At 44.5% G+C, this 144179-nt stretch overlaps 1 protein-coding gene and 1 pseudogene across 6 annotated transcripts; one reads left to right on the top strand and one right to left on the bottom strand.

Annotated features, from left to right (window-relative positions):
• Window positions 1-26562: 26562 nt before the first annotated feature.
• Window positions 26563-124106, bottom strand: LOC147890804 (histone-lysine N-methyltransferase CLF-like). Of its 6 annotated transcripts, none has more exons than XM_087389355.1 (20): window positions 124036-124106; window positions 123814-123879; window positions 110047-110190; window positions 109871-109935; window positions 67997-68104; window positions 67599-67906; window positions 67331-67492; window positions 66672-66756; window positions 65747-66016; window positions 65490-65537; window positions 65211-65282; window positions 64306-65084; window positions 63496-63655; window positions 63158-63378; window positions 62876-63007; window positions 62711-62801; window positions 62540-62587; window positions 62248-62376; window positions 27460-27537; window positions 26563-27243 (listed from the first exon to the last, which is right to left on the bottom strand). In XM_087389355.1, the coding sequence occupies exons 3-20, from the start codon at window positions 110084-110086 to the stop codon at window positions 27052-27054; spliced, it is 2988 nt and encodes a 995-aa protein (XP_087245481.1). In that variant the 5' UTR covers window positions 110087-110190; window positions 123814-123879; window positions 124036-124106; the 3' UTR covers window positions 26563-27051. The 6 variants fall into 6 exon arrangements, with proteins under 6 accessions (XP_087245481.1, XP_087245484.1, XP_087245485.1 ...); XM_087389358.1 differs by having other exon boundaries at window positions 123763-123879; window positions 124036-124075; XM_087389359.1 differs by lacking the exon at window positions 123814-123879 and having other exon boundaries at window positions 110047-110181; window positions 124036-124096.
• On the top strand, window positions 87090-88341 carry LOC147890805 (uncharacterized; annotated as a pseudogene).
• Window positions 124107-144179: the final 20073 nt, after the last annotated feature.

Genomic DNA, 144179 nt, shown 5'->3' with positions numbered 1-144179 from the left:
TTGGAGATGCTCAGCACTATCAACTGCTGTCTTTTGTGCTTCCTTTGTGCCTATTGGCTCTGCCCTTATCTCCTTTCATTGTGGCATAGATTTTGTGGAAGGGGCTATGAGTAAACCAACTTCCCTTACCACATCACTGTGAAGTTCGGTAGTGACTCATGTGTCATGGGGATCTTGGAGGAATGCCGTCAAAGTCTCTACTCTCAAACAACTCCTTGTGGGAGCTCCATATGCACAAACCACCCACTTGTGTAACCCAAGCGTCTATCAAATCATGTGCAAATGATTCCACGGGGAAAGGGAAAGAAAGGGGAGAGGGTGAGATAAGGAAGAAGAGAGCATGAGGGACAGGGATGGGAGCAAGGGAGCAGTGGCAATCACAAGACAACTCACAAGGAAGAACAAAGAAACTCAATGCAAGAGAATGAGACAGAAGAGATCTTCTATTCCATTCATTGGAAGTACACAATGAAGACCAAAGTCAAACTTTGTCCTTTTATAGATACCACCCTTTTGAAGGGAGGGCTAACCCTTACACTCTTTTGTACCTCTCTTCTCTCATTGTACAACTACTTGGGCCCTTGTTCCCCTCTCTCATCCCCTCCCTCCCTCCTCCTCTCCCTCTCAGCCCACCCCCTACCCTCTCACCCCGCTCCCTCTCCTCTCCCTCTCGACTCGCCCCCTCCCTACCTCTCAGCCCGCTCCCTCCCTGCCTCTCCTTCGGCTCCCTCTCCTCTCCCTCTCAGCCCTCCCCCTCCTCTTTAGCCGCTCCTCTCTACCCCCTCCCTACCTCGCCTTCTACCCCACACTCCTAGATACTTTGTATGGTTAGTTGGGGACGCCTGACTAGCTTGTGTTTTGCCATGCTAGATGGTTAGTATTGTGGGTGATTCCATGTTAATATTGATGTCACTAGTGTTATTGGTGTTGTGCTTGATTATTGTGCTTTGAGTGCAGTTATGTTGAGATCAGTTGATTCGGTGATTCATTCGATCGATTGTTGATAACTAATGTAATTGGCAGCTTGAGTACAGGTGATGGAACTCATAGCGAGGATTAGAGTTAGTGCGAGGGTACCGATCGAGGTGTCACACAGCGCATTATATATGGCCACCAATTTTGTATTTGTTTTATTATTGCAAGTTTGAGCAGTATATTTTGTGGAGGACATAATTCATTTTGGGCCCTAAGATGGCTATGTAAAGAAAATCCCTCATTTTTGGATGGGAGCGATAGGTTTGGCTCCTTAGTGCTTTTATGGAATATCATAAATACTCTAGATGAGGAAGCGTGAGCCACTCATCTAGGGGGGGGAGATTGTACCCATTCTGTTGTCACTTTCATGGTGTGATTGTGTTCTTCTTCTCCAATTGATTAAGTGCTGAATTTGTGTGAAAAAAATTACCTTCTAGTTTCAGTGGTATCAGAGCTTTGGTACGCTCTAAGGTTTGGAGAGGGGAAGCTCTGCATCAAAATTTGAATGAAGGCTTGAGGGTCACTAGGAGAGTTTAATGCACACAGGTTACACGGAATTATTCAATGGTGCCCTCGACCAATCACGTCATCTCATTTTGAACAAGGGATTAAGAGCTATTTCATTAGTACCTTCTGACGATTGAGACGACAAAAAAAAGAAAAAAATAATAATGCAAGCTATTGACACACTGTCCTTCACGCTGACGCCTTCTCAATCGATGCCCGCACAGCAGCCACTTTTGGTAGCCTTGGGCCATGGACTCTACGCACAACCATGTTATCTCAGTGCCCTGTTAGCAGCAATCTGTAGCCTCTTTGGTCAGACTGCACAGCGGTAGCAGTGAAGGCCAGCTGTCTAGACTTTGGAAGGCTCTTCTTGGTTTGCGCGTTTATTCGCAGAGTGCAGGGACAATAGCCGCAGCAGCTCTCGATCCATTTGTATTCGCATTAGCATCAGCCAGGGATCGTGCAGTCAGTAGCTACCTTTGGAAAATTTTTGGGACTTGGGAGTCTTTTCTCTATCAGCGCGCCCACCATGTCGTCACAGACTCTGGAGTTCTGACTACCCTCTGACCGAGACCAGCAGCCAGATCGCCTCCAAGCCTTATACCTCTGTGGAGTCGTGTGGACACAAACAGTGATAGATTTTGCACCATTGCCCTTGGGGAGACCTCTATATAGCTGTCGCTCGCATCGCCATTTCTCTTCCTAACCTTGCATCAAAGGTTCAAAGGCTTCATTTATTTTATTTTATAATTTAAAAAAATAAAATAAAAAAGAAGACTCTCTTCCATTTGGCGACCTACAACTCAAGTGCTAAGCCACTCCATCGACCAGCGAGGCCGTATAAAAGAGAAAGAAGAAGATGAAAATTCAGTAAGCTACGAGGCTCCTATAGGCAATCGGAGCTCAACAAGGCGAAGACCATTGCCAAATTTGAGAAGCTCGAATCAAGAAGGCGATTGGAACCATGAATCATCGAGCAATTAATTGGAGATCGGTCGAGTGCATAAACGATTATGAGCAACATCATCGATCACATATCTCCCACTCTAGTTCTTCTTACCTCCGATCAAAGAGCGAGATAAGTGATTTCTTTTGCTTTATATTTCATACACTTAGTATTTTCCGCCATCCATTTCTTACCATACACTCGAAAACACACTTTTCCATCCGTTTAAATCTCATACACTTAGTATCCTTACCTTTCTCTACTCCACTTTATTTTGTACTTATTGCATTATCATGGCACATCAGCTAACCACCCACGCTCCAAGAGCACTTCAGGCACAGTTGGCCGATGAGCGTGAGCAGAGGGAGAGATTGGAAAAGAAAATCAATGGTAAGAAAAGGAAAAGACATTCATCTGACGATGAGTCATCCGATGATAATACTATTATCGGAACAATCAAAGCCACACTGAGAACACAAAATTCGAGGAAGAAGAGTAAGATAAGTAGAAAAGCTTTCTGATTTCAAAATTTTGATGGAAAGAAAGAAGCACGCACTATCTTGTCTTGGATCAATCAGCTAGATGATTATTTTTCGGGGGGGAAATTCTCTGAAAAAGATAAGATTAAATGTGCTGCAAATCATTTAGTAGAGAATGCTGCACTTTGGTGGAACATCACTAAGCACAGTAAAAGGCGACCAAAATCTGGGAACTCTTTTCAAAAGCTCATCAAGAGAGATTCCCTTCCCTCACATTTCAAAGCAAAAGCTAGACAACAATGGGATACTTTCAGGCAGTTCGATAAGGAAACGATCTCCACATATACTGATAGATTTTGGCAAACGTTGATCCAATTACAATCCTTGGAGAAAGTTAATGAGCGAGATCAACACAAAAAGTATGTGGTAGGTATAAAGTCTAAGTTGAGAGTTGAGATTAACATGTTTCATCCTTGCTCACTGAGCTCAGCAATTTCTCTTGCAATGAATTGTGAAAGGAAGAATGGGATCCCAAAAGAAGGGAAAGATTTTGAACGGCATGTACCCTTCCATAAGAAAAAGAGATTTGATAAAAAGCCCTTCTTTAAATCTACAAATGGTTTTGCTCCACAGAAGACAGAATCTTCTTCAAAGACAAACGGTGGGAATTTTCCAAAGAAAGAAATAAGGTGTTTCAAATGCAACAAGGTGGGACACATAGCCACTGAGTGTCCTGAAAGAAAGAAGACACCGACGGCAAAAGTGCACATGATTAACGACAAAGCAGCCAAGCAAAAGGGAGGTAAGTATAATTGTCATGCTCTACAATCCTAAGATAGATTACGATTCACATCAGATGTGGCTTGAGAAGGACAGACAAGAAATATGTCTAAAAAGCTCAATGAGACCTGAGATCAGTCCTTTACTCAACCACACACAAGCCAAAAGAGCAATTAGAAAATGCGAGAACACATATCCGATTTTGGTGAATATGGTAACGGCTACTCAGCCAAACACAGCCTACTCACCAAAAGTTTCTTTCTCAGTTTTTTGATTGTTTCTTGGATTATTTATTGCCTAGACTACCATGTTCTTGACTTGAAGATCATAGGATAGAAATCCTACCGGGCAATACTCCACTTTGCAAAGCTCCATATAGAGCACAGTGCATTATATATGGCCATGGGCCAATTTTGTATTTGTTTTATTATTGCAAGTTTGAGAAGTATATTTTGTGGAGGACATAATTAATTTTGGGCCCTAAGATGGCTATGTAAAGCAAATCCCTCATTTTTGGATGGGAGGGATAATTTTGGCTCCTCAATGCTTTTATGGAATATCATAAATACTTTAGATGAGGAAGCATGAGCCACTCATCTAGGGGGGGGAGATTGTACCCATTCTGTTATCGCTTCCATGATGTGGTTGTGTTCTTCTTCTCCAATTGATTAAGTGGTGAATTTGTGTGAAAAGAATTACCTTTTGGTTTCAATGGTCTCCAAGCTCACAGTATAGGGAAGGGGAGGCCAAGAGTTCGGGTGCCAGGAAGAAGAGGAGAAGCATGCATTCTAAGATAGAAGAAGGCGGGAAAAAGGAAGAGAAGGAGAACATACACACTCCTTAATGTAGTAAGTGGTCCCTTGGTTGTCCCACTCCTTCGTAAAACCTCCATTTTCACCACTTACACCAACACAGCAAGGGAGAGTATATGTATACTCTCTTAGAAAAGTGGTGGTCCAAAGGGTACCTCGGGATAGTCATTATAATTATAATCTATGTATCTTCTCCATAATGGTAAAGTTACATCACATGCAAGTAAATAATATGATTCCCCTTATAGTTGCTCATAATTAATCCAATAATTCCAAGCTCCTTTTTCCAAGGATTTTAAGGATTCCAGAGAGTTTCCAATGGTCCAATGCAAAGGGCATCCAAGGTACCTTGTCCCAATTGGGCACCAAGGTAATAGTATATCCTCTGTGTGTAATGAAACGTGCACTAAAGCTTGTTAGTGGCCATCCCATTTAGCAATGTATAGTCTCTATAGTACGTGTATAAACAATAAGAATTAACAATTAAAATTTAAAATTTAAAATTACCAATGGAGAGAGGTCCATGGTCACATATTCCACTCGATAGTTCCATATATCCATGGTCTAGGATAATATCCATAGCTTTATAGTCCACTTCATCCACCATGGTCTCCAAGGGGATGGAGGTGTGTGTGCGTGTGGCCCATCTAGTCATGTGACTATTAGTAGCACATTAGATGAACTTAGTGGTCCTTGCACATCCTAGGGTCACAAGGGTCCCCAAGTGTGTGTGTGTGCATGCACGCGCGTGCATTATGAGAGAGAGAGAGAGAGAGAGAGGGAGGGAGAAGGGGGTGAGGAGGGAGGGAGGGTGAGGAGGGAGGGAGGGAGAGGGAGAGGGAGAGGGAGAGGGAGGGAGAGAGGGAGGGAGGGGGATGGAGAGGGAGAGAGAAAAAAAGAGAGGGAGAGGGAGAGGGAGAGGGAGAGGGAGAGGGAGAGGGAGAGGGAAAGGGAGAGGGAAAAGAGAGGAAGAGGGAGAGGGAGAGGGAGATAGAAAGAAAGGGAGAGGCAGAGGCAGTAGAGGGAGAGGCAGAGGGAGAGGAGAGGGAGAGGGAGAGGGAGAGGGAGAAAGAGATAGAGAGGGAGCAGTAGAGGGAAAGGGAGAGAGACAGAAAGAGAGGGAGACAAAAAGAGAGGGACAAGGGAGGGAGGGAGGGAGAGGGAGAAAGGGAGAGGGACAAAAAGAGAGGGAGACAGAGACAAAAAGAGAGAGAGAGAGGGATAGGGAGAGGGAGAGGGAGAGGGAGAGGGAGAGGGAGAGGGAGAAGATGAGGTGCAAGGGGAGAGGAGGGGGCACTTTATTTTTATTGTATTTATTTTTAGGTAAATGACCCCTTTATATAAAGTGCATGACTAAATGTCATTTTCACATTCATTGTTCATGCTCCTATTTCCCATAGCCTTCTTTTTGTCTTCCCAAGCATCCTTCTTTTTCTACATCCTTCTTTTTCCTCTTCCCAAGAATCCTCCCACACTCATGGCTTCCCTTAGAGAAGCCTCTGACTGTTGGATTTCATCTACTCATTCTCATGCCTTAGAAGACCAGTACTCGAACTTTTGTGACCTCGAATTGCACTTGAAATCTTTCCTTCTTGCCAATAATCCTTCTCTTCTATTTATCAATAAACTTCTCCATGGGCACTAATGGGTTCCACTGGATATTTTGAGCTCTCTTGACCACAACACTATCTTCAAGAAGACTCTTGGTAGGGCCATGGAAAATGTCTCTCTCTCTCTCTCTCTCTCTCTCTCTCTCTCCATGAGTAGGCTAGTCCCCTTGAGGATGCTTCATATTCTCCCATTCATTTGATAGAGGGAGATGCAGCCCTTTTCGTTCTCTTCACAACTAGCAAGTTTGATGAGGATCTTGAAGAATAGCCCGAGGGTCCTTCTACATCCACAAGTGGTGGAGCATGCTATAGACCTAGCTGAAGAGCAAGTTGAGAGCTAGGATATTAGCATATCCAAGTCATACATACCCATCCTCCACCTATAATCCTGATAAGGAAACAACCAAGCCACACCTCACATTGGTTGATCCAATTGCTCTATTGAGGGTGAGGAATATCATACCCTATTAGAAGAAGAGATGGAGGAAACCGGTCTGTGAGGGTGAGGAATACCATACCCTATTAGAAGAGATGGAGGAAACTGGGGTCTGTGAGGGTGAGGAATACCATACCCTATTAGAAGAGATGGAGGATGATGTACTATGCTAGCTTGAAAATGATGCCTCCAAGGATGTCATTGACTTTAGTGCTCCCATCAATTCAAAAGTCAATGAGATAGCATGCTATGATGACTCAAGCATCCACAATTTAGAGGCAACCGTCTCACATAGAAAGCAATCAAGGATGCCGAGCTAGAGTACTAGATGTTCAAGGAGGAAATCCTAGATTTGTGGAGGTCATTGTGATAGCTGTTCTAATACTTTCTATATATCAAAATTCTTCAAAATAATGTATCCTAGAGGGAAAGATCTTTTCCTTATATTTTTTGTTGATCTTTGACACTTCTCTCAATGGAAGGATGTGTGTGTGTGTGTGTGTGTGGCCCCACTACTACATTCCTGCAGGTCCAACACACAATCCAAGTGAGGGCAGTAGACCGCCCATTAATATGGATTGGGTCAGACTACTGCCCACCAATAAATACATACTCAAAAGTTCTGAGGGATTGTGGATTTAAGATAAGTACTTACCCAAACACTTTCTTAGTTTTTGAAGGTCCAAGTTGCATCCGAGGAAGTCCTGTTGTAGGAATGTTCTTATCACTTTTCTAGACTTTCCTCCTTTGAACCCATTTTTCTCAAAGTTCTCGATCAATTTCTTGATTTGTATGAAGGCAATGAAATCCTCTTTTTCAGTGTATATTATGGGCATTACTTGGGAAAGGATTACTTTCTCAAAAAATGATAAAGGTCTATTACTACATGCCTAGATGAACTTACATACTAGGTAGTCCAGGGAATAAGTTTTATCAAATCTATTTGTCACTACTACTCCATTGTTTTTGTTTATCACTGCTACTCCATTGTTTTTGTTGGTGATAGTAATTGACATATTCAAGAAATTGGCTCTTATTCTTATGTTATTACCATCATCCCCAACTTGGATATCCACTGTAGTGTCTTTTATTTCTAGGAATTGGAGGGGGTAGATCCAAAGCAGGTCCACCTCATCATTCTCTTATACTTTGAAGAACTCCTCTGAGGATTCAACATTGACTAGTAATATATCATCCATATATCTAAAAGGATATTTGAATCTAGACAATCTCCCCCAATCTTTCTCTTTCCATAGTTTCTTGATAAAGTTAAGCTCAAACCAATGTAGATATAAGTTACGCCATAGGGGTGAACAAGAGAATCCCATGGGCATACCTGAGACTTGCTTAAATATTTGGTATGCTAGTCTCAAGTCCATATTTTCTAGGAGCCACATATTGATCCTAACACATTCTTGTTCCGACCATGATGTCAGGGTCTTACTTCTTCTATTGCTCCATGAAGCTTTTTTCCTATTCCAGTTTAAGTTCAGATATCGTTTACCTTTTTTGCTATATGCCATGCCAATGATTTCTGATATTACCCTTTTCAAACCGTATTTCCCTTCTAGAGGGATGTTTTCATAACACTTCCCAATATCTGCAGTGAAAACTGAGTAAATTTGATTTGGTAAATTTAATTTTACCTCGTAGATGGAGTTGACTACCTAGAATGCACTCACTGCAATATCGGCTTCCAATTTAATCTGTTCTTGAAGATCCCTAGATGACTCCATGATGGGATCTAAATAAGCTTGTAATGTGAAAGTGATTAGTGAAGCCAACTCTAAAAATACACACAAGTGTGCATTAGTAATCCATCTGAAGGTATTCTTGTGAGCTTTGAAGGTAGCCATGAGATATGGTAATGAAATAGAGTCCAAAGTAATATTTAAGTTAAAGTTTGAAATATTTTCGACCAGTCGACAGTCTAGAATGTAAGGGCTATCCCCACTATCCCGAAGTCCCTGCTAGATAACCTCTGCATTGCTTGCTCGAAAATGAACATTTTACATATATACACTGGCATTGAAGCTGACTTATCTGTGGAAGTAATAAGAAGAGTTGTTGTTAGTCTCTCAACCTCATTTACTATATATGGGATTCTCATGGGATCTACTTTCTCTTCAATATATAGTTTCTTTCTCTTAATCATACCATCAAGTGATTATTGCTACAAAATGATCTAAAACTCTCTCCATTGTGTTAAGCCTTTCAGAAAACAAGGGGATTAGTGTAACTAATTCATTTCATATCATAAACAATGTATTCAATGTCCCCTCAATACTCAAGTGTTTCCTAGGGATGTGTCCAAGCCCTTTCTTCATATATTCTTTTAATGTATTCTCCTTCACAATTTCATTGTCAATAGTACACACATGTCCCCATTATTTTTTAATGAACCTTTCAAAAGTCTTCGCTCCACATTGACATGTAATCTCTAATCCATCTCTGAATAACATCTCGGGTTTACAAAGTATAGATGCTAAGTTACCGGAGAATTTCCATGATGCAATGCTAATCTCTTTCATGATATCAATCAAATCACACATCTCGTATTGGGCTAGAAAATCTTTAAATAATTTCTTAATAAAAAACATTTCAAGTAATGGGTTATCAAATAGTGCATGAATGAAGAGGCTAGAATTCTTCTCTTTTTGCCATCAACATTTTCCTGTTATGTGGTAACATCATGATATTTCTCAAGCGAACTTTACATACTTGCCATCAATCAATCCTTGTCATCATAAAGTACATGTCAAACATGAAGGTTCTTGCTCTTTGTATCAGTGTATGACATGGTCTTTCCACCTCTCAATATTTTTGATGGTCATACCTAGGGTTTTGGACTATCCAAGTGGACTGAACTCTTTGAAGGGGGTTTCCATTCGATCATCTTACTGGAATAATGGTCCCTCGGTGAATAATAGGAAGTGCACCCCGGCCTCTTGTATAACCAATGCGTCCTGCTGATCTTCCCCTTGCTTGAGATCCATACGCTCTGGAAGGTAACATCTCAGGGGATCGTAGCATGAGTTCCCCATATGATACTCCAAGTGATGGTTGGGGTAGTAATGGAGCAAGAGGGTTCTTCTCCAAATTCTTAATGGCTAACAAAACCAGCTCCCTCATGTAGTTGAATGTGAGGCCAGAAGCCTTGCAAAATATGACCATATCACTCTTCTTAAATCAAAAGGTCACAATCATTTAGTAACTTCAATCTCATGGTTGACACTAATTCACGTGCATCAATGAATAAGAAATAAGACTTGCCTTCACGAATAAAAGGAAAGAATTGAAAGCAGCTTTCAATGGTCTATTTGGAAAAAATGATGGCAGATTATGCAGCATATACCAAATTCCATGATCAAACCATAATGGTTGTGCCCTGCATTCAATCTTTTCCTCCAAACATATGCATTTTATATAGGGTCTACCAACATTAAAGATATCATTCAAGTATTTGGGAGTTCTCCTTTCCGTTTCTGATATCCGGCTCTTACATCTCCCAAACACACCTACAGGGGAAGGGCACCTACCTATAGCAAAAGCTGGCATTGGGCAAAAGTTGGAGAGAGGGTGATTATGCGTGATGCTAATATCAAAGCTTTGTGCTTGCCTTTTTTCTTCCGCTTTCAGTGCTTTTGATGATTCAACAAGATTAGCCAAAAATACCCACATGTCTAGTGCAAATGGTGCTAATAAATTCATATCATGGAGTTCCCACATTTTATTATCATATGCCAACAATTCAGCTTCCAACACTTGCGGGGGGGAAAAAGTATTAGTATATGTGTGTGTAGAGCTCTTTTTTGGGGTGACTGTTGTCAACATAAGATGATCCGAGAAAATTGTTTCTTGGACATCTTCTGAAAGTCCTTCCATGTCATAGAAACTATGATGGGACATGCTGGAGGAGGACCCTTTTGGTAGGGAAAATCATTTCAAGCCCAGATTCTCCGAGGAAAAAGGTCCAACTGGGGGAGGGAGGTTTGAATACATAAAGAGGTTCCTCATAGTATCGAGAGACTTCTCAGCAAATTCCACTAAAGCAACATTATCTTCCTCCATTAATTGATCCAAAGCCATAGATTATTGATTAATAACCTCTAGAATTTTATCCGTATTTCCCCTTCCGATTACTAATATTCTGCACCAATCATTGATGGAAAGTTGCATAACCACTAATTTATTTGATTCAAGGTGTTCCTTGATTTCCTCCATGTCTAGGGCAATGATTCTACCATGGACTCTTTTATTCAGCATAGTCATTATGGCCTGGCATCCAATTGATGGAGCAGGCAGTGGATCCACATACCCGAGAGCCATCACATCTTGGTGCCATGAGAGGCCCACTAATCAAAACCAAGCATAACCATTAGTTATGAGATTTTTCTTATCTCACAATGGCTAGGCAAGTGTGTGTTCATCCTATAAATCTATTACCCTTCCACATAACTCAATCAAATATCTTTGAAAAATTCAGAATCGTTTCAATCCTTATCTCGAGGAGCCCTTAAATATTATTTCAATCAAAATTATTCATTCATTTCAAAACCACCCTTCATATATCCAATAATCATATCCATCTCTTATGATGGTTTTCAAAATCTCTTGTATTCCAAGTTTTTTCCAATTCCATCATTGAAGGACTCAAGTGTATTAGAGGTAGGTACAACAATATTAGCATTGCAAAAAACAAAGTTTCTGTGGCATAAGCACACACATATAGGTTGGAAAGGAAACATAAGCTCTCCCAAGTGTGTTTGCATCTTACATCATAGTCAAAATCCCTCAAATAGTCAACCGGGGAAAAAAAGGTGCATAAGGATGTATCTAAGTTCTCCAAAAAATTGCATAATATCGACTATAACTAGGGATTACTGAGTTATCCCCAAATATTCATGGGTATGGTCCATCCATACATAGTAAAGTCTTATGTCAAAATTCTCAGTATTATCCACCACAAGTTGTATGCAAAAGAACAACTGGTATTATAGTCTTATGTCAAAATTCTCAGTATTATCCACCACAAGTTGTATGCAAAACAACAACTGATATTATAGGATATATAGATGTATTTCTCCAATCCACAAGTAGTAATTAGTGTGCCAGTATAATGCTCAACACCATACGTTTGCAAATCTGGTTGAGAAGCGTGTCAACTCACCTGCATCTATCCACATAAAAGGTAAGTTAGAACCAGGACCTTTTGGATGTGGGACTGTAAGCATCCATGCTAACACGCAGTTGTTATCCATGTCCCTCAAACCGATTTGTAATATATCATATCTTGGCACTTACACTTTCCAAATATATAATTTTATAGAAAACTGACGAGTATTAGTTCTCAAAAAAATCAAAGTAAGGGGAGTAAGTATGCTAACTGAGTATTTCTCTTGTTGAAGGCTCCATAACGAGGTCCTAATAAAATTGTTCAAAATACATCTTTTATCAAAACAGCTTCTCTAAAAGTAATAGTGCCTCAATCACGAAGGGAACCTCAACCAAACATATCGATCAATGTTCGTATTGTTTTTGGTAGTACGCAGCTTTGCCATGCTGTGCTATCTCTACTTCCAATGTTCAGGGTACATGTAATTCGTTAACAACAGATGTCATGTATCGCAGCAGGTCTGCTCTCTCTATGCGGTGTCGCATTATAGCTCAGTATCTGTTCTCTCGGTCCCAACAGAGGATCAGTCGTTCATGGCCTCTATCCAACACTAGTGTTTATGTTGTCTCATTTTCCATCTCGTAAACATTGACTATCCCTAGAAATAAGCATATCTCTCTTGCTGTCATCTAACACAGAGGATACTATGTACAATCATTGATACGTAACCCTGGACACATTACGCGGAGGTTTTCCTGGCCAAAGTCACATAATAATACGTATTACCGCCTAATACTATATAAATGTCCATGCAAATTATTATACGATGATAACAACGCCTCCTCCGCACACATCGTGAAGGGTTATCGTCTATGTCTAATCTCGACGCTGCCCTCAGTCCTGTCAAGGAATCGTGAACCTCTAGAGGTAAATCACGTGCTCAAGGCTCTTATCAATCCGTCTACGGGGATCGTGACTCGTAAAATATCGTGACATAATAGGGCGGTATCATGCGCATTTTGCATACTATCTACTCGTGGAGGCGATCCGACTTAGTTCCAGGACTCACGAAACGCATGGCCGTGCTACCAGTTGGTAGTCCAGCCGTCCTGCCTACCCTTTCCTCCAGAAAGTCGTTTACGCTCTAGGTTATCCTGGGGCTGGTGATCGGGCCCAACATGAGCGGGAAAACTCCATACTTGAAGTTAACAAATTTTTATCGCTTCTCCTCCTACCAGCAGACTATACACAGTTGACTACCTCCAGGAACTAGTTCTCTCCTGCTATGCAAATGGAAAACTCTGGACATAGCGTCCTCTCAGAGTAGCCGTTAGTGAGGAAGGACACAACGTTCATCGTCCATCAGTGTAGAACGCATCTAAGTTCTCAGGCGGGGGAGCAGGTACTTCTTAATAGTCTCCTGGTTCACTTCACTGAGTAATTGCAGGAAATTACTTACCTATGGGAGGTCCATTGTCTGTTTGCTATGTCAAGTATGTTCCCTTCAATCCTCTCGTTGTGCAAGCCCAAGTCTTCAAAGCAAGTTACCAGGCTCTTCGTGCTGAGATATTCCCGCCCTTCTCTTCCTTTCGAGTTTTTGGGGGTAGTGTCTTCTATCTCTCGAGCTTGCACCCGATACGACCACTTTGGATGCTTAGTTTTTCTGGTTTTAGTGGAGGTCTCGTCCATTCAGGTGTTCGTAACAGTACCTACAACCATTTACTACTAGCCGCTTCATGGCCGCCTCTCAGCATGTTCCAAAGTCCGATTCGAATCTTTACTGTATAAGTATCCTTTATATTTACTTCTCTGCCATTGTCTGATATAAACATTGGCCTGATGGTTGGAGTTCTCTGCCATTGTCTGATATAAACATTGGCCTGATGGTTGGAGCCTTCTAATATACGATTACAACCTCTTAATATACAAGCCTTTGTTTAACCCACGGTATAAATCAATTCACCCGTGGCTAGCCACTCATCGGATCCTTTTATGTCCCTCAATTCCATCTCATCCAAGCATATATCCATAGTAAATTAAATTTTCCAAAGCGTAGTAATTCCCTAAACTCTCTCTTTAAAATATATCTAAAATTCAAGGTCACGTTGATCTTGAATTTTGGTTATACATATCATATGTGAGAATCACCTTGCTATATAAAAGTCATGTATCTCTTCTTAATGTTGATATAGAAGTATCTACCAAGACCGACTATAGTGATCCTTGGTATGCCCGAATTATACAACTCACTATACACATCTTGATAGATGTTCTAGTACTTTCTAAATATCAAAATTCTTCAATATAATGTATCCTAGAGGGAAATATATTTTCCTTATATTTTTCATTGATCTTCGACACTTCTCGCAATGGTGGGAAGTGTGTGTGTGCGCGCGCACGCGCGTGTGTACATGCATGCATGCATGCATGTGTGCACGTGTGTGTGTGTGTGTGTGCGTACACGCGTGTGCATGCATTATAAGAGAGAGAGAGAGAGAGAGAGAGAGAGAGAGAGAGAGAGAGAAGGGGGTGAGGAGGGACTGGGAGTGGGAGAGGGAGAGAGAGAGGGAGAGGTAGAGGGAGGGAGGGGGAGGGAGAGGGAGAGAGCGAGAGAGACAGAAAGAGAGGGAAAGGGAAAAGAGAGGGAAAGGGAGAGGGAGAGGGAGATAGAAAGAAAGGGAGAGGCAGAGGTAGATGTAGAGGGAGAGGGAGAGGGAAAGGGAGAGGGAGAGGGAGAAAGAGATAGAGAGGGAGCAACATAGGGAAAGGAAGAGAGACAGAAAGAGAGGGAGATAAAACCAGAGGGATAGGGGAGGGAGGGAGGGAAGGAGGGATGGAGGGAGGGAGGGAGAGGGAGTGACAAAAAGAGAGGGACAGGGGAGGGAGGGAGGAAGGGAGGGAGAGGGAGAAAGGGAGAGGGACAAAAAGAGAGGGAGACAGAGACAAAAAGAGAGAGAGAGAGAGAGAAAGGGATAGGGAGAGGGAGAGGGGGGAGATGAAGAGGGGTAGTGGGAGGGGGGGGGGGGCACTTTTATTTTATTGTATTTATTTTTAGGGAAATGACCCCTTTATATAAAGTGCATGACTAAATGTCATTTTCACATTCATTGTTCATGCTCCTACTTCCTATAGCCTTCTTTTTTGTCTTCCCAAGCATCTTTCTTTTTCTACATCCTTCTTTTTCATCTTCCCAAGAATCCCCCCACACTCATGGCTTCCCTTAAAGAAGCCTCTGACTAGAAGACCAGATTTACTCGATCTTTTGTGATCTCAAATTGCACTTGAAATCTTTCCTTCTTGGCAATAATGCTTCTCTTCTATTTATCAATAAATATCTCCATGGGCACCAATGGGTCCCACTGGATATTTTGAGCTCTCTTGACCACAACACTATCTTCAAGAAGACCCTATGTAGGGCCATGGAAAATGTCCCTCTCTCTCTCTCTCTCTCTCTCTCTCTCTCTCTCTCTCCAGGTAGAATATGCCAAGGGAGAGTAGAATATGCCAACTATGTGATCAAGGTATGGTTGAAACAGAAGAACACATGGTAATGATATGCCCTCACTATGCACACATTAGGGAAGAGTTCAATCACCTCCTTGAGGGACATAACAAACTGGCTGATTTGCTGCATAAAGGGTCACCTTCAGCTTTAGGAACATTTGTGTATAAGCTCTTCAAGCATAGGAATCCACCTGAATCCTAGAAGGTGGTTTCTCTTTGCACCCTCCCATCTTCGGGAGGAGCTTTCATGTACTTGTGATATTGTATTGCCCACGTCCCATAGGCCGGTTTTGGTCTTCAGAGGACGATAATATATTCTTCTTCTTCTTCTTCTTCTCTCTCTCTCTCTCTCTCTCCATGAGTAGGCTAGTCCCCTCGAGGATGCTTCATATTCTCCCATTCATTTCATAGAGAGAGATGCAGCCCTTGCCATTCTCTTCACAACTAGCAAGTTTGATGAGGATCTTGAAAATAGCCCGAGGGTCCTTCTACGTCGACAAGTGGTGGAGCATTCTATAGACCTAACCGAAGAGCAAGTTGAGAGCCCGGATCCTATTAGCATATCCGAGTCATGCATACCCATCCTCCACTTACAATACTGATAAGGAAACAACCAAGCCACACCTCGCATTGGTTGATCCAATCGCTCTATTGAGGGTGAGGAATACCTTACCCTATTAGAAGAGATGGAGGAAACTGGTTTGTGAGGGTGAGGAATACCATACGCTATTAGAAGAGATGGAGGAAACCGGCCTGTGAGAGGATGAGGTACTATGCCAGCTTGCAAATGAGGCCTCCAAGGATGTCATTGACTTTAGTGCTCCCATCAATCCAAAAGTCAATGAGATAGCATGCTATGATGACTCAAGCCTCCACAATTTAGAGGCAACCATCTCACATAGAAAGCGATCAAGGATGCTGAGCTAGAGTACTAGATGTTCGAGGAGGAAATCCTAAATTTGTGGAGGTCATTGTTCAGGGACAAAGATGAAAATGTTGGCACCTCAAGTGAACATCAAGTGCAAAGCCCACTAGAAAATGGTTCCAGTTGGACACTACTGCTAACACCCTTTGCATGACGAGGCATAAATGTATGTACCATTGATAGCTTAGGTTTTAGGGTTTATTTTCATCATTTGATTTATATCATCTATATAATTAGGTGAATTCTGTTTTAAATGCAAAATCCTTGCTCTGTCTTCAATCGGTGACCTATTGATGTGTCACCACATTCTTCGATCAACACTGCATTCATCTATGCTGATGGCTACTCCTGTTGAGGAGGTTCACGTCTTGGTGGCCAATGTGTAATTTCCAAACCTCTCTCTTTTTCGTGTTTACACCACAATGGAAAATCTGGGCCGTGTCTATGTTCGTTCTCCAAAAAATATTTGCAATCTGCCAATTTTGAAAATTTGTTGGCCCCACATTGTTTGTGGATTCCAATTGCCTTGCTAACTAAAGTTGTTTCTTTGCTACTAAATCTAGGCCACATTTTGTACCATTGGTGGATCCATTGCTACTTGGTTGCCTCTTGTTGTCGGTGGGCGAGGTACCTATTGTTACACTGTACATATATATATATATATATATATATGCATGCATACCTACATACTTATATTTATATGTGTGTGTGTGCACGTGTATTCTGAAACAAAGAACCTCCTACTAATGCTTGAAAAACACACCATACAAGTCGGCCTCCATAAGAGCTATTGATGGAGAATGCAATATAAGAAACTAGTTATTAACCTTGGAAGCCTATTTCCATAAGGTGCAGCTGCCTCAACCCTTGCAAACGTAGTCCAAGAAGGCCATACGGGTAGGCAAGGGGGCCAACCATGTGCTCATTCAAGATGGTTTCGATGAGGAGACAGCCACCCTCGCCACCTCCTCTTCCTTCGAATGGACTTCCACCCAAGATCACCATGTGTACCTCCATACTCGGAAGTAAACAAGCCAGTCTAGGCCCAAGACCTGGCACCCTTGCCTCTATATAAGGAAACCTATCCGGACCCAGCCCCATAGAAAAACAATATGGAATAGAAGCTGAGAGCTTGGTATGGGATTGCTAGGAAAAGTTTGAGCATAGGCTCAAGGCAAGCAGAGGGTTGGATACCATCCACCCAGCCCACCTAACTACTCACTGAGGAGCAAAGGTGCTCAGGGTGCCAGAAAGGGTAGAAGAAAAGGAACATTCCTGCTTCGGTAAGTCCGAGGCTTTAGACTTGATGTTCCAAGAGGACCTTGTATTGAAAATTCTACAGGAAGAAGGAGACCTTCACGGTTTTGAGGATCTGGTGATAACACTAACGCGGCTATCCCCATAACCTACCAACACCAAAAGGTTGATGCCATCTTGGATGGGGGAGTGGGAGTGAGTGTATGTACCAAGGAATGCTGGGTGAAGTGGGGAAAACTTGCACTCGAGCAAACCCATCTGGTGGTGAAGTTAGCCAATGGCGAAATTGCAGATTCCTTGGGAGTCCTCACCGGTATTAACATCAAAGTGTTAGGTTTCATGTACCCCATCAGGTTCATAGTCATGAACTTTACCCAGCAGCTGGGATATGAAGCCATCCTAGGCAGGCCCTTCTTGCAAATGTCCGGGCTCATACACGATTGGCATACTGACAACATCTATTTACGGCATGAAAAGCAAATCATGTGGGTGGACTTGCGCACCTACAAGGCCCACCCATTGTTAGGACAACTGTTTGCCATCGCGGAATCTGACACAACCACAGCATCTGTGAAGTAGTTCCAACCCTATGAGAGGGAACAGGATGAAAAAGAGTTTGATGAATTTTGGTATGCACCTCTCCCCGTCACAAATCTCTCAGAACTAGATGCACATCTTGGCCAACATTGATGTTCCAGAAAAAATAGGGTTCCAGGTTACAACACCTGAACACAAGGGGTTGACCCCAGTGGTTCCCCTTAGGATGTTTAACATGCTCAAACCCCATGAGGTGAGCAAAGGGATAGTAAGGGTCAAACAGACCTCCATTGGCTAGCATATGTTGGCGCCACTACTACCCATCATGAGTTATCTTCCAATTGGGGAGCCAGTGTAAGCAAGATAACCTCCCTAGTTGGCTCTATAGGTGCCATGAAAGAGCCCCCTTTAGGTCCGAAACTCCCATTATCCAAAAGCTCGACTAAGTCCAAGAGGACCACTCCCATGAAGAAATAGAAGAGGAAGGTGGGGAGAAAGAGGATCTACGACAGGTACCAACCCACTACAAGGACTATACGATCGAGGATCACAATATCTAATACCAACAGGCTAAGAGATCTTGGGAAGATGGGTGCTCCCAAGGATATGACAGCCCACAGCCCCAGTCAAGGAGGTAATCCTAGCTCTGGAAGGTTAGGACCCCCACCCGGTATTCATCTTGCCCCGATGATCTCTCCCCTAATGAGGAGAATGCTCTAATAGCTCTCCTACAAGAATATAAGGACTGTATGGCTTGGAAATACATAGATATGAAAGCCGTGCCTCACTGAAGTTGTGTAGCACACGATACCCATGCTTGACGATGCCAGGTCATCAGTATAATTCTAGGTTCCATTTTAGCAACAAAAATCAATGCTTTGTCTTCAATAGGGTTTAGGGTTTAGGGTATAAAGCCCAACCAAATTTTATGATTTTAAACCCAAGATACCCTGCATGCATACCAGGCATGTACATTGATTTTCAGCCCAAAACAGGGCCCTAGTCGCACGATGTCGGATATCATGCTTCTAGGGCATATTTTGGGCTGAAAATCAATGTACATGCCTAGTATGCATGCAGGATATCCTAGGTTTAAAATCATAATATTTGGTTGGGTTTTATACCCTACATTATATTTTTTATTCCTTCACTTGAAATTGAGTAAATTTGACTCTCCATTCCCACAACCCCCTCCAACTTGCCCCTGCCACTCCATTTGTGGAAAAAAATTAGGGTTATGGTATTGATTAGGGTAGTGGAAAAAAATAGGGTTATGGTATTAATTCTTGAAAATTGATGTTTTCTTAATTTATATAATCTTCAAGTTTTGATGTGATATGTTAGTTGCAGGATTGGCCACTACATCAACAGAGTGGCTCAACACATTTTGGTCTTCCACCATCAACCATTATCGTCGGATGGAAAACTGAATATCATGAAGTTCAAGGTCTCAGTCGGATGGCGAAGATGAGGCCCATCTGTCCTACTGCAGATCGTGTTGTTTTGCTTAGGCATAGTGTAGCTTTATTTTTTATCTTGGACACACGATCTAGTCCTCTCCATAGTATCATAGCTATTGCAGGGCTAGCTGGTGTTACAGATCCCCAGGTTATAGAGAATGAAATTGTGCATTCCTCTCTGCTTCAGCAAGCAAAAAAGAGATCTAAGCCAAGCTCTCTTCCTACTACGGAACATTGTTTCCTTTTCCATGTTAGGTAAAATTGAGTATTATTTCCTTTTGCATGTTCTATTGAGATTTGATGTTTATTATTTCATTTTGTTATTGTATACATCATCCGAAAGTATTTCGTAAGTAAATTGAGATTGCATGTAAGTAAATTAATAGATTGCAAATACTGTGAAAATAAATTTGAGATTGCACATACAAAGACAATTCAAAACAATACACTTTATTATATTGAAAAGAGGCTAATACAAGACTGATGCCCGTAGGCAGAGTACATGAACTCTAACTATCACCCAAGGCGGAGCACACAACAACCCTAAGTGCCCTTGGACTTCCTAAGATGGACAATAAAATGCATGTCTTTGGCAGTCATTGTGACCCTTTTCCTATGGATGGGAGCTAGTTGGGTGTCATCCATGAGGTCTACTAGGTAGGCCTTAGCTGCATATTGCATGGCAAGCAAGGCATCTCTAGAAAGATGCCAAGGAGCCTCCACAACTCCGTGCCTTAATACTGAGACATTGGGCTATTGTTGAGGTCCCTGCATGACCTCACGTACCACCCTTGCAAAGCTCGCCATCATCCGGATGAGCAGATCAATGGACTTTTGAAACTTTTTGATCTTTCAAAGTGCCATCGTCCCCGGCTTGAATCTGTATCACCTCACTGAAGGAGGGTCTCTTTGCCCTTAATGTGGAGGGCCTCTTCTTGGATGTTGAGGGCCTCTTTGCCCTGGACCTAGAGCTTGGTGTCCTCTCCCCCATGAGCGTGGACCCTGATTCTCTAGTCTTGACTTGGTCCTCTGCTCTATCCTTTGCTATTCCTCTTTCTCGTGCTCCTCCTCTATGCTCTTTGAGTCATCAGCCTCTGCATGATGATCCTCTTGCGCCTTCCTTTGTCCTCTATCTGCGGGCCTGCCCCTTGCTCCCTGTGTCTGGCCTTTGAAATGGTAGTTTCTCCCTTCAACGGGGATCATCAGGGGGAGAGGGGGGGGGCTATCACTCTCTATCTCTGAGTCTAGAGGTGGGTCTTGCTATGCCAGTCTCTGTGGTGCCTTGATCTTGGGCCTGGCCATGGGGGATGGAGAGTGTGCGAGAGAAAGGGTGAGGCTGTTTAGAGATACGGTGGAAATCTCAGGGGCAAGTGGAAGGTGGTGTGGGAGTGGAGAGCTCTTTAAATAATGAAATGAAAATGAGGGCCCGTTCTTTTATATAGGACCCAAAACTCTAATTTTAAAAATACTTGTTTTTAATAAAAACTCTTTAAAAAGTAAAATTGGTGCAACCTTGAGCTAAATACTTATAATTAATATCCAATAACTCAAAATTTCTCATTTGTACTACAACTCATGGCCATTATACGTTGGCTTTACTACGAATCACATAACTAAAATTACAAAGAAATTCTTGAAACTTATGCATGGGCATCCACATTAGAAGAGTTTACACCTTCATTTTCATCTGTCTCCGCCCATATGCGCCCTTATCTATGATGGGTTGCACGTCACCTTGCCTGAATCTGTCTTGCATTTGTATATTCTTCTTTGACGTTCTACGTTAACATCTAGTGTTGCAGCTGCTCTTATTTCGATACACCTGTACCACCATTGAGCCAATTGAACCATTGGGCTTGACTTAGTTCTACCACCCCCGTGTTGGGTCGCTCTATTATATGCACAACGTGCTTGCCAATGCAATCTTTCCATGCCCTGAGTGGACCACACTCTGATGCTTCCATAATTCCATGCCATGTATGGTGCATGAGCATATAAAATTTGTTGTCAAATAGAAAAACAAATTAGTAAATATAGGACCATTCAATATGCACATCTCAATGTGCAAGTTAGAGATTACCATGTACTGTGTGAAATGATTATTTTCCCAAGCTATCTCCATATTTTGACTAAAGTCATTCACAACATTGATAAAACACAATGCATCATCATCTTTGAATATTTTCTTACGTAGTCAAGGTACCAAGCTATCAAGAGCTAACCACACTTGTGCCTTTTCCAATCTTTTTTGTCCCTTCCTCCCTCGTTCACAATAGGCATTATGTAACTTTCTCCATACATCAAACTCACTAGCACGTTTGAGCTTGTCTTTCTTCTTCTTTGTAGAAATGAATTTTAAAGCCTTGATACCACCAAAGCTTGGCTTACAAGGAACATTGCCTATTTTTTCATATCTTTTCTCATCTTTTGTAATATTTACTTACCCAGAGTGTAGTCCCATATCTGAAAGAACCTTTTCAATTCTTGTAATCATCCTCTCACTCTCTTATTGGAGCTTTAAGTTATATGCATCAATGATGTACAGATGCACCAACTTTTCAATTATTCTCACAATAGCATGAAGCGCAAAATGTGTACTCACTCAAGAGGAATTTCAAGAATTGGGCTCCATGATGGATCTTTCCCTGGAGCATCCCTATTCGGTGCCTTAGTTTGATCTATCTCTACAAGTTTAGAGACCCATTGCTTTGATTCTTTTTACCATCCTTTACAGGTACTCTCGTTTGCATGCACAGTGGACAAGGATGGCTTGTATTTGCTCCATGTGCCACATTAAACATACATTTAATAGTCTTGAGGTCAGCAGCTAGATGCCATTCTACACGATAGGATCTATAGCCCTCAACTTCAAGTAGCTCACCATTGTTATGACCTTTGATCACACTTGGGATATCGGTTTGTTGAGGAGCTCAAGGAGGAAGTGAACGTGATGGCAAATGGCAAAACTCCTAGGGAAGATGGGCTCCCCATTGAATTTTATAAAATGTTTTGGGACATTGTGGGACCTTACCTGCTCCTTCATTGGCAAGAGAGTGTTAGAGATGATGCTCTTCCTCCTCATGTCAATGGTGGTGTCATTAAACTAATATGGAGTTAAGGAACTGAAGGCCTCTCACTAAGCATAATTTCAGTTATTTGCCAAAGCCCTTGCCTTGAGAATTTAGAAAAGAATGGATACTTGGATCCTTCAAGAGCAAAAAGATTTCATCAAAGGTAGACACTTACTAAAAGTCATAATCAATATCTGGGAGCAATGTAAATATGCAAGGGAGACAAAGCAGGATATTTGTTTCCTTAAAGTGGATTCTGATAAGGCATATGACAAACTGGAATGGGACTGTATTATTCAAACCCTCACAGACATGGGTCTTAGTCCTATGTATATCTCTTAGATTAAGCTGCTGCTCACTAATGCTTTAGCTAAGGTCTGTGTGAATGGAGCTACGAATCAACCTTTTACCCTTAAAACATCCATTAGACATGGTTGCCCCATAGCACCCCTATTGTTTGCAATAGCTGCTGATTCTTTGGATTGGCTTCTTCAGAGTCATAGCAATGCAAGGGATTTGAAGGGCCTAGAGCTTCCTTTTTGAAAGCAACTGATATGTCAACAATTTGCTGATGGCACCAATCTTACTCCTAGACACAATAAGCATGATATTAAAAGGGTTATGCACTGTCTAGACACTTTCTACAAGGCCTCTAGATCCAAGATCAATCACACTAAGATAGGGTATGTCACTCTCAGAGGAGAAAAGCAAGAAGTTCTAAAGGAGTTGGGACCATAGAATTAAGCAAGGTATTGTTTTCAGGTTACTTGGGATACCTATGGGTTTTGATGTTTCTATGAAACAGAGGTGGGACTAGATCATGGACAGATTCCAAAAAAAGGTTGAGAAATGGAGAGGGCTTTAGGCTACCTTAGCTGGTAAAAGACTTGTCCTTAAACATCACATTTACCCCATTGCAATTTTTTATCTCACTGGTTGCTCTCCTTCTGAAGCAGGACTTGACAGATTCATAAGAATTTGTAGATCTTTCTCTGGGCTGGAAGCAAGAAAATCGCTAAAATCAAATCGATTTTCTGTATTAAACCTGAAGAGGAAGGTGGTTTAGGGATCATTGATATAGAGCAAGATGCTAGGAAGCTCTCTGCCGCCTAGGTCATTAAAGTTATTCTGCATCCTCAAGGTGATTGGGCTCAGCTCCTTCTTAGAAATATCAACCTTCTTAGACCTCTTAGAGCCCCTAAATCGAAAAACTATCCTATCTTGTCTACCATTTGCAATCTTGAACCTTGCAAAGCAAAAGGGAGTTAACTCTAGCAATCCTTGTGAAAGGCTTTTGTGGAAATTAAATGCCAGATTGTTTACTTTGGCAAAGGGGCCTTTATGGCCATATACTCTATATAGGCCTGTACAAATTTTAGAAACTCTACCTTGATTGATGAGAACTTCTTAATGGCTAGTAAATTATTCAAGAAAGGACTTCAGTGTTGGGGACACTTGTGGAACAAAGAAGAGTACGTGGAAGACATGGATTGAGATAAGGAGGGAATTTTCTCTCAACAACCAACAAGACCTGATCATGGCTAGACTCTAACTGTGGGAGGGAGACATAAAGTGGAAGGGAGAAAGCTTTCTGGGTTACAGTAGGGAGTTCAATTGGGTAGGGAGCTCTTCTTTTTTCCCCTATCCCTACTCCTTCTGGAGATATAGATGATTTGTTTAATGTTATAAATGCTAGATGGAACCTTCATGACACTAAACTCAAAGGAAGGGGTGGGGAGCTCTTATTTTTTCCCTATCCCTACTCCTTCTGGAGATATAGATGATTTGTTTAATGTTATAAATGCTAGATGGAACCTTCATGACACTAAACTCAAAGGCCGGCCAGATTCAGTAGCAATTGGCTAAAGCATGTCCCTGATAAAATATATGCTTTAATGTGGTTGATTCTACACAAAGCTGTTTAGAGAAATGTCAGAGGATTAAGGATTGGTAAGGGTAATGAAAAATGCTTGAGACGTCCTGGCTCCAATGAGGACATTTTTCATCTTTTTGTTGCTTGTCCTCAAGCTAGAAAAGTTTGGAAAAGTATACAAATAGAAACAGGTGAACCAGTCAAAAGGAGAGCTATTCTCTTGGGAGATGCTGCAAAGACAAAGCAAGGAACTTGGTCACTAATAAGAGCCCATGCCCTTTGGTACATCTGGGTATCTAGAAATAACTTCCAATTTGATCAACTTGATTTTTTTTTCTCACATTTGCTCTATGTCTTGGTTGAACATGACAAAAGGAGAATTGAAGTGATGATAGGCAAAATACAAAGAGGACTTCATTTAGATCAACAAGGACTTGGATTCCCACATGCTAAGCTGCCCTAGTACGAGACATAATAGAGTTCCTAAAGAGGAAGCTCACTTTGTGTTTCTGATACCAACTTGGATGCTTCTGGGATTCTCCCTAAAGAAGAAGACATGCACTCCAGCTCCACTTCTAAGGATGAAGACTCTACTACTATTGAGGTTACAACTTCTAGTGACTCTCTTTTTAATGGCAATTCTGATGGTGATTCTGAAGATATCTTTGACTAGCGTTTATAGGTGAACTATAAGCATTAAGCTGTTTAGTACTAATAGTATTTTCTTGTGTATGCCCTTTGTGGCTGATCTTGTTGGTCAGGGTTCTCTCCTACTCAAGGTTTTTTCAAAAATATACAATCTTTTTTTTGAAGGAGGATATACACCCTTTTTTCAAGAATATACATTCTTTTTCATAAGGTGGATATATGTAAAAAGTTACGACACTTGAGATTACAAAGTAACAATTTTTTCTTGCTCAATTTTAAAAAAAGCCTACCTCTTTGCTGCCCCCAAGCATCTTCTGTAAGTTTTCAATATCCCCATCATGCATTTTGGAGATGTCCCTCGTGGTATTTATGCATGTTTTGACATGCTCCCACTTATCTTCTGTGCACTAGCCCAAATGGCACTATACTTTGTCTCCTTTTCTCCCCTTGTTTTTTTGTCAAGTGAACGGTCCATACTGAATGTTTAGCTCTGCATTTTCCCTTTTTGAATATTGTGCTAGAATCTGAGGGGTCTAAAAATCTGAGTACTCACCTCAAGGTCTGTTTCTGCTCGTTTGGGATTCAAATTTCCAAATTTTTGAACTTGAATGTGCTGTCCTTGATTTGCACATCATTGTTCTTACTGTTTTCTTGGTTCTTGCAGGTGAGTGTCTCCTCAAATGTCGCAGCAGAGGGCGTCGACAGCAGAGGGGGGGAGTTGATGGCAGAGGATTGTTCTTGGGGCCGTAGGCAAGGCCAAGGCTGCGCTGATAGCCAAGCTAGAGGGCTGCCAAAGGCAGGTGCACAGCCCAAGACATTGCCATATGCATGGCGGGGGGGGTGTGCCTGCACCGTCAGCATAACGGGGGCCTATGACAGCCCATCGCCTCAACCGGGCCAGGCACCACCAACAGTAGCACGCCGCTGGCGCACAGAGGCAGCGGGAGCCGCACGAATAGGAGGCAGCAGGAGCTGCGCAATCAGGGCGGGAGAAAGGTGAGGCTATATGGGAGGGAGCTGGATGGGAGGGAGAGCACTGGACGAGAGAGAGAGAGAGAGAGAGAGAGGAAATAGCAACTGTATAATATCCAAGGAACAACCTCAACTTAAGGAGAACAACTGTGGAAGAATGCTCCAAGAGAGAGAATTAAATTATGTTAAATATCAAAAACAGAACACTAATAAGATAAATCAACGCCATATAAGAAAACAAAAGAACACTAACACAAACATATGAAAACAATCATCATTAATATTTTTAAGTTAGTTATTTATTTATTCATTTTAAATTCAATAATAAGAATAAAAGGAGGCAGGAAAAAACCGAAACTAGATAGGTAACAAAGAGCAGATGACCTCCAAAAATAAAGAACTAGAAAGAAAATGGGCTTTGAAGCTCCCCATTTTGGGTTTTGATTCTACTTTTAAGGATCCTAAACATAGCTAGAGCCGAAATTCCAAATATATAACGACTACGATGTAGGACAGAGTGGAGTCTCTTCATTACTTTTCTTGTATTATAAGGCTTTTTTAGATAATAGGATTAAAGTACTATATTGAAAGACAAAGGCACTCTTGTGTAAATACGAGAGAATATATAAAATTCAGAAGTGGTCTCTCCATATTTAGCCATAACATAGATGTTTTGAGTCAATGTGAGGCATTGGTATGACATTCAACACATTTTTTCATGTGGTTGTCAATCTTGAGTAGATGATTACGTTCACAAAACTGTTAAGGATAAAGTCCTCCACTGAAGGGATTTGAAACAGCTTGAAAATGCTGCACTTAGCTTCAAAGGCATATTATGAATCATCCCAGGTTTTGCAACCTTTAAAAAAAGAACAAGACTACATAAGGGTACCCCAGGAACTCTGACAAGAGGAGAACATCTTAGCATGCCGCTTAATTTCAAATTGTATAGATCAAGCACCCCGCTTCTGCATGACCTCTTGCCCCAAACACATGCATAAATGCTTAACTTCAGGAAAATTGTCAGCTTTCTGAAAATGATAGAATTTGAGTAAACCTACAAAGGTTGTTTTTAATTGGAGAGGGAATATAAAAAACCTCGTTTATAGATATAAATAGATGTGTTACAAATGCATGTGTGGTTCAAGCCACCTTCTGAGCACGTCCACCAGTGGCACAAGGTTCTTCCCTCTTGGAGTTCGGACCCTCTGGCTTCCTTGCCCAGACAGGGGCCCGATCCGGTTCATACCTGTAGTCGTAGAAGAGTTCCTCACCCGCAGATATGCGATCCTTGGCAAATATACCTACACGGTGATCTCCTGCCACCATGATCACCTGGGAAAAGATTTCACAATTACATTTATAAACTACATAATGTCTATCTTTACCTCTCCCAGATGATCCAGATGCATGAGTCCCAGATCATCCAGATGCATGAGTGCCCATGCCATCCAATAGGAGCCATAATAACTTGCTTATTCAGACCAAACACATGCAGAAAACCGATCATCTCTCATGGATCTGCAAATTTTCTAAAATAAATTTACTCACCTTTGCGTAACAATTTGGATTGGGAGAGTGATTTGCAAATTTTAATTTATCACCCTTCCTATATGCATCCAGCACATACTGTAGCACGATACCAAGAACAAAGTTATTTCTTTACAGATAAAAAAAGCTCAAGAACTGACATTAGAGAGAAAAATTCCACAAACTTAGCCACTTTACAATTCTTTCCATCTTTGAGGCAGTAGTATTCTCAAATGCACCCTCGTGTCCAAGAACAAACTTAAAGAATGCCCTCTTTAATTATCTATCCTAAGCATTTATCATGCATCTTTCTGTTTCATCCAAATCTCTGGCAACAGGTGATCATAAATGGAATCTAGCTCGTTGTCATTTACAAAGCACCATCACAAACAAATCAACCATTCACATGTATGTCTGCCAATCTGGTCCCTTGGACACAATTCCATTATCATACTTTTATCTTTAAATTGGTGTATCAAATTGACATGTTCAATAGAGCTCAACCTCAAGCTAGTTTCCAACTTATCTGCGACATGTCACATACAAGTACTTGAGTCTCAACCACTCACTAAGACCGTGATTGCTTACTAGTCCATTTCTGATGCATAACCATAATGCTTAGCTTCACAATTTGCTACATATATTGCACTAGGAAAGCTCAAATCAACATGAAGTCAACCAATCACCTGAAAAGCCAGTGCATTTTCAGCCTCAACCTTGGTTTCTCTCCAGCTCATTGAGTTTTTTAACTCTTCTAGTGTGCTTTTTTCCTCATGTTCAGCATGATATATTTCCGCTTCGAGCTTGCTCACGCGGGTTTCTTTCATAGTTAATAGAAGTCTTTTTCATGAAAAAAATAAATTTGTAAGGACTACTGAGTCCATACAAAAGAGAGTATCAACATTGGTGAAATTCAAATTCAAACTCAAGGATTAATTAAAAGTCTTGCTTCGTGAGGGTGCTTGGAAAAGTGCACTCTACTTATGGAGAGTGTAGCTTTATGAAACTGTAGAATTAGCAGTAGCTGAAAGTCAAGAGTAGCAGTGGCACAAGGTTCTTCCCTCTTGGAGTTCGGACCCTCTAGCTTCCTTGCCTAAACAAGGGCCCAATCAGGTTCATATCTGTAGTTGTAGAAGAGTTCCTCACCAGCAGAAATGCGATCCTTGGCAAATATACCTACATGGTGATCTGCCGCCACTATGATCACCAAGGAAAAGATTTCACCATTACATATATAAACTACCAAGATGTCAAGTATTGCAAGACAAGGGTCTATATATCTCATCGCCCACAGGGCATTCCACAAAATCAGGCTACTAAATATTACGAACAGGCATGGATTGTAACTAAATGGGTGGTTGTGTACTCCTCCCTCCATACATTTCTTAAAGCCTTGGAATGGTTTATGCATATGGACCTCAAACTTGAGGAGCAATTCAACTTCAATCGACTTCAAGCGAACTTCTACTTGAGGTTCCAATCAAATGGTATGAAAAATGACACCCTAAACCTCCTCAACATTGTCAAGTAGTTATAGGAGGAGGGAACCAAACTATGTCTCTTGAAGCCCTTGATGCTTGGAGGAACCTAGTGATCTTAACATATTATCTTCTTAAGGGGCCTAAATGACCAAATCAAGAGGTTCTTTCTTGTTAAGGAAGACTTATATTGGTTTTGTCTCTTGTTGTATAGAGGCCATCAAGATTGAGTATGATTTAAGTCACACGTGACAAAAAATAGTATACAATCATGAAACGGCCTTGATCTACAATAAGTCTACAAGGCAATGTTGAACTACCTAGCCATACCTTAGCAGCCCCTTCATAGAGATAGACTAGTTGCTTAGGACACATAGACGAGATCAAGGGACTCAACTAGACTTCATCTAGAGTGATCATCGAGGTTTTCTAGCCGAAGAGCACAAATCAACAATCCACAAGTAGACGGCATAGTGGAAGTCCAAAACAAGAGACATGACAGACTCATTAGCATGTCGATGTGCTTGGAGATCTACCTTCCATGTTCACCAGACCAAGGACACAATGAATTGGGGCGGCAATGGCACTTGTCCGATGGAGAGAGATACAGCTAGGAGGCCAGAACTGACCAAACTAACCGACACTAGTGCTCTATCATGGATTTCATGTTGCCCAAGCACCGGTGCCCACCGAAGCCTTTCTCTGCTGAGACCATCTTATCCATTCTTAGCCACCCGGATAACTTGAGCTGAACATTCAGCTTCTCCTCTTGTGGACTGCAAAGCTAAGCCAGATGTTGACATGTTTGATGCCTTTGAATCTTGGTTACCTCTGCCATCCTCAGAAGAGGACTTTGACCAGCAACATGAGCCTCTTGCAGGCCCTCCACCAAGCAATAATCAGCCACTACCCCATGCTGATTTGCAGGTTTCTCTTCCAGCACAAAATGATCCCACTATTCATGATGCAGTTATTGAAGAAAGAGCTGTCAATAGACAGCAAAGGCAAGTTCCCAAATGGCTTCTTGATACATTGAGGGACAGCAAACAAGATCAGCCTTTTGCTGCCCGGACAAGATCAGGGAATAGACAGATGCATGGTCACTTTCTTAAGTTTGCACTCCTTGCTACAGCTTGCAATGAAGAGCCCTTGTGCCATAAAGATGCTTTTGACAGCAAAGAGTGGATGGATGCAATGAGAGCTGAGTTACAATCCATTGCCAAAAATGACACATGGGAATTAGTAGATCTCCCTCCCGGCAAGCATGCCATTGGTACCCGGTGGGTCTACAAATTAAAAAGGAAATCTGATGGCAGCATAGATCGATACAAAGCTCGTCTTGTTGCAAAAGGGTATGCCCAACAACAAGCCATTGACTTTGAGGAGACATTTGCTCCCACATCCAGGATTACTACCATTAGATGTGTCATTGCCATTGCAGCCCATCATCATTGGCAAGTGCATCAACTTGACATCAAGACTGCTTTTCTTCATGGGAATCTGTAGGAAGAAGTATATGTCACACAACCTCCTGGCTTTGAGGTTGTTAATTCTGAAAATATGGTATGCCGGCTTAGAAAATCCCTTTATGGTTTGAAGTAGGCACCCAGGGCATGGTATGCCAAAATTCATGCACACTTACTATCCCTTGGTTTTCAGAATAGTCCCACAGAACCCACTCTTTATGTCCGTGGGAGTGGATCTGATTTTTTAGTGCTGATTTTATATGTGGATGATATGCTCATCACGGGCCCAGATACTCAACAAATTGCAGCTTTCAAGGCTGATTTGCAGCAAATTTTTGACATGTCAGACATGGGACAGCTCCATTATTATTTGGGCATTCAGTTTGCTCATGTTGAGGGGGGTATCATGATGTCTTAGTCCAAGTATATTGGACAGCTCCTTGATCGTTTTCAGTTTGACGACTGCAAGCCAATCTCTACTCTAGTGGACCCTGGCTTCAAATTCTCAGCTCATGATGGGAGCCCACCATGTGATATCACTCTTTATCAACAGGCTCAGCAGGCTGTTGGATGCCTTATTTATTTATGTCACACCAGATCTGACTTACAGTATGCAGTATCTCAGCTCAGCAGATTCATGCACATGCCCAGTTCATAGCATTGGCAGGCAATGAAGAGAGTCTTCAGATATCTCAAAGGCACTCAAGATTTAGCTCTCTTCTATGATGATCAGGGTTCACTTACCATGCATGCTTACACGGATAGTGACTGGGCAGGATGTTCCGACACCAGAGTGTCACATACTAGCAATTGTTTTTTGCTTGGCAATTCATGTATCTCTTGGCTCAGCAAGAAGCAACCAACAGTTGCCACATCTAGCTGTGAGACTGAGTACAGGGCAGCTTTCACCGCTACAGTAGAGTGTGTTTGGCTTCAACAGTTACTTACAGATCTTGGTATTCGCCAGACATCCTCCACTATTGTCTACACTGACAGCCAGAGTGCTTTGGCCATTGCGCGTAACCCAGTGTTTCATGCGCGTACCAAGCATATTGAAGTTCACTATCATTATGTTCGAGGGCGGTTGTCAGCAGGAGACATAGAGTTGTCCTATCTTCCCACAGAGGACAACATAGCAGATATGTTTACAAAGGCACTTCCTCGTCCCAAGTTCGAAGTCTTCTGACAGGCTTTACACTTAGTTCCCTTTGTTACATGATCTGACATCCCTTGTACATTCATAGGTGGCTATATCCTTTTGGATGAACATGTGCCACCATGACCAGAAAATACCAGGTATTCTGAGACGTTTCCAAAGTACTTCAGCCCATCCCATGGAGGGGGGTTTGTAGGCCATCTCCTGGTGGTTCTAGTGATGCCCTATAGGCCATGGTATGTGCCTTGTAGGCATAAATATAGGCACTTGTAGTGTTAGTGCCTTTTAGGCCACATAGGACACTTAGTCCTATGTGACACCTAGGACACTTAGTCCTAGGTCTAGGTACAAGTACCTTGTACTCTATTTTTCTATTATCCTAGTTGACGTGACGGCTAAGACGTGTGCGACTCTTTGCAACCTGCACTCTCTCTTTCATTCGATCCTACAACGCTCCTCCAGAGACTTGGGGTAGAAGCGGAAATAGTCTTCCAGCTTCGTGAGCCACTCCTCCAACTCATTGGGAGTGCGAGTATCCCCTTTAAACTTATGCACTGTGAGTTTGTCCTTCATATCCTTGGCTGCATAATTCTTGTGTGTGTAACGTCCAGAAGTGCATGCATCATCACGCTTGAGGTTCACATAATCGGAGAAGGGCATCTCAAGTTTGATGGCCTCAGGTAGGGCCCTGTATGAACGCAAAGAATCTACCAACATGTCATCAAAAGTGGCTTGCTGCCCACCATCAACCCCCTACTGTGTACAAGCTGCTGCCATCCTGATGCATTGGCTGTGTCTGGCTATATGTGCTCGCTGGCAGAGCGATAGGTGCATGAACTCTGGGATGGGTTTCTCTGCCAAATGCATCTCTCCGAAATGATGACATACCAAAGGGGGCTGAGAAGAGGACTAACCTCTCTCCCAGGGGTGTGGGCTGCCATATAAACCCAAGCCAACTCCAGGCATACTCGCTGGTGCGGTGAAAGGAGCACTAGCTGGATGCACACCAACGGGTCAGCCCAAAAGAGACAGCTCAGCCTGCATGGATGCAAAAAGATGAGAGCCAAAAGATGGCCTGACATCCTGCAAGAAGGTGCTCTGTGGCACAAAAAATGCATCATCTATGTCCAGATAATCCCCAAGCTGGGGTACATGCAATGGTCCAGAAGACTGATGCTCATAGGCACGACGGGCATTTGCCATAAAACCCCTGCGTGGAGCAGACAAAACATCTTGACTGTCTAAATGGTCCCCTTGTTCGGGTGCGGGCTGCTTAGCCTTATCCTGCATAGCAATGGCAGATGTGATCTGCTAACCAATCTGATGTCCCATCTGGACAAGAGCCGTATCCTGCATAGCCATGGTTGTGGTAAGCTGCTGGCTGAACTCTTGTCCTATCTGGCGGAAAGCACCCTGGAGCATAGAGGAAAGGGCATCTAGAAACTATGTCTATGCTGCTTGCACTTCCCGGGATGCAGGAGAGAGAGGCTGAGTGGAAGGAACCTCTCCACCACCAGTGGATGCAACCACTGTGGCAGGCACTTGCTCATACTGAGCAACCTCATCAGAGTCATGCGATATATCACAAGGAACACGCTTCGGTGCCATGGTGACTGGCCCTGGAGAGAGAGCTCGAATGTAGGCAAGGAGAAATGGATAACAAAAAACCCTATTGTAATGAGCCCCTGAGATAGTGTGTGGAAAACACAAAAATGTCGATGGAGAGGCTCAGAAGAAAGGTCGTCGAAGAAGCTTCAAAACGGAGCCAAAATGGCTCCAAACGGGCACTGAAAGGCCCCTAAAAAGAGGTTGAAAGTGAACTATTTACCTTTTTTTTTTTCCCTTCTTGGGAGGGGGGTCCCTAAGTCACCTAGGACAGTTAGTACAGCAATAACCTAAGACTCCTAAGGTAGTTAGGACTGTTGGTTAGTCTAACCTAACCAACACATGAGGTACTCAACCCTAGTTAGTTTGACCCAACCTAACCAGACCAACTAACTAAACCTAAACCCGACCAACTAACCTAGCCCAACCCAACTAACCCTAGCTAACTGAACCTTAGGACGCTGCAGACGTAAATGGCGACGCGATGGCACGGCGACGGCAACGGAGGGGGGCGAGGCGAGGTGAGGCGTGGCATGGACTCCGACGGGGGTCGTCTGACGGGGAGCGTAGGTGGGACGATAGGGAGTAGATTGGGACAACAGGGGTCGTCCGACGGAAGCACAGGTGGGATGACGGGGTATGGCGGTTGAGGGCAGCGGTTGGAGGAGTGGCGGCTGACGGGCAGAGGGCAGAGCGAACAACAAAATTTATGAGCTTGTCGTTGATGATCTGTTCGTTTCGTCGTCAGGCTCAACTGTGCTAAGCGTCGTCTACTTGATCCTGCAGCCCGGTTCGTCTAGTTAGCGCCCGCGTACGTTAGCTGCTAGTAGAGATTCGAGAAGGATGTGCCATCCTAGTCCTTTGGCCGGTGAGGTGTCCTATCCCCAGGCACTCCTCCAAGCGTATATAAATACCCACAGCTAGTCTTCAATGCTTGTGGCTTCTAGACAAGCAGATTTCACGAAGACGTGACGATGATTCCCAATCAGCACCGTTTAGTCACGGTCTTGGTCAAACTGCTTGCTTGCACGTTGGCACGATGGTACAGCACGACTCGTAGGCTTCCTTTGTTTACTACAATAGGTACAAGGCCCAAGGAAAGTGCTCTGATACCAATGTAGAGAAGGGGTAGGGACTGATTTGGAGAAAGGGGAATAGAAGCAGAAGGGAGAGAGAGAGAGAAGGGAAGAGGGAGAGGAAAGGGTAGGAGAGAGAGAATGAGGTAGGAAAGAGAGAGAGCGATTGAGAGGGAGTAGGGAAGAGAGAGAGAGTGAGTGAGCGTAGGTAGGAAGGAGGAAGGGAGAGTAGATAGGATTAGATGTCACATAAAAAATTCCATAGTTGGGGGTGGATGGAGACTTATATAGTCCCCCACATTTTCCCCCTAAAGGGCCTCTAACTTGGCCTCTTTTTCCCCTTCATTACATTGCTCGATGAAGAGCGCAACATCAAGGAAAAGAAAGGAGAGGGTACGTCTACATCGACTCAAGGGCAAGCCCTATCGATGGGTCATGGGAAGAAGAAAAAGAGTTTTAATGGCTTCAAATGTAGTTTTTGTAAGAAGAAGGGTCATGATGAGTCCCATTGTTTTTTGAAAGATCCTTCATGAAGAAAGTGTCATCATTGTGGTGAAATAGGTAATCTTGCCACCGATTGCAAGAAGGCACATGAAGCAGGCAACTTTGTAAGCTCGTCAAATGACACCTCTGATGGAATCCTCTAAGTGAAAGAGGAATATGCATCTTGTACATTGGCATTTTCCTGCCGCATGCTGTGTAATCTTGTATGCAACGCTCAACATGTAAGTTTCGCATGTTCGCATTGAGAGGGGATGTTGGAAATCTCTTCCTAGTGGAAGCAAGCGAGTGCATGGGTGAGTGGGTGATTATTAAGTCAATGAGATGCAGGCTTATGGATTGGGGATGAGGTCCCTTATCCTAATCTTTGTATAAGAACACAAACAAGTGAAGTGTATGGTGTGGAATGAAATTCAAACACTAGAGTTGGATAAGCTCATGCAATAATCCGATGACTCAGTTTCACTTATCGAGCCGAGCTAGTGGAGATAGTGCAGTCCTACACATATTTGGAAGCAGTCTTCACAAGACCCCTTTTCACTAGGACACATGCAGCCCAGGCACGACTCACATGGGTACGGGGTGCTCTAGCCTGATTAGAGAGATTATTTCTAGGCACACAGTCAGGATCCACCAACGAAGTGTTGGCTTTTCGATACGCTAGTGCGACCGACTGCCATGTATGCAGCACCCTTCAGGGGATGTGATCTACCGATAGCACTGTGGAAGAGATTTGAGCGGCTACAGGTGACCATGGGATCTAGGATGATTCAGAGCACACCCTCGATCCCGCATGCGATAATACAGGCAGAGTTCACCATGACACCACTATAGTTTGATGCCATCTTTTAGATAGTGACTTTCATCCAAAGTCTGGGACTTACCTTATTGGAGACTACAGAGGCTGGCTCTGGAGTCATCCAGACGACTAGCTGAGGGTGGTGCGGACACATGGTATGCACGTACATCCACATGGTTTGCTAGACACGAGATTCAGATGGACAGGCTCCCCCCCTTTCAGTATGGTTTGGATGCACCCCCTGAGTCGATCCCGTGAGATGAGATTATCCGTATCGTACGGTTAGACTCCTCCAGCTCCACCCATCTCGAGCTTGGAGGGGAGATCAAGATCTTCCTACCAAGACACAGTTCTACCATGACCATTTCCTGAATGTCTCAGAGGAGGGATTCATCGTCAGACCCCTATACCTTGAGGACAGAAGAGTCTCACATACACTGAGGATCGCATTGGGCAGATGCGGGTTTCATCCCATCACCTGAGGATTGAGACAGGGAGAGCAGCACGTATACCTAGAGAGCAGTGGAATTGCATGCTATGCACACTAGGAGTGGTTGAGACAGAGGAACACTTTCTTTGTACCTGCCCAGCCTACCACGAGATCCGGAGACGATACCACTGTCTCTAGCAACTTCGGCCCACTATCACGATTGATCCACTTCCATGACCAGGCTCTATCTGCTTGAGATGCGCCGACACAAGGAGACCTTGCTATGACAGATCAGAGAGCAGCAGGAGGGATCACACCACGAGATGCAAAGGCTGACCACACACAGCGGCACGTCGTAGGCATTTATGCATTCGAGTCAACTCCACGACACAATGGGGTGGAGGAGGAGGAGCTAGCTGCTATGCAGGCAGTCTGGATTACCGAGAGAGAATTGCAGAGGCCATCCACGACAGGGAGAGCGCCCAGAGTATACTCGTTTGAGGTTTGTGCTATCACAGCTTTCCTCAGAGGGGACCACCTGGGACGAGGGGTCACTTTGAACATAGCTTAGCGGGTCCAAAGATCGAGGAGACCACGCCCTCTTCGACACCGCAACATGAGACAACCAGACAGACTCAGATTCGAGACATTTTCACCGCTCATAGACGAGCCACCACAGTGCCGGGTTTCGGTTTCTCAGTTTCTAGTTTCTCAGCCTGCTGCAGATGGCAGACAACACATGATATGATATGATATATTTTTGTACTTGATTTTGCTTGAGCCATTGAGCTCTTTTTATTTCAGCACAGTACTCAGCAAGGGTCTTAGTGCGCCCTTTGCCTTAGCCCTTTGTGGCTTGTATGAGTATTTCCCTTTTGGTGTCACTTTGTCCCATAGGCCCGCGAGGCCTCCCGTGGAAGTTAACATGCAGCCCAGGCACGGCTCACACGAGGGCATAGTGCTTTGGCTAGACTAGAGTGGCAGTGTTTCCAAGCGCACTTCCGAGATCCACCGACAAAGGGTTGGCTTTTCGACACACTAGTGCGGCCGACTGTCATGTATGCAGCACCTTTCTGGGGGTGCAATCTTCCAATGACAGACTGGAAGAGCTTTGAGCGGCTACAGGTGACGATGGGATCCAGGATGATCCGATGTAAGCCCACAGTTCCACATGAGATAGTACAGGCAGAGTTCGCCATGACACCTCTCCAGGTCTAATGCCATCTTTCAGACAGTGACTTTCATCCACAGAGTCTGGGACTTACTCCATTGGAGACTTCCAAGGTTGGCCCTAGAGTCATCCAGACGACTCGCAGAGAGCGGGGTAGACACATGGTATGCACACATATCTACATGGCTTGCTAAGCACGATATCCACATGGACAGGCTTTGTCACCACAATGTAAATATCCTAAGTCAAAGTACAGTTGACCATTTATTTGATCATAATTAAAGAGCTTTATATGTGTTAATTACGGTCAAAGAGTTTTTTTAATGGTCAAAGGATTGACTACGGTCAAAGATACTTGACTCTAGTCAAGTAAACCTGACTACGGTCAGAGAGTGTTGTCTTCGGTCAACAAGACTTGGTATGCGCCAAGAGGGGTTAACCCCGGTTAACCAAGATGTGCCAACCTCGGTTGGAGAGACTTGGCTATAATTAAGGCGCCTTGACCTTGGGTCGAAGCTCTTTAATTATAATCAAGAGTGTTGACTCCGGTCAACCAGAGAAAATATATATATATTTATTTATATATATATATATATTTGTTTAGATGTGCACATGTGTTTAGTGGGGACGCCCACCGTGACTAGGATTAGTCCACAGTGTGTTATTTGCATGCAAAGCGCTAACAATTAATGGGTACCATGGTGGTGCGCTTTAATTAATTGTTGCAGGTACTAGAAGGATTATTTTTCCTAAGCGAAATGGGAGCCTGACAAGCATCCAGGAAGCGGTTCGTGTGACCGAGAGCTTTGAAGACTCCAGAATGGCCCATAGTGGCTTGTAATAGGTTTTAGTCTAGATTTTAGACAAGTGGCATGTTGCCAATTTGAATGGGGCTTGAAGCTCTTGTAAAAGAAGAATTCTTTTCATGTTTAGAGAGAGACTTACGAGACAGCTTGAAGCTGAACTTCTGTAATAGATTTTCTGAAATGAATAAAGACCTTCGGGGGGGTCCAGCCCGACAATTTGTCCTGGGCCCTAGTGTATGTTCAGAGAGAGAGAGAGAGGGAGAGCCTTTGGAGAGTTAATTTCCGTCGTGGAAATAAAGTCAAAGCTGTTTCGTCAGTTTGGGTTGTATAAGCCATAGCTGTTGTATCACCCTTCGTCGAATACGGGTTGTATTGCTGGTTGTATTGGTATCAGAGCGTAGGTTCATAGCCTTCTCAGGTTGTGACGATTCAGCAAGAGAGTAAAGATCCAACGTTGACCCCGAAGAAAGGGATGGCGTTGCCCTAAGAGGTGGCAGTTGGAAGGCTTGGGGCTTCAAATTGGACGGGGCAAGAACATTAACTTTGAAGCCTAGGTGATAATCGATGAATGTACTACAGGGAATGACCTCTGTACATCGAATTTCAAGCAAAGCATGAAGGTGTGGACACGCCTTCGCGATGGGGGATTCCGAGCTTGTGATGAATGTGTACGCCTCTGTTGCGCCAATATTTGGGGTCCCGTGAATATCAGACGGACGGACAAACTATGGAAATTGGGAAGGCAATGCACGGTGAGCTATTCCGCTGTCTAACAGAGATGCTGACGAAGACCTTCAGCGAATCTTCGTGAAGGCTTAGATCGATGGTCATCAAGGCGCAGGCGCGACGCGCGATGACTCCTGCATAGCCAAGGTTTGAAACCTTTGGCTGAGCTGACGTGGCCAGGGTACCACCTAGGCAGACACGTGGCATGCACAGAGCTGACGTGGCAGACACGTGTGGATGCTGACGTGGCAGCATGTGCAGGCTGATGACGTGGCAGTACACGTGGCATCCAGCTCAGAACTGACGTGGCACTCTGACACGTGGCAGCCAGGCTGGCAGACCTGTGGTTAGTGTGACCTTATTCAAACTAACTGCAGTTAGCTGACCCTGGTTAGGGATTTGGTCAGAGGACAGCCTAACCAGACTGGACTGGTGCAGTTAACCAGTTTGCTTCAGTTAGGGGCCAAGTTACAGTCATCTAACCAGACCAGAACAGGACTGATCTGGTTAATGTAACCAGTAGTTACCCATCTGGTTACTGTTCTTTCAACAAAAAAAAAAAAAAAAAAAAAAGACAGTTGCAGAGACAGTTTTGGCTATCAATTTTCTCCTGCCTGTCAGACTTTTACTGTCAGAAAAGTAGCAGAAAACCAGAGAAAAGCAGAGAAAACAGAGATTTGCAGAAAAAGGAGTATGCATGCCTTTGAGCAGTAAAAAGAGGGAAAAACAGATGCCTTTTGAAACCATCTGCAGCAGCCAGAAAAGGGCAATATAGTTGATAATGCTTTGGCAACTGTGTGGGTATATGCCTTAAACTGACAGCCAGTACTGGCATAGATTGTGAATGCAAAACACCTCTTGTTGAGGTACCTTTTCTGTTGGAAAAGCAAAGGTAGTGTGCATTAGTTACTTGCACAGTGTGAGAAAAAAAAAAATCTGCAGATCTCAGGATATGGATCAATCACCTATCCAGTGGGATTCTCAAGATAGGGATGTGCATCCAAGACAGAGGAATGTGCCACAAACTCAACAAGAATTTGAACAAATGGTACGCACTCATATACAAGAGCTGGAAAATCTTAAAAGGGATCCCAGGGCTCAGCATTTGTTTCCAGCAGAGGCTATGCCTAATCCAGTATATGACGTGCCAATGCCAGAGGCACACTCTCGTGTACAGTCTGAGAGAGAGAGATCTCATAGATCTCATAGGAGACGGTCCCATAGTAAAAAGAGATCGAGGCGTCATCACCGATCTCCTAGTCCATCACCGTCTACCTCGAGTTCGACTTCTGTGTCTTCTTCTTCCTTATCAGATAAACCATCGACCTACAATGGACAGTATGGTCATACAGACAAAGCATTGCAGTTTATCAGACAGTTTGATGCTGCATTCGGTACTGAGAAATTTTCAGAATCCTCCAAGTTAAGAATGGTCAACCTACATTTAACAGCAACGGCTAGTGCATGGTGGAGTGCACTGACTACAGATGGATCAGCCCCAAGAAAGTGGAAGGGCTTCAAGAAAGCCTTCTACCAGCAGTTCATGCCTAAACAGTTTAGAGACCATGTTCTTCAAGATTGGGACAGCTTGCACATGGATGCAGGAGATACAGTGGATGGGTACAACCAAAAGTTTTGGGATGCTTATTTGCAGGTTGCACCGTTCAAAAAGATCTCCAAAGGCACCCAGATGAGGAAATACAGAGCAGGTCTCACTCCAAGAATTCAGGCAGTAGTGAATGCTTTGGGGGCAAAGAATATTCAAGATCTTATGCATTCAGCCTCAGTAGCGAGTCTTGTGCCGCTACAAGATCCATCTACAGTGCCATCCTTGCATGCAGGACGTGCTGATAAAAAGAAAACTGATTTTCAAAAATCAGAAAAGAAAGAGTCCCCTAAGGCTGAAAAGAAAGGGTTTCAGCCTCAGAAGTGAATGCTTTGGGGGCAAAGAAAGGGTTTCAGCCTCAGTAGTGAATGCTTTGGGGGCAAAGAATATTCAAGATCTTATGCATTCAGCCTCAGTAGCAAGTCTTGTGCCGCTACAAGATCCATCTACAGTGCCATCCTTGCATGCAGGACGTGCTGATAAAAAGAAAACTGATTTTCAAAAATCAGAAAAGAAAGAGTCCCCTAAGGCTGAAAAGAAAGGGTTTCAGCCTCAGAAGCCGAGGGGTACTCAGTTCTCGAAGACCTATAAGGGCAAATCTCTATTTACCCCTGAACAGATAGCGGAATTCCGTAGAGATGGGAAATGCTTCAGGTGCGGTAAAGAGGGGCATGTGGCTGCCCAGTGCCCAGAAAAGCCTTCAACATCGAAGGGAAAAGAGGCAGAGAAGCCACGAGGACCGCAAAAGCCAATGGCGGGGGGAATTCCTGATATACTGGGTCATGCTTTGAACCCAGAAGAACAAGAATTGCTGCTATCATGGGGCAAAGTTAGAGACCAGCAAGCGCTAATTTTATTTGATCAAGGGGCTACTGATAATTTCATATCAGAGGATCTAGCCCTGAGGCTGGGAATAAAGACGGAAGAGCTAGGCAGGGCTTTGGATGCCGATCAAATGTTTTGTGGGAATCCTGTGCCAGTTACTCCCTTGATAGGGAAGCTCCGTCTTCATATTCAGAGTTATGTGGATCAGGAAGACTTCTTCATTCCTCCACTGAAACATTATGATGTAGTTTTGGGGATGCCTTGGTTTCACCGCAAGGCAGTGAAGTTGACTCTTCCTGAAAGAGTGCTGGAATTTCTACATAGGGGGAAAAATCAGCGTGTAATTGCCAGGAATAAAGGGGACACTATCCCCATTGTATCTGATGTTTCATGCGGTAAAGCAATAAAGTCTGCAATTTCTGCGTACATGGTTTTTATAAAAGAAAAAGAGAATGATATGCATGCTGAAATGAATGATGCAGACAAAGATAGGTTTCAGTTTCTGGTAAACTTTAAAGATTGCTTTTCTGATGTTTTGCCAGGGGAGTTACCCCCAGAGAGACCAGAAGATCATCAGATAGAGTTAATGCCTGGTAGTGAGCCACCAAACAGACCCCCTTATAGAGTCAGTGCGACTCAGAGAGAGGAGATTATGGCTCAGGTACAGGACTTGCTGTCCAAAGGCTTGATTCAGCCCAGCTCGTCTCCTTTTTGTTCCCCTGTACTGTTAGTACAGAAGAAAGATGGTTCATTCCGTATGTGCGTCGATTATCGCGCACTGAACAAAATGACCATCAAGAATAGATTCCCTATTCCGCGTATTGATGATGTCTTGGATCAGCTAAATGAAGCTTCAGTTTTCAGTAGGATAGACTTAAAGAGTGGCTACCACCAAGTGAGGATACAGCCTCAGGATGTGCACAAGACAGCATTCCGCACAACATTCGGGTTGTATGAATACTTAGTGATGCCTTTTGGATTGACAAATGCTCCAGCCACATTCAATAGAATGATGGATCGCATCTTCCGGAAGTACAGGCATTTTACGGGTACCTTCTTTGATGATATCTTAGTTTTTTCTAAGACAGAGGAAGAGCATAGAGAACATCTTGCTATAGTGTTTCAAGAGCTGAGAAATCATCAGCTCTATGCAAACAGCAAGAAAAGTGAATTCTTCCTGGAAGAAATCCACTATCTGGGGCATATAATATCCAAGAATGGGATACAAATGGATCCAGCAAAGATCCGTGCCATTCAGGAATGGCCAGAGCTGAAAACTGTGCATGAAGTTCGAAGCTTTTTAGGCTTGTGTTCTTACTACAGAAGATTTATCAGACATTTTGCTGATATCGCAGCTCCATTATATGACCTCACTAAGAAAAATGCAGCTTTCACATGGGGATTATCACAGAAGGAAGCATTCAATACACTCAAGGAAAAGTTGACTACAGAGCCTATTCTGGTAGTTCCGGATCTGTATCAGTCTTTTGATGTGGATTGCGATGCTTGTGGAGAATGTGTTGGGGCTGCGTTGCATCAGAATGGTCATGTAGTAGCCTATGAAAGCAGGCGACTTCGGGATGCGGAAAGATATTTAGGAATCTATGAGAAAGAGTTATTGGCTGTAATTCATGCTATCCATACCTGGAAACATTATCTTTTGGGTGCAGATTTTACTGTCAAAACAGATCACCAAAGTCTGAAATACTTTTTGACTCAGACCAAGCTTTCAGAGAAGCATATGAAATGGGCACACATGCTGTCAATGTATCATTTTCAGATTGTCCATACCCCAGGAATTCGGAACAGAGTGGCAGATGCCTTGTCCTGAAGACCCCAGGTCAACAATGTAACTATTGCTTATCATCAGGACCTGGAAGGCATGAGGGAGCAATATGCTCATGATTCTGATTTTGGTGAAATTTTACAGCAGATGCAAGAAGGGCAATCCACCAGTCACTATTCCCTGAAAGATGGGTATTTAATGAAAGATGATTGCCTATGCATCACCCAGGAGATGAGGAAAAAGATTTTAGGGGAATGCCATGCACCTCCCTATGCTGGACACAGAGGAATTACAGCAACAACTCTAGCACTAGAGAGGTATTTCTTTTGGCCAGGAATGCGGAAAGATATACATCAGTTTGTTACTGAATGCCTTACGTGTCAGAAAATGAAATATGATAGACAGAAGGCACCTGGCCTACTTATGCCTCTTCCCGTGCCTCAGGCACCATGGGAAAATATTACAATGGACTTTATTTTTGATTTGCCGAGATCAAAGTCAGGGAATGATGGGATTTGGACTATCATTGATAGATTCAGCAAGCAAGCTCATTTCATTCCGGTTCGCAAAACCATAATGGCAGATCATATGGCTAAGCTGTTCATGGCACAGATCTTTAAACATCATGGTATGCCTAAGTCCATTGTTAGTGATCGAGATCCCAGAATGACCAGTCTATTCTGGAGAGCTTTATTTGATAACATGGGGACGAATCTGAATTTTTCTTCTTCTTTCCATCCCCAGACAGATGGTCAAAGTGAAGTAGCAAATTCTACCATTTTGGATATGCTGAAATGCTACGTGGGTGACCAGAATTCAGACTGGGAAAAGTACCTACCCTTAGTAGAGTTTGCTTACAATAATACAGTACATAGCTCTACAGGGAAAGCCCCTTTTGAAGTCATATATGGGAAGGTGATTTTGCCACCTATATTGAGGACTAAAGATGAAATATTTGCAGCTGATCAGTTTGTAAGAGACCTCCAGACAGCTTACAGCCAAGTCCGGACAGCAATTGAAAGGTCTCAAGAGAAACATAAAAGGGCTGCAGATAAACATAGGAGACAGCTAGATCTCAAGGAAGGGGACTGGATACTTTTAAGGTTTGAAAAAGCTAGGCTCCGCAAGTTTAAAGGCAAACAGAAACTGTATGCAAAGTTATCTCCCAGATATTATGGCCCTTTCAGGGTTACAGAGAGAATAAATGAAGTTGCATACAGATTAGCATTGCCAGAGCATTGGAGGATTCACAATGCATTCCATGTGAGTCTTCTAAAGAAATTTCAGGGACCAGAGCCTACAGAACCAGTATCAGAAGATCCACCAGAAGTGGATGAGCTGGAGGAAGTCCTTCAGCCAGAGCAAATTGTGTACCATACTGTACGTAAAGGCCCTCAGGGTAAGGAATTTTGCAGGTATCTTGTAAAATTCAAGAATTATACGGCATTAGATGCCAAGTGGATGGACGAAGACATGTTATCCGATCATCCACAGCTTTTGGATGTTTACAAGGAAGCTTTTCAGTTGCGGTCAACTGAATAGAAGCCGAGGGGATGTCACCACAATGTAAATATCCTAAGTCAAAGTACAGTTGACCATTTATTTGATCATAATTAAAGAGCTTTATATGTGTTAATTACGGTCAAAGAGTTTTTTTAATGGTCAAAGGATTGACTACGGTCAAAGATACTTGACTCTAGTCAAGTAAACCTGACTACGGTCAGAGAGTGTTGACTTCGGTCAACAAGACTTGGTATGCGCCAAGAGGGGTTAACCCCGGTTAACCAAGATGTGCCAACCTCGGTTGGAGAGACTTGGCTATAATTAAGGCGCCTTGACCTTGGGTCGAAGCTCTTTAATTATAATCAAGAGTGTTGACTCCGGTCAACCAGAGAAAATATATATATATTTATTTATATATATATATATATTTGTTTAGATGTGCACATGTGTTTAGTGGGGACGCCCACCGTGACTAGGATTAGTCCACAGTGTGTTATTTGCATGCAAAGCGCTAACAATTAATGGGTACCATGGTGGTGCGCTTTAATTAATTGTTGCAGGTACTAGAAGGATTATTTTTCCTAAGCGAAATGGGAGCCTGACAAGCATCCAGGAAGCGGTTCGTGTGACCGAGAGCTTTGAAGACTCCAGAATGGCCCATAGTGGCTTGTAATAGGTTTTAGTCTAGATTTTAGACAAGTGGCATGTTGCCAATTTGAATGGGGCTTGAAGCTCTTGTAAAAGAAGAATTCTTTTCATGTTTAGAGAGAGACTTACGAGACAGCTTGAAGCTGAACTTCTGTAATAGATTTTCTGAAATGAATAGAGACCTTCGGGGGGGTCCAGCCCGACAATTTGTCCTGGGCCCTAGTGTATGTTCAGAGAGAGAGAGAGAGGGAGAGCCTTTGGAGAGTTAATTTCCGTCGTGGAAATAAAGTCAAAGCTGTTTCGTCAGTTTGGGTTGTATAAGCCATAGCTGTTGTATCACCCTTCGTCGAATACGGGTTGTATTGCTGGTTGTAGGCTTCCCCCCTTTCAGTACAGCATGGATGCAACTCCTGAGTCGATCCCGCGAGATGAGATCAACCGTATCATACCGTTAGACCTCCTCCAGCTTCACACATCCCAGACTTGGGGGGGGGACAAGGAGCTTCCCACCAAGACTCACTTTTATCGCGACCACTTCCTGAGAGAATCAGAGGAGGGAGTCATTATCAGACCCCAGTATCTCGAGGATAGAGGAGTATCTCATGCACTGAGGATTGCCATTGGTCAGATGCGGCTTTCATCCCATCATCTAAGGATTGAGGCCGGGAGAGCAGCACGTATACCTAGAGAGCAACGGGTCTATACGCTATGTATGCTGGGGCGGTTGAGACAGAGGAGCATTTTCTTTATGTTTGCCTAGCCTACTACGAGATTCGGGGACGCTACCATTGTCTCTACCTAGAGGGGAGTGACTTCGGTCCTTTGTCACGACTGATCCATTTCCATGACCAGGTTTGTATCGGGATTTATCTGATGGAGATGCGGCGACACAGGGAGGCGCTTCTACGACAAATTAGAGAACGGCAGGGGATGGTCAGACCACTATAGGACATAAAGGATGACCGAGCACAGCGGCACGTCACAGACTTCTATACATTTGAGTTAGCCCCCAAACAAAATGGAGTGGAGGAAGAGGAGCTAGCCGATATGAGAGCAGTCTGGATGAGCAACCGGCACAGTACCACCGAAAGAGGGCCGCAGAGGCCACATGTGCGACAGAGAGCCCCCAGAGTACACTCTATTGAGGGGCGCAAAGGCCACATGTGCGACAACTTTCCTCAAGGGAGACGACAGAGACGAGGGGTCACTCTAGACATAGCCCAGAGAGTCCAGAGAGTGATGTCATGTGCACGAATTGGTATATGACGTGTATTAGGTACACAAGACTAGCTCAGGTAGCCTGGGGAGGCTTAGACCTAGGCAAGCTTGATTCTCAGGTTGAGTGGCAAGGGTACAAACCAGTTAGAGGTCTTCGCTATTTTTGGCGCTTGGGGCCCGAGTCTATATATAAGAGGCCCTGGGGTTCAGTTCTCAGAGATCCAATGGGAGCAAGTCTAGTTCCCAAGTGCTAGGTCTGATCCTGGATTGAGTGGCAGACACGCACCTGCATCATAGCGTAGCCCAAGGCCCAGCAGCAGATCCCAGGCTTCACAGTGCCACTTGGTGGTATGGGACACCTGAAGGAATGGAGATAGATAGAGAGAGTGAGAGCAAGAGAGAGTGAGAGAGACGTAAGCTTGAAAGCTGTAGTTGCTCAATAGAGTGTGTAAAAGAGTACAACACAAAGTAGTGTAGATAAGGTTTTGTCATAGTGACAAAACCTTAGTAGTCACTAACCATAGTTAGTGAACTAACTGCAGTTAGGGGGAAAAACCTCTAAAAGAGGGAAAAGTGCCCCTAACTAACTTATTATATTACATTGGTCACTGCTGAATTATAGATATAATTCCAACACCCCCCTGCAGTGCCAATGTCATGTACAAGGCTGATCAATCACCAAACGGATATAAGTTCAGGGCACTGCGAAATGCCTCGAACTTTTCACGTGGTAGTGCTTTGGTGAAGATATCTGCAACGTTGTCATGTGTGGACACAAAGATCATACTGATCTCTCCTGCATGTAACTTCTCTCTGACGTAATGATAGTGAACCTCAATGTGCTTCGTGCGAGCATGAAACACTGGATTCTTTGCCACTGCAATGGCACTCTGACTATCAGTGAGAATTGGAGAAGGACCCTCCAAAGACAGATAAAGATCAGCAAATAAACGTCTCAGCCAGACACATTCCACTGTTGCTGTGAAAGCTGCCCTGTACTCAGCTTCACATGATGAGGTAGCCACTGTAGATTGTTTCTTGCTTAGCCATGAAATGCAAGATTTTCCCAAAAAGAAACAATTGCCACTAGTGGACTGCCTAGTGTCATAATCACCAGCCCAATCTGAATCACTGTAGGCATGCATCTGCAAGTCACCCCCCCTGGGAAATAGTAAGCCAAAAGACTTGGTGCCTTGCAAATAACGGAAGATGCGCTTAACTGCCTGCCAATGCATAGTTTTAGGGCTGTGCATATACCTGCTCACCTGAGATACTGCAAACTGAATATCAGGCCTAGTATTGCAGAGATATATGAGGCATCCAACAGCTTGACTGTAAAGTGTGGCATCAACTGATTCTCCTGCATCATGCATTGTGAGTTTCAGCCCCGGTTCCATAGGAGTAGATATGGGCTTACACTCTTGCATGTTAAATCTGTCCAAAAGTTTCTGAACATACTTGGACTGAGACATAACAGTGCCACGTCTCTCATGAGAGAACTGGATCCCCAAATAAAAATGAAGCAGCCCCAAATCTGACATATCAAAGTGGGTCTGCAAATCAGTTTTGAAATCTGCAATTTTGTCGTCATTGGACCCTGTGAGCAGTAAGTCATCAACATAAAGAAGGATGACTAATATTTCCCCCCCATCCATCTTGATGTAGAGGGTGCTCTCAGTAGGACTATTGTGCAGCCCCTTGCTGGTCAAAAATGCATGTATCTTGGCATACCATGCACGAGGGGCCTGTTTCAGCCCATATAAAGCTTTATTAAGCTTGCAGACTTGAAGTGCATTTGCTGTAATTTCAAAACCCGGAGGTGGTTTGACATACACCTCTTCCAGCAAGTCCCCATTTAAGAAGGCTGTTTTGATGTCCAACTGATGAACATTCCACTCAAAATGTGCAGCCATGGCAATTACTGAGCGGATGGTGGTCATCCGGGATGTAGGAGCAAAAGTCTCCTCATAATCTATGCCCTTTTTCTGAGCATAGCCTTTAGCAACCAGCCTGGCTTTATATCTGTTAATGGAGCCATCTGGCTTCCGTTTGACTTTAAATACCCATCGTGTGCCAATAGCATGTTTACCCGGTGGCAAGTCCACAACATCCCAAGTCTGATTTTTGGCAATGGACTGCAACTCATCGTGCATGGCATTCATCCAATGCACATTACCTTGTGCCTCTTCAAATGTGGCAGGCTCCTCTTCATCAAGGAGAGTACCTGCATATGCTGATTCCACTGAATTAGCACCTTCCATGTGCCTTGCTGCACTGCGAGTCCTGCCAGGTAACGGAGCATCAAGTTTACTCTCCCGGAGAGTCTGTAACAGCCAGTTTGGGACTGTTTTTGCTGCATGTATGTCTGCAATTTCTTGCTGGACCACTTGTTCCACTTCCTGTGGAGGAGGCATGACATCCCGTGGCGGAACTGAAGCATGTGAAGGTTGCTGTAAATTCTGATTTGGATCAGAAAAATCAGCAGGGGAACCCAAAGCAATGGGTAGCAACCCTTGAAATACATCTTCTGAAGGTGAAGGCATTTGAAAATCAGCCTGAGTGTAAGCTGAATTTTCAGAAAATATCACATCTCTACTTACAATGATTTTGCGTGTAGCAGGATTGTAGAGACGATACCCCTTGCTTTCTGCACTGTATCCAACAAATATGCATTTGATGGCTTTATCTGACAATTTGTGCCTAAATTCAACTGGCACATGTGCATAGGCAAGGCATCCAAAGACTCGGAAGTGATCCACTGAAGGCTTCCTGTCATTCCACACCTCAAAAGGAGTTTTTGTTTTTAAAGCCTTAGTGGGAGCCCTGTTCAAAATGTAATTGGCACACATCAAACCCTCTAACCAGAATTTATGAGGCATGTGTTTGCTTTTCAGCATACATCTGTCCATCTCCATGAGGGTTCTATTTTTCCTCTCAGCTTTGCCATTTTGCTGAGGGGTCAGCCTGACTGTGAGCTGATGCACAATACCCTTTTGTTTGAGGAAAGCATCAAATTCTGCAGATAGGTATTCCCCACCTCTATCCGTGCGTAATATCTGTATCTTGAGCCCGGTTTCATTTTCAACCATGGCTGAAAAGTGTTTAAACACTGTGAACACTTCAGATTTCTTTTTCAGCCCATAAACCCAAGTAAAATTGGAGTAGTCATCAATAAATGTGACAAAGTAGAGATGACCACCCAATGAAGGAGTCCTCATGGGACCACAGACATCACTGTGTATAAGCTGCAATTTGTGAACAGCTTTAACTGAACCATCCTTCTTGAAGGGAAATCTATGCATTTTACCTAAAATGCACCCTTCACAGGCATGTGGAGGAGGTATCTCAAGAGGGGGCAATGCATCAACCATTGAAAATTTTTGAAGTGTCATCAAGCTGTTGTAATTCATGTGGCCATATCTGGCATGCCATAATTCTGCATTTTGCATGGCAACTGTAGGGGAAGAAATTGCCAAAGCATGAGCTGCTCTTTTCTGAAAAATATCAAGCTGAAAAAGCCCACGCAGCAGGGTACCAGATAACATTAAGGCATAGTTAGCTTCCCTGTCCCGGACAGCACATTTGTCATCCTCAAAGATGACCTGAAATCCATCTCTGTTAAGAGTGGACACTGAAAGGAGATTTTTGGTTATGCCAGGCACATATAAAACATCAGAAAGTCTGAAAATTGAGCCATCAATTGCAGTGAGCTCAACTTCTCCTGTGCCACGTACTGAATATGAGGAGTTGTTGGCACAAGTGACTTTCTTACCAACAGGGGGTGGATTCAAGGAAGTAAAGAGACACTTCCTCGAAGTGATGTGCTTGGATGCACCGCTGTCAAAATACCATGTGTTCAGTGTTTCATCAACACTGAAAGCAGATGCATCTGAAGGAGAGTCAAAACTGCAAGTCAAAAATGCATATGTATCATCACTGCATGAAGCTGTACTAGCTTGAGCATCTGGAACAGCCAACCTAGAATCAGAAATGCAAGATAAAAAGGCATAATCTTGACCAACAAAGTTGGCTGCAGCATCCCCACTGTCAGATGCACAAGGGGCTGAATCTGAAACAGCCATTCCTGAGCTGTTTTTCTTTTCCTTTGCAATCCTTTTCCTGCATTCTCCTATGTGATGACCTGGCTTTTTGCAGTAGTGACAGAAACCCTTCTTTTTGGGCTTGCTTGCATCACTTTTAGCCTTTTGTGAAGGCTGTCCTGACCCACTGGAAGGCTGATTTGCTGCTGTTTTTGCCTGTCCCTTTGTTTTTGATTTGAATTTTGAGAGCATTGCTTGTTCACCTGCACGTGAAGCCAAATTTTTCCTGGTCTGCTCTTCCTGAAGCAGAAGTCCTATCAGCTCATGAAAAGAAAGAGGATTTGCACCCCCCCTCAATGATAAATTCAGCGAAGTATGAAAGCTGAGATAAGACTCAGGAAGAGAATTCAGAGTGGTTGTAATCATCTCTGAATCAGGAATAATTTCATCTATATTTAACAACTGCTCTCTGAGATCCTGTAGCTTAGTGAGGTGGGCTGACATGGAGTCACCCTCCTCCATATGTGTATTGCTCAACTCTCTTTTTAAAAAAGATACCCTGGCATCATTCCGTGCTGCATACATGCTTTCCAAAATATCCCACGCTGCCCTGGAGGTCTTACACGACCGGATATGCGGAATGATTGATCTTTTCACTGAAAGAGAGATGCAAGACAAGGCTAAGGCATCCCGTGAATCCCATCTCTTTTGTTCAGGAGTATTAACTGTAGCTGCACCAACAACTTGTCCTGCAGCTGCACCTTGTGCACGACCTCTTCCACCTCCTTGGTGAGGAGGGGTAGCAGGTGCAATATCTGCTGGTCGGATTTCATCCCCATTGACATAATCCCATAGATTGCGAGAAATCAGAATATTACGTACCATGAAACTCCAGAGGGAGTAGTTGGTACCATCCAATTTGTCTTCCTGAGAAAGACCACCGAACTGAAAATCATTCTGATTTTGATGGGCCATATCTGAAAAAAGAATTGAAGCAGATACAAAGCTGAATTCCCTTACTGGGAATAAAATGCACAACTCCCAAAAACCACACCCAAGCACGGGCTGTATAAGCAACTTAGATTTCTGCACTTGAGCTGTCAGAAATCTGTCCAAGCATAGAACACTCTCCAAAATCTGCCAAAAGTGTTCCAAACACTCCAATAAAGGCAGTATATACTGAATACTCCAAAAAATGCTCTCCAAACACAAAAGCCCCAATTTGTAGCTAGAAATTGCAGCCAGAAAGGGGTAAAAATGTCAAAAGCCCCAAATCTGCAATTTTAATACAAAAGCCCCAAATTTCAGATAAATCTGCAATTTTGCTCTTGTGATAGCTTCAAAATTGCCCAATGATTGCAATGGCTTCAATCTGCAAAATGCCCCAAATATTCTAGCAGAATACTTAGCCAAACAATGGCTGTTGCAAACTTAGCCTGTCAAAAATCACTTGCCAAAATGAAGATGACCTGCCAAAAACTTAGCCTGCCAGATCTCTTGTCCAAAACCAAGAAGATCCGTGCTGCTGTACTGAAGCAGATGCAGTACGGATTGACAGCGAAGTACAGATTGCTGGTACAGCGAAAAGCAAATTCAGTACAGATCGACGGCGCTGTACGGTGTACGGTCACAGGGTACGACAAAGTACGACTACAGGTACAGCAAGTACGACTGCAGGTGACGAACAGATTCGGCGCTGTACGGCGAAGTACGACTGACAGATTCGGCGCTGTACGGCGAAGTACGGCGTAGAGGTACGGATTTGTACGGCAGGCGACATAATCGTACGGGAAGCTGTTCGTACGGCAGGCGATAGAAATCCGTACAGTCGTACGGACTGTACGGTCTGATTTGTTGAGGCTGAAAAGTCGAGGTTATGATTGAAGCTTGAGGGAGCAAGGAGCACAAGACTCTTGGACCTGCTCTGATACCATATGAAGGAATGGAGATAGATAGAGAGAGTGAGAGCAAGAGAGAGTGAGAGAGACGTAAGCTTGAAAGCTGTAGTTGCTCAATAGAGTGTGTAAAAGAGTACAACACAAAGTAGTGTAGATAAGGTTTTGTCATAGTGACAAAACCTTAGTAGTCACTAACCATAGTTAGTGAACTAACTGCAGTTAGGGGGAAAAACCTCTAAAAGAGGGAAAAGTGCCCCTAACTAACTTATTATATTACATTGGTCACTGCTGAATTATAGATATAATTCCAACAACACCAGGCTAGTTAGGATCTGGTTGGGAGTTCGTGCCAGTAGCTCAGCTCGTGGCTCGGAGGGGACATCTCCTGATTCGGGATTGCATCCCATAGATGTCATGGTTGGGTGGTGAGCAACTTGCTCAGTTTCTTCACGTTTGGTGTGTTCTTGTGTTTGCTTACAGGTCAGAGGTTTCAGGAGTGTTGGAGTCGTCTCAATTGGTATCAGAGCCAACTCCTCAGGTAGGAACTTCTGTTGCGAGAAATTTGGACGATTTTTTTCTCCAGGTATGCCCTAATTTCGAAATTTGTGCTCAAACCTTGCAAGTGTCTGCTGGTTCATCGATTAGGGAAGTGGTTAAGTTTAGGGAAAGAAGGAAGAAGAGAGAGAGGGTGAATTCGAGGCTGATAAGTGGGGTTAGGTGAGAGAGAGTGTGAGGTTAGCTAGGAGAGAGTGGAGAGGATTGTAGGAGACGCGTGAGAGGGGCCACTAGGCAAGCGATGGGTTGAGGGGAACCCCAAGGGATCCCGTGTACGGTCAGGGCTGCGCAGTGATTAGGTGACGCATGCAGGAGAGTGTAGAGGGGTGCGCCATAGGCTGGAGCAGGATCGCGGCCAGGCTGCTGTTCGGGGAGGCTGGACGCTAAAAAAAGCACCAACCCTCCAAGTTTGGGAGGGTGGGCTTTCTTAGAAAGCATAGCTTTCTAAAAGCTGTAGCTTCTACGTTATAGCCTGGCGAGACCATAGTTCTGCCTCAGCTTATGCTTGTGCACACGAGAAGACCCCTCCACACCCCTGGCGGATTTCGTCACCTAGGTACGGCTTGCAGCAGACTTCCATACGGCACAGCCAGCAGCGGGGCCAGCAGCGGGAGTCTCAGGGTTCACTGACTCGAGCTGATCGTCAGCTTTGTACCTCTTTCATCGGCCAACCTCTCTTCTCTTTCGTCACCTCCTATCCGGACAGTTTTTCCTTCTGCTCCACTCTCCTTCAAGCTCCGATCCCACCTGTCACTTCTCTAAGTTTAATCCCTTCATCATGTCAGGTTTCAGATATGGCTGATTCAGTAGACCCCACGCTTGTGATGGGAGATCAGGATATGAACTACCATGCGGAGGATGACTAGGGTCTCTACGATGATCTGATTACGAAGAAAGCCTTCAATGAATTCACCACTACTCTTGATGGAAAGTTTGAGCAAGTTAACAAGAATCATACGGGGTTGACACAGCAACTCCAAGGGATTCAAACTACACTCACACTTTTGACTAGCACTGTTCAAGCACTCGCGCATGTGGATGCCATGGCCTCAGTGTTAGGTCCGAACATCACTCTAGATCCTTTTCCCGGAGATCAAAAGTCTCGTACCAAGGAGGTTGTTGACACTTGGTTGCACAAGTGGCAAGTACACTTCCAGTTTCACCCTTACCCAGATGACAAGAAAATACAGCTTGCAGCAGGGTTTATGTCAGGAAAGAATTCATAGGGGTGGAAGGAACTCCAACCCAAGCCTGCAACATGGATAGAATTCATAGGGGTCTTCAGGAAAGAGTTTCTTAAGAAAGAGGAAGATTACGATATCGTAAGCAAGCTCGAAGCCCTCGATATGTCCAAGCTGAATCTGACTTTTGAGGTTTATCTTCAGAGGTTTTGGGATTTGTAAACCATAGCTACAAAGATGGATCCAGTGACCTTGTTAGGTTTCTTTGTGGATGGTTTGCCTAACTCGTAAAAGTTACAAATCAAAAACAACAAGTGTACCACTTTGCAAGAGGCCATGAATTACGCGCGCATATATGATGATACCATGGCCAGTGCAAAGGCAACCACAGTTACCGACGCGGGTGGAAAGAACAAGAGGAAGTTCTTCTAGTCGAAGCCTATAGACAACGCCTCCAAGAACCATTCGACTCAGGCGAAGAATGGTCATGCCCGTTTCCTTCGTACCCTAAAGCTAAAGAAAGAAGGATGTTGCTTCATATGCGAGGAGCGGGGCCACACTAGGAATGATTGTCCTAAGCACAAGAACCAGAAGCAAGCGCCGGGATAGAAGCTCCATGCGGGTCCAGGTACCAAAGCTAAGGGAGCTAATCAAGTTTCGATGACAAGTATTTCTGTAAATGTCATTACCTACCCACTTTCTATAATTGCACTTTTAATAATTCGTTATTTGGTTCCCATGATCTTTTTCGAGTTTATGGAGAAGTTAGGGACCAAAGAGTTCACATTCTCTTTGACCCGGGCAGCTCTCACAACTTTGTTAATTACAAACTTGTGCAGAAGATGGGGCTGTCCACGATACCTAGCGATCACACCTACGAGGTGTAGCTTCCAGCTAAAAAGCAGTGTTGGGATCGCAAGATTAAAGCGCTTTCTATCCGGATTCAAGACTACACACAGCGGCTCTTATGTGCTATGTCATGCACTTGGAGCATGTGGACTTGTTAATCGGAATAGAGTGGTTTAAAACCCACGATATTCGGATTGGATGGAAGGAACATACTCTTTCTTTTTTGGATAAGGACACCCAATTTTGTATTCAGTGTGATGATATTCCCTCTTCTCAGGGACCTATTGTATCTGCGATGCAGCTTCGGAATATATAAACACTTCTCGTTATGATGTGTATTAGTGTGTTTTGATTCCGCTTTCTTCATTTGTTGTCTCTGTTAATAACAAGAATGACTTAACTGTGTTTGAACACCGTGAATTGAGAACGTTGTTAGATGATTTCATAGATGTATTCCCTGCTCAACTGCCGGAAGGTTTACCTCCAGAACGGGCAGTAGACCATCGCATACATTTAGTCCCTAGGGCTCAACCTATTAGTGTTCCACCTTATAGGATGAGCCAGCTTGAGGAGGATGAGTTAGCTTCACAGCTACAGGATTATCTGAATATGGGCTATATTCGCCCAAGTAAATCACCTTGGGGAGCACCTGTCCTCCTAAGAAAGAAGAAAGATACTTCGTGGAGAATGTGTATAGATTATAAACGATTGAATAAAGTGACAATTAAGAATCGATACCCTCTTCCTCGTTCCGATGATTTGATAGACCGTTTGGCGAGAGCGAAGTATTTCACTAAGATTGATTTGCATACGGGTTATCATCAAATCTGTATCTATGCTAAACACATAGATAGAACCACATTCTGAACTAGGTATGGCCACTACGAGTTTCTTGTATTACCTTTTGGTTTGACCAATGCTCCTGCCACCTTCCAACAAATGATGAACGATTTGTTCCGAGATTTTTTGGGCAAATTCGTTGTCGTGTTCTTAGATGGCATCTTGGTATATAGCCGAACGCTAGAGGATCACATAGGACACCTCCGGATTGTCTTAGTTATTCTAAGACAACATAAGCTCTATGCCAAGATGAGTAAATGTGACTTCTTTATGAAGGAGATCATTTACTTAGGACACAAGATTTCTTCTGAAGGTATTAGCATTGATCTAGATCGTATCCAGAAGGTTTTAGAATGGCCTATCCCTCAAACTGTGAAACGACTTAGATCTTTCCTAGGATTCACGGTATTTCTACGGAAGTCTGTGCGTGAATATTCACACATCACGGCACCCTTGACCAACATATTGAAAGGTCATGGACGCAGGTCTGGACGCAGGTCTACCCAGCCAATCTCTTGGAATGATGCATTGAACAAGGCTTTTGAAACCTTGAAGTTAACTATCAAGGAAGTACCCGTTCTTGCACTACCAAATCCTGCCCGGCCTTATGTTTTAGAGGCCAATGCGAGTGATTTTGCAGTTGGGGCAGCTTTATTCCAAGAGGGCAAACCTGTAGCTTTTGAGAGTAAGAAGCTAGACGACACCCAATATCGTTGGCCCACACTAGAAAAAGAACTCTATGAGGTTGTGTATGCTCTAAAAGTTTAGAGACACTACTTGTATGGTTCGAAGTTTCTTGTATTGACCGATCATCAATCAATCAAGTATGTGTGTGATGGGTTTGACTTGAGGGGACGGAAGGCTAGATGGGTAGAATTAATGCAAGATTTTGATTTTGAACTACGTTATCGAAAGGGTTCGCTGAATAGTGTGGCGGATGCCTTAAGTCGAGTCAAGTTTGTAAATGCAATGTCATTTACGGAAATATCCTCAGACCTATTTCAATCCTTGAGAGGGCTTTGCGCAACTGATAGTCATTTCAGTTCTTATTGGCAGAAAGTCCCAAGATGGGAGCTCCATGGTTGACCAAAACTCAGGAATTGTGCCACCTACGGTACAGGCGGTGGGAGGTCAGTGGATGATTAGGAACGGCTTGTTGTTCCGAAATGGAAAGATATGTGTGCCAGATGTTTTGAATCTTCGATCCAAGATTCTCTGGGAGTGTCATGATGCTCCTAGTGCTGGACATCCAGGTATACATCGGACTTTGTCTCTTGTGAAGCATACCTTTTATTGGCCTAGGATGCGTGCATTTATGGAACACTATGTCGTAGGTTGCCGTGTTTGTCAGGTTACTAAGGCAGAACGCCTTAGAAGCACGGGATTATTACAACCATTGCAAATCCCGGGTAATAAATGCGAAAGTATTTCCATGGATTTTATTACCGGTTTGCCGAGAGCGCGCAAGGGTCGTGACTCTATTTGGGTTATAGTGGACCGTCTGACAAAAATGGCTAGATTCTTACCTACCAGAACAACTATTTCAGCTGTTCAGCTGGCTCACGAGTTTGTGGTCCACTTGTTTAAGCTGTATGGTTTGCCCTCTGACATAGTCAACGACAGGGACTCAAAGTTTACAAGTAACTTTTGGACACTTGTTTTTTAGAAGTTAGAAACTACTCCAAGTATGAGTTCCTCTGATCATGCACAATCTGATGGCAATACAAAGAAGGTCAACCAATTGGTTGAAGATATGCTTCGGGCATATGTTTCTAAGAGACAGTCTTCATGGGAAGATTATCTACCTATGATAGAATTTGCTCGAGTACTGGTTACACTCCTTTTATGCTTATGTACGGGTTTCAACCTAAGTCACCAGTTATGGTTGGGTTAAAGGGAATCCAAAATGATGCTGCAAAGACATTCTTGCAAGACATGCAAGAAATGTTGCAGTTTGCCAAGGAGTCTATTAGAAGTGCCCAAGATCGGGACAGATTTTATTCTAATAGACATCGTTCACCTAGAGAGTTCTTTGAAGGAACAATGGTATATTTGCAAATTCCCAAGGAATCCAAGATATACCTTTGCAAGACTAGAATAAGTCCAATCATACAAATTTAGAATTTTTATTATTCTAAAGATAAAAAATCTACAAAGAAAATAAAAGAGAAAATGAAAGAGAAGAAAAAAGAGGTAAACAAAAACTTTTATGAAAAACAAAAGGAAGACATACTTAGCAAGCAAAGCAACACTTATGTCGTCATCAGTGCCCAAGCATAAGCAGCTATACTGGGTTTCTAAAGACCTACGGAGTCTCTTGGGCAAACCCAGTGCTTACTAAAATACGTCAAATAAACAAAAGAGAATGAAAACAAGAAATAAAGAAGAAACGAAGCAGGTGACTAAGCAAAAATAAACAAGCAAGTCAAGAAACAAAAACTTCCAAAAAACTAGAAACTCTCTCTCTCTCTCTCTTATTTAAAACATAAAAAGCTAAATGGCCCTTTACACTTATGTATCGTTTCTACAAAGAGGCAAAAATACATTTCTATCTTAGAAAGCACAAGTATACTCAAACAAACTATCTTTTGAAACTAAAAGAAAAACGGGCTATTCAGCTCCCCGCTTTTTGTTTTCAGCTTATGTTCAATCATTTCAAACAAACCTAAGGCCGAAACACCATAGATAAAAGACTTCATATCTAAGAATGTGCGAACTTTTTTCATTATTTTCCTTGGATTATACCTCTTGTGTAATAGTAAAGTGATCAAATTACTAAATTGAGTGATAAAAGACTCCTTAATTGTACAAAGGTGGGAAAATCTATGGAATTGGAAAGAAATGACTCCATATTTTGCCAAATCAGAAATGTTTGAGTTAATGTGAGGCATTTTTATAATGTGTAAACCACTATATTCAGGTTGTTCACGTTTATCGTATATATCAACCTCTAATCCTATGGTAGATTGAGAAAGTCTAAGATCTAAGAAAACACAAGAATCCCCTCTTGAAGTGCAGTTCAGTTCACAAGAGTCACAAGGATAGATTCCTTCTCCAAAAGCTCTAGCGTCTTTGTACATAAAGTCTTGAAAGTTAGAAACATCCAAGAGCCTAAGTATTGGTTTGGTTCCGAAGTTATCCCCCAGATACTGTGGTCCATTCAAGGTTATTAAACGAATTGAACCAGTTGCATATAGACTAGAATTGCCTCCTGATGTTAAAGTACATCCAGTATTTCATGTCAATAGACAGAAAGAGTTACTGGGTGCGGATGATCAACTTGTGTCTCCTCAAGAGATAATAGAAGTTACAGATTTGACTTTTATTCCACACGAACCTGAGAGCATTCTTGAATTTCGAGATAGACAGATTTGTAATAGAACTATCACGGAATACAAGATCAAGTGGAAGGATCGTGTTGAGGAGGATGCAACATGGGAGACATTACAGAACCTCCAAAGGACATTCTCGGGTTTTTTCACGAACTCAAGAGTGAGTTATTAGAGGAGGGGAAGTATGTCATGTGCACCGATTGGTATCTGACGTGTACTAGGTACACAAGACTAGCTCAGGTAGCCTGGGGAGGCTTAGAGCTAGGCAGGCTTGATTCTCGGGTTGAGTGGCAAGGGTACAAACTAGTTAGAGATCTTCGCTATTTTTGGCACTTGGGACCTGAGTCTATATAAGGGGCCCTGGGGTTCAGTTCTCAGAGAGCCAATGGGAGCAAGTCTCGTTCCCAAGTGCTAAGTAAGATCCTGGATTGAGTGGCGGACACGCACCTGCATCATAGCGTAGTCCAAGGCCCAGCAACAGATCCCAGGCTTCACAGTGCCACCTGGTGGTATGGGACACCAGGTTGGTTAGGATCTGGTTGGGAGTTCGTGCCAGTAGCTCAGCTCGTGGCTCAGAGGGGACATCTCCTCATTCAGGATCGCATCCCATAAATGTCATGGTTGGGTGGTGAGCAGCCTGCTCAGTTTCTTCACGTTTGGTGTGTTCTTGTGTTTGCTTGCAGGTCAGAGGTTTCAGGAGTGATGGGGTCGTGTCAAGTGAGGAGACCGCACCCCCCAGCGCAGCGCCAGACAGCTCGACAGACGCAGATACGAGGCATTTTCACAGCCCACTAGAGAGCCATCACTGTACTAGGCTTCGGTTTCGCCCCAACGCCTAGATAGATTGATTGATATGATTATGATTCTGTTAGCATAGACTAGTACTCAGCAAGGGTCCTAGCGTACCCTTGGCTTCAGCCCACGGAGGCTTGTATGAGTTCGCTTTTCTGTGCACTTTGTCCCATAGACCCGCGAGGTCTGGTTTGATTATATTACAAGAATAGTCACCTCAGAAAAGAGGCGCTAGAAAACACATCAACTGAAGATCTCAGTATAAGCCAAATACACATCCTCGTCTATCTAGCGAGTCTCTCTCTCTCTCTCTCTCACACACACACACACAGACACACACACACACATTTTGTCCAAGAGCCTCTTTAGCCTTGTGAGCTTCCACCGCTTGAGAGCTTCTCTTCTTGACCTTTAGTTTTTTCTACAAAGAATACCACATCGTCTGAATAGATAACCATTAACAAAGTGTACCCTACAATCTGAACACATTCCTTGCTGTGTATTCTCATCCACTCCTCCAAATCATCTATAAAGAAACCGAAAAGTTTTGGTGAGAGGGGGCAGCCTTGCTTAACCCCTATGTCATTGCTTATCACAGCTTTCCCCGTGGAGCACGACCCATCCACTAGCGGTTGTGCTAACTCTGCTAGAACCCTCTAATAGAGTCGGTACATGGCTTCTTTGAGTTCTTGAGGGACCTAAGCTTTTTCAATATTTCCCATAGCTTCTTACAAGGGATTGTATCGAAGGCTTTCTTGAAGTCTACAAAGAAACAGTAGACAGCCTCCTTATGTTTGGCTCCTTCAGTTGCAACTCTTATGGCAACCTGATGGTCAATCATCAAGTGTTTGGGGTGGAACCCTACTTGGGATGGCGCCCTGACTTCTTGTTCTTCCGCCCTAGTACCATATAGCTTTACCATTAGGTTGCTTACCATGTTTGTCTGATAATTCTTTGCCATCTTGCTATCTCCTCCCTTATGGATTGCTACAATCCTACTAAGCTGCCAATCTGATGGGAAACCTTCCTCTAGTGCCATATTCATAAGCCCAGTAACCATTTTCTTTGTCCATTTGCCTGCCCATGTTAGCATTTTCGCTACTAGTCCTTGTGTGTTTGGAGCTTTCCCATTAGCTAGTTGTTTCAAGACTTTCCCCATGTCTTCCTCTGTTATAATTCGATTTGTTGCTTTGATAGTATAGTTGTGGTGGATCTTCTCTTCCCCTTCTCTTTAGTAGAGGCTTTTGACAAACCTTATTATCTCATCCCATTGCGCCTTCCTTTCTTGGGGTTTGTTGCCGTGAAATTTTATAAAAAACTTTTTGGGATTCAATTTCATCTCTTTGAAGCTCTCAAGCTGCTTGCTTTTGAGAAATATTCTTTTTGTGTTCCTTAGCACCTGTTTATATGAGCTTTGTCCTCTTTCTCTTTGTGTTTGTTGTCTTCCATGCTCTATTTGCATCTTTACAATCCTGGTCATACTAGTGATTACATGGCATTCCCATACTTTTAGTGAAACATTTTTGGGCTGTTGACAGCAACATATCTATTATCCATTTGCTCATTTCGTGACATGTAGAAGGCATTTCCCCTTGTGCCATTGCCGCCTCCATCTCACTTTCATAAATATGAGCTTTTTTGTAGTCCATTCTTAGCCTAGGATGCGTGATACTTTTTTGTTTTTTAACAAAATTACTTGTTCCCATTATACCTATAGACAATGCCCTATGGTCAGCAAACTTGAGAGACTCCTCAATCTTAATATATTCAATGGTTTGCATGTGAGTTTGTGATCACATAATCCAATACACTCTGTATTGTGTATCCTCCTGTGTTTTGAAAATTTGCTGTTCCATTACATATTTGTCAGCCCAAAGCATCCACATAATGTGAGTAGCTGCCTTCCCATATGAGTGATTTCCCCTGTATCGTTTGATGCCCTTTCCCATCCCCTTCTTTCTTCGTTGTCCTCTTCCACTTCATCCATCCATATGGGGTCATCGCTCGTCTCCATTGTTATGATGCCTTGCATAAATCCTCTACGTGCATTAAAGTCTCCTGCAAGAATAATTGTATTCTCTTTGGAGAAATTAGCTATATCCTCCCTAAATGCTCATGGAGCTATCTTCTCAGGATATGTTGCTGTTGTTCCTGTAAATGGGTGATTGTGGGGGTGCAAAATAGCATGCTGCCAATTTGATATTCCCCCCCTTTGCCATGATGTCTAGACTCTAACCACATATATTGTTTGTGTGGGCCTTCTTTTACCACTTTTACTGTTCTCTCCCAAGTCATTCTGATGTAGCATGCTATCCCACCAAACCCTCATCCTTCCATGGCATCCCATATTGATGTTTTTACGAAACCCTGAATTTCTAGGGATGCATTCCCCTCATGCTCCCATGGAGAGATGCAGGACAATACAGAACAATGTAACTCTAAATAGGCACTCGTTTAAAAGCATCCAAATAATAGAAATGACAGTATAATGTAAGGTTCCTCTTATAAATCATACGGCATACCTGATCATTTAAGTTGAAGAGAAAGGAAGAATTCTCTCGATCATAAATCTTTCCACGTTTATCAGCCTCTCTGTGAGAAATTAGTTCTCCTGTATACTCTCCGAGGTAATCATGTCTAGAAACGGAATTCTATAAGGAGGCAGATACAACAGATTAAAACCACTTTACAAATAACTATCCGAGCCTTGACATTATTCACTGAAGTTGTGACATTTCAATTCTTTGAAACCCTTGACAGGGCAATCATATACTGCATGTGCAACTAATGGAGCAGGAAAAGTAAAGCAATAACCTTCAGGAATGCACCCCAACCAGCAACATCAGACCTGCCCAACAACACCTTTACATACACATTGAGATTATTAATCAGCAGGATCCATACATATACGAATGACCAAGTCTTTCCATATTATTACACAAAACCAGCATATATCAAGTAGTCCTAAAGCTTGAAAGTTCTTACTCGCTGCTGCCTTCTCAGCAAAAGCTTCATATTTTGGCATTCGTAGTTGTCTCCTCTCTGGAATGGCCCTCCTAGTGTACCATCCCCACACCTATAACTCCAAGTTATAAACATGAAGGGCATCCTTGTACACAAAAGAAAAGAAGACTTCCAGGAAATACTTACCCCACCCAACAGTTCCTACAAACATCTGGGTCGCACTCACGCCCAGCTGCAAAGCAGGGACACTGCCTACTGCGGCACTGGCTCTTAGCACAATGACAACCCCTAAACCTGTTCTTGCAGCTTTTTGAGCACCTGCAAATAGTTGAAAAGAAATGATTGCCTTGCTAAAAGCATGTCATAATTTCACAGAAGAACCAGGCATTCAGTTTGGCTAGCATTAAAAGAAAGTATAAATTGTTAATGCTTTGATAGTAGTCTCTCTCCAGGTTCAAATATTCATACCCACAATATTTTTCACAACATGTCCCACTCTGCAAGCATGTGCATTGTTTTCCACAAGTAAACTGACAGCCACAAGGTGTGTACTGTTTACATGGCTGATTTTTTATGTCCGATGTACGCTTTCTAATTGCAGGACGCCCTGCAGATTTCCAAGTATATTTAAGCTTCCGAACTCTGCCTCTTCTTCGCCAAAACCTCGTCCTAGAGCGTACTTCCATGTCCTGCAATTACAGCAGAAAGAAGGCTCTCAAACTAAGCACCAAGGCAGTAAGCATGTCCGATTTTACTTACAAGCAAACCATCAAACAACAATCAGAGCTTTGGACATAAGTTCTAACCGCAGCATCATCACAGCCAGCAGCTCTACCACTTCCATTCAAGTGAGAATTGTGGCCATCTCCTCTTTTGTATTGAGCAGCCATTTCAGGCTGAGCAATGTACTCCGCAACATCTCTGCATGTCTTCATTCCCTTAAGCATATTCCGTGCAACCAAACAGCTGTTCCCTTTGAAAAGACAGACAAAGTAAGGCCATGGAATTCAATAAGGAGAATGAAAACATTTCTACGAACCCAACTTTTTAGTTTCTTATATAATACTATGCCCAAGTGCCTGGAAAACAACCCAAAAAGGATGGCATGTACAAAAGACTCAGGCAACAATATATCTAATATTTGTACCAGCACTTACCATAAACAAGGGTGAAGCTACCATGAAGGGCCTAACTCTAGTTTCTATAGCTTCTGGCATGACCAACATATCACTGGTACACAAGGCCGCTTAAAGTTGTGCAATAAGTATCACTGTCAACCAAATCGCAATACAATACCACCCAAGACTGGACTGCCCTGTCAGCTCCTGGCAGCTTCCCATTTTCTCAAGACAATATACAATCGGCAAAGGCAAGCTAGATTTGCACATGGTCATAGGAGGGGAAACACTGGACTAGGCTATAAAACAACATACCACCATTTAATGTTGATTCAGTACTATCTAGTGCAAAACAATTCTCTTTAACAATAACCTCAAAAAATATCATGTAGGGTTTCTGTTTGGGTCATTTCACAAAAAAGTGAAACAAATGCTAGCAGAGTACAATTAGTCATTCATTGTCAACCAAAAGCAAGGTAGGATGGCAAAGAAGTAGACCTGTTTTTACCGAAAATTTCAAGCCCTTTATCAAGAAGACCCTTTTCGAGTTTTGTCCATTTATGGTTTTCCACTACCTTCCCTAATCCTCTATCATCAATGACATTGTGAGTTTTCCCCTCACTATGTTGCTCCATTCTCAGAATATCTTTGCCAGATTCTGCAAATGCATTCTCTTCATTTTGTCTTTCAACATATCTGTCTGCCACCTGTTCAACCTTATCATCAGTTTGTATGCTACCTTTGGTTGTGGTATCTTGTTTTTTCAGGGATATATTGCTTGTAGCTACCTTGTCACCTTTCTTCCATGTCCGTAACCCATCCCTATACTTAGAAGGCCTTTTACTAGTTCCAATGCCCAGATCATGCAGCTTAGATTTTGCTGGATCAACCACATCGTTGGAAAGAATAGGTTCACTTGCCACTGGTTCCACATCAGAAGCAGCTACCCTCCTTTGTCTCTTACGAATATTCACTAACACCTCCTCAGCTCTCCTTTTTGGAGTTTTCTTTGGCTTCCTCCCTTTTTTTGAGGGTTCTGTTTTCTGAGGTTCTTGACTGAATCTCAGATCTTCAAGAAGAGCCCCCTCCAGCGTTCCATCATATTTTTCACTTTCTGCTTTCATCTGCTTTTCTAACGCAGGTTCAACAATGGTAGCACCATAACTTTGAGAACGCACCAACAATTCTTCATTTATTGCCAAAACAGTTGTTCCCATCTCTTTTGCTGCCAGATCAATGGATTTCCCAGCATTTGCACCATCCATTACTGAAAAGGCCTGTAAACATGCAAACATGAAAAACATCAAGAAGTTAGATATTTCTAAAACAATATCAGCTTCAGCCAAAAAAACAGTACTACATATCTGCTAAATACAACTTGGAATATTGAGATTCAATGTTACCAGCAAATAACAGTCGGGACCACAGGGATTTTCGGATCCTTCAGGATTGCTCCATTGTGATGGCTTTTCGCTCTGACACAGGCTCAGAATTGACTCAAAACGGAAAAAGGCGGTAGAAAAACACTAGTCTCCACAATTAAGGAAATTTATTTTCTAAAATGACTGTTTAAAGAGGAAAGAACTCTACAAATTCAAACCAATCTCTTCGCTGCAGAAAATCGATCATAGACAAATAATGTCCAAAGCACAAGAGTTCATTGGCTTCATCAATGGCCTTACCAGTTGGATGACAGGCTGGGAGCAGCCATGTAAGCGGCAATCAAAAACCTGTTATCATATAGGAGACCCACTTTCAGGGAAATCTTCAAATATACTTAACAAATCTTTGCGATTTGTGACTGGATTTCAAAAGAGCAAATGAACAAGAGCAGTTTAGACTCTATAATCAAAAGGGAATTATGAAAAAAGAGGCTGATAAAAAAACAATATGTTTCATTTTTTACAAGACAACTTGCATCAGGGATTCATATGTTTACCAAACAACGACGGCAAAACAGGTTGTCAAATGAGTCCATGGCTGCATCTAAGTCTTTGTCATCAAATTTTCTTTCCTCTATTATGCTTGACTTCAAAGAAACACCTTCCTGCATCTCGGACTCATCTTTGATGTCAATCTGTTTACCCAAACTCGAATATCCCTCAGTCTTTCCTCCTTCAACTAGTGCTTGCTTGCCATCAGCTACATTCTCATAAATTAAAAAATCTATGTTTGTCAAGCCCTCCTTGTGCAGAGCCTCATATCTTGCCTGCAGAACAGTTTTGACTTTGACTTACATCTCTGTATAGAATTACAAGAATATAACAAATCAAAGATAGACAAAGAACTTTGACTACTAAGAACACCAAGCTTCAGAAAACCTAAGCTTTCTACAAATCCAGCAAGATCCTCTCTTGTATACATAACCAAAAGAAGGTTCTACTTGGAACACAACTGACTGCTAAAAGAGTCCAGCAAGATCCTTATTGTGCACACAACCAAAAAGAAGTTTCTAGTTGACACACAAGTGAACTGCTAAAAGGAAGACTTGATTCACTTTAGGGTGTGGAATGCACCAAAAGTCATGCATTACTTGCAAATCACAATTCAAAATGGAGGACAGAATGGATTCTACTGCATGTATTGCATGACTGTAAGCAGGCACTCAGTCAATTGGGCTTTCCAGCCTCGTTATAAGTATTTTTTTGAAGATATGGAATGACATTCTTGGATTATTAGAGGAAATCACAGCCAGCATTCAAGAAAAAGCATAGGTGAGCCAGCAAGGAGAAACTGGAAACATAAACCCTTCCAATTGGTTCACAATTAGTACATGTGGCATCTACCTACTACAAGCTTGCAAAATGACAACAACAGCAGCTGTCTTTTTGTATTCAGTTTTAACACAAGACAAGGATGTTTACCTCAATCTCAGAGTGCTGTGCTTCCATAGCATTTGCTAAAGCTTTTAACATAGCGTCCCCCAGGCCAGGCTCCTGAATAGCCCTCCTGCCAATATCACAAGAAGGGGACTATGCTTGACACCAGCCATAAATAATGATCTCTAGCTCAATTCATGCAGAGATAGTTCCTGTCCTAACAAGGTTGCAATGGTTCACTCAGTTTTAAACTTAGCCACTTAAGACTGAATCAGCAAGGAGAAGCTTGGAAGATGGAATGATCATTATACATCGGGCAAAAGATAACGAGAATTATCATAGCAAAAGGCATTTATTTTCTCCGAGGAAAATCTATATATCATACAAATACCAAATTTTGATGGCACCTAGAGACAATGAAACCCTCTTGTAGTATTCTGTGCAAATACCACAAACAAGCTTGGCCTTACCAACAGAAATGTGAATTTATGTTTCTTAAGAGATATATACTCTAAACCGAAAATGCAAGCAACTCAACCACAGCTTTAATGTTCCTTTCAAAGGACACTACTAACACGAATCTACCTTTCTCATTTGTAGATCACACGTGCAAAAAGTGTAAAGTTCAACTCACCCTACAAACTTATGCTTTGAATGAAAGATAAAGTAAAATCTTATCATCAGATCCTTGAAACTGATAATACCATATGATATAATCCTCCCCCTTGCTAAAATCATGTTTCTCTTCTTCATCATCCCCTTGTTCTTCTTCACTATCGCTGCAAATCAATGCTTCACTTCCGTTTTGATCATAGTAGATCCGCCTTCTTCCAACAACAGATTGATCCTCTGCCATTCTTTGGTTCCTGAATAAGCACTTCAACACAATGATTGAAAAGTTCTTCACAATGTGCAAGAGTGAGAAAGATTTAATGTGAAGTCTTTAGTCTGTCAAAAGATTTTAGAGGTTACCTGTCCAAAAAGGTCCATGTAATATATGAAGGATGCTTGAGGACCACAGGAAGCTTCACTGGATCTCCAAGACTGGTATTTGATAGAATGGGAAGAAATGTAGCTTCATCCTGAGCATTAGGACCATCCTTTTCTACTGCATTTGAATCGATCTCAGACACCTTACAAAGCGCTTTTTGGATACAAATAGATAGCAGATCTTTTTCTTCTGCCATTTCTTCGCCTGAGGATGTACGGTACTCTTCAGCAAACTGAAGTAACTGAGAAGTGAGCCTCTGAAGTTTTGCATTGTTGGCATCTATCCTTGTCTATCAAAACAAGCCAAATTTTAGTATCATCCAGCAGGGAAAATCACGTTACTTTCAACAATACTTGAGAGACTGTATGCAAAATCTAACCTGAACATATATATTGCGATGTTGTTCTACTTGCTTTTTCAGTTTGCTAAGAGTTGATGTGACGGTTGAAACAGGTGCCTTTACTGACTGATCAGCATCTTCATTTTTCTGTGACGAGGAACAGATGGTTAAAACCTCTCTCTCTCTCTCTCTCTCTCTCTCTCTCTCTCAATAATAATAATAAATAAATAAACAAAATAAAATAAAATCTCTGCATCAAAAGCAACAGGGATTTACGGAAATATATGCTAAAATGCCTACACAAGGTTGTACAGAAAATACATGGGGAAAGCAAGCTTTGGATGCTGCTATAAATGCCTACACAGCAGGAGGAGTGCCCAAGAGTGGGATCTCTGAGGTGATCTCTCACCTTCACAAGATTTAACTTGTGTTGGTCGAGAAGGTGGACGGTTTGGAAGCCACCAATGTGGCATTGCTGAATGAAAAGGCGCATGTAGACAAGGCATTGGTTGAGTTCAAAAAACAGAGTGGATGCATGCAAGATGAGTGAAGGAAGGAGAAGAGCAAGAAGGAGGAGTGGGAGAAGGAAAGAGCAATAGGGGAATCAGAAAAAACCAGCCTCAAAGACCAAATGCAAGCTATGGAAACTGAGCTACAACAGTTGAGAGATGCACAAGGAGCTCCTGAAGGAGCACACAAAGCAATGGAAGAACTGAAATCTGAGAACCAAAAACTCAGAAAAGACCTGGTATCCTTGCAGGCCACCATGCAAGGTAAACACGCTGAATTCACACAAAAGATCTCAAAAGGAGAGGCTGCACTCCTAGAATGGAAAGATGTAGTCAAGAAAGGCACAGCTGTCCCCAAGAAAGACATTATTTCAGATTCTTTGGAGAAAGACAAAAGAAGGAACAGCAAGGCTATAAAAGTTTTGGTTCGAGGTCTCACAGTGGGAGACACCCCTATGGCGGATGCATAGGTCTTGTTCACCAAAATGGGACTGAACCTTACGTGCGAGACAGCTTGGAGAGTGGGCAAGCCCAAGGCACCTATAAGGCCACTACTGATGAAGCTCCGGACAGCTATGGACAGGAAGACCCTCATAAGCATGAGGGAGACCCCTGAAAGGAACCCGAATTTACTTGGATGATGACCTCACTCTCCTACAGTAGGAGCACCAGAGGGAGGGTATGGTACGAGTAATGGAAGCAAGAGAAGCAGGGAAATGGGATGCATACAAGGATGGTAAGGTGATCATTCAAGAGAGAGGAGACAAGGAGGAGAAGGAAGAGAAAGAAAATCAGGAGTTATGATGGTGTTGAGCCCATGGGAACGTTGATAGGACAAAACCTGTATCAAGTTTTTGAGCACTGTATATAGCTGTGGGTAGGCACATAGTTGTACGCATCTAGGGTAGGTGTGGGCTTTTGGCATTTGTGGATTTTTCTTTCACAAGCATGATGGACTGATGTATAGTTTTTTTGAGACAATAAAGTATGTTTTGCAGGGACTTCATGGGAAATGATGAGATGCAATGTGGTTGTACCAGACTTCCAAAGCAAGGGTGTCCACTATGTGGTCAAGTGAAATGTTTTTGGGGTCATGTAAAGTCAAGTCATGAAGGGTTTTTTTATAATTTTCTGAGTCAACACGGTCTTGCATGTTACGGGAATTTGATATGTTTTGGTGCCCATGTCAAGGGACTTTTCACGTGGGTTTATGGGGGTGCATGCAAGCCTTAATGTGCATACTAATGTGTGTGGGAATTGTGTGACCAAAGGTCCAAAATGTGCATTTAATGTGCCTTGGGGGGTATTTGCATTTTTTTTATGGGAGGGTGGTAAATTCCACGTGATGACGTGGCTGGAAAATATGGAAGGGAGCATGCACATGCAAGGTGGCTACGTAATCAAGAATTGGGATGCTTTGGCTGACGAGTGGAGCTACGTGAAGATGGCGGCTGGGAGCTGATTGGGTTGACGCTGGAAGGATCTACATTGCACTGGGGGGGCTCCTTGAAGGGAAGGCTGGACGACTAGATTAGGAGGGGGTCTCTACAAGAAAGCTGGAGAACCATGGCGACATGCGTGTTCCATGAGCAGGAAGCTATCGTAGTGTGAGAACCTTGACGAAAGTCTATGAGCTCCATGAACTGAGAGGCCGTGGCTCTAGCTGGAGGTGTTTATCAGAAGTGGTTTGGTAGATGACTGCTTTGTGGGAATCGTAAGGATGCAGGCTGAGGAAAGGAATACTGTGGCTTGGTGAAAGCAGCTCGAAGATCCTATACAGGGAGTCTGCCGATGGCTGGAGTTTTTTTTTTTTTTTGGTGAAAGGGCGTCGTTACTTCACGGACAGTTTGTTTGGGGAGGGCCGTGGGCTCCGAGTTCTTTGTGAGGGAAGAGAAGCTGTAGAGCTGGGTACCTTTACGTGAAGGAGATGGATGACGAAGTTGCTGCAGCGAGAACATGAGCTGATTGGTATTCAGGGCACACGATCGTTTCGAGGTTGAGGGTAGAGACGCTTTTGACCAAGGAGTTTTGTGAGCTTGTGTGCGCTGAGAAGACCTTGGTGCTAGAGACCTCCAGAGATAGCGAGCTGTTTGTAGTTGGCTGAGCATGGCTACCACACAGGCATGACGGTCATCGTTTGCACGTGAGCTGATACAGAGAATGCATGGTCTAGTTTAGATCATCTGAAGGATTGTAGGTGGCGCTATTGCAGCTTTGTGGGAATTACGAGCTGTTGTTCTTGATGGAAGCTTAGGGGTGTGGGCTGTGGGTTCATAGTATTCTGAGGCTGACTGTTTTCTGAGTTTGGGGGGGGGAGTTCAGTTCTAAGTTTATCTGTTTTGGGTTGTGTAGTCTTTTGGTTCTCTCTGAGTCTGTGTGATCCATGTTCAGTCAGTTTTTGTGGGGGTTTGTCTCGGTGCCTAGTACAAAGACACATACTCTGGAATCTGGTGCATAAGCTCATCATCTACGAGCCCACATTGCAGCTGATCTCTATGAAGTCTCAGCTATCTGACGTGGTGAAGTACATAAGTCCTGGTTGTCTTTCCTTTTTTTTCCTTTTCAATGTGTGTACACATTGGACTGAAAATAGAGTGTGGAATTGTAATGACACGCTCTGGTCCGATCTAGGAGGGTTCTTGGAGACATATATTGACAAAGATATGATCTTCGACACCGAGACACATAAGAGCCCAGAGAGAGGGCTGCCCACAATGACAGGATACAATGGGAGTCAGCTCATAGGAGGGAATTGAGGAGAAATAGTGGAGTACGAGGTTCTAGGGTGTAGCTGCCCTTTTCAAATCACACCTGAGACCACATATACCTAGCTGAATCCAGGAACATTCCCAAACTCATCCTCTAAAAACACTACATAGTGCAGTTTCAATCTCACGATAGTCACTCATAAGATTGAAAACCATAAACTCCATCACGCAGAGTAGGGACTAGCTACTATGACATCCCCACTGACGTCATCAGCGCCCACCAACAGTGGGTGTAGACCATAGTATAAAAGTATGCTCTCACACATACAAATCCACACACCCACACATACTTGAGCATCCATTTATACAAAGTCTTCGTACTGAGTTTCTGTCGGCACTCCAGAGGTGAAGGGCAAACTCAGCCATGACGAAGGCTAGCACTAAAGGAGAAGGCTAATCAAAAAGTAGTCCAAATCTCTTCATTCAAGCTACAACTGCTTGTGAATTCTAAACGATTTAATTTTAGTCTCTCCCAAACGAGCATCTAAATCTAAATCTAGCTGATAGGGCAACACACCATTTAAGATAAAAAGAATTATCGCAAAATCAGCAGGCCGCAACTTGGACGAAAACTTCACAAGGTGAAATTTGCATGTCCGCTAATATGGCAGAAGCATATACCTAGATGAATCCAGGAACATTCCCAAACTCATCCTCTAAAAACGCAACATAGTGCAGTTTCAATCTTACGATAGTCACTCATAAGATTGAAAATCATAAACTCCATCACGCATAGCAGGGACTAGCTACTATGACATCCCCACTGACGTCATCAGCGCCCAGCAGTGAGTGTAGACCATAGTATAAAAGTATGCTCTCACACATACAAATCCACACCCCCAGACTTACTTGAGCATCCATTTATACAAAGTCTTTGTATTGAGTTTGTGTTGGCACTCCAGAGGTGAAGGGCAAACTTAGCCATGACGAAGGCTAGCTCAACTGCTCATATTTGTGGTAGGAGAGAGGAACATGCACGACATATGTGGATACGAGTCCAACTGCTAGATGCCCGATCGATCTTCATTGCACTGCACTACTTTCCTCCAGACACGTCACCCTATGCATGAGAGGTCAATACAGAGGGACACAGCCCCTATGAGACGATAAATGATGACATCACAAAGTTCTCCAAATAGGGAGACACCCTCCTTCCGAGAGACTTCAATGCATGGATAGGAGAGAGACCAGTGGACCTACTAGATTTTGCATATAAGAGAGATCCCCACATAGTTTCGAAGCTAGATGCAACTGAGTTCGGGATATTGAGACACTCTACAGATGCATGACATGTGACAGGGTACGGGCAACTTCTACTTGAGTTGTGGGCAGTCCCTGACCTGATCATCTATAATGGTCTTTAGAGATGGCCATCATCTGAGGGACTCATGTGTTTCCCACATGGCGGTGGGACAAGTATAGTGGACTACCTACTAGGCCCATTAGCCTTTGTCTCGCGGATACATGACTTCAATATACCCCCTCCCCCACTCGGAGATGACCACTCATACTTGGCCTTCTGTATCTCTGCTATTATGCCAGCCCCACAAGGAGAGCTCTTCCACACCTGCCCATGTCCAAATCCACGTTGATCATGCCCTCAACCTAGTGTATGTGAGTCACTTAGACTGAGAACTTCTAGCCCTACTTGGAGATGATATAGACCTCGCCCACGCCTCGGACACCCTTGTCTCAGTGATACAAAACGATGCCACCAAATCCTTCCCCTGACTGAGGCTGGCCCTGGAGTCATCGAGACGACTAGCTGAGAGCGGGGCAAACACATGGTTTGCCAAGCACTATATTCAAATAGACAGCCTTCCCCTCTTTCAATACAGCATGGACGCGCCTCCTAAGTCAATCCCACAAAATGAGATTAAACTCTAGATCTCCTCCAGCTCCCCACCAAGACCTAGTTCTATCGCAACCACTTCTTGAGAGTATTGGAGGAGGGATTCATCATCAAACACCAGTATCTCGAGGGTAGAGGAGACTCACATGCACTGAGGATCGCCATTGGACAAATGCGGGTTTCATCCCATCAATTGAGGATTGAGGTAGGGAGAGCAGCAAGTATACCCAGAGAGCAATGGATCTGTATGTTATGCACATTGGGAGTGGTTGAGACAGAGGAGCATTTTCTTGGCGCCTACCCAACCTAGTATGAGATCCGGGGACGATACCACTATCTCTACCATAAGGGGAGTGGCTTTGGTCTACTCTCATGACTGATCCAATTCCCTAACCAGGTCTGCATTGGGCTCTATCTGCTTGGGATGCGCCGACACAGGGAGACACTACTACAACAGATTAGAGAGCAATAGAAGATGACCAGACCACAGGATATAGAGGTTGGCCGAGCACAACAACGCGTCAAAGATTTCTATACATGTTGATGTAAGGACTGAACTAAAGTCCTGGATCCAATCACTTTTGAGTTAGCTCAAGACACAACGAGATGGAGGAGGAGCTACCTTATATGCGGGCAGTCTAGATCAGCAGAGAGAGCTGACACGGTGTTGTCGAGAGAGACATAGAGACCAATCGTGACACGGAGAGAGACTAGAGCACACTGAATTGAGGTCCGGCCTATCATAGCTCTCCTCAAGGGAGACTGCCCGAGACGAAGGGTCACTCTATACATAGCCCAGCGAGTTCAAAGATCGAGGAGACCGCACGCCCCCCCCACCACAGTGTGAGACATCCTGACAGATGCAGATCCGAGATATTTTCATCGCTCATAGACGAGCCACCACAGTGCCGGGCTTTGGTTTCTGAGTCCCACCTCTCAGTCTACTTCAGTTTGTATTTGATTTTTTGCTCAAGCTATTGAGCGATTTAGATCAGTATAAGCAAGGGCCCTAGCGCACCCTTTACTCCAAGCTTGTATGAGTTTTCCTTTTTGGTTACTTTGTCCCATAGGCCCACGAGGCCTCCCGCGGACGTTCATGCATCTCTCTCTCTCTCTCTCTCTCTCTCTCTCCACCCGCTGCCTGCTGCTGCTCCCTCCGCCAGCTGCAGCTCTCTCTGTTGCGCCCCCTCCTCCCCTTCTACTCCAGCCACCCGCCACCCCTCAGCTCCTCCCCGCCATCCCTCATCCACCCCCTCATGACCCCTCAGCTACTCCCTCAGCCACCCCCGCCTGCTCTCCAACCACCCCCGCCTGCTCTCCAACCACCCCCCCCCTTTCCCTACTAGCCCCCCCGCCTGCTCTCAGCCTACCTACAGCCCCCCCGCCACCCCTCAGCCTCTTTTCAGCCCCCTGGGGGTACCTCCCATCATGGGGAGGGAGCTCAAGTTCATGCTCCCGCTCCCGCTCCTGTACTAAGACCTACACCGAACTCGGGTCAATCAAACAAAATGGAAAAAGGTGGCAAGGATACAGATAAAGCCGCCAAGAAAAAACAAACACAGCCGAAACTCGAAGATGTGAACACACGATACAACCGCAGTGGACTTGGAGTGGACAGCAAAGCAAAGGCGGGGCCCACTTCCGCCTCAGCTTCAGCTTCAGTCTCAGCTTCGGTCTCAGCTACATCAGCTACACCCTCATACTCAGCATCTGCACTAGCCTCAGCTTCAGCCTCAGCGTCAGCTGTAGTTCCAGTTCCAGCTTCACTTTCAGCTCCACTTCCGCCCACAGCCTCTACTGTTATAGCTCCTGGCTCTGATATACCCCTACCCATGACATCGATTGCCCCATCCTCCCCTAGGGTAGAGGGGTTGTCACTAACACCATCTCTTCCATCTCTCCCTTCTTCTCCCGCTACAGTTCTCTCTCCGATTATGACACCTACTTTGGAGGGGTTGGACACTGCTCTGCACTACTCGACCTTTCTCTCCCCTCTGCCTCTCAGTCAGCCCACACTCCCTCACCCTGCTGGGATCGCCTCATCATCCCAATACCGCACCCATCTTACCCAGTCATCACCCAGCCTCAAGTCTCTTCCTCACACTTTCAGGCCACAGTCCTATCACTTTCCGTTAGAGCACGGATGAGCTGACCCATCGGAGGCTTGGGAGTATTTGCTGATGGAGGTCCAGAGCATCCGAGAGCGCAAGAGGGAGCTGTCACGCTTCGCACAGGAGCAGACACGCTTCACCCAAGAGCAGGAACGACTCATACAGGAGTAGTCTCAGGCTATCGGAGTCCAGGCTGATCTTATTCAGGGGCTCAGACAGGAGATCTCACAGCTCCGACAGGAGGTCACTGCTGTACGTACAGTCCCAGGGAGCACCAAAGTTGTGGAGGCACAGAATGCCAACATGGAATCTGCCATCGAGGAGACGTCTAGATAGGTCGACGTAGCCAAACGGGAACTTGCAAGGGTAACCGTTTCGGCTACCCTCCTGAAGCAGCAGCAGAAAGCCAGCAAGGCTCTCAACATCAGAGTACGTGGGATTCCCCGCACTGAGGCTACCCCGATGGTAGATGCGCAGGCCTTCGTGATCACTACCCTAGGGGCGACTGAGCACAGGATTGAGAGAGCATGGCGGGTTGGGAGGGACCCCAACCAAGAGCAGCCCCTTATCATCCGGTTCCATGGTGCCCATGCACGACTTTCGACTTTACGTCGTAGGTCAACCTTACGAGACCAGCCAACCATCCACAGTTTAATGGAATTTCATCTTGCAAACTATGTGAGCTTTGGCGTTTGGACCAAAAATGCAGCAGGTTATTTACTAGCTTTACAGAGATAGCACTGCGGCTTGCATTCTTTCTGGGGATATCTCTGATGAGTGGACTCTTCATTGTTCGGTCCGCCAGGGATGCCCTGTCAGTGCTTTACTGTATGCCATTGCTACTCATCCTATGCTGCAATATATTGATCATCTTGTGGCTACAAGATCACTTCATGGCTTGGAATTGGATGCTAATCGCAGCATAGTTGCTCAAGCTTATGCTGATGATTCTTTCTTTACCCCGAAGAATACGCCCCATGATCTTGGTGCCTTGATGCAGGCCCTCTCTGTTTATGGTTTGGCAGCTGGTCTTCATGTTAATTTTCAGAAGTCTAAGCTCCTCCCTTTGCATTCCAAAGACTGGCATAGTCTATTATGGCCTCGGGATATCATTCCACCTACTCAGTTTATTCGTCATCTTGGTTACCCTTTGGGGTGGGAACTCACTCGTCGACAACAAACTGATTGGGTTTTAGCTAAGCTTCGGAAAAAGCTTGAGTATTGGAAACTGGAAACCTGGCCTTTGCACATTTGTCTTCGAATAGTGCAGTCCATCCTTGTGGCATATATTCAATTTTACTTGCCATTGATCATGTTCACTAAGGCAGATCTTACATCTTTCATGTCTGTCTTTATGGAAATCTTTTGACGATCCAAACATGGCAGAAAATGTCTCAGGCTGCTTTCGATGCATCACATTTGTTCTCCCAAGATGCATGGTGGATCGAACATCACGGATATTCATGTGCATATTCTTGCCCATAGGGGGAAAATGTTGCTGCAATTTCTGCAAGGTGATCAGCCTTGGGCTCTTATGATTAGGACTCTCGTCACTCATATCAGTATTTCTGTGTTTGGTCATTGGCAACTCAATCACTGGGATTTCTTTCTTGGCTGCACTGATGGCACTTTGCCTGGATGCCCTTTTCTCTCCCGCTTGCTTCTTGACTGGAAGCATGTTCTTTCTCATCTGGAATGGAATGGACGGCAATCTTTGCTTGGGAATTCTTTGAGAGCTCAAAGCATTCATTGGTCGAAAGTCTTTCAGCCTCCCTTGGCTTTACAGGAACCTCGACGCTCCTACTTTGTGTCGTTTAAAGGCATAACCTCGGTTGCTGATGTTATAGATGATGCTAGTACTATGCTCCCCTTTTCTCTAGCAGCCACTACATATGGATTGGGCTCTCATTATCATCCTTTGTGGTGACAAATTACTTCTATGCTTTCGCCTTTTGTTCCGATTCCTCCTTTGGAACTCCACGACCGGCTGGAAGATTAGACTTTGACTTCTCTAGGGCCCTCTTCTCGTCCTTTAAGGCTATCTAAGATTACTGTACCTGCATTGTATAAAATCCTTTTGCCTCAACCTTGGGTTTCAGAGAGAGGTGATTACGTTTAGCGAATGCATCGCCCAACCAAGTGGTGGAGGAAAAGATTACAGTAACTTTGGGCCTATAAAGTACCGCTTCCGCAACAGGTTTGCTTTTGCCGAGTTCTTTTGGGAGTGTTTCCATCTGGACAGCTATTAGCTCATCGACACATTGCTCCTGTACTTTGCTACAGATGTTCTGCTTCTTCGAAGACTGTGCCTCACTTGTTTTGGCATTGTCCATGCTCTCATGAGGTTTTTGATCTGCTTCGACAGCACCTGCGAGCGAGATTCCCATTTGTTCCGTTTGGGAAGTTCTTCTGGCTATTTAGGTTTCATCCATCCAGACCAGAGTTTCATCTTTTCTTCGTTTGGGTTGGCTACTAGGCACTATGGACTTTATCGACATATAGGAATTGTAAAGTCTTTGGTGATCCTACTTCCTCTCCGTTTGGCTTTTTTTGGCGTTCTCTGCAGCAATCCTTCTTTGATTGCTTGCAGACCCGCTCCATAGATCATGAGGTCTTTTTGGCATATACTGAAATTTTCAGTTGATGTCATTGTAGCACCTTATTTTAAGGTTGCTACTCATATAATATAATCAATCAAAGATTTCACCCAAAAAAAAAAGTGTATGCTCAGGCTTTGGAACTTGAACATCCCTTCACTGAAAGGGAATTGTCTGATGCACTGAGATCCTATGGCAGATGGAAATCTCCAGGATGGGATGGTCTCACTATAGAATTTTTTCTTGCATTCTGGGATCTTCTTAAATTCACCTTGCTACAAATGGTAAATACAGCATGGCAAAATCAGCAGATGCCTGTGTCATGGAAAAAGGGTCTTCTCAAGCTGATTCCAAAAAAGCAGCTATGTGATTCACTTGGTGATTGGAGGCCAATCACGCTCATGCCAGTCATTTACAAGACCATTGCCAAAACGGTGGTTGATCGGATTAAAGGTTATTTGCATATGGGTTGCATCCCTCCCAATATGGCTTTGTTCCACGTCGCCATATCACAGATAACATTGCCAATGCTTATATTGGGATTGAATATGCCAAATACACGCAGCAGGATGTTCTACTCTTGTAGGTAGATATTGCAAAACCCTTTGACCCAATTCAATGGGATTTCATCTCGCAAACTATGCGGGCTTTGGGGTTTGGACCAAAAATGCAGCAGGTTATTTACTGGCCTTACAAAGATAGCAATGCGGCTTGCATTCTTTTTGGGGATATCTTTGATGAGTGGACTCTTCATTGTTCGGTCCGCCAGGGATGTCCTCTCAGTGCTTTACTCTATGCCATTGCTACTCATCCTATGCTACAATATATTGATCATCTCGTGGCTACAGGATCACTTCATGGCTTGGAATTGGATGCTAATCGCAGCATGGTTGCTCAAGCTTATGCTGATGATTCTTTCTCTACCCCAAAGAATACACCCCATGATCTTGGTGCCTTGATGCAGGCCCTCTCTGTTTATGGTTTGGCAACTGGTCTTCATGTTAATTTTCAGAAGTCTAAGCTCCTCCCTTTGCATTCCAAAGACTGGCATAGTCCATTATGGCCCGGGGATATCATTCCACCCACTCAGTTTATTCGTCATCTTGGTTACCCTTTGGGGTGGGAATTCACTCGCCGACAACAAACTAATTGGGTTTTGGCTAAGCTTAGGAAAGCTTGAGTATTGGAAACTGGCAACCTGGCCTTTGCACGTTCGTCTTCGCATAGTGCAGTCCACATCCTTGTGGCATATATTTAATTTTACTTGCCATTGATCATGTTCACTAAGGCAGATCTTACATCTTTCATGCCTGTCTTTATGGAAATCTTCTGGCAATCCAAACATGGCAGAAAATGTCTCAGGCTGCTTTTGATGCATCACATTTGTTCTCCCAAGATGCATGGTGGATTGAACATCACGGATATTCATGTGCATATTCTTGCCCACACGGGGAAAATGTTGCTGCAATTTCTGCAAGGTGATCAGCCTTGGGCTCTTATGATTAGGGCTCTGGTCACTCATATCAGTATTTCCGAGTTTGGTGATGGCACTTTGCCTGGATGCCCTTTTGTCTCCCGCTTGCTTCTTGACTGGAAGCATGTTTATTCTCATCTGGAATGGAATGGACAGCAATCTTTGCTTGGGAATTCTTTGAGAGCTGAAAGCATTCACTGGTCGAAAGTATTTCAGCCTCCCTTGGCTTTACAGGAACCTCGAAGTTCCTACTTTGTCTCATTTAAAGGCATCACCTCGGTTGCTGATGTTATAGATGATGCTGGTACTGTGCTCCCCTTTTCTCTAACAGCCACTACATATGGATTGAGCTCTCATTATCGTCCTTTGTGGCAATAAATTACTTCTATGCTTTCGCCTTTTGTTCTAATTCCTCCTTTGGAACTCCAAGACTGGTTGGAAGATTGGACTTTGACTTCTCCAGGGTCCTCTTCTTGTCCTTTGAGGCTATCTCAGATTACTGTACCTGCATTGTATAACTTTTTGCATTGATGGATATATCTTGATCTCCTAATTCTCCCTATGTGCTGGAATCACCAAATCATTAGGGTTTGACCCCACATTGCAGCTTTTTGTCTGATGCAGGGTCAGTCAATGATCTACAAGTTCAATGCACCAAATCATGTCAAATCTAGCTTGTTTTGATATCCCTAACCCCTAGGTTCTGCTCCTACGTTTTGGTGGTGGTCGGACTTAAAACACAGGAGCTATGAGCAGAAACGTCTGGCCGGAATTCAAGAACTGCTGTGATCTGTAGTTATGTATCTCTGATTTGTATCAATCTTGGTGCACGTCATCGCCTAGCTTGAGATGATTAAGCTTGACAGAAATCTGATCTGTATTTGTTGAGTAATTCAAAAACAGCAATTTGACAAGGATGTTGGCATTTCTTGCAATTCAGGTGCAAGCTTACTGATCTCTACTGCTATTTGGCTCATCGATTCCTTATCTAGCTAGTCATTTCCTAATCACTCCTATCTAGACCCTAGGTTCTGCTCCTACATTTTGGTGGTGGTCGGACTTAAAACACAGGAGCTATGAGCAGAAACATCTGGCCGGAATTCAAGAACTGCTCTGATCTGTAGTTATGTATCTCTGATTTGTATCAATCTTGGTGCACCTCATCGCCTAGCTTGAGATGATTAAGCTTGACAGAAATCTGATCTGTATTTGTTGTGACGGAGAGTGTGAGGGAGAGATAGAGTAGGGAGTAGAGAGACACACTCACAGTAGTCACACACCAGTGGGTGGGGATAAAAGAATGAGTGGTACCTCCCCAAGTACACACACTAGTATATATATGGATAAGACTAGGGCCACTAAGTACCTAAGTACAATGTGTACTTAGTGTACTTAGTAGTACTAGAAAAATACTGTTACAAGGGTGGCCAGTGCCTTTACCCCAACAACCTCCCACTTAAAGGCAGTGTGCCCATAAGAGAGAGTAAAAGAAAAAACAGCAATATACATCATCATGTACAGGACTAGTTGGTCTGCTTATCCAATACCCATAAGCCGTCTGCAGTGTGCAAACCGCTCAGCAGCCAATCCTTTTGTCAACAGATCTGCTGGATTGTCATCAGTGTGAACTTTCACAAGCTGAAGTTGCTTGTTCTCAAGCACCTCCCTGATAAAATGATACTTCACGTCGATGTGCTTCGTCTTTGCATGAAAAACAGGATTTCGTGCCAACTGTATGGCACTCTGACTGTCACAATGCAACAATGGAGTATGTACCCCAAATCTGCCACTAGCCGAGATAGCCATATAGCTTCCTTGCACGCCTCAGTGGCTGCAATATATTCAGCTTCTGTAGTAGACAAAGCAACGCATTGCTGCATTCTAGATACCCACGCCATTGTATCTGCTAACCACTCCCACTGCAAACGCAATATCGGGCCTGGTTGCAACCATAGCATACATGAGACTGCCACAAGCTGATGCATACGGAATCTTTGACATCTCAGCTCTCTCAGCATCTGTCTGAGGGCTGTCCAAAGCGCTGATTTTCACATAAGGAGGTAATGGAGTACCAATACTCTTCCCCCCCTCCATGTGAAATCTCTGCAAGACCTTGCCAATGTATTCCTTCTGAGACAAGTATAGCAACCGCTTTTCCCTATCCCGAAGTATGCGCATACCCAATATATGGTTGGCATCACCAAGATCCTTCATATCAAAGGTCTGGTGCAATCTCTTTTTTAAGGCATTCATTTCCTTATGAGATTTTCCAGCAATTAACATGTCATCCACATACAAAATGAGGATAAGTAAACTGCCATCTGAAGCTTTTTTGGTATATAAGCAGTGATCAATGTCACTTCTCCTGTAACCCTGGGTTCGCATGAATGTATCAAACTTATGATACCATTCCCTGGGTGCCTGCTTTAGACCATAAAGACTTTTCTTCAGTCTGCATACAAGCTTCTCTTTGCCCTTCACTGTAAAACCCTCTGGCTGCTGCATAAAAATTTCCTCATGTAAATCACCATGAAGAAATGCTGTTTTGACATCCATTTGGACCAAATCCATATCTGCATGTGCAACGAATGCTAATACAGTTCTGAGTGTTGTCATCTTGACAACGGGAGAGAATATCTCCTCAAAGTCAACACCATATTCCTGCTTGAACCCTTTGGCAACCAGTCTGGCTTTATGCCTTGGCTTTTCACCAGGTGTGACTTTAAGTCTATAAACCCATTTGCATGGCAGTACCTTTTTACCAGTAGGCAAGGGTACCAATTCCCAAGTGCCATTCTTGTGAAGACTGTCCATTTCAGACTTCATAGCAAGATCCCATTGAACCTTGTCTGCCCTCTGCCTAGCCTCTTTGTAGCATGAAGGCTCTCCACAATCAGTGAGCATCAAATAATCAATGCCTGGAACAAATCTTTCTGGCTGCCGCGTCTGTCTGGTTGACCTTCTAACCCAAAGACCATCATCTTGAGCTGACTGTCCAGCCTGTTCATCACCCAGAGAAGGTGGCTGTTCCATGATTCCTGGCTGCATTTGCATGTCAGGAAGATCACCTAACTGTGCCTCATCCATTGGGATGTTTTCTGCCATAACTGGCTGTCCATTAGGATCTGCTGCAGCATCATTTAATGGCTGATTATGCTGCTGTTGTGGCTGATTTACAGCCTGTCTGTGTTGCCCATGATGCCTGTCATCATCAATAGTTACTTTTAAAGGTTCCTGCTGTACAACAGGTTCCTTGAACATGATGGTTTCATCAAACACGACATCATTGCTGCGTATAAGTTTTCTGTTCTTGGGATCCCAAATCCTGTAGCCCATCTCACCTTTGTCACCGTAACCTAGGAATATGCATTTAAGAGACTTTGGATCCAGTTTAGTTCTGTCCTCCCTGCGTACATGCACATACGCGACACAACCGAAGACCCGTAGGTGTTTGTAAGACGGAGGCTTGCCCGTCCATGCTTGTTCAGGCACACCACCACATAGTCTCTTGTTTGGTGACCTGTTAATAAGGTGCACAGCTGTCTTTACAGCTTCAGCCCAAAATGTGTGGGGCAATGCAGCATGTGACAACATGGATCTGACTTTCTCTTGAATGGTTCTGAACATTTTTTCAGCTGTACCATTCTGTGGAGGATCATATGGTGTAGACAAAACCCTTTGGATACCCTTTGCCTCACAGAATTCTTGAAATTCTTTGGACAAGTACTCTCCACCATTGTCAGATCGTAAGGCTTTAAGTTTTTTGCCTGTCTCATTTTCAACCAGTGCAACAAACTTAGTGAAAGCCTTGAACGTATCACTCTTCTTTCTGAGAGTGTAAACCCACACTTTGCGGGTGGCGTCATCTATGAATGACAGTATGTACTTTGAACCTCCTAAAGAGAGTGTAGGCATCTCACACACATCTGTATGTACTAGCTCCAAGAGCTGTAATTTCTGATTTGACCTTCTCTTATGAGGTATTTGTACTTGACGACCGTAGAGACAAAATTCACATTTCTGCAAATCTGAATATTTTAGACTCGGCAAGTAACCAAAATGAGCCAATTGCTCCATTCCCTTAATACTCATATGGCCAAGCCGGCTATGCCACAATGAAATCTTTGGCAGCTCGGTGGCATTTACATCAGAATGCGGACAATGTCCAGCATGAAGTGAGTACAAAGTATCAACCTTAGGACCCCTGGCAATAGCCATTGCCCCTTTGCTGATTTTCCATTTCTGACTTCCAAAGGTGGTATGATAACCATCGTCATCCAACAACCCTGTGGAAATCAAGTTTTTCTTCACCTCAGGAACATGCCTGACCCCTTTGAGCATTAACTGCTGGCCATTTTCAAGCACAAGTCTGACATCACCTATACCAATGATAGAACATGCATGGTTATCACCAAGAAAGACAACTCCCTTCTGCCCTCCGGCATATCTGACAAACAGATCTCTGTAGGATGTCACATGAAAGGAAGCTCCTGAATCTATAATCCAGGAAAACATATTTGATCCATCACCAGCATGAAGTGTATGAGCCTCCAGTGAAGAGGTGAAACATATCTCATGTCCACTGTCACTGTCACTAACATAAGTAACATTCAGCTCCTCTTTTTCTTTGCCCTTAGACTTGCCTTGAGCCTTGCCTTCTTTGGCTCTCTGGTCATTCTTCTTTTGAAAACACTTTTTCTCAATATGTCCCTTCTTGCCACAATAGTTGCATACAAGATCACTCTTAGAGCGGGACTTGCTCCTCTCTCTTTCTTTGTCTTTACCACGTGTTTTGGACCTGCTGCGTGCATTCAAAGCATTTGACTTCCCAATAGCATTGTTCTTTCTGTTCATCTCTTCCTGTAGAAGAGCACTCTCCACATCTGCAAATAACAGAATGACATTTGAGTTGCTGGTAGAAGTCCTGAATGTGTCCCATGACTCAGGTAGAGAACATAAGATGAGTGTAGCTTTCAGCTCATCATCGAGCTTCAACCCCTGGTTGATCACCTGGCTGAATATGCTATTAAACTCAATAATATGAGTGGACATAGCTGTCCCATCCTTCATTTGAAGACCAACAAGCTTTTTCAGCCAGTAAGCTTTTCCCGTGGCACTTTTCTTGGCATAAGTATCCTCAAGGCGTTGCCACATTTTCCACGCAGTAGGTTCATCCCTGATGCCTACAACCAGTGAATCAACAACTGTAAGCATAATGGTCGACCTGGCCAAGCCATCCATCTTCTCCCACTGCTCATCAGTAATGTTGGAGGGCTTAACACCCTTCTCCTTTATAGGTTTGTACTGGTCCTTCTGCATCAACACATTGTAGCACTGTGTCCTCCATATGTCGTAGTTTTTAGCTCCTTCGAACTTCTTTATCTGGAACAAGGACGACACGTCGCTGCTGGAACTCATGGTAAAGAAAATAGAGTTTGACTCCCTGTAGTCGTGCAATTAAGCACTAGTTACTCCAAGAAAATTCCCCCGCAGCGGAAGTACGATCAGAAAATGAACTGGGTACTGTTTCAGTGGCATAAAACCAACTGAAAGTCTTTCTCCCACTTGCTGCAGAAACAGTACAGCAATCTGTTCCTGTCTTTTTGCTGGCGAAAGTGCGGTACAGCTCCTTCAAAGTGTTCCAGAAAAAGCCCAGAACTATTTTCTGAAAAAATAGCAGTACTTTTTGACCTTTTTGACAGTGAAATCTGGTCAAACTTGCTGGTTGACAGTCCCGGACTGTCAAAAAAAAAAAAAAAAAAAAACAGTGAATCTCAGATTGTGGATGAAGATCTCTGATTTTAGACCTCCATATGCTCCAGAAACTTCCCCCCCAACTGAATTCACAGTTTGGAAGTGAGATTGCTCAAAAGCCCTTTGAAAGCATGAAGAAAATCAGAGATTTGACCCCAATTAAAAGATTGACCTTTGACCAAAAAAAAAAAACTGTAAGTCAAATTTGCACTTTCAAAGCATAGTAGTGCTTTACGAGATAGCCTGATGCATGTAGAGTGCTCCCACTTGACAGATTTCTGGTCAGGCTACAAAAGCCCCAAATTTGACTAAAGTCAAACTTGGTCAAAATCGACTAAATCTGTACCAAATGTGGATGTACTTGCAGCAACAAACTAAAGCATTTGTCCCAAGCATAATAGCATCAAAAGCCCCTTGAATTTGCTGCACATTCCGTGCATTAACACAGTAAATGGCATCAACTGCTACTGCTCACAAGGCATGTGCGGGTACACACTGACAAAAGCATAAACCTCTGCCCAAGTGTCAAGCATACACACTTCTAGCACAGAAACTTTGGTAAGCTGCTCTGCAAATCCACAAGAACCTTAACAGCATAATCACCCTCTTCGGGCTGTCCCAGCATCACTTCCCAGACACAAAAGGCCTGCACACAACCCGGAGCTGTTACTGGAAGCCCAACTCAGTCACACAGCTCTCACAGGCTGTCACTAATGCCAAATCCCTGAAGTTCTGGCCTGCGCAGATGCAGCCCTTGGCTGCGACGTGCAGCCACGCCCTACGTCCTGCAGCTTTGGCTCGCAGCTTTGGCTCGCAAGCAAGCGCAAAGGCGCTACTGCAAGCCTTTGGCTGCGTCGTGCAGCCACACGTTGGCTGAGCCGCCCGCGCTCCCGCCTTTCAGCAGCTCCAGCTACGCCGCCCGCGCCATCGCTTGCAGCTCCAGCTACGCCGCAGCTACCACGCCCGCGCCTCGCCTTGCAGCAGCCCTTGGCTGCGACGTGCAGCCACGCGTTGGCTGTCGCGATCCCGCCTTGCAGCCACGTCCTGGCAGCGATGCCCGCGATCCCGCCTTGCAGCCGCGTCCTGGCTACGATGCCCGCGATCCCGCCTTGCAGCTGTGTCCTGGCTACGATGCCCGCGATCCCGCCTTGCAGCTGTGGCTGTCGCGATTCGTCCGTACGGCTGTACGGACGATGTACGGCCGTACGGGCTTGTCCGTACGGTAGGGGTAGGCTAGGGAGAGAGGGAGTGGAAGCAGAGGGAGAGAGCCCGTCGGCTCTGATACCAGTTGACGGAGAGTGTGAGGGAGAGATAGAGTAGGGAGTAGAGAGACACACTCACAGTAGTCACACACCAGTGGGTGGGGATAAAAGAATGAGTGGTACCTCCCCAAGTACACACACTAGTATATATATGGATAAGACTAGGGCCACTAAGTACCTAAGTACAATGTGTACTTAGTGTACTTAGTAGTACTAGAAAAATACTGTTACAAGGGTGGCCAGTGCCTTTACCCCAACATGTTGAGTAATTCAAAAACAGCAATTTGACAAGGATGGCATTTCTTGCAATTCAGGTGCAAGCTTACTGATCTCTACTGCTATTTCGCTCATCGATTCCTTATCTAGCTAGTCATTTCCTAATCACTTAGAAATTCTCAAATTTTCATGTAAAAAACTTGACCTGCAAAATTGGGACAGAATCTGCAATTGGGGGATTTGATTATAATCTCCGAATTCAGGACTGTTCTATGATTAAATACCCCTAGAGAATCTTTCCATTCAGATTTTCATTGGACATTGAGGAAAATTTGATATAAAGTTGAGGAAATAGGAGCATAGCCTTTTTTTTCCTAACGGCTCCCAGCAAGCACTACTTCTAATTCCAGGAGCGGTAAGTACCTTGGGTGAGCGACATTATTCGCAAGCCTTCTAGTATGGTGAAGTTTGTCACTAAGTGGCCCAAAATGCTGAGCTCTTGAACTCTTGAAGCCATCGAAAACTCGCTTTGCATACATGTTCATCGTGGTGGAGAGATTGATCCAAGTGCGGCCAGGCTTGTTACGCACTATTGTGTCCCGTGAGTGGTTTGCATGGGAAGATAAAGACTAGCCAAAATCTCTCTCTTTTGCTCGCATAGTTACACACCCAACTTGGTGGGCCGAGGCTGATGCACTTGTGAAGACAATTCAGCCTATTTATAGGTTCTCCGACTCACTGACATGGAGGGAAGCACCATTGGGCTGCTTTACGAGTTCATGGATAAGATTGGAGAGGCTCTTGATGCTGGAACATTCTTATCTACTGAGAGGTTCTTTGCATATGTATGCTTTGAATGTTGAATTGTTTTTTAGCATTTTTTATTTTATCATGATGACAGATGTGACACTTACTAGCATGTTATTCAACTTGTGTCATATGCAGAATTCAGGATATTAGAGAGATATGGAACCAAGGACAGGATTGGTTCCATAGGCCAATCCATGCGGTGGCACACATCTTGCATCCCCTATGGAGAACTGAGCAGCAATACCTCAATCAAAGAGCTCGAGGAAGGATGGAGCTCTTAGATCAGCAAGTTGATGGATGGGGATGTGCAGGTGACGAGACAACTAGAGGATGAGCTTCTCATCTATCAAAATAGCACCCAAATGTTTGGACACCAGACAACATTGATGCGGGAGACACAATTGCAGCCTGTGTCTTGGTGGGAGAAATATGGCATTGGCACTCTAAATTTGGTAAGTACCAAGTACTATGTACCATGCAAATTCAATGAGAAGTTGGAAGTATGTGACCTGTCTCTTGCTTTTGCATCCACTTCACACCTCAATTAATATTCCATGTTGAATCTTATTCTCTCTTTTTTTGCAGAGACGCATTGCCATGCAAGTTCTCTCACAAGATTGTAGTTCAGGTTCGTGTGAGAGAAACGGGAGCACATGGGCTCTATTCCACACTAAGAAGAGGGATAGATTATCTACAACACAACTAAAGAGGCTTGTTTTCTGCCATTGCAACCTGCGATTGGTGGAGCAGAAGGCAACCCCATTGAGCCTCAGCAAGTCTATCCCGATAAAATTGACATTAAAAAGACCCGGGACATTCCTGGCATCCCTCATGAGGAGAGGGATATCTACTCCATGTTATATGAGGAGCTTATGGCTCCAGGTTGTATCACTCAATTCCGCACACAGGATAGTACTAGTGCAGCTCCACATCCAGAGGAAGACTCTGAGGTGTATGAGGATTCAGCCAGTGGTATAGAGCATGAGGATAAAAATGCTGAGGAGGCTGAGGAGGAGGATGTTCAGAACTAGGAGTATTAGAGTCTGCTTAGTATTATCTAGATAGAGTCTAGACTCTAGACCATCTAGTAGTTTGAACTCTGAACTTTGAAGTCTAGACGAGCTAGCAGTATTTTCATTTTTGTGTGAGGTTTGTGTTGGAAAGGTCACCTCCCCGTGATCCATCTGTAAGCCCCCATATGAGGAGAGCATGGGGGAGGTAGACCAGGGGATACTGGGGCTGCCACATGGGCAGCACACAGAAAGGGCAGAGGCGCCACATGGGCAGCACACAGTCTGCCATGTGGGCAGCTGTCAAAACAGGAATCCATGGGCCTGCAAAAGAGGCGCACAGGTGGCGGCATAGGCAGGCTGAAGGCGCCTGCGTGGCAGGCTGTCTGGCAGAGGAGATGGCGCAGAAGGGCGGGCCAGACCAGCAGATTGGGTCGGCCACATGGAGGCCAGGTGGAGCAGCAAATGGGGCTGCTAGTGGGCAGTGGCATGCCTTATATAGGGCTGGGCCCTTGCCTAGATTGGAGGGCCAAAGGCCCTAGAAGTGTGGGCCAAAGGGCCCTGGTTTTAGAGCCCTTAAAGGGCTGGACCAGCAGCAGACTGGTCGGCCAGTATGAAGCTGACTGGTCGGTTTTTTATGACAGGCCCCTAGGCCTCTAAAAGGAGGGCCTCCAGCCCTCATAAATCATCATCTGGAGCAGCAGATCAGCACCTATAGGACCTACATCCAGGAGGTGTATAGGAGGCTAGAGAGCTGCAGACAAGCTGAGTTAGGGCTGCACACCTAGGCTGACATCCAGGGCAGCAAGGTGTAGAGATCAAGGCACGGTGACCAAGTCTACAGAAGCTCGACAAGGAGCACGCGGGCTCGAGTCTGGAGATAGCCGGCAGATAGGAGAAGTACCTTGTGGTAAGATCAGAGGACCACACCATTAGTGGGACTCTAGATCTATCTCTTGTGTATTGTGTCCATAGCTTTGGACGGAAATATATTATTTTGGTGTCTTCTATATCTGGCTGGTTCAGTGTCTATTGATGAGTCTGCACATCTATGTGATGCACATTAAGTAAAGAAGTTTGTGATTCCACACCCCACACGCACACTGTGTGAGCTCCTGGGCAATACTATCAGGCTTCCGCTGTGCGTACCCTCTGTTGGGTCATTTCTAACATGGTATCAAAGCCCAAGTAGGAGGCTCACAGGTGTGGGAGCCTGAAGGCAGGGACCTTGCTGAAGGATGACCCTGATTCAGAAGCTCTAGGGAATCGACTTCCACGACTGGAGGATTGTACCCCTGCGAAAAGGAGGGTGACTCAAGTTCAGTCAGGTGCGTTCAGAGTTCTGGTCTACTGAAATTGAGTTTGGTTGACTTTGTTGTGTGGTATAAATAGCAGAGATGTCGATCTCAACAGCCTCTTCAGCCCCTACTCTCCCTTCCTCCTCCCCCAGTTTTCTCTCATTCAATATCCCTAACTTTGGAGAGTTTGGGAAACCCAACGCGACCAACTACCCGATCTGGAAAGTGAAGATCCGGAGTCATCTAGTGGCTCAAAAGTTGTGGAAGCTGACCACGGGAGTGGAGGCGAAGCCAGAGGATATGGTGGACAGGCAAGAGGAGATAGTCATGGCAGTAGATAGAGAGGAGCGCCGAAGCTTGGTAAGACAGAGATGTCCATGCCCTGGCATTAATTATAGGGACTACGGCGGGGTCTGTTCTTCCACATATCCAGATGGCCGAGACGTCAGTAGAGACGTGGGTCACTCTGAAGGATCTATACGAGACGGACAACACCTCCCGGATTTTGCTTCTTCGGCATCAATTCTACAATCTTGATATGGAAGAAGGAGATACGATCCATAGCCACTTGACGAAGGTCAAGGTGGTGAGGGATCAACTGTCAACAGTTGGTCAGAAGACAGACTCATGCCATTTAGCCTTGATGGTACTAAGGAGACTACCTCAGAGTTTCAAGAGCTTTGTTACGATCGTGACAGCAGGACAAAGGACCAAACCTCTAACATTTGAGGAGTTGGGTCCATTACTGCTATAGAAGGAAGCTCGAGAGAAGCTCTACAACGAGGACAAAGACAAGGCGATGCTGGCAAAGGATTACGCTGGCAAAGGAAAGGGCAAGCCTAGCGATGGCAAGTCTAAGAAAGACAACTCTGACGACGAGGAGACTTCTAAGAGGAAGCAGAAGTTGAAGTGCTTCTACTATGATACACCAGGACATTTTGCAAAGGACTGCAGAAAGAAAAAGGCGGATCAAAAAACAAAAAGGAGTCCTGACTCAGATTCAGAGGGAGAGGCCAAAGCAAATGTGGTTATCAAAGAGTTGTTCCTGGTGACATCACGGAGTGTTACCGAGGTCAGATATGTTGACCAAGAAATAACAGTGAGAATATCTGACATAGAGATATGGGTCGACGAGGAGTTAGATGCCTTTGTGAAGGTGAAGGACAGCATGGAGCACTTGGTACCTTCCAGGTGCGTGGCTGTTGACACTAACACGAGGGTGGATTCCATGGAAAGCCCTGAGGTCTCATGGTCAGATGGATGCTGTACTTCAGAAGGGGACAGTAAAGGATTACACAGGCTCTTGGTGAGTGCCTCATTGAGGTACAGGGTTTGCTTTCAGAGCAAACACACAGGCAATACAACAGTCTGGTATGTACTTAATATTTTGCATTTGAGCCTTTATAGCATGTTGTGGAGAGACTCTGCTCTTCATTTGTTTCAAGTGATATGAGATTGGAAGGAATTGGCCTTCTTCGAGCGCAAAAGGGAAAGTATTGGTGCTTCTTCAAATCTCGGACGTAGATTGCTAGAAGGTGATGGACAAAAAGTACTGAAGCCAGAAGAGTACCTGCTTGAGAACTCAGCGAGAGTTCATGGTCCAGGTTATCTGGAAATATTCATTGGTTGCGGACCTTGCCAAAGGAAGGACGGGTTGAAACACACCCTCAAAGCATGGTGCCTCGAAGACTCCAGGTTGTTCACTCATTATGAGGGGGACAACTGGAAGATCGTGACGGCTGGATTGCTCAAGTTCAAAGGCGGTAACGTGACTGAAGGAGGTGGTGCCAGGAGGTGCTACCAAAGATGGACCTGTGTACCAGGATGGTGTGTGGAAGCGGCACCTATTACGGCAATTATATTTCAGATATATCTTGCTTTGGACATTATTATTTTAGTCAAGTGTGACTATGGCAAAGCACTCCATAGGAGCACACCGGACGCGGCGGGGGTCATAGTGGATACTTTGTGTGGTTAGTTGGGGACGCCTGACTAGCTTGTGTTTTGCCATGCTAGATGGTTGGTATTGTGGGCGATTCCATGTTAATACTGATGTCGCTAGTGTTATTGGTGTTGTGCTTGATTATTGTGCTTTGAGCGCGGTTATATTGGGATCGGTTGATTCGGTGATTCGTTCAATCGATTGTTAATAACTAATGTAATTGGCGGCTTGAGTACAAGTGATGGAACTCATAGCAAGGATTGGAGTTAGTGCGAGGGTACCGATTGAGGTGTCACACAGCGCATTATATATGGCCATGGGCCAATTTTGTACTTGCTTTATTATTGCAAGTTTGAGCAATATATTTTGTAATGGACATAATTCATTTTTGGGTCCTAAGATGGCTATGTAAAGCAAATCCCTCATTTTGGAAGAGAGGGATAATTTTGGCTCCTTGGTGCTTTTATGAAATATCATAAATACTCTAGATGAGAAAGCGTGAGCCACTCATCTAGGGGGGGGAGATTGTACCCAGTCTGCTGTCGTTTTCGTGGTGTGATTGTGTTGTTCTTCTCCAATTGATTAAGTGGTGAATTTGTGTGTGAAAAGAAATACCTTTTGGTTTCAGTGGTATCAGAGCTTTGGTCACGCTCTTGTGAAGGAATTAAAGAGAATCTCCTTTGCGTGGAAATCGAAAGAAAGATAAGTCCTATGGAGTGGAGGATTCAAGAGGACCACCTGAGTGTGTGCAAAATCACAGCTTGTGGGGAGAGGAAGCTTATATTGAAGGATGTGCCCACGATGCCACGGGTGTGTTTTTGTAATCCCGTTCAAGCTCGCTCATGTACCCGCTGCCGTGCGAATTTTGAAGACACCTCCCGGTCCTCAAAGCTCATAGTGCGCAGACTCCAAAGACCAGACGCCCATCATAGGCATGCATTAAAGCCGCCTTGGCCGACGTGTACTCTGCTAGGCCTAGCCTTCACCCAAGGTTTCAACCCACGCGATGTGCGCCCGTTGTAGACTCTTCAGGAGTCTCTTCTCTGTGACACTACAGCTCTTCCTTCTACTCAGCCAGCCGCCTGCAGTTTTTCGACCCGCGTGCTCTCTTGGGCTCTGAATTCCAAAATCCAAAGTACTGAAGGAGGCAGCCTCTGGCCCTCTGCCATTGTGAACAGCAATCCGCAGACAATGGCACTGGGCAGACTCGATAGCGCCGTACCGCCTCCTCTATGTTGGGAAACTCCCTCTGCACGCGCTTCAATCTTTATGGATATCTGCCGGGTCTGAACTCTGCCTGCTTGCAATATTTCGGCCTTGGACTGCAAAATTCTGAAGTCTGAACGGAAGAACTGAAGCAGGCCCTTTGCCATCGCGGACAGCAATCACAGAAGCCCCATCAACTCTTGGTCTCCGTGTCCTACTCTTCAATCTGCACGCTCGCTGTCTCTGCCCCCATCTGCAGCTCTGAGAATTGACACGCAACATTCTCAAGTCAAAGGACTCCTTTGACTTGCTACAAAGCAAGGATAAAGAACCCCAAGGTTCAAAGGCCCTTATTTTAAAAAAAAGAAAAGAGGAAATTCAGTAAGCTACGAGGCTCAATAAGGCGATCGGAGCTCAACAAGGCGAAGACCCCAGCCAAATATGAACGCTTGAATCAAGAAGGCGATTGGAACCACGAAAATCACCGTGTAATTAATTGAAGATTGGTCGAGCACATAGACGACTACGAGCGACATCATCGGTCACATATCTCCCACTCTAGTCCTTTCTAGCTCCGATCAAAGAGCGAGATAAATGATTTCTTTGCTTTATATTTCATACACTTAGTATCTTCCGCCATCCGTTGTCTTACCATACACTTGAATCACATTTCTATTTCATCCGTTTAATTCTCATACACTTATTATCCTTATTTCCCTCCGTTCTGCTTTATTTGTATTTATCGCATTATCATGGCGCATCAGCCACAACCACCCACGCTCCAAGAGCAGTTAGACGCACTTCAGGCACAGTTCGCCGATGAGCGTGAGCATAGGGAGAGATTGGAAAAGAAAATCAATGGTAAGAAAAGGAAGAGGCATTCATCTGACGATGATTCCGACAATGATCCTATTATCAGGACAGTCAAAGCCACACTGAGAGCACATAATTCGAGAAAGGAGAGTAAGATAAGTAGAAAAGCTTTCTCATTTCAAAATTTCGCTAGAAAGAAAGAAGCACACACTGTCTCGTCTTGGATTAGTCAACTAGATGATTATTTTTCAAGGGAGAAATTCTCTGAAAAAAATAAGATTAAATGTGCTGCAAATCATTTAGTAGAGAGTGCTGCACTTTGGTAGAACATCACTACGCACAGTAAAAGGCGACCAAAATCTTGGAAGTCTTTTCAAAAGCTCATCAAGAGAGACTTCCTTCCCTCACATTTCAAAGCAAAAGCCAAACAACAATTGGATACTTTCACGCAATTCGATAAGGAAATGATCTCCACATATACCGACAGATTTTGGCAAACACGTTGATCCAATTACAGTCCTTAGAGAAAGTTAATAAGCGAGATCAACGCAAGAAGTATGTGGCAGGTCTAAAATCTAAGTTGAGAGCCGAGATTAACATGTTTCATCCTCGCTCACTGAACTCTGCGATTTCTCTTGCAATGAATTGTGAGAGGAAGAATGGGACCCCAAAGGAAGGGAAAGATATGGAACGGCATGTACCCTTCCATTAGAATAAGAGATTTGATAAAAAGCCCTTCTTTAAATCTAAAAATGGTTTTATTCCACAGAAGACGGATTCTTCTTCGAAGCCGAACGATGGAAATTTTCCTAAGAAAGATATAAGGTGTTTCAGGTGCAACAAGGTGGGACACATAGCCACTGAATGTCCCAAAAGAAAGAAGACCCCAACGGCGAAAGTACACATGATCGACGACGAAGCAACCAAGCAAGAGGGAGGTAAGTATAATTGTCATGCTCTTCTAAAAATAAAAGGTTTCATTAATGGCAAAGAGGTTGTTATTCTGCATGATGATGATTGTAGTACACATGATTTCATTTTGGAAAGAGCCTTAGCAAAGCTAAACCTAGAGTCTTTCCCATCTAACTATAAGGTCAAAGCTGCTTTTACCAAGACAAAGTACAATTGCACTAGAGAAGTCAAGAATCTTGAAATCTCAATCAAACCCTACAAGGATACACGAGACTTTCTAGTGGCACCCCTACAGGGAGTGGACATCATCTTAGGAATGCCATGGAAGCATCAATATAATCCTAAGATAGATTACGATTCACATCAGATGTGAATTGAGAAGGACAGACAAGAAATATGTCTGAAAAGCTCAATGAAACCTGAGATCAGTCCTTTACTCAACCACACACAAGCCAAAAGAGCAATTAGAAAACGTGAGAAGACATATCTAATTTTGGTGAATACGGTAACGGCTACTCAGCCAAACACTAAGCCTACACACCAAAAGTTTCTTTCTCAATTTTCTGATTGTTTCTTAGAGGATTTCTGATTGTACATAAATCCTGAAAAGAGTAGTTTCTTTCAAGATCAGATAGAGTATTTGGGTCACATTGTATCCGCCGCCAATGGGATTCGAGTAGATCCAAAGAAGATTGAGTGCATAGTCACATGGCCTAAGCCCTGAGATATACATGAATTAAGATCATTCTTGGGTTTGTGTAGCTTTTACAGAAAGTTTGTCAAGAATTTCGCATACATAGCACATCCATTGACAGACATTCTTAGAAAAGCTAAACATTTCTTATGGACCGAGCGTCAAGATAAATCTTTTACAGCTTTGAAAGAAGCTCTCACACAAGCTCCTGTGTCGCAACTACCCAATTTCTCTAGACCATTCTTTGTAGTTGTAACCGATGCTAATGGATATGGAATTGGAGCCGTGCTTATGCAGGATGGACATCCAATAGCATATGAGAGCCAAAAAATTAAAACCAGCGGAATCATCCTGTCTATGAAGAGGCTCCATTGATTGTTGATGAAGAAGAAATTCTAGAACTTGAATGCATCATTGATCATCAACAGATCTCGCATCCGAAAAGGAAATGTCTATACTAAATACTTGCTCAAATTTAAGAATCATCCGAGAGATGATGCTCAGTGGATGCCTGAGCGGTTTTTTCCAACTTTTCCAGACCTCATTAGTTCCTATAATCAAACACGCAATTGAGGTTAGTTGCAATCCAAGCAAGTGGGATGTTACAGAAATTATATTTCTGATATATCTTGCTTGGGACATTATTATTTTAGTCAAGTGTGACTATGGCAAAGTACTCCATAGGAGTGCACCGGACGTGGCGGGCGTCCTAATGGATACTTTGTGTGGTTAGTTGGGGACGCCTGACTAGCTTGTGTTTGGCCATGCTAGATGGTCGGTATTGTGAGTGATTCCATGTTAATACTGATGTCGATAGTGTTATTGGTGTTGTGCTTGATTATTGTTCTTTGAGCACGGTTATGTTGGGATCGGTTGATTCGGTGATTCGTTTAATCGATTGTTAATAACTAATGTAATTGGCGGCTTGAGTACAGGTGATGGAACTCATAGCGAGGATTGGAGTTAGTGCGAAGGTACCGATTGAGGTGTCGCACAGCACATTATATATGGCCATGGGCCAATTTTGTACTTGCTTTATTATTGCAAGTTTAAGCAATATATTTTGTAATGGACATAATTCATTTTTGGCCCTATGATGGCTATGTAAAGCAAATCCCTCATTTTGGAAGAGAGGGATAATTTTGTCTCCTTGGTGCTTTTATGAAATATCATAAATACTCTAGAAGAGGAAGCGTGAGCCACTCATCTAGGGGGGGGATATTGTACCCAGTCTGCTGTCGTTTTCATGGTGTGATTGTGTTGTTCTTCTCCAATTGATTAAGTTGGTGAATTTGTGTGTGAAAAGAAATACCTTTTGGTTTCAGAACCAGACCTAGTGGAGTAGGAGCCATTGGATGAAAAGCCATGAGAAGATTTTGACACCGAAATGTTCTAGAGGACTATGACCAGGGAGTTACTGGAGCATCGTCATCAACGTGTTGGCATTGGGCCGAGATGTGTCGGTGAGAAGGGGTGTTGGAAAGGTCACCTCCCCATCTATAAGCCCCCATATGAGGAGAGCATGGGGGAGGTAGACCAAGGGATACTGGAGCTGCCACATAGGCAGCACATAGTCTGCCATGTGGGCAGCTGTCAAAACAGGAATCCATGGGCCTGCAAAAGAGGCACACCGGTGGCGCCATAGGCAGGCTGAGGGCGCCTGCGTGGCAGGCTGTCTGTGTCATGACAAGAGAAATGATTATTTAGTTAATTAATAGTCATTAGAACTTTATTATTGTTAGGCGCCAATTTGATGGTGCGGTTATATGTTTGTATTTATGATAGATCAAGCGGTGTAAATAGTACCGCCAAAACTATGTAACATTGGCTAATGATTATTAATAAAGATGTGTGCACACGTGTCTAGGTCCTAGGGGCAATAGGAAAGGGAAAGGGTGCATTAGAGTGCATTGAATGGTAGGTGCATGGGTCATAGGCTAAGGGTAGGTGTGAATGGGAAGATGGAACTTGAGTGATCTCAAGGGACATTAATGAAAGGGTATCACCCTTTCATTGTGAATCTCACGTAGCATTCTTTCTACCACATTGCATTCATCCGTCATCTCTCTCCCACCTTGCATGTAGGTTGAAAAAGAAACAAGTACTCTCACGAGGGCGCTCTTCCCCATTGGAGGGCCAATCGGCATTCAAATTCTGCATGCATTGCACACATTTGCATTTTCGAAAAGCGTGAATCTTCACATTTGGTATCAGAGCGGCGACGATCCACGAGCGGGACGAGAAGAGGGCGACAGTTGTGAAAGACGGAAGTCGCAAGAGAGGTTGGCGGAAAAGGATCACGATCGAACGATCTCGAGGTTCTGAGACAAGGGGGGTTTTTCTGAAAAATTTTGGCCTTCAACGGCGAACGGCGAACGGGGTGTTCTCTTTTGCGCCCCCCCCCCCCCCCCCCCCCAATGTGAATGTACCCTTAAACCGTGAGAAAAAGGGATTCCCGTTCTACCCAACCGGAAGTCGGATCGGAATAAGATTTTAAGGGAGTGATCCACCCATCAAGTAACCCCTATAATGGTATCTAGAGCTCCAATCCGCTCAAAACAAGTAGCCCAAACGGAGCGTACCAGTTTACAGCAGAAATACAAGAAGAAAAGCTTCAAAGAGAAGGGAAAGGAGGTCATTTTAAGTGTTTTCTCAACACAAACGAAGCGGGAGTCGGATAAGTACCACCACCTCTACAACACTTGAAGTTTGCTGTAAAATAAACCTTCTTTTTTGAAATTACAGCAAGACATTTTCTCTCTTGTATTAATAAAAGGAAAGAATGGAAGGGGAAGGGACATATAACAATGAACTTATTCCTTTTCCTCCATTACCCCAAGGAGAGAGAGAAAGAACACCTTCACCCCCTCTTGAAGAGGATGGATTAGGTGAGAGTTATACACATCTTGAGTATGATAACCCACAAATAGATTTACAGCAGTCTCTCCTTCAAGAACCTACTGATAGGGAGTTCTCCTTTCGTAATGAAAGAAGAAATGAGACCAGCCAAGAACAAGGTGATGAGTTCACGCCTTTAACTCAAAACCCAATACACATGGATTCTAATCCAAGTGCAAGAGGAAGAGAGGAGACTCCTGTTGATAAGCTGGTTTTCCAGCTTAGCAATATGATTGAGCAGTCCATTATGACAAGATTAGGGACTAAGAGGACTTTAAACTTCGGGGATGAAGAGTTGAGTAACCCTTCTAAGAGGTCCAAATTCCAACCGCGAGAGAGAATTGAGTTTCCCATATATGATGGGGCAAGGGAGGCTGACAAAATCCTCAATTGGATTCGTCATTTTGAGCTATACTTTGCCCATCAAGACAAGACCGAGCAAGAGAAGCTTGCTCTTGCCACATTGCATCTGCAAGGGGGCCGAGAGGAGCTCACAAACTCGACCATCTCACGACGCGACCTTCACCCCGCCCGCTGCTGCCCCCGCCCCTCGCGCTGCCTAGGCTCCGCCCTGCCACTCCCACCCTTCTCTCCCCGCGCCCTCTCCTCGCACCTTGGTCGCCGCCTTGCTCGCCTTGCTGCAAGCCCCCTCCGCTGGCTGAGTGCTCCCGCCTGCTGACTGGCTGCCCCCCCTGCTCCGGTTCAGCCTTGAGCCTCTCCTGGATGGCGCATCCCCAGCCTTGGCCTGCTTGTTGGTGGCTTCCTTCCCGTGGCAGTGTGGTCTTCCAGGCTGGTCTTTTGCACCCTTCTCCCTCTCCGTGGAGTAGAAAGCGTCTGGGTTGGGGGTGTTCGGGCATTTGGAGGTGTCGAGCCACTTGTGGCATGGGGCCTTGCACTTCTTCGGAGGGGAGTATCTTCGGCTTCAGCCGTCTCCCTTGCCCTGGCGGTCCTCCACATTTGCACCTTCACAGCAGCAGTAGGTTCATCTTTCAGGAAGCGTCTCTCCCTTCCCGGTGGCATTTCTTTGGCGGGAGGAGGTTTGCCCTGCACTCTCCTGCTCTTCCGGAGTTAGAGTTCTCCTCGCAGCTTTGCCCTGGCGACATCGGCCATGGCCATCCCCCAGCCGTCCAGTTCGTGCCTCTCCGTGGTGGTGGTTGTGCTGCCCTCGTCCCATCAGCATCTCCTAGTCGCGAGTGGTGCACTGGAGCTGGAAAGACCTGGCCCTTGGACAACAACCCAGAGGGGTCGCGTCGGCTGGTGGCCTCCTTGCTTGGGTCTCCAAGCTTCTCAAGACTCAGAGTTTTTCTCGAAGATTCTTTTTCCACAGGGCGGCGGCCCTTGACTCTTTCCTCAGGGATCCCTTCTCCTTTGGCTCTACTTCTTCTTGTCGTACCAGGAGGCTCCCCATGTGGGTTGAGGCCTGCAGGTGCGTGGAGCGGGCTACTGGAGTGCGGACTCGCCCCCCGTCAGGTGGTGGTTGCTCATGCTGGCAGGTCTCTTCCTATTGGCACCCTCGGGCGGGCACGATGGACGGGAGCTCAGCGGAGGAGGGATCCATACATGCTTGGATTACGAGTATCTCCAGGATTCACTTCATCAGGGATTATTGGTCGGCCTCGATTGCTCGATGGTGACTCAGAGGAGTCATATCAGTTGATGGTTCACTGTCTCGAAGACTTTCTAGTACTTCCAGGATTCACTTCATCAGGGATCCGTAGCTTTTTTGGTTTTGCGGTTTACTGGTTTTCAGAAGACCCAGACTAGGGCTTTTGTTTTGACAGCATTTTGTAACAGTTTTATGCTTAGCCCTGTGTGGCTTGTAGTTTCGCAGGTGGGAGTTATCCCTGTGCTCCAGCATTGCTGTTGAGTCTCTTGTATTCCTTGTCTCGAAGTAATATAATTAGCCCTTCTTTTTGTGGAAAAAAAAAACATTGCATCTGCAGAAGGATGCTCTAATGTGGTGGTCCTTGTCACAAACAGGAAAAGAGCCTATTCATGAATGGGCTAAATTTGTGGAGCAACTAAAAACCACTTTCATGCCACCGAGGCATGAAGAGAACCTAACCTTTCGTTGGGAGAGGTTTAGGCAGTTCGATAATGAGAGTAATGCAGATTTTACAGCCAGATTTTGGAAACTCTCTCTAGAGTTACCCGAAAAGAGTGAGGAAGATAGGAGAAAGAAGTATTTAGCAGCTTTAAGCCCAAAAGTAAGGTACGAGGTTGAAATGTTTAACCCGACCACGCTTAAGGACCTCACTAAGCTGGCTGAAATAGCCGAGAGAAAATTGAATCCTCGTAAACCCTTCAATAAGGAGTATGGGTCATCATCTAAGACCAATAATATACCCACTTTTAGGAAACCAAACCGGTTTAAGAATAATAAAGGGAAGGGTAAAGCTCTTGTAAGGAATGTGAATAGCCAATCACGTCCTGGATGGGTGCCATTTCCTTCTATGACAAACGAAGAGAAGAGGAAGTTGATTAAGGAAGGAAAATGTTTCGGTTGTAAGAAACATAAGCCAGGGCACGTATGGCATAAGTGTCCCGTTCTCTTGGCTAAGATTGCCAAGACGAATTCAGTAAAAGGGAAAGCCAAGGCATCCAAGCAGGAGGGTGAGGCTTCTACCTTGTCACCCTCGAAATCTACTGTGACTATTGAGCCAATAGTGAATGCTGTCCATTCAGCCAATATCTTTGGGCCTCATGATCTTTTTAAGGTGTATGGATTCGTGAATGGACAGAGAATAGTGGTTCTCCTAGATGATGGATGTAATTATGACTTAGTAAGTGATAGATTGGCAAAATTACTCCATCTTAAACTAGAACCTATAAAAAACATGTCGCTTTCAGGAGCTTTTAGGGGACACAATGAAGAAGACACATCCATAGTACGAAATATTCCTTTTCGTATACAAAAATATAGAGATCGAAGGGATTTTCTAGTAGCCCCTTTACAAGACGTTGACATGATACTAGGTAAACCATGGCGGTATGATTTTAACCCTGCTATTCATCCTCATACTCATCATTGTTGCTTTGTACATAAGGATGAAAACATAAGCATCGTAGGGGATCGGGACGTGTATACAATTCCATTGATTACTCCTACCCAAGCCAAAAGATTGGTAAAAAGAGGGGTAGATTGTAATCTTGTGTATATACGGGATTCACGAGATCTTCATATCTCAAAAGAAGATCGGAAGAGAAATGAGTTCCTTAGAGCTTATGAGGATCGATTTTCAAGAGATGACTCATTCGAATTGCCCATGGAGAGAGAAGATGATCATGCCATAGACTTAGAGCCAGGAGCTTCCCCTCCATGTAGAGCCCCATATAGGATGAACAGGATAGAAATGGAGGAGGTAGAAAAACAAATTGAAGATCTGTTGCAAAAAGGCCTGATTCGACCAAGCAGTTCTCCATTTGGAGCACCTGTATTATTGGTTAAGAAGAAGGATGAATCATATCGTATGTGTATAGATTACCGTGCTTTGAATAAACTTACGATTAAGAACCGGTATCCGATTCCAAGAGTGGATGATTTATTGGATATGCTTAAAGGTGCTAAAGTTTTTAGCAAATTGGATTTGAAATCTGGCTATCATCAACTTCGTATGAAAGCTGGGCATGAACATAAGACAGCTTTTCGCACTCTCACTGGACATTATGAGTTTTTGGTCATGCCTTTTGGCCTAACTAATGCTCCAGCCACTTTTAGTAGGCTGATGAGAAGGGTTTTGCGACCCTACTTGGGAAAATTTGTCATAGTCTTTTTTGATGACATTTTAGTATTCAGCCAGAATGAGGAAAAGCATAAGGATCACCTTGCTAAGGTGATGGAGCTCCTAAGGAAGGATCGATTGTTCCTAAATATCAAGAAGAGTGAGTTCTTCAAGACAGAAATAGAGTATTTGGGACACATTGTGTCTGCCGAGGGAATTCGGGTTGACCCTAAAAAGGTCAAGGCCATAATTGAATGGCCAATACCCAAAAACTTACATGAGCTGAGATCCTTCCTAGGGATGTGTAGTTATTATCGCAGATTCATTAAGAATTTTGCACGTCTTGCTTCCCCACTAACAGATTTGTTGAAGAAGCATTCCTTGTATGAGTGGGGAGAGGTTCACCAAGTAGCTTTTGAGGAGCTTAAGAGAACATTAGTGACTGCACCAGTGTTAACACTTCCGGACATGGACAAAGAGTTCTTTGTTGTATGTACGGATGCTAGTGGTACCTCGATTGGGGCAGTGTTGATGCAAGGAGAAAACTTCAAGGGGCTGAATTGAAATATATCACGTATGAGAAGGAGTTATTGGCAGTCATTCATGCTCTAAAGTTATGGAAGCATTATTTATATGGTTCTGCTTTCAAGATTAAGACTGACCATCAAAGTATCAAGCACTTGTTCTCTCAACCCATTGTCTCTTCAAGACAAATCAAATGGGCTGAATATATTCAATCCTTTGGGCAACCAAATATCGAATATCAGCCAGGAAAGGAGAATTTAGTAGCTGATGCTTTGAGTAGACGGCCCCAAGTTAATCACGTTTCTGTGATTAAGGAGAAATCATTAGGAGCAATGGTTGAAGCTTATCCTTTAGATGAGGACTTCGCTGACATTTATGGGAAGATTCAACGTAATGAGGTTGGGGATTTAGAGGCTTATTCCATCGTGGATGGATACTTATTTTTGGGACGTGCCATATGTGTACCCAAAACATTTCGGTATCTAGTCATGAGTGAGTTACATGCGAGTCCATATTCTGGACATAGAGGTATTAGAGGAACCATTGACAATATTGAGAGATACTTCCATTGGCCTAAACTTCGCAAAGAAGTTTCGACCTTTGTTCAACAATGTGACGTATGTCAGCGCATTAAATCTGACACAAGTAAGACTGTTGGTCTTTTGCAGCCTTCCTTCGGAAAGGTGGGAACACATTACAATGGATTTTGTGTCTGGTTTCCCCAAGGTTGGTCAGTTTGAGCAGATTTTCACTGTTATAGATAGGCTGAGTAAACAAGCTCATTTTATTCCCTGTAAAAAAGAGTTGTCTGCTCCTGAAACAGCAAGGTTATTCATTGGGGAAATCTTCAGGTTACATGGGTTACCAAAATCCATTGTATCCGATAATGATGGCCGTTTCATTAGCAACTTTTGGACAGCTCTATTAGAGAATCTCGGAACCAAACTGAAATTTACTACAGCCTTCCATCCTCAAGGAGATGGACAAAGTGAGAATGCCAATCAAACCATAATTACTTTACTTCGAGCTTATGTCCATGACCAACCTAGAAGGTGGCCAAAGTTCTTACCCATGTTAGAGTTTGCTTATAATAACACTGTACATACTTCCACCAAGAAAGCCCCATTTGAAATCATCTATGGGCAATGTTTACCCACTCCAATAACACACTTGGGGGAGCGAATTTTTGCTGCTGACCAGTTTGCTGAGGATATGTCACAGGTTATTGAGCAGGTAAAAGAACATATTAAGAAGGCCCAGGTTCAACAATCCAAGGCAGCCAATAAAAAAAGAAAAGAAGTTTATTACAAGGAGGATGATTGGGTTTTATAGTCAGTGAGAGGAAGTACCAAACATGTCAAGCTAGCACCGAAGTTTTATGGTCCATTTCAGATTTCAGCAGCTTTATATCCAGAAGAAGGATCCTGAGCGTATGAGCTGAAGTTACCAGCCCACTGGCGTATGAAGAACATCTTTCATGTGAGCAATTTGAAGAGATACCGTGGCGATACTTCTGCGTTTTTGGATACTCAGCAGCAGCAAGAACCTGAACTTGAAAATGGGACTGAAGTTCTTACTCCGGAACAGATCGTATACCATAAAGAAGAGTACTCATGGAAAGAAGAGATATATGTATTTACTGAAGTTTAAAAACCAGCCAGCTAGTGATGCACAATGGATGGAAGAAGAGTTCTTTACAGATTTTCCACAGATACTCGCAGATTACAAAGAGGCGATGCAATGGCAGAAGTAACAAGAGAAAGTGCACATAAGAGGAAGAGACAAGCAATAATCCAGAAGAGGACTTCTGCTCATTCAAGCAGGAGGGAGTGTCATGACAAGAGAAATGATTATTTAGTTAATTAATAGTCATTAGAACTTTATTATTGTTAGGCGCGCCAATTTGATGGTGCGGTTATATGTTTGTATTTATGATAGATCAAGCGGTGTAAATAGTACCGCCAAAACTATGTAACATTGGCCAATGATTATTAATAAAGATGTGTGCACACGTGTCTAGGTCCTAGGGGCAATAGGAAAGGGAAAGGGTGCATTAGAGTGCATTGAATGGTAGGTGCATGGGTCATAGGCTAAGGGTAGGTGTAAATGGGAAGATGGAACTTGAGTGATCTCAAGGGACATTAATGAAAGGGTATCACCCTTTCATTGTGAATCTCACGTAGCATTCTTTCTACCACATTGCATTCATCCGTCATCTCTCTCCCACCTTGCATGTAGGTCGAAAAAGAAACAAGTACTCTCACGAGGGCGCTCTTCCCCATTGGAGGGCCAATCGGCATTCAAATTCTGCATGCATTGCACACATTTGCATTTTCGAAAAGCGTGGATCTTCACAGTCTGGCAGAGGAGATGGCGCAGAAGGGCGGGCCAGACCAGCAGATTGGGTCGGCCACATGGAGGCCAGGTGGAGCAGCAAATGGGGCTGCTAGTGGGCAGTGGCATGCCTTATATAGGGCTGGGGCCTTGCCTAGATTGGAGGGCCAAAGGCCCTAGAAGTGTGGGCCAAAGGGCCCTGGTTTTAGAGCCCTTAAAGGGCTGGATCAGCAGCAGACTGGTCGGCCAGTATGAAGCTGACTGGTCAGTTTTTTATGACAGGCCCCTAGGCCTCTAAAAGGAGGGCCTTCAGCCCTCATAAATCATCATCTGGAGCAGCAGAGCCTCAGCATACTAGAGCAGCAGATCAGCACCTATAGGGCCTACATCCAAGAGGTGTATAGGAGGCTGGAGAGCTGCAGACGAGCTGAGTTAGAGCTGCACGCCTAGGCTGACATCCAGGGCAGCAAGGTGTAGAGATCAAGGCACGGTGACCAAGTCTACAGAAGCTCGACAAGGAGCATGCAGGCTCGAGTCTAGAGATAGCCGGCGGATAGGAGAAGTACCTTGTGGTAAGATCAGAGGACCACCCCATTGGTGGGACTCTGGATCTATCTCTTTTGTATTGTGTCCATAGCTTTGCACGGAAATATATTATTTTGGTGTCTTCTATATCTGGCTGGGTCAAAATGTGATGCACATTAAGTAAAGAAGTTTGTGATTCCACACCCCACACGCACACTGTGTGAGCTCCTGGGCAATACTATCAGTCTTCCGCTATGCGTACCCTCTATTGGGTCATTTCTAACAGTTTGTTTAGAGACAAGCAGTGAACTATGAAGTTTCAAGTTGAACTTTGAACTTTAAAGTTTGAGTATGTACTTAGTAAGTTACTACTATGACTCATGGAGTCATGAACTCCTGGACCTGGTGATGTTTTTCTTTTTAATGAAAGACTCATGGCTGTGTATTTTCAATTTTGTGTTGTGAATAGGAAATTTTTATTGAAATTTGGATGGCTATTGAATGGTATCTAGGTCATTGGTGGTAGCATGTAACATGCAATTTCAATCAAGTAACATGTGTGCACATTATGTGCTGGGAAAAAAATGTTTTTCCCTCACTTGTGTATGAAACTTTGTTGAAACGTTTCCCAAAAATATGAAACTCCTAAAAACTATTTGAAACCCGTTTCAAATCAGACATCTCTGAAACGCCTGGTAACTATGCTCCAAACTTCTTCATATCAGAAGGAACCATCTTCGTAACTATAGTACACTGCTTTATTTATAATGCTGGCCTAAATGCCTTGGCTACTGTTGTACTGTTCAACTCCCAGAGTGCTCTCTTGCTCTCTTTCACTTTAGTTTTCTTGTTTTCTCTTTAACTAACATCTGTTTGTGATCTAGAAGCTCCTTTCTTGATTGCAAATCTCCTAGAGGCAGCCTAGAGCAGTGCCAAATCCCTGCAACAGTATTTTCACAGCAAGACAAGACAAGAGGCTGGGTAACAATTTGCAGCATCAGAACACCTTCTAGAAGAAATGCAATTGGGTTTTTCCTTCCTGGTGCTCAGCAGTGCTAACATTGTAGGGCACTCCTGCTTGCAAATTCCGATCTATGTTTGCTCTTTCTTCTTCCAGGCCTAATGATTTCCTGAAAACTCTCTCATATTCCGCTTCAGTCCTAGTATTTACATATTTCCAAGCTCTAGACAAACCACAAGGTAATTGCGATTTATGTTTTTATCCAGTTCTTGAACCATAATTTGATTTCAAGCTTCTTTTCTCAGTTCAGAATTTCTATTTTCATCTGTAAGCACTCTTGAAGGTGATTTTACATATTCCTAACCTACTTTCTCCAATCTCAAAGAACTCTAGCTATGTAACTAGAATACCTCACCTTACGCAGCCCTACATCCGAACATCATGGATTTTTTGAGCCAAGGGGAGCTCCTCCTTGTTGGAGACTTCAACGCCAGGACATGTACGTGGCGGGTACAGATTCTTGATTTTCAAGATGATCTGTTTTATTGCCTAGTGTTGATCTAGATGAGGCAGAGATATCCTGAGTATCTACAGATAGGCAAGCCCTGAGCACCTTACATGCACTCTTTCTTGGACATGGGTAGGTTAAACGACCTTATCATTTATGGTCTAGACCACTAAACCTCCTCGGGAGGATTCATTTGCTCTCCCCCCTAGGGAGGCTCCAACGTAGTTGGCTACCTCATGGGATACCATGCCTTTGCCCCTGACTTCTCCATCTCCCGGCGGCTGCCGTACATGCCTGCGTCACACTATTGTACAACTCAGCCGCCCGTACAAGTCTACGCCGTACTGCTCTAGCCATACAATTGTGCCAACGTACAACGTATCTGCTCATCCGTACAACGCACTTGCCGTACAATCCGCCATACAGCATACATGCCGTACAATTTTCCGTACAGCTTGCGTACGTTGTACGAACAAGACGTTTTTGAGCGACTATACGTACCTGTACCGTACCAGCTCTTGTTGCCTGCCATACATCCCACGTTGACTGTCCGTACAATGCTCCTGCTCTGTACTTGTGGGACAGGTGTGGGTGTTTTTGTTTTGTGTGGGCATTGCAAAGGGTATTGGTTTTTGTAGGAAAAATTTTGCAGGCGGATTGGCCAAGAAATTGGAGCTTTTGCAGGAGAATTGCTATTTGGGTGAAATTTGGGGCTTCTAGTGAATTTGCCCCAATTTCAACTCAATTTCAGCTCAAAATTCGGGGCTTTTCGCTTTGCACTGCAATTTCTTGCATTTTTTGGGCTTTCAGGCCATTAGCCGGCTTTTGGCATTCGGATGCAATTTGGCAATGTACAAGCATTTTGGGATGTTGCAGGAAGTTTTGGACTCATTTTCAGTGACATTGTAGACATTGGCAAGTTTTGCAATGTTATTTTGGCATTTTTGGGCATTTGCAGGATTTTTGGGTGCATTCAGAGCCTTTGCTAGGCTAAGACAGCAAGCTATCTTTTGTTTTTCGACACCCAATCTCTCGTATTTGGGGCTTTTGGACACTTTGCAGGTATCTTGCAGGAACACTTGGCAGAGATACAGTGGGTTTATGCTTCTGTCTTGTTCCATTCAAAGCCATTGATTGGCTGTGTTTTTTGGGAGTTAACAACTTGCATTGACATCCCAACACGGATTTTAGTGAGCACCTTCATTCCCAGAAAGGGGATTCTGTTTTGTGCATTTGCTGCAATTTTTTGGCATCAGAATGACTATGTCTTCGGTGTCCTCTCGCAAGAGGACAAGTTGGATGGTACCAACTACTCCTTATGGAGTTTTATGGTACGCAACATCTTGCTTAGTAGACATCTTTGGGAGTATGTCAATGGAGATGAAGCAAGGCCAGATTTTGTGGCTACACCTATCACTCCTACAGCTGGAGGCAGGGGTAGAGGTCAAAATGCAGCACAAGTAATTGGAGCAGCTACTACTCCAGTGGCTCCTACAACAGAGCAGAAAAGATGGGACTCTAGGGATGCACAAGCTCTATCTGTGATTTCTCTTCCTGTCAAGAGGTTCATTATCCCTCACATTTGGTCATGCAAGACCTCAAAGGTAGCTTGGGAGATATTAGAGAGTATGTTCGTAGCAAGAAATAATGCCAGAGTTTCCTTCCTGAAGAGAGAGCTATCTCATACGCATATGGATGAGGGAGATTCCATGAATACTCACCTCACAAAGCTTCAGGATTTGAGGGCGCAGTTGCTGAATATTGATGAAGTTATTCCGCTCTGAATTCTCTTCCTGAGTCCTATCTTGGTGTCCACACCTCGCTGAATTTGTCATTGAGGGGAGGCAGCAATCCTCTCTCTTTTCACGAGTTGGTAGGACTTCTGTTGCAGGAAGTTTGCCAGCCTGGGACTGATCACTACCACCACAACACTAATCACTACTGGATGCTCTCTCTCTATTAGACCCTCTTATCCATTCTCAGCCACCCAGTGGACTTAGTTCCTTAGACAACATACAAAGGACTGCCATAATGATACCGCACTGCAGATTTTTCCTCCTCCATAGGGGTTCAGATATTTAGTATTGATGTTTGTGTTTGTATTCGTCTTGGGTGCATATGCCCACTTAGTGGCTGCACCCATTCAGCTCATTGTACTTGGTTTTTTCAGTCTCATAGACCCTTCGGTCCTTCGGAGACTTTATTTAACTCCCCTTCCTCTTGTGCTGTTGTGTTGTTGCGCATCATCCACCCCCTGCTTTGCGACTGCCTGCTGCTTACCCCTTCGCACTGCCTATTACCTGAGCCTCTGCCTCAGTTCTCTCTCCCTCTACTCCAATGATGCTGCTGCCCCTCCAGCTTTGCCCCTGCCTTTGTTTCTTCATTGCTGTTGTTGGCACCTCTGCCTCAGCCTCTCCATTGCCTGGCAACCTTGCCCCATACTCTATGGTCAGTTGGGTGCCTGGAAGCCGGGATAAGTGGACTTTCTCCCCTCCACTTGTCTTGACCTTGAACAGCTTTCTTGGACCAACAGCCCAAACGGACCTACACATTCACTCAATGAGAGGAAAAGGAAAGAAACGATAGGTTACAAACAGCATACAAGGAAGACACAGTGAGGGGTTAAAACAAGAAAATAAGGGAATAAGTGGCAATCAAGGGACAGAGGTAGATGCCCAAGCAAGAGAAGCGTCAGGAGGACCAAAGGGGAACAAAAGGAAGGAGGGAAAAGAAAGGGATGGGGGAGTAAAAGATGCTGCAAGAAAAAGGAAGAGGAAGGTGAGGAAAGGCTGCAACAGTTATTCATCAAGGGAAGAACATGACCACATCAGCAAGGTCCTGTACATGTCCTTCTATGTCTTATGTGTTGCTAGCCTGAACTATAAAAAAGGAATCTCTGTCTATACCTTCAAATAGTTCACCCTATGCTCACTGACTGCCCTTGGCATCATCTGAATTATCCAAAGTTAAATATTACTTCATATAATAAGACTGGTGATCCAAAAGTAGTTCATATAATAAGACTGGTGATCCAAAAGTAGTCACTCTGCACTCAGTATGTACTATAAAGGCCAGTTATCAAAAAATAAGTATCTTTCTCTACTCATTATCTACAATCAAGACTGGCATCTGTAAAGCAGGTGATCCAAAATTAGTTATTCGTCTCCATGCAGTAAATACAATCCAATGCAGTGGGAATTCTAGAAGCAAACCTGTGAATGATGGTCCCCAAAAGTATCGCTTTTCTTTTCTACCAGGCCCACTTTTGTCTCCCTCCCTGTAGACAAGGCAACCTTAATCTCACAAACAAAGCAAAAAAGACAAGAAAATGACAGAGAAATCTTCATGATGGGTACATGATGGGTGTATCACACAAATAGGCATGTACCACTAATGGAAGCATCCTTCTTGTCCTTGGCCTTCTTCATTTTTTCTTTCTTCTCCCTCCTTTGATTCACTCTGCCATCAGCTCCATTTTCACCTACCTTTATTATTAATTCTTCATATCCAAGTGCTCATAGACCTGAGGTCCCTACAAGAGGATGTAAGGAGTGAGATGCAGAAAGTAAGCATTCTCAGTTGTCTAAAACCTAGAGATAGCTAAGCACTCCTTCAAAACATCATTACTAAGTGCACTGAGAGTTCCATTTGAGTAAGCTTAACCTTTTGAATACACTGAACTCACCTAGGTCCCACTCTACCTCTGTCAAGGAACGGCCCTCCCATATCCAGAGTCTCCAATCCTGGTCCTGCATAATCAGGGGGTCTATATGCCACGTTTTCCCTTGCAGCCCTACAATGCGAAGGCGCTGCCAAGGAAGCTCGGGGTCAATCACGGCCTCTCTGCTTTGTAGGCGGCTATCATCGGCGACGGAGAAGAAGTGGATCGAGGAGTGCGAGAAAAGGCCTTCAACCACCAAAGGAATGCCTCGTGGAGTGAACTATCCTAGCCACCTCTCATCTCCCGGGAAGAGCTGTCCGGTGACCATGGGAATCCTCCAACCTGCAGGAATGGCAGCATCGATCTCCGCTCGCCGAGCTTGGATCCCACGTGCCGTACCTACTACTGCTGCCAGCTCGCCTGGGCTCAGCTGGCTGTAGACGTCCCTCCAAACCCGGAGCGAGCGCGCGGGCCCACGTGCCCAAAGCGCCCAAGGGATACGGGATCTCTCTCCAAGCTGGCGACCTGTATCATCTGTCACCTGGCTGCTCCAGATCAGGGGCTGTCTGTCTATCTCCTCTCGGCAGCTAGGGGGAACCTAGGAGAGGCTGTGTCGCAACTTCCTCCAGACCGAGACAAGGCTACGGAGGAAGGGGGAACGGGGCTAAGTCAATGGGGCAGAAGTGAAGATCCACCAGATAGATGGCTGCCAAACACCCCCTCTCTAGGGGGTACACGTGCTGAGACCATGCTGAAGCAAGAGCTTCCACGTCTGCCCTCCTCAGGTCAGGACCACGGATGACTAACTTGCCAAGTAGTGCCTGACTCTGCAGTTCTGGATCTATGATGCCAAGGCCGCCCTCTCTCTGGGGGAGAATCACCGTCTGCCAGGCGACCCTAGCTCTGGTGGTGCCAGAACCATCTGAACCAAACTAGAGGAAGTTCCGCACCAGTCTCCTCAACTGGGCTACACATGATCTCGAGAAACACCAGCAAGAGGCCACATACCAAGCAGTGGCAAGAAGGACCTGGTTGACCACAAGGGCCTTGCCTGCCAAGGATAGCCGAGCCGTGCTCCAGAAAGCAAGCTTCCGTCGTATGGAGGCTAGGACCGGCAAGAACTGCTGAGCCGGCGTGATGTCCAGGCCTACCTGGAATCCCAGGTAACGTGTCGTCTGTCCTCTAGGGATCCAGCAAAACCCCAGGAAAATACCCCACTGTGAGCTGGCTCCCGGATCCGTAAGAAAACCAACTGACTTATGCCAGTTGATTTTCGCCCCAGCGGCAAGGCAAAAAACCTCTAGGGACAGTCTCACTCGCTCCAGTGACTCGACATCATCCTGCACATATAGGGCTGTGTCGTCTGCATACTCGGAGTCCAGAAGTTCTGCATCGTCTCGAATAGGGAGACGCATCCCGCGAAGACCAGTGGTACGGGCTCGTAGGAAGTGGGTCATGGCCTCCGCAAAAAATAGGAAGAGGTAGGGCGCTAGCGGACAGCCCTAACGCACCGAGCGCTCGAGGGTGAATCTCTTCCCCATCCTGCCGCTAATGATAACCTGGCTGGAGGCCGACCTGTAGAGGCTAGCAATACCTCTGATCCACTCGTCCGGGAAACCGAACCGAGAGAGTGTACCTTCCAAGAAGGACCAGTCTACCCTGTCGTACGCCTTCTCAAAGTCGAGAAGGAGTATGGCAAGGTGCTGGCCACTGTGCTGGGCACATTCCGTCGCCTTTGACAAAGTGAAGATGTTGTCCAAAATGCTGCGATCTTGGACAAAACCAGTCTAGGTGTCATGGATCAAGTCGTGTAGCAGGGGGCGGATGCGGCTACTGATCATCTTGGTGAGGATTTTGTAGGCGGTCGGGAGGAGGGTGATAGGGCGCCACTGTCTGATCTCCTGACGGTCCCCCCCTTTGGGGATGAGGCATATCAAGCCTGTCGCAAGGCTCTCTGGCATCTGCCCGCTGGAGAAGATATGCTGGAAGGCTGCGAGCAAGGGCTGGTGGATCTGCTCCCAAAAGGTGGTGAAGAAAGCTCTGGAGAGGCCATCCTCACCTAGGCATTTCTGCCCATCAATAGTGCTCACCGCATCCTGCATCTCCGCCACGGTGAAAGGGGCGAGAAGGGAGTCACTCATGCTAGGCTGCATGAGCCGCGGTGTAGACCTCCACACCTCCTCCTTGCATAGGCGGCCACGAGGGTCTGGGGGCTCCTGCTGGAACAATGATCTATAGAAATCTGTCGCCAAGTCCCAGACCTCGTCTGAATCTGTCCTGACACTACCATCCTGCGCTCTAAGAGATCGGAGCTGTTCCCCTGCTGACCTCTGTCCATGAGTCCTGAAGAACTCTCTGCACATCCTGTCGCCTTTCCTAGCCCAGAAGGACTTGGAAGCATGAAACGAGAACTCTGAGCGACGTTGGGTGATCTTCTCTAGCATGGCTCGGGCCCGAACCTCCTGTTGTTTGAGCTCCTCAGAGCCTGGAGAAGAGCGCTGCATCCGCTGAATCGAAGCGAGATCTCGTCTGAGACCCCTCTCCTTCGCCCAACACTGCTGCCTGACCTGAATTGCCTCCTGCTGACAGATGAGGCTAGACTCAGCAAGCACCTGAGCTACCTGTGCTGCCATATCCCCGGTGGGGTCCCAATCCTGCTCCCACAAGTCCACTATCCTGCTGTGAACCGCTGCTTTGGAGTAGATGGAGTCTGGGATCCGGCATGAGCGTGGAGGTGAGGAGTGAGAGGCTGAGTCCAGGACTAGGATGACTGGGGCATGGTCTGAGAGTGTCGTCCCTGGAACCACTCCTGACTCTCCACCTCTGCCAAGCGCCCAATCGCTGACATAGAAACGGTCCAACCGCTCTAGAAGTCTGCCTCCCTCCCTCCTGTAACCCCAAGAGAAGTCCAGACTCCCTGTCCATCTGCGAAAGAAAGGCTCCCTCCAGCTGTCCCGACCTCCCATTGCGAATAGGAAGGAGTCCCAATCTGCCTGCTCTGCCTGAGCTATACCGAGGAACTCTGGGCCCCGTCCCTGCTGATCCTCTAGGGTCTCAAGGTTGTTGAAGTCCCCTCCTACAATCCAAGAATCCATCTCTGGCAACAAGTCTGTCAAGGATCTCCAAAAAGTGGCTCTCCGTCTGAGATCAGTCAGGGCATAGATATTGAGGATGCCGATACGGGATCCCTCAATATTCAAGCCCACCCAAAGCGCACGTCCTGGGATCAGAGTGCCAAAACCACACACATGCTGAACTAGAGAAGCGTCGATGGAGGTACAGACACCCCCGCTCCTCCCCTGCTCGCCAATCGAAGGTTCCCAGGAGGTGTGGGAGCGTCCTGTGAGGACCTTCCCACAAATACTGGTCTGAGAAGCCAAAAGCTTGTGTTCCTGCAGTAGGAGCACATCTACCCTTCCCACCAAGGCTGGCTGGAGCTCCTGTCTAAGCACCATCTTCTTGGGGCCGCGGGTTCCTGATGAGTGGAACCCGTTGACGTTCCAAGAGATAATGCGTATACTCATGAGGAGGGAAGGTGGGCCACAAACAGCTGTCTGCTTGCGGTCGATGTCGAGGTGGTCGGAGGATGTCCAGTGTGTAGACGAAGGTGCTTCTGTGAGGGTTTCGAAGGAGAGGCCGGATCATCGGGCCCATCCTCTAAAACCTTCAACAGAGGGGAGAGGCCCTTCGTCCCGTGGTGGTAGGCTCTCTCTAACCAGCTTGACGCCTCTGCCAGGGAAATACTGTAGAAGCCCGCTACCTCTAAGGTCCTCCACGGGCGGAGCCCTTCCACGTAGACCCACTCCAGAGGTGGCCGAATAATGACCAAGAGTCAGAAACGTTTGGCGCTATGGTGCCATCTCAGACGAACGTCACCCTCCTTCCACTGCTGCTGAAGAAGCTCCGCTGCTCTGCTACCGATCCAGTCCTGCACCTGCTCCTGGGACTGATCTCGTATCGTCTCCCAAACATTTTCATTCATCCATTGCTCATTCCCTTCACTGGAGATAGTGAAGGAATAGCTAGGACCATCGTGAGGGGCAAGGACGGACACCTTACCCTCCGCCCCCTTGCGGAGGAAGAAGATGCTGATGTCTAGGCATGCTAGGAACGAGCCGATACCCGCTACATCCAAATAATCCCAAGGTCCTGCTCGATAAAACTCCAAAGGTAGAGCTCTAGGAGCAGCCCTTGGGCGTGGGGACGAGGATGAGGAATCTGAACCAGAGAGAGGGGTGCTGGCCTTCTGCGGGGAAGGGCCTCTCCCCTCCGCCGGGCCAGGAGGGATAGGCGCGGGGGAGGTCTGTGCTGGCTTCGGGGCTGCAGGTGGCTCAGGCGGAGGGGGGGGTTCCCTCTGGATCATGCTCGAGGAAGAGAGTGGAGCGGAAACCACCGGTGCTGGGGGGGATCCTGGAGGGGGTGGGGGTCGGGGGACCGAGGAGGAGGGGGGAGGGGAAGGAGGGCGGGGTGAAGGATGAGGGGGAGGCTGGCTGATCTTCTCCTTTCCCTTCTCCTTCCCCTTACCGGGCTGCTGATGAGTAGTGACCATAGGGGAGGGCTCTTGCTGTAGATGGGAAGGCTTTTTTGGTCCTGCTTTGTTTCCCTTCCGTTTTCTTTTGACCTCCGTCCAACCTTCCCCTTCGGGAGGGGGTGTCGCTGACTGGTGGGGGGGATCTTGAGTTGCCTGAATGGGGGCCTTCTGAGGTTCTGTACCCGTGAAGCGAGGACAAGAGCGTGCCTGGTGCCCGAAGCCATGGCATCTCAGACACTGATTTGGGCGACCAGTGACCAGAATGCGCTGCGTCACCACACCTGTGTCCGTCTCGATCTCGAACTCCGAGGGGATGCTCTGCGGATTGAGGACTGCCACTTTGACACGTGGCACCCCTTGGGCTGCCACCGCATCAACGTAGGTGTCCTGCATAGGCCAACCAAAGTGCGCCCCCAGGTCCTTGATGATCGGTCGAAGCTCGGTTGCAAGACCTGGGAAGATGAGGGTAACTGGATGGCGAGGAATGCGAAAGCGGGCATCGAAGTCCGCTACACTGAAACCCCTATACCATGGGACCATGAGGATGATCTTCCCACCCACAAAGGTAGGGAATCGCTTGACCATATCGCTCGCAGCCTGCGCTGAGGAGAGCTTGAGCCAAAAGATACCACGTCCCATGAGTGCAACCTCCTCAATGTGGCTGTCCTCAAGGTAGAGGGTGGACTGCAACCAGTCCCTGATGTCTGCTCGTGAAGGGGAGTAGCCAATGACTCTCCCATAAACGAATGTCTGGGAAAAGTCCGTGGCGGCCTGCTTCACCAAGGAGACCTGGTGCTCTGTCAGTGTTACGCGATAGGCTGATGGAGGGGGGGGTCCGTCTGGGCCACCGGTTCCGGGCACATGGCCGTCATACCACACTGACTAACTGCGAACGCTCCAAAGTCAGGGGAAAGAGAAGGAAACGAAAGAGGCGAGGATGGGGGATTGAGGCGGGGGAGGGAAGAGGGAGGGATGGAGAGGTACGGGGAAGGGGGGGGGGAGAGAGGTGGTGACGAAGGGGCGGGTGGCGAAGGAAGGCGGAGGAGAAAGAAGGGGGGGGGCAACGCAGCGCAGGGAGGGTGAGAGGAAGGGGGAAAGGGGAGGTGTGGCAGCTCCGCACGAGAGGGGGTGGGGAGGAGAGGCGAGGAAGGGGGGGGAGGGGGGGTGCAGCGTTGCGCCGTAGCGGGGGAGGCAGGAGGGGGCGGGGGGGGTGGTAGCACAACGCAAGGGGGGGGAGGCAGGTGGGGGAGCTGAGTGCGGAGAGGGGAGGAGCGGAGAGGAGAGGGGAGGAGCGGAGCGGGGGGGAGCGACGGGTGGAGAGGGGAGGAGCGGAGCGGGGAAGCGGGGGCAAGCGGAGCATGGAGAGGGAAGGAGCGGAGCGACGGGCGGAGGGGGAGGAGAGGGGGGCGGAGGGCCGCGCGGGAGGCGGTGGTGAGGGAGGAGGTGGAGGGGAGGGCCGCGCAGCGCGAGGGGGGGGTAGACGGGAGCGAGGGAGGGGAGGGAGTTCGCAGGAGGTCGTATCTGGGAGTTGGGATTGGTACTCCCCGCTGCGGATTGAGATGCATATACTAAGGCAAATTCAAAGATTTCTCCTTGTATAAGACACTGCACAACCATCCATCTGCCTTGTGCATAATCGAAGGCAACAGTGGGCTGAAGATTCATGCTTCACTAAAAAGACCACTCCTGAAAAGGAATGCTGTCCAGCATAAAAAATATCATAACAAGCAAAATGACCATGCTGTCCAGCGTACATGTGCTGGTTATGCCCTTGTAAAGCCACTATGTCAGGCTGCAAATGGTTGAGATACACCCAGACTATCTTCCATTTTCTAGCATCACACAAACCCTGTACATTGAGTGTCAAACATTTGATTTGTGATACCATATTTATAGTTTATGTACATTGAAAGCAAAGCCAACTCAAGTCTGCATATCCACCCATGGTTGCCATCGTTCGACATACGAAACGTCCCGTACGGTTCCGTACGACCCATAGGGTTTTTTTTTTAATAATAAATAAATTTTTAAATTTTTGTGGGGTGGTTTGTTTGTTTGTTTGTTTTGTGGTGCGTTTGTTTGTTTGTTTGTTTTGTGGTGCGTTTGTTTGTTTTGGATGGCTGGTTTTGTTATTGGTGGTGGTTCTGCCAAACTATGATCTCACACTATGCATCTACCTCCGACTTCGAGTCTCTACTCTCCCCTCTCCATCTCCAACAAGTGACGAGGCTCAAGCTGCGTCAAGCATCTTCATCTCTCTCCCTCTTTATCTCCATCAAGTACCTATATAACATGTTTGTACAAGTTTTAAAGCTTGTACAACTACCTACTCCAAAACTCTAAAATCTCTGTCTTTTTTTTGGGTATCGAACGTACCATAGGACGTACACCTAAGATTTTTTAGTTCGTTTAGTACCGCACTAATATCGAACGGTACGTATCGAACGGTATCGTACGTGTCAACCATGTATCCACCTCAGGGTCAGAACCTCTACCTTGAGGTGACAAAAGGTGCCTAATGAGAGGAGAGCAAACCCACCACATCCCCTTCAGGAAAAAGAGTGCAACTGGCAACACCTGAATTTTCTTCAGGAGTATGGCCATTAGATGCAGTGCCATTCCATGTGCGTGGAGGTAATGGTCTTCCAGCTGTGACAATCTTGCGCACAGTCTGCCAGACTTCTTGTAGAGTCTTTTCTTTGCCTTTAGATTGAGAGGTGGAAGGCAAAGAAGTGGGAGTATCCCCATTAGAAACAAGAGGCGCTTTGCTTTTATCTTGTGCAACATAAGCATGTTTATTGCCTTTGTTTTTAATCATAGAAAAGCCACCCATATCCTTGTCTTGCATATGTGCGGGCATAGCATCTTGTGGCATCTTTTGCACTCGCAAAGGACATTGCAAATCCATATGCCCAAATTTTTTGCATTCACCTGCAAACAAACCCCACTTAAGCTTGTAGAATGCACTTCCCATAGCTACATTGTTGACGATAACAGAATAAGATTCAGGTGTAGGATTATCAGTATCCCACAATATGCAAAATTGACTTGAATTCCCACTTGGTCTCAGAGGACAGACCACTTTGCCCAAAGAAGCTGCAATTTTGGAAAGAGGGAAGCCAAACACCGCGGAACATCAACCACTTCCACCCAAACTGGGCAGCGATACCTGATAAGGGCTTGATAATCCTTGGTCGGTGACCATGGAAGGACATGGACCATTTGCTGTCCAAAAAACAGAGGAGAGTGCTCCAATAGCATTTGCTTATGCTCCTCATCTGTCATAATAACGTCAAAAAAGCCTCACGCTGCATAATGGACCTTGCAAACATAAGAACCACCAAGTGTCCTTGTCAGCCAATTTCCAACTTTTGCAACAGCAGGCACACGGCCTGGAAAGAAAATAATAACAGCATGCTTTGCATAGTCCCTCACGGGATCAACTATGTCATCCACCTCAACCATAAGTCCAACTATGGGGATTGACTCTTTCCAAGCATTACGAGTATCCTTAAAGCCTTCATGCATAACATCATAAACCAACTTGGCTTCAAATGAATCATAAAGAGGGTCATCTTGACCCTCAGCCTGTTTCTGCTTCTTATGCGAGTAAATTTTCATATTAGCCATTTGCTCCTGTAGAAGCCTGACAGTAAGCTGTACCAAAACTCGAACAAAAGCCCTCAGCTTGTACAGTCATACTTCTGCAGGCATACGGCCTAGAAAGAAATAATAACAGCATGCTTTGCATAGTCATCCACAGTGACAATCAGAGTTGTATTGCACTTGCTCGAAATCCAGTGTTCCATGCTCGTACCACAAGCACATTGAGATCCAGTACCACCATGCCCGGGAGAAGGTGCTTGATGACATGATCCAGCTTACGTACTACAAGACGGAGGACAACAAGGCAGACCTCTTCACCAAGCCTTTGGCACAACAGCTGCTTGGCAATCATTCCATCTCACTCAAGATGATCCATGATCCAAGAGCTGAGAGGGGGTGTTAGAGGTGGCATCTCCTGCATCACTGAGTGAGGGCATTGGTTGTGGGTCTGCCCCCCCATGTGAGGGAGTTCACCATGGTGGCTGTACATACGAGCATGCACACAGGCCTGTATGGAGCAAATGCGAGGGCATACGGAGCCCAGATCAGCTCGCCAACTGCTCACTTCCTGCTCGGACCTGCTCGTTGCTGTTTGCCACAGTTCCAGTGTGCTAGGGGGCCGCCATGTGCTGCAGTGTAGCCAGGAGGGAACGGGGGCAGGAGCGCCTATCTCAGCCATGTTTTGGGGCTGCCACCAGGCGGCACGTGTGCACCTAGGTGGTGCCTAGGTTGGCGGGCCACATAGGCCTCCACCAACCCTTCATCACCTGACCACCTGGTTGGCTTTCCCAAACCACGGTCGGCCCCCCTAGTCGGCTACCTACCTCCCTCCTAGTCAGTTTTCTTGGGCACGGGTTGACCATAAAAATAGGGCCCCCTCCCTCCCACTTGAGGCATCTCAGCCTTCAACTGAGATTTTCCCCAATAGTAGAGGGGCTTTTCCTAAGATCCTTGTGCAAGTCTCTCTTGGTTTTCTCTGTTTTTTTGCTATCTTCTCACCACAGTTGATCAGCACCGCTGCACTTCTCACACCATCTCCCCCACTCCTTGAGGATATAGATATGGCAGTTCCGCGTCTCATTTACGAGGACTTTGTATTGAGAATGGCTGAGGGCATACCCAGAGAGGGTCACATCTGTAATTTATGTGATAGGCAGGAGATTGAGTTGGAGGAGCATTTCGCTTTCAGGTGCCTTGTATAGTATGAGATCCGAGACCACTATCACTGTCTCTTCAAGGATGGCTTTGGACCCCTGATCAAACATGCCTGGCAACTTTCACCCATGAGGTTGTTTGAAACAGGGAGCATTTGCACATAGGCACAGCCAGACTCCATTCAGAGCATGATCACTGAGTTTTTCCAGCCAAACAGCACGGACCAGCAAGCCTCAAGAAGACGGCAGATCTGAGGACTAGAGCGAGAGACATGACATACTCACCAGCAAGTTGAGGCATAGATCAAACTTGGGGATCTTTCCTCCATGCTCACTGGATCAGAGGCAGGGCCGATGGCAGTAACAGTGGTAGTTGTCTAATGCAGGGCCTTCATTAGGAAACCACAGCAGACCATACATACCGATAGCTGCCAGTGCTCTATCATAGGCTTTTTGCCACCGCAGCCTCATACATCATTGGCTCCCTCTTAGGTTTGCCCCCTCTGCCCGCTTCCAGATGATCACAATGCTGCCACATCACAGCCCCCATCTTCAGTTTGCATATTGTTGTCTTTATGATTATAGCTATGTTATATCCGTCTTGGGTGTTGATGCCCTCTTAGAGGCTCCACACTTTCAGCTCATTGTCTTAGGTTCTTTGAGTCTCATAGACCCTTCCCTCTTTCCAAGACTTTTAATAAACTCTCTCTCTATCCCCATCACGGACCCGAGTGTTTGCCACACATACGCAGGCTCTCTCTATGATATTCCGATGCAAGCACCACCTGATATGTCCGCACCCGCCACTTGTCACTTGTTCACTACACAGAATGTGTGGGCGGCACTCCGTCGGCTACATAACCGGAGAGCACAGGATCATGAGGGGCTACGGACGGAGTATTTCGCACACGGGCACGAGGTTTTGGCCCCGATCCTAGTACAGATGTTCAACCACGGCTTTCCACCCTCCTAGAGCACTACCACCATCGTCCCAATACACAAGGCAAGTGACCCCATGGACACAAAGAATTACTGCACTCTCATGATTAGCCACACTCTCGCCAAGATCTATGGATCTATACTAGAGAGAGAGATCAGCAGTCACACAGAGGCACATGGGCAGCGTGCCCTAGGACAAGCAGGATTTCGGAGACAGCATTCCACCCTAGACCACATCTTCACACTGAGGGCTATCATTGAGGAGGCGAGGTCGAGGCGTTAAAAAGTCTATGCCTGCTTTGTAGACTTTCGGAAGGCTTTCGATACTGTCCCACGATCCTGCATGATCAGGAGACTCCAGGAGATGCACATCCCAGAGGTTCTGATTTGGGGAGCACAATTGGGGTGAAACAGGGATGCCCTCTCTCACCGACTCTCTTCGGCCTCTACATTGATGAGATCACATCCTTCATAGACCGCCTGGGAGGCGAGGGGTCACCGCTAGCTGATTTGTTGGTACCAATACTACTATATGCGGATGACATAGTCCTCTTGTTGTCCTTAGCAAAGGGTTTACAGAGACATCTGGAGGCCCTCGAGGAGTTTTGCACAGAGAGAGATCTGACAGTTAACCTTGGGAAGACCATGGTTATGAACTTCAACACCTCATACCCAGTGCTCCATCGACATAGCTTCACTTACCGAGGTCAGCCAGTAGAGATTGTGCACTCCTACACATACTTGGGTGCAGTTTTCACTGGGCCAGCTTTCACGATGATCCACGCAGCCCGAGCACGCCTCACACGAGGATATGGTGCTCTGGCCCGTTTAGAGCGACACTGTTTCCAGGCGCACTTCCAAGACCCACTGACGAAGTGCTGGCTTTTCGACACCCTAGTGAGACCAACTACCATGTATGCAGCATCGTTCTAGGGGTGTGATATTTCAGCAGCAAAGTGGAAGAGATTTGAGCGGCTACAGATAATCACGGGATCTAGGATGATTCGTAGTAAGCCCTCAATCCCCCATTAGATAGTACAGGCAGAGTTTGCTATGACCCCTCTTCAGATCGATGCCACCTTTTAGACAGTGACCTTCCTCCATAGAGTCTGGGATCTACCTCGTGAGAGGCTATAGAGACTGGCATTGGATTCCTCTATCCGACTGGCAGAGAGTGGGTTTGATACAGCATGGTATGCACGCGTCTCTGCTTGGTACGCCAGTCATGGCATTCAAATGGATAGGCTCCCTCCTTTTCAGTATAGCATGGATGCACCCCCCGAGCTGATTCCGCGAGATGAGATTAACTGCATCATACGGTTAGACCTCCTCCAGCTTCACACACTTCAGACTTAAAGGGGGGACCAGGATTTCCCCACCAAGACCCAGCTCTACTATGACCATTTCTTGAGAGTATCGGAGGATGGCCTCATCATTAGACCCCAGTATCTTGAGGACAGAGGAGTCTCACATGCACTGAGGATTGCCATCAAGGAGCCTGGATACATGGAGCCAGATCATGTTCTTGGAGCATTAGCCCTGAGCGCCTGACATGCCCCACTCATGTTACACACTATTTGGCTTTTCTGGCTTGACTTGATATGATGTACTACATTAGTATTTCAGTTTATGTGTTTTCTAGTACTCAGCGAGGGCCTTAGCGAGCCCTTCGCCCCAGCCCACTATGGGTTGTATGAGTTTACTTTGTTTACGCACTTTTGTCCCATAGGCCCGCGAGGCCTCCCGCGGATGTTAATACATCTCTCTCTCTCTCTCTCTCTCTCTCTCTCTCTCTCTTACCAAGGTTGGCACTAGAGTCATCTAGGAGACTAGCAAATAGAGGGTGTTAGCCTAGCATGGTACGCACGTGTATCCAAGTGGTTCGCCAATCAGGGGTATTCAAATGGACCGACTACCCCCTTTTAGTACAGCTTGGACGCACAATCTTGCTGATCCCACGAGATGAGATCAACCTTATCATATGGTTGGATCTACTCTAGCTCCATAGCTAACGAACTTGGGGGACCAAGAGTTCCCCACCAAGATCCAACTCTACTATGAACACTTCTTGAGAGTATCAGAGGATGGAATGATCATTAGACCCCAATACCTAAAGGAAGGAGGAGTTTCACATGCATTGAAGATTGCCGTTGGGCAGATGTGAGTCTCGTTTTGTCAGCTAAGGATCAAGGCAGGGGGAGCTACAGGCACACCCAGAGGGCAACAGATCTGTAGGTTATGCACGGTGGAGACAAAGCCCAGTCTATTATGAGATCCGAGGATATTGATCCAATTCCATGACTATGTGTACGTTGGCCTCTACTTCATTGAGATGCGACAGCACAAAGAGACCCTATTGAGGCAAATCAGGCAACAGAAGGTGGTACAACCACAAGAGACTGGGATAGACCGAGCACAGCAACATGTCACCATAGGGGCTTTTTTCATACTTAAAATAAGTCCTCTTTTTTAAAAAAAAGCTGCCTCCATATCCAATTGCACCCTCGTGTTTGAGGCTCTCAGAATACAAAAAAGGCATCTCTAATCCCACATCCTCAAGTAAGGCATAATAAAACCGAATTGTATCTAACATCCTCCACGGATCCTCTAAACTTGGGGTCTTTCTACTCTCTTTGTACCATGGCTTCACATAGGAGGAAATGGGAGACATAGCACCCATTCCACACTTCCTAAAGCCTGTGTGTTTCCCATTGCTACCATAGGGGTGTTGGGACATTGGCACAGCCCCGTTAACCCCCGTGTTAACAACTTCAATTCTCATGCAACATGGAGTCTGATAGGGTGATGGTTGTCGACCCAAACTCCTTTTCTTCTGAGATCATGATGGAGACCTTAACCGGCGCCAAAGCTTTGACAAAAGCTTGATCCCAAGCTGGGGTCTCAAGTCAAAAGGTTTTGTGCATTTGGTCAAATCGTGACCAAATCACTGACTTCACTCCCAGGCCCACAAGGCGGGGGAGAGATCGCAGGCAGAGTAGCTGGCCCAAGCGCCTGCGTTGAGGACCCCTGCCCAATAAGAATGCATGTTAATGTACACGACGGGAGACTAGCCTACTCCCCTCCCCTCTCCCATGTCATCCCTCCTGCCCTACTCTAGAACCGTTACATAATTGACCGTAATTTGTTGTCCCTAGTTAGCCCAGAAAGCAATGCCAAACTGTGTAGTTGGTGGTCAACCCGTTTTATGCTCACCCACTATTTGGTCATCACTGGCCAAAAATGCGACAATTAATTGAAAGGCACCTTTGTGTTTGTCATCTGTGTCACTCGATCAACAATACCATCCAGCCACGGCCTGGTTTTGGTAGCCTGGCACAAAGTCGGACCTTCCCTCAATCAGATCAAGGTTCAAGCATGAAATCGCAAGTATCACCCGCAAGATAATGGCTTGACAGAAAGGAAGAACGAAGATGGGACAAGATTCTAGCATGCATTGCGTACGGATCAACAGGTCCAACCATATACCGGGATAAGTCCATTTTGAGCTTTATACGGCCGCGATCCAGTATTTTCGGGCATAGTTATGATCACTGAGCAAATTTGCTAGGACCACAAATTGGGGGAGGTAGTGGGCACTCGGGGGAGGGCCTTGGGGTGCCCGGAAGCCGCCTCGGATTGCATGGTGGGCCACCCAGACTTTGGCGGCTTGTCAAAATCAAGGCTTCATTCCCATTCTGAAAGCGGCCAGATTGGACGGCTCAGATTAAATCTCAACTTAGCCCAGACCTTGAGACCAAAATCATTGAACTTTCCAGGTGGATGTTTTTGCATTATAGTGGATAGTTTCTTACTCGAGCTATTCAAGAGTTTAAAGTACCCTTTGACATTTTTTTGAGGATGCTTAAAACTAGATCTAGAGAAAAGTGGCAAACTCTATGGGTAATGTAGGCTTAGCCAAGGAGTTCCAACGTGCCATCAGATGGATACATGTCCTATTGGATTCATAATGGATTTTATTTTTTATGTAAAGTTGACGTGACCATTCATTAGAAGAGCCTTCTTGAAGAGATCTCTAATTTCCAAACCCTTCATGGTCCACTAAGCAAGAAACCTACGTTCATGAAACATCAATCCTTATTAGATTGCATATCAATTTCCCATTGTCAAAAGTATTGTTCTAAACATGAATTCCATTAGAGCTCCCATCCTATATATCTTTCCATAAATCCCAAAAGCCTATTGGTATAGCAAGACTCAATTTGAGAATGGTAATACATAAAATTAAAGTTGGTGAAAACTTTACTAGTTCACCTCACATGTAATTAGTCTTTATGCATTAGCCATTCTAATTTGACTTGCAAAGTCAAATACGTATTCTAACTTAGCCACTTGCTTTTTTGGCCATGCTACTTTTCTTAATTTTAAACTTTCATGAGGGGTTCAGGTTGAACAATGACAACCATTCATTCATCCACCAAACCCTCAAGAAATTCTACTCATCAAAGTTTCAATAAAATTTTCATAAGACTCTTTTATCCCCAATTTATTCTTTGTAGATCCATAAAAGTACCACCTTATAATATGAAATTAATTTCTTTTATTTCAAAATAATAGAAATGTTCTTATCTTTGTGGTTTTCATAGGGGTTTTTGCAAGTGTCGCTTGTGAGAGTTGCGAGGGTCTTCATTCGGCAAGATTGTAGATCGTAGCTCCTACACCTAGCATGGTGAGATCAAGTGGACCACAATTGAGTCATGAGAGAAAGAGGGAGAGGGAGAGAGTTCATTGTGGTCTTGGAAGTGTCAAATGCTCCAATATCCAGTGTATTTGAGTGACTGGAAGAGGACTGGAAGTTAATGAATGTAATAGAGATTATGGAAGGAGAGTGAGGTAACCCACCATGTGGGCCTTTCCATACCCTAGCATTGCATCTCTAATGCTCTTCATCGCTACTACTAGGACTGTGAATTATCTCTTTTGGCGTTTTTGGAGCGTGGTGATTGGGAGAAAACTCCCAAGTTTTGAGATATGTCTATTTTATTATCTCTTGAAAATAAAATATACATGATTCATTACCTACAACTTGGGAGATCACTCTTGCTCCCATTCTAGAGAAATGCTTGGAGATATGATTCACATCCATGTAGTGATTCAAGTTCACTACTTTAATTGTGCATCAATAATCGCAAATTTTGGAGTTCATCTACTCTTAGTTACATTGTTTAGTTTAGTTTTTTTATATAAATATAAATATAATATAATATTAAAATAAATATAAGTATAAATTTCTCATTTACTCATAATTTTGTTTTTCCTTCTTTTGTTCTCTACTTGTTATATAAAAAATTTAATTTGTAGTATTGGATATATTCTAGATCTTATGAAGATATATAAATAAAGATACATCTACAAAATGTAATAGCTAACAACCATAGGCTATTATACTAATAAAGTGGGGAGAGAGAGAGAGAGAGAGAGAGAGAGAGAGAGAGAGAGAGAGAGAGAGGAGTGCACATGATATAGCTACCTATACACTAAGTTGTATTGAACATAATTGTGAATATATGCATGAGAGCCCCATAAGGTTAGGTTAAGGGTGTTAGATATCAATGCTCCACTCTCGTGTAACTACACGGGAACTAGCTATCTCTACGTGTAAGCCCCCCATATTAGGAGAAGGCATTTGAGTAGCTCGGTTATCTAGTAGGTCCTGGTTTGGACACGAGATGGGGGCCATGTGTGGCCTGATGGCTGGATGGCTTCAAATAGAGTTGGCACACTGCCAACTAGGCTATATGCAAGTGCGGGAAGGCATCCCATGACTAACCGCACTGAGGGTAGACGGAGCATTTCCCGAGGCAGCCCACGCTCGAGTTGCAGGGCCCGTTTGCAGCCCCAGATGATCCCGGATGGCTTTGGGCTGAACGTAAACTGTAGGTGAGTTGCTCTATTCTATGCCACGGTTCTAACGTGTGGTCGATAGCCTATTTCGGGACCAATTTCTAGTCAGTTGTTTTGGGCCGACTGGGTCGGTCTCCCAATTGGGTCTAACCGACTACGACTGGGTGGTGGCTATATAAGAGCAAGCCCGTGAAGCCCATCATCATCACTGGCTACAGCAACCCTGATTCCTTAGCATCTAGCCTCCATCCTCTACTGTATCCAGCATGCCATCAAAGCTTTGCACACAAGAGCGCATGGTTGGGAGGCAGCACCATCTATTGTATCAGTTTTACAGTAACCAAATTTTTTATTCTCCATACTATTTGCTTTTCTCTCTTGCATACGAGATCCTGTTATCTATTGAGCATAGACGTTGTATTGTTTTCTTACATGGTATCAGAGCTTGGGCTCTAGCAAGAAGATTTGGTAGTGTGTTTCGGTTTGCGAGCAGATTGTGAGAGATGGCCCAGCCCGCAAGATTGCGAATCCCACCGTTTGGCAAAAGCGAAAAGTTGAACGGCACTAACTATCCACTTTGGAAGTTCAAGATGAAGACCATCCTAAGCACATATGAGCTTTGGGATACAGCTACTGGGGTGGGCATGAAGCCGGTTGCGAGACCGATGCAGGACAACAGATAGTACCAACTACGGATCAGATTCTCACATGGACAATAAGAAATTCAGATGTGCTATGCTCTATTGTCTGCAGTGTAAGTGATTCTGTTATGGCGTTAATTCAACATCTCACCACAGCGGAGGAGGCATGGACGGTCTTGAAAAATTAGTACGAGACCACGAATCAGACGCGGATTCAAAATCTGGAGACTCAACTCGCGAATGAAAAACTGTCTATGGCAGAGAAGTTCATCACCAGGATGAAGAATCTACGCGATCAGATGATTGCGATTGGCATCACCATCACCAGCGAGAATCTAGCACAAAGGTGCATACGGATTCTCCCACCAAAGTACGATGGTCTTATTACGGCGCTGAATACACAGAATAGAAATCTGCCCCTCAACTTTGAGGATTTCAGCGCAATGCCTCTGGGGGAGGAGATGCGTCAAAGACGAGGACTGGAGAAGATTCGGCTTTCTCGACTGCATCAAAGAAAGGTAAGGGTAAGGACTATGGTAACCCATCTTCTTCTGATGATAAAAAGAGAAAGAAGAAGATCAAGTGCTTCTATTGCAACAAGGCAGGGCACAAGCAGAATGAGTGCTGGAAGATGATTGCAGATGAGAAGAACAGAGTAAAGAAGGAGTCCAGCAATAGCGCGCAGGCAGTACCAGTAGAGCTGTTCGTAGCAATTGAGGAGATTTGCACGGAGGCAGTTCATGTACCTGCAGATGAACCTTGGATTATTGACAGTGGTGCATCACGCCACATGACCAGTCGGAAGGATTGGTATACCTCTCTACATCTGGTAGGGAATGACATCTTGGTAGGAGTCGGCAATGATGCAAAATGTCCAGCAAAAGGAAAAGGTACAATTGCTCTCAAGTTAGATGGAGTTGTAAAACAGTTGTCCGATGTTCTTTATGTACTAGATATCAAGAGAAACTTGTTGTCCGTTTCTGCGATCACGGATCGGGACCTCAAAGTTCACTTCGATAAGAATGGCGCACAGATTTTGGATCTTCAAGGGAAGGTCATTGGTAAAGGTACACGGCGCAACAACATCTACGAACTCTCAGCTTTCAGTGCTCGAGCCGATGTGAGCAACACTAAGCTGTGGCATGAGAGGTTTGGTCATCTAAACCTTAGTTCTTTAAAGGAGATGCATCAAAGTGGAATGATTGCAGACCTACCAGAAATTACAGATCTGCCCAATGTATGTGAAGCTTGCATGATGGGCAAGCAGCATCGGCAACCCTTTCCTAAAGAGGCCAGCAGGGCAAAGGCTCCTCTAGAGCTCGTTCACACGGACCTTTGCGGAAAGATGGAGATGGAAGCTTTGGGTGGTTCCTACTACTTCATGACGTTAATCGACGACTACAGTAGAAGAATATGGATATACGTCCTGAAGACTAAAGATGAGGCTTTTAGTAAGTTCAAAGAATGGCATGTAATGGTCCAGAAAGAAATGGGGAGGAAGGTGAAGAAGTTGAGATCAGACAGAGGTGGTGAGTTCACATTAAGTGAATTCGAAAGTTATTGCAAAAGTCACAGGATCAAGAGGCAGAAACCCCCGCCACGTACATCACAGCAAAATGGAGTAGTAGAGCACAAGATGCGCGTCATCTGCGAAATGGGCAGGAGTATGATGAAAGGGAAAGATTTGCTAAAGGCTTTCTGGGCTGAAGCATGTAACACGCCAGTTTACATTCTGAATCATAGCTACACGAAGGCTGTGAACACGATGACTCCACTGCATGCCTTTTCTGGTAAGAAACCTTTAGCTGCACATTTCAGAGTTTTTGGATGTGACTGTTTTGTGCATGTCCCTGATGCTAACAGGACCAAATGGGAACCGAAGAGCCGGAAGTGTATTTTCTTAGGCTACAGTGAAGAGGCGAAGGGTTACCATCTCTATAATCCTGTTACCAAGAAGGTAATAGTAAGTCGTGATGTGGTCTTCTCAGAACAGCCGCATCAATTGGAGGAGGATGCTTCCTTCCCAGACAACTAGGACTAGGATATCCATCTAGTACAACCACCAATAGCAGACCGAACTCCCCCAACGGTGCTTGGGAGGACTCAAGATAAAGAAGAGGAAGAAGAGCCTGCAGAATCACAACGGCAACGGCCATTCCCGAAGTGGGAAAAGAAGTTTTTGGATGGCAGAGAACCTCCAGCCATTGAGGAGGAACCATCCGAACACCGCCGGTCCAAGAGATTAGAGGAGCAAAGAAGGGCGCATGAGCACTTGGTCAACTACGCTTTGATGACATAGGTGATCCGTGCTGAAGAACCCAAGTGTCTTGAAGAAGCATAAGGTGATGATAGGTGGATGGAGGCTATGCAGTCGGAGTATGGCTCCATAATGAAGAACAACACTTGGGACCTTGTGGATCGACCACCAAAACGCAAGGTAATCGGCACCAAGTGGGTGTACAAGACCAAGTACAAGTCCGACGGCACATTGGATAAGTACAAGGCTCGGCTCATGGCAAAAGGATTCGCACAGGTACATGGTTTTGATTATCAGGATACTTTTGCTCGCACAACTCGACTAACCACAATTCGCAGTGTTTTGGCTTTAGCAACACAAGAAAGTTGGCCCATGTTTTAGATGGATGTAAAATCCGCCTTTCTAAATGGAGATCTCAAGGAGGAGGTATACATGGAACAACCACGAGGTTTTGTGATCCTCGGTTCAGAAGGTAAAGTCTATAAATTGAAGAAGACACTTTACAGGCTAAAATAGGCCCCACGAGCATGGTACTAGCGGATTGATGCCTACTTTCTACAAAACGGGTTCAGGAGGAGCCCATATGATGCAAATTTGTATATCTACAGAGAAGGAGGCAGGTGTATAATCGTGGTCCTTTATGTGGACGACCTTGTCATAACAGGGAACCATGAAGAAAAGATCTCGCAAACAAAGTAGTTGCTAGGAAGAGAGTTTGAAATGACAGACCTCGGATTGATGCATTTCTGTTTGGGGATTGAAGTTTGGCAAGAGCCAAAACAGATCTTCATCTCATAGCTGAAGTATGCTGGAGAAATATCGAAGGCATTTGGCATGGCTGGGTGCACAGTTGGCACCCCTATGGAGGTTGACGTGAAGCTCTTAAACGAGGATTCATCACCACTGGTGGACGAAGCAAAGTATAGAAGGCTTGTGGGTAGTTTGATTTACTTGTGCAACACGCGGTCGGATATCAGCTTTGCGACTGGTGTACTAAGCAGGTTTTCCAATAAGCCCCGAGAGAACCATTAGAGGGCAGGGATGCGGGTGCTGAAATACATCAAAGGCACACTTGATTATGGCATCACTTATACCAAGGGCAACATCTTGACCATATTCTCTGACTCGGATTGGGCAAGAGATGTGGACAGCAGGAGGTCAGTGACAGGTTACTGTTTCTCACTAGAATCTGGAGCTGTGTCATGGGTCAGCCAGAAGCAACTCACAGTTGCTCTTTCTTCTACCGAGGGTGAGTGGTTTGGACACCAAATGGGGGCCATGTGTGGCCTAATGGCTAGACGGCTTCAGATAGAGTTGGCACACTGCCAACTAGGCTACATGCAAGTGTGGGAAGGCATCCCATGACTGATCGCACTGAGGGTAGATGGAGCATTTCCTGGGGCAACCCACTCTCAGGTTGCAGGGCCCGTTTGGAGCCCCAGATGATCTCGGATGGCTCTGGGTTGAACGAGAACTGTAGGTGAGTTGCTCTATTCTGCGCCACGGTTCTAATGTGTGGTCAGTGGCCTATTTTGGGACCGCCGACCTCTAGTCGGCCATTTTGGGCTCTGACTGTGTCTCCCAATTGGATCTAACCGACTACGACTGGTGGCTATATAAGAGCAAGCCCGTGAAGCCCATTATCATCACTGGCTACAGCAACCTTGATTCCTTAGCATCCAGCCTTCGTCCTCTATTGTTTCCAACATGCCATCGAAGCTTCGAACACCATCGAAGCTTCGAACACAGGAGCGCATGGTTGGGAGGCAGCGCCATCTATTGTATCAGTTTTACAGTAATCAAAGTTTTGATTCTCCATACTATCTGCTTTTCTCTCTTGCATACGAGATCCTATTATATGTTGAGCACAGACGTTGTATTGTTTTCTTACAAAGGGTTTACTCCTAATGCCCTTAAAATGTGGTGCAATTTACACTATCCTCAACACCCCCTCTTAAATTGCACTAGGTAAGTAGAGGGTGCATGTACAATATATTTTTGGATTCGTTTGGTGCATATGATAGCATCCAAAACTGAAAAAGAAAACGGGAAAGAATAGAGTACTATGTGCATATGTGAGCACAGTGACTACATAGCAAAAGCATGTACAATGAGTATAGCTGACTAGATGTTGTACATAACATGCATTTCCCCCTCTTCAGTTTTAAGTCATCCTTTGCATTTGGGCATAAAACCTAGAAGATAGGCCAAAGGGAAGAGGAAGGAAATATGCAAAAAGTAAATTCCAGCTGGACTAGTCGATTAAAATATGACTGCATACATAACTGCATGTATGGTTGCATGTTGAACATGCCATAAGTCTGTGCAGCTACTTTGTAGAAGAGGCATTCAGATGTGAAGCTAGTCGGTGTAGCTACGAAGTTGTGATCCTGTAGGTTGTGACAAACTAGGGTGTCACCAATCCAAAAGAACTGATAGCAATATTGGAGGTATGCTGCAGTAAAATAATCTCTATCATATGATGTAGGGTCATAGAAGACTGCATAGTTGGTGTGGATAGAGTGATCCAGGGGATGCATAAAAGCTAGGGCCAAAGGTGTAGATATGATAATCTTCTTTGTTGAAGAAGAGGCCCATAAAACTGACAAGGCATGGTGGCTTGTCAAACCCGTATGCTCAACTGTCATGAGCTAAATGTTGTCTATTACATTCATGCTAAACATCTGTCGGCATGGGATGTAGCATATGTCAAAGACTCATCAAGAAGGAGCTGATAGAATAAAGGCCTAGAAGCTTGAAACACAACTGATAATGCATAAGACATTGCTGAGGAATATGAGGTGCCGAATGTTAATGTAGGAACTAATACGAAGTCGTGGATCCAACCACTAATCTGCATCAAGTATGGACTGTATACGACAGCCATAATTGCATGCTAAAACACTAAGGTTCCCTAGGTTGCACTATGGCAAAACTTGATGATGTCCACTGCACTAGGGCAAGATTGCACTGATGCATAAATATCCTCATGTAAGGAATGATCTACTGGTCTGAGGTGCTAGTGAAAACTGGATTCAAGGGTGGCACAATGTGGCATGACTAAGCCAATGCTGAGATGTCCCAAAGATTGATCTGTTGATCAAAATTGCTCATGGAAACTATGTCCAAGGATGTGATATGCTTCATGGCAAAGGTGAAAGCATCAATGATGGGTGCTGGAATGAAGTCCCCTGAGGAGTGGAATGTACTGTGGCATGTATCTCTGCATGATGCGGCTGGAGATGTGAGAGCCTCATACTAAGACTTACTTGTTGAAAAGCTACATGATCATAACCGAACTCGTGTTGTGTATCTATATTTAATGTGACAGTAGATGGAGTCGGATCCATGCACGAATGTGATGGATGTAAATGGGTCATTGTAGCCATTTTTGGTGAGGTTCAGGGACTTTTCTTTATATAGGTATCTTGCATTACCCATAACTTATGCATTGCTCAATGGAATTCGACAAACTTTGTCTTCAAGTTGTAGTGCACATTCCAAACTTAAACATGAGACCAAAAATTTGTGGAATAAGGATTTGGAATGAGACCGTTAAAGCATTACAAGTGCTATGTTGCATGTGAGGTATGCATCCTGAAGAGTATAGGATATACCAATTTATTCAAAAACATCAAAATTTTGTTTTATACATACATGCAACCAAGTAATCATTCAAAAGTGCACTATGTGAGCTTATCCTCAACCCAAAGATGCACCTAAATGAGAACATTAGGCATGGATTAATGGGCCTCCAATGTTGTGCTAAAGTGATGCGCACTCATTTGAGGGCACGCTCCATAACTTTTTGTTGAAAAACAAATTTGGAATAAAACTAGTGGGACTACTGCATGGTGGTCTTAAAACATTGATAATTGTTGGTATTGGTATCTAGAATCACCCTAAAATGGAAGAAGTTGAAAATGTGGAATTTGTGCATATGCAAAGATCTTTTAATAAATCCAACACTATTTATAATTTTGAATTATCTCTTTTTCCATGCACTTGCTTGCTATATGTCCCATAAGCATGCCGAAAGTCATTGCATTTCATAATACATAGCATCAAACCCGATAGCATTCCCTTTGGCCTATTTGTGTTTTGAAGCATTTTAGGCCACATTGCACTTGTTTGGGATATCCAATTCTGCTGACATGTATCATCGGAGGGGGGAAAACCGACGGCGGTTGAAAACAGCTTTAGTAGCCCACACATCAGAGTGGATTAATTCCAATGGCTTCTTACTCTCTTGAACATGTCTAGGAAATGGTTTCCTTGCATGTTTTCCAAATTGACAGGCTTCACATACCTTATGCATTTCTGCAACCTTGAATTTAGGCAATCCTACAACAATATTTTGGGCTTGCATTGATTTAAGTCGTTGTACATTAACATGACCAATGCGTTTATGGTAGATATCAATATCTGCAACTACACTGGTCCCATGTGCAAACATTGCTGCACTCAATTCAGGCATGTCCGCATCCAACGTAAACATCCTACCCTTCTTTCCTTTTGCTATCAAGCGACTGCTATTTTTCATATCCTCAACAAAGCATCCATGAGGATTAAATCTGCCCTGCAAGCCCTGCTCAACCATTTGACCAACAGAAACCAGGTTCTTGGTGATATTCGAGACATGAAATACATCAGACGGGTGTTTCTTTTTCCCATCCTGCATAGACAAAGGAATTTTACCAATCTGCATAATAGGACATGCAGTATCATCACCAGTCTCCACAAATCTTGGTCTTTCCATTTTCCTTGCATCCGGCATCCATTCTGCATGACCTGTCATGTGGTTTGACGCACCCGAGTCAACATACCACACATCATTGCTTTCTTCTACACTTGTCACAGAATTGGTCATGTGTTGCACCATAAACAGATGCTCATTTCGCATAATTCCCTTGCTGCAATTTTCCATTCATGATTTCATTCTGCTTTTTATAGCAGTCTTTAGCCATATGGCCCATTTTACCACAGTCGTAGCATTCAACATTGTTGTTTGCATTTTGGCCTCTCTGCCATCCACCACGACCTCTTTGGCTCCCCCTGCCTCTAGAGTTACCACGTCCTCCTCCATAGGACTAGTTTTCTTGAGTTTGCTGCATATTCTAATTTCTACCACGGCCTCCAAATCGGCCTGCTCTACCTCTGCCTCTACCTCTTCCAGCATTTGAGTAGAAGATAGTTTCTTTTGAAGTTCCTCCTGAAAAAGATGCACCACCATTTCTTTGCTCTTCAGAAATTAGAAGAGCAAACAACTCCTCAAAATCAGGAAATTTTTCACGTTCGGAAATGGATGTCCGGAACTGTGCATAATCTTTTCCTAGACCATGCAAGGTCATAGAAACTAAATCATCATCTTCCACTGGCGACCCAATGGAGGCAAGTGCATCTGCAATTTTCTTCACCTTCATGTGGTAGTCATGGATGCTCATATTTTCTCTCTGACATTGTGCAACTCTTGCTTGAGCTGCATTTTCTTGGCTTGCGTATTTGTGCTGTACATTTTTGCCAAAGTATCCCATACCTCCTTTGGTGTACTTGCATCCTGCATATGCACAATCATAGAATTTGAAATACTAATAGACAGCCAGTGCATAACTTTTCTGGCTCTCTCATGCCATCCTTTAAATGCCTACATTTCCTGTTGATTGGGAACATTAGAAAGAACTGGTTCTTCTTCATTTCTTGTAATGAACTCCCAATAGCCTTTTTCCATAAGGAAATTCGTCATTCTAAACTTCCATGCTTGGAAGTTGTTCTTGTCAAGCTTTTCAGTGACAATCTATGAAAGAGAATCAGATGCCATTATAGAACACTGCAAAATATTCTGTCACTGCAAAAAACACAGCTTCTGCCTCACAAGGGCAAATCTGCAAAACTAACGAAAGTGGTATTTGACCACATAGTCACTTCCTAGTGACGATTTTGCATCAACAGGCAATAAGGATGATTCTGTAACTCCGAATATCGCACAGCAAAAAGAGGGCCTTTTTCTCAGTGCTTGCGGAGAACTTCTGCCTCCAAAACGGGCTCGGAAATGGCCTCGAATCAGAAAAATAAAAGCACCGAGTGCTTTGCTCTTGTCCCACAGCATATACTGCCCTCTCACCACACCGCGAAGGGTGTCTCAATCTGAGACAATGCACTCTTGCACTTTCTGGCTGTGCTATCTGCAGAGATTTGCTCCCAAACTCGAAAAAGGAAAGCAACACTGGTCCTCTTACCAGGACACCACGAACTTGGTTTGCTTTCTTGAGCTCCTTACCACGAACCAGGCTCTGATACCATGTGAAGATAGTGGGAGAGAAGGAAGGAGTCTCACTTGCGGCTTTCTCACATACACAATGGGGGAATACACACAAAGGTGGAGGCTGAAAACACTTTTCCTCTTGTTAGTTGTGAAAGCCAAAAGAACTCTAGTACAAAGAAATAGAAGAAACCTATATGTGGGTCTCAAACCAAACTCAGCTAACTAAGGTGGCATACTAACTGAGCCACGAACTAGAGTAGATAAGGATAGCTGTCATCTAGCTATTATTTATGAGCCGTGTACCAACCACATCTGCAGCTAACAAGTCAGTGACATAAATGCACAATGGTCACCCTGGTATGTCACAAGTGGAGCTCGATATCTCAACAGAAGCTGCTTAAATTGCTCAAAAACATCAACATGGGCCATTTCCAAGACTTCCACTCTAGTTTGGAAATCTTTCATGACGATGGACTGCTTTTTAAAAGTGTCAAAAGCCACAGCAAGCTCATGCAAAACCCTATCATAATCTTGTTGCAAGGTCTTGTAGCTTACTCTTTGAACTTCCAATAGCGTTTCAAAAAAACACCACCATTGCGGCTACTGCAACTTGCTCCATCATGGCTGCTCTCTACATCCTTCCTGGCCTAGAGAGCTTCCTCATTATCTTCTCCAGTCGACTGCTCTCTATCCCATCCTTCCTGGCCTTGAAGCTCTCTCGTAGATTCTGCATCACTGCTCTGGTTTTTGCATTCTCCCTTTTCAACTCCTCTATCATCCGCCTTTTTCAATGTTCAATGCGTTCTACATGTTCCAGAGCCGTTTGTAAAGATCCTCCTTTTTGGCTCGTTGATCTTCAAGCTCCTTTCGCATCATTGCTAGCTCCTTGTTCATGATGTCCCCATCACTTCTATCTTCTTCAAGCCTATCTCGGAGCTCCTTGATGCGCTTCTTTGCTTATTCTCTTCTATGCCTTTCCATGTTAGCCATTTTTGTAGCGGCCTCTACTTGCTCTTGTGCCTGCAAGGCCCTTGCTTCTACCTCCTCTACCTTGGCTTCTGTACCCTCCCTGAGAATTTTCTCAAGTTGTGCTGCCTTGCTGCATCGGTGGCTTTCTCTTGTAGAAAAGTCACCTTTTGAGACATCTACTTATCGTATTGCTCAAAAATCCATTTGAGGATAGATGTCATCAGGTGCATTGCAACTCCAGCAGACTGAGATGATGATTGGTATTTGCCATCCACACAATTCTTCAAGTTGGTTATTATGCTCTTGGAGATCGCCCTTGAGAAAGATACATCATGTCCTTTCAGTTGCTCTACTATTGCTTGAACCTGCCAGAACTTCACGGTTTCTCTCGTATGAGGAAAGAAGTGCATTGTCTTCTTTAGCACATCTTGGAGGTCTGTTAGTAAGCTAGAAAGCTTGATTCCACCATCTTTACTAATTTGAGCATTGGTGTATAATCTAGAATATCCTATCTCTTCCACTCCTTCTTGAAGAAATGTGCTTGCAAATTGCCTCCAGGAATGCCTAGCACATTTTCAATCACGCTTTCAGTGACGGTAATCTTTTGACCTTGGTAGACTATTTGTCCCTCCTTCACGTTTACCTCCTATACTAACCTGGTGAAGTTACTAAGAGCATCCAAGTTGGGCTTTTGAAGAGCGAGTGAGAAGCTCCCAAATGTCACGATTTCAAGATCAAGGAGGAGAGGCTCTCATACTATGCTACAGAGGGGGAGGAAAGACTATGTGAGGAGCTCTTGGACTAAGCAGGGTCCATTACGAGAGGGGATAGAAGTTATAGGAAGAAAGAAAGGGAGATAGAAACAGCTAAGAGGGATAGAAGATGAAACAATGAAGAGTTTGCAGTCTTAATGCAAGGGAGAAAGAAATGGTCGAGAGGGATGGAAGACAAAACAATTAAGGGAATGGAATAGCAGAGGCTTAAGTTTGTAGCCTGACTACACTGTCAAGGTGAGAGCCACTGTGGTGGTTGGCTTGAATTTTGATTAATTCAAGGCAGTAGTACTACCCTGCATGGTAATGAGTGATTAGAGGTGGTGGCATCTAAGATTACCAGCCACGTTTATGGTGGTAGTTAAGATTCCACTGGGTGGTAGTTAATTACTAGCCATCGTAGTGGCTCGCAATTACTCAGCTTCTAGTTACCACCACCACGCTTGCATGCATGATTACTATGAGTGCAATAAATTACCAGTCAACGGGCTTGCATGCTCAGTAGAGGACTAGACTGCATGGTAATGAGTGATTAGAGGTGATTAGGCTTCATGATTTACTTTTGTGGTAATTACTGCCCGATGGTGGTGGCTCTCATTAGCCACGTCTGTGGTGGCTAAGATGCCATGAGGCTAGCAGTTAATTACCAACCACCATAGTGGCCCACAGTTAATCACCTACCAGCTACCACCACTAGGCTTGAATGCATGATTACTACGAGTGCAGTAAATTACCAGTCATCATTGGGCTTGCATAATCAGTAGAGTACTAGAGTGCATGGTAATGAGTGATTAGAGGTGATTAGGCTTCATGATTTACTTTTGTGGTAATTACTGCCCGGTGGTGGTGGCTAAGATGCCATCAGGCTAGTAGTTAATTACCATCCACCGTAGTGGCCCGCACTTACTCACCTACCAGCTACCGCACCACTGGGCTTGCATGCATGATTACTACAAGTGCAGTAAATTACTAGTCATCACTAGGCTTGCATGCTTAGTAGAGTACTAGAGTGCATGGTAATGAGTGATTAGGCTTCATGATTTACTTTTTGGTAATTACTGCTCGGTGATGGTGGCTTTCATCAGCCACGTCTATCGTGGCTAAGATTCCACTGGGCTGGTAGTTAATTACTAGCCATTGTAGTGGCCTGCTCACCCACCACTGAGCATCTGCTTCATGATTACCAACCTATCTGGGGTGGCGCCTAAGATTCCACTGCGGTGGCTTGCAATTAATATGGATGGAACCTTGGGCTCTAGCCACCACGGTGGCTTTAACTTTATAATATATAAGCTCCATGGCATTTGGCATTTTACTATGTTGCTCTCCTTGCTCAGCTACTTTGCTCCACATGCTCAGCTACTTTGCTCCACACATGCTCCTCCAACTCTTTTTTGCCCCTGCTCTACTTTGCTCTATGCTCCCTCCTCCAACTCTCGTCACTCATCTACTCCCCTGCTCATCTGTTGCTCACCCACTCATCTTCACCATGCCTACTAGTGTGTATGGTGTGTGGAATCACAAACTTCTTAACTTATGTTCATCAAATAGATGTACAGATGCATAAATAGGCAATAATCTTTCTTTTCACTAGTCTTTTTCCTTTTCCTTTCCTTTCACCCTTCTCTTTCTTTTTGATTAATAAATATCCTACAACCACTAGAAGAACATATTTTCATCCAAAGCTATGGACACAATACAAAAAGAGATAGATCCAAAGTCCCACTAGAGTGTGGTACTTTGATCTTACCACAAGGTACTTCTACTATCTGCTAGATATCACTAGAACATTGAGCCCAGGTGCTCCACCTTGAGCATATGTAGGCTATCAGTCCTTAGACCTCAACTTGTTGCTGCCCTACAAGATAGCCAAGGTCAAGCCCTTGATGATCTCAATTTTTGCAGCAACTCCTATACTCCTCTCCCTCCTGGATGCAGGCCCAAGGATGTGTGTATTACTGCTCTTGTTGCTCCTCAACTTGCTAGTCTATGGGATATTTGAATGCCCTGCAATGGGCTGCTTTAACAGGGCCCCTAGAAATGGATCGACCAGGCTCCTTCTCCTGGCTAATTCAGCCTACCTAAAATCACCCTCAATAGCACTATATCTTGGACTATGGATCATTCTTTTTGGGATGTGATATTTTTGCATTTAAGTGGGGGCCTAGCCCCTTTGAAATGTGTGCCATCTGACCTGCTGAGATTGGCCCCCTTCATTCCCCGCATATTTGGGGATATGGGCTAACCAATGTGGCTGACCAGACTGGCCGGCCAGCTCCCTCCCCCCCAATCCTATGGGGCTATATATAAGGGTTTGGCAGCTTTTGTTGGCCTCTTCTTGCCCACCTTGACATGTGGTAGTGCACCACATTTTAGCCTCAGATAGATGCCTATTATTGGCTATGACCAATAGTGGGCACCTTACTACCGTGGAACACAAACAAAGGGTGAAGAATTTCAAGCTCTTTGATCCCTACAATAGCCACCTCCCTTGCTGCACCTGTGTGCTCCAGTAAAGGATGTTGAGATATGCTCTATGTAGCTCCAACCTGCTTCAAATTTTACTTAGGAATGAACTCCCAAAGGACTCCTTGATAGGGCCTTATAGCCCTTAATTTGGCCAACCCATTAGCCTAGAATGGTCGATCCAAGTGGCCCCCCCTACCTGCCTTATTGGTATCTAGCGGCTAACTTGTTGGATGGCCCTGACTAGTATTTGCTAGCTCGCCTAGCCATGTGGTTGGTTGGCCCAGGCCTATTGTCCTGGCCCATATCACCTTCAGGCTCTTTTGTTGGCTCTAGACTATAAACCTGTAGTTGCATTTTCCCTCTAGCATCTCTGTCTCCTTCTCAACTTGCTCAAACCTTGAAAGCATTGCTCTAGCTCCATCTAGTACTACTACAAGCACCTGTACAAGTTCTTGTGTAGGTGCCTACAATCCCAGACAATTCTTGACCATCCCAATCTGATACACCTCAACTTATCTACTCCAAAATGTAAGCCTATTGATCTCCTCTAGCTTGCCTCAACCAGCCCATACTTGCCACTTGCCTACTTTGTATAGGATCTCACCTCCACTCATGGCTAAATATTCTTTTGATTATACTACCCACATGGAAGCCTTATGTGTTGCCCATGTGGCAACCCCTTTTCTTGTGTTTTGTTTATTTGTATGCTACAAACATGACAAACAATGTGCTGTCCATATGGTAGCTCTGTGTTCCATGTCAGATCAGCTAATGTGGCATCTCAAATCAATGCCCACATGTCATCTAACATACATATGTACACCCCCCCTTCGCTCTCCTCTTTTTGAGGGATTACAGATGGGGAGGTGACCACACACACTCTAGAAAGACCTACTATACGCCAAGTTGGAAGCCTAATTAGTTCTTTTATAGACTGGGTCAGCCAGCCTTTGAGGCCTAGATGGCCAGAATTAGAGGGAGGAGACACACTAGCCCCTCTCCATATGATCAGTCATCATTGCTACAAAATGCATCCTCATTGTTTTAATCATGTTCTTTTATAGTACAAAAAGTATAGTGCATTATGGTCACATGGATGGCATTTTCATGTGGAAGGCATCGATTCAAGGAGAGTCACCTATGATTGTGGAGTCATGGCTAGCGTTGTACAAGATAGCTGAGCAAGTGCTTCTGATACCAAGCAGTTAGATTATTGTGGGACCATATGTGACATCTATGAAGTTGATTTTAGATGATTTAGTATTTTCATTCTTGATGTCAAATGGTTTAGAACTATCTACAATGGTCCCAATATTACAGTCAAGGAGAGACAGTAGTGGTTTCTTTGCCATTGACTACACCAGACCTTAGAGCAAGGAAAGTGATACTTTTGTTCTTCCACAACATTGTGAACAGGTACATACTAATGAAATTATTAAAAGCTAATATCTTCATTTTCAAACAATTATTGGTAGATGTTCATATATATTTATACTTAAGCATACATTAATATAATTGATGGCATTTAATTTGCATCTTCAACGTAGGTGGTCTTTCATTTGGATCGTTTTGATCCAAGATGGTGGTACATAGTCCAAGTTGCTACTCGAAGCAAACATATTTTTGAAGATAGGGATGTGGATACAAGATGCCACCAATAGATCCAAGTAATGCCGATGGATCTAGGGAAGAGGATGAAGATGACGATATGGGTCAAGAAGAAGGTGACAATAATGACATTGTAATGGAGGAAGGTGGAGATCACAACATTGAGGAAGAAGAGGGAGAATTAGAGGGTGAAGATGATGATAGATCCAATTTTGCAGACATTCTTTACCATGCAAATCCTCATCAGAAGGACTTAAATAATAGTAAAATTTGGACCTTTCATTTTGCAGTGATTGGGACTAGATTGCTTGTTTTGCCCCAAAAATAATCATCAACATGCAAGCCCATCCAATTATAGAATCATGAGCCTCTATTTAATCTCGTGCCACCACAGTGACTTATAATTGGCTATACTAAACAAAATCAATACATCCAAATAATCATAATCATGAAGGAGTTGCCATGCCGACGACGAGACTGGTAATTAAATAAGAGTATAATTTTTTCCCGAGTTCAAACCCACGAGCTTATAGTTCTGAGCTTGATTCCAATGACCATTCATGATAAGCCCTTTCCTAGAGAAATGGTGTTGTGCACCCTTTTGATGCTTCCACCCCATACCCTCTAGGTTTGTCTCCAAGATCTGCACAGATACTTACCAACCACGTAGCACCAAAAATACAATCAACATAGAATGTGCACCCAAATAGATATGGTGTTATTCTTGTCATACCACAAGTACATTCCTTCAAGCATATAACAAAGATGTAAAGCTACATATTGTAGTCGTGATCATATCCATGCTTCAAAAATAAGCAAACATATCATAGTCAAAGTGATTTTGACAACATGCAATCTAACCACTACATAACATTAGAGATGTACCCTAGGGTATGGAGTCCCCACACCTTAAGGACTACTCCATACCACCTAACCCTTGAATGAATGATTGGTGATCGTAAGGGTACTCAAGGATATTAATTTGAACTAAAATCCCTCCATTTGCTAATGATATCTCCCCCACTTGCCAATTCAAAGTTGGCATCATTGTCCTCCAAACCAACGTGATCCCCACCTCTCTAACTATCATCTACATACTTGAGGCTTGCTCTCCTCCTTCTCATCATGATGTTGGTCTTCCCCCTCAATATCATGGAGAAGCTATTCATGTGTCCCACTAAATATCTCGACTCTAACATCTTGGCTAGTTGAAGTCCTCCTGCCTCCACTCTTATTAGAAAATTTAGTATTTCCTCCTCCTCTTCCTATTCCTCTAGAGGAAGAGTCTCTTTTGGTGCACTACATCATCATGAATATACTCATGTTTGGCATCGTAATCCTCTCTCTCTCTCTCTCTCTCTCTCATAACGTTGGGAGGGCCAAATTTTTTTATAAACTTATATTGATCATTTGGTTGGATAGAGTTTTATAAATACATCATTTGTCTATTTTATAGCTCATCAATCTGAGCTATAGTTTGAGGGTTATGACCATCATCATGTCTCTATGAGACATTTTGCTAGTGAAAGGGTCCTAGAAAGATGCCAAAATTAATTTTTGAGTACATAGTCATATACAACACAAAAAGTACATCACATTTTATATTTACATCTCATCAATCCAAGCTACGGTTAGAGAGTTATGAGCACTTTCATTAACCATCATCATGATAACTTTCCATGGTTTTTGAAAGGTCACCTTCATTTATCATACCTCCCCTTAATGGAGGGGAGATGATGAGGTGAAGGTCGAAAGGGGGGGTGAAGCGGATGCTCCAAAAGAGAAGCGATGCAAGTTACAATGGACAAGGGCTAGTAATACATAGAGAGTTGATTGTAAATTAAGGTCTTAAAAATACCCATAGGACCCTTTTGTTGGCCAAAGCGTCTCCTAGACTTTTTCTTTGTTGTATTGAGCCTCAAGAAATTAAATCAAGTTTGGCTTGAAAAAAGACCATAGGACCATTTGGTCAATAAAAGGTCCTTTGTCCTTTTTTTGTTGCATTATGCCTCAAATTATTAAAATGGAATTGCTCATAGGACCCTTCCACTGGCTAAAGGTTCGCTTGGACCATTTTAAGAACTAAATTTATTGACTTATTTTTTATTTGAATGCAACAAAAAAATGCTCATATGACCCTTTCATCCAATCTCATGGGCTTTTTAAAGACCGAAATTCATTTATTTATTTTCAATTTGAATGCATAAAAAAAGAAGCTAAAATGACCCTTTTGCTAGAAAAAGGGTCCTATGAGCTTATTTTTTACTAAAGAGCCTAAAAAACTTATGAAATTTTGGTTTATTCACACTTTGGGCAACAAATTTTTTTGAAAGAATCCGAGGAGTATTTTTTCTTAGCTAAGATGTAGTCAAAGTACCCCCAGTTGGTGAAAACTCCTATTAATTAATTAGTTAGTGTGGGGGGGAGTGGTACATGATGGCAAAATGTTTAGGGATAAAGGGGGGAGGGCTCTCACTCAAGGGGGAGAGCTTGATTTAAAAAATGGGGGAGGGGGAGGGGCATTAAAGAGGGAGGACATGTGAGATTGGGTTGAATTAAATAAAGGGGGATGGGGAGGGGCATTAAAGACGAAAGGACATCCCAAAGGGGAAGGGGGATGAGGGAGGATATATAATACTATTATAAAGAATGAGTATCATGACCCATCTACAATGGGTGGTCTCGAAGAAATATTATACTTGATTGCATTGTTAGATGGATCACAAAAATTACATCACTTTTTCTTTTTATATCTCACCAAATCTGAGCTATGGTTTGAGGCTCATCAC

Source organism: Dipteris shenzhenensis, chromosome 18 (genome assembly GCF_047967505.1).
Source record: "Dipteris shenzhenensis isolate YYH24624 ecotype China chromosome 18, Dip_SZ_1.0, whole genome shotgun sequence".
NCBI classification, from domain to species: Eukaryota; Viridiplantae; Streptophyta; class Polypodiopsida; order Gleicheniales; family Dipteridaceae; genus Dipteris; species Dipteris shenzhenensis.
Note: the sequence above shows the minus strand (reverse complement) of the source record. Positions and strands in the feature narration are given on the sequence as shown.

Coding starts and splice junctions, on each gene's coding strand:
- LOC147890804 (XM_087389355.1), bottom strand. CDS start 110,086: ATGAAGAAGGCCAAGGACAAGAAGGATGCTTCCATTAGTG. Junction 67,907..67,996: donor ATCGCAATATATATGTTCAG/GTTAGATTTTGC, acceptor TTGTTTTGATAG/ACAAGGATAGATGCCAACAA. Junction 66,757..67,330: donor GGGGAGGATTATATCATATG/GTATTATCAGTT, acceptor TGATATTGGCAG/GAGGGCTATTCAGGAGCCTG.